Below are 144179 nucleotides of genomic sequence, written 5' to 3'. Positions count from 1 at the left end.
CTTGAATGGGGTAGTTCTTTTCATAGCTTTTCAACTAGCAGGATGCATAAGCAATCACCTTCCCGCATTGCATCAGAACACAACCAAAACCCTGGTAGGATGCGTCGCTATACACCATGAAGTCTTCACCTTGAACCGGTAGAGCGAGCACCGGAGTCGAGGTCAATCTTTCTTTCACCTTCTTGAAACTCCGGTCGCACTCGTCACTCCATATGAACTTAGTGCCCTTCTGTGTAAGGCGAGTAAGTGGAATAATAATCTTTGAGAATCCCTCCACAAACCGTCTATAATAGCCCGCTAAGCCAACAAAGCTGCGGACCTCCGTCACATTTGTCGGGCGAGGCCAATCCTTGATCGCCTCAACTTTCCTCGGGTCGATAGATACTCCTGTAATATACCGAAACCTCAGTAAATGAATATCGAACTTTAGTCAAAATGACCAAAGTGCGAGGTTGGTACGCTTCGGAAAGGCCGAAGGCGTCAAAAAGAGCAAAAGTGCATTACTGGAGGTCTTCGAGAGCAAGCTGGAGCAAGTCTGCAAGACTGCAGCCTTTGTGCTCTCGGGGACCGGTCCTTGAGTTGAAGGACCGGTCCCCGAACGTGTGAAAAATGGGCAAGGGCCCATTCTGTGCTGAATTGCTCTCGGGGACCGGTCTCTCGAGCAAGGACCGGTCCACGTAGCTGATGGTTGCGCAGGCGCCCGATGCAACCGGTCCCCAGGCGGGAGGACCGGTTCCTGTACGCATGCTGCGGAGAATTTCTCTCAGGGACCAGTCCTCCCGAAGAGGGACCGATCCCTCCGCGCGAAAAGTGCCCAGTCTGGGCAGTGTGAGAGGCAACAAGTTGAGGGGCTTAAATGCAATTATGGCTTGGTGGGGTTATGTATGAGGGAAAGAGGGCTCTTTCTCTCATTTCCTCACACACACACAAACACTCTAAGTTCTCTCTCTCTCTCTAGAAGGAGAAGAAGAAGAAGAAGAAGAAGAAGAAGTTTGGAAAAGTGGGTTTTGGAGGCTTTGGTGGTTCTTGGGGCTCTCCAACAAAAAGGAGCTTGGTGTAGCTTGGGCAAAGGTGAGTTCTCTTACAAGTAGAACTCTAGGGTTTGGTTTTAAACCTTAAGTTTTGGAGTTTTGATCCTCTAATAAGCTTAGAAACCTTCTAGAGCTTAGAACACCATGAAAACCATGGTTTTCTTGAGGTGCTCCCATAGTGGATTACTAGGGTTCACTATAGATGCCCTAGGAATGGTCTAAATAGCTTGGAAACAAAATTAGAGAGCTTCCTAGGTGATTCTAAGCTAGCTTTTGCTTAGAGATGAGATCAATCTATGAGAAATTCCGTTATGGCATTGTTAGGGCTTAGAAATTGGGGCTTTTGCCTCCGGTCGTTTCCAATGCAAATTAACCTCTTGGAAACCTAATTGGGGGTATTCCCGACGCGTGGGACAACTCCGTTTAATGTTACGAAAAGGTTAAGTAAGAGATCTAGTATATAGGGCCTAATTTGGTTTTATTTTGGATTTAGGTCGCGGGAGAGGCGTCCTAAAATCACGAGAGTCGAACTACAACCCATCTACAATATTTAAGGTGGGGGGTGTACGCCGGAATCATCGGATTCCCCTTTATGTCTATTTCACTTTTGTTGAGCATAATTATGTATAGTACCATTCATGCATGATAGGGTGTTTTGATATGTGATTAGTGGTTAGAATTTCAATATTATGCTTCTAACGTAGATGAACATAGTGATTGAACAAGAACCATAATGGACATGTATGGTAGAACCCTAAAGTTGTATGAATGTGAGACTTGGACTTGGACAATAGTAAACAAAGGTGACATTGACAATAAAGACATGATTGGCATTGAGAAATTGGTTGTTAAACATAATTTAACCATAGTGACATCGTGACAAGTATGACTTGGAAAGTAGCATGAACAAATAGGTAGAAACCTCTTATGACAATGGCATTGTGACTAGTGGCTATGTATCCTCAAGTTGAGGATTGGATCGATACTCACGATAAGTCTTGGCTTGAGAGAGGTAACTCTCCCTCGAGCGGTGCGCTCCAGAGTTGGTCACCACTTGGCGTGGTAAAGTCCCCCCAGAGGACGGTCCCTAGGGTGGTTCGAGTCTCCCGTTATTAAGGGATTTCGGGTTGTGAGTTATTAGGTTAACAAGGTTAACCGGCAAGATTGGGTAAAAGCCAAAGTAAAGTTATGAAACAAGCATGCATGCATGAGCATTCATTATTAGATTATATATCCACTGACATCTTTCTTGCAGGCATAGTATTAGCATTACCATTGGTTACAGTTTCTATTTCTTTGAAATACTTATGCCTGAATAGACCTAGTGGGTAAATTGGCGAGGTCAGTTGCTGAACCCACTGAAAACTTCGTTGTAATTCTCACACCACTAACCCTATAGGTCCGAGCGCGAGCGGAGCGGCGGAGGATCGAGGCAAGGGTATTGCGCCATAGGTAGTGGCCACCGAGACTTATCCATTTTTAGTCATTCCTTTTGTACATGTATCAACTTTTCTTTGTTGATTTAGAGAAATGTAAAGTTGTAAACAATCATTTGTTTTGGTGGAATAATTAAGTTGTATAAGAATTATGGTTGAATGGAAAAAAAATGTAATAGTTTTAGTTCACTTGTATTTGGTTTAAATTTAATCAAATACCATGTATGGTTGTATGTATTAGCTTAGAGCTTTCGTTTCCGTTGTTGCTTGCCCTCGTGCAAGTCTTGTATAATTGCAAATCTCTTTATCGATTGCTTAATTATACTTGTGTTAGAGCCTTGGGCGGACAGGGGAGATGCTGTCCGTTCGGCGTCTGTTGACGTGACCCGAACCTGACCAAATTGGCGGGGATTGGGGCGTGACAACTCCACCCTCGGAAATGACATGTCCCAAAAAGGCAACTTCACGGAGCCAAAAGTCGCACTTCTTCAACTTTGCATAAAGCTTCTCCTCACGAAGGACTTGTAGCACAATCCTCAAATGTTCCACGTGCTCCTCGTCACTACGAGAATAGACCAATATGTCGTCTATGAATACTACGACAAATTGATCTAAGAAATCTTTGAAGACACGGTTCATCAAATTCATGAACGCTGCCGGGGTGTTTGTGAGCCCAAACGGCATGACCGTGAACTCATAGTGTCCATATCGCGTGTGAAACGCGGTCTTCTACACATCTTCCGGCTTTATCTTTAGCTGATGATAGCTAGACTGAAGATCTATCTTCGAATACACCCGAGACCCTCGCAACTGGTCAAACAAATCATCGATACGGGGCAACGGGTATTTGTTCTTAATCGTGACCTTATTTAGTTCACGATAGTCCACACAAAGACGAAACGACCCGTCCTTCTTCTTCACAAACAGTACCGGGGCTCCCCAAGGTGACACACTCGGCATAATAAATTCCTTGTCGAGGAGATCTTGCAATTGAGCCCTCAACTCTTTCAACTCGGTCGATGCCATACGGTACGGAGCCTTCGAGATCGGTGCGGTCCCGGAAACCAAGTCTATCACGAACTCGATCTCTCGGTCCTGCGGTATCCCTGGTAACTCCACAGGAAACACATCCAAACCACAAAAATATCCTCAAGTGCCGGAGTCTCCCTGCAGACCTCCACCACGGTTGCCAAATAAGCCGCACAGCCGCCACTAACCATCTTCCTCGCCCTCGATGCCGACACCGTCATGGTGAAGAGCGAACTCTTGCATGCNACCGAAGTCTCCCTACCGACCTCCACCACAGTTGCCAAATAAGCCGTGCAATTGCCACTAACCATCTTCCTCGCCCTTGATGCCGACACTGTCATGGCGAAGAGCGAGCTCTTGCATGCTCGAAAGGTGAACCCCTCTTGTCCCGGCTCATGAAAAGTTATCACCTTACTTTTGCAGTCAATAGACGCATAGTATTTCGAGAGCCAGTCCATATCCAATATTATATCAAAATCCTTCAACCTCTTGAGCACTAGTAAACGTGTCGGCATAATCCAGTCGCCCACCTGTACTAGACAAGCCAAGCACTCCTTTCTAATAACAAATACGCGCTTGGGGGCTTCAACCCGCCAAGTGCTCTCGCTCAATCGAACTTCTATACCATGCATCTCAGCAAATGGTCGACTAATGAATGATGAGTTGCCTCTGTGTCAAACATAGCTCTAGTTCGAACTCCATTTACTACCACCATACCTGCCACGACGTTGCGCTCCTCGACCTCTGCAGGTTCCTCCGCTTGAGCGGCAAACACCTGACCACTCGGAGCCGGCCGGGCCATTTCAGGTTGAAGCGGCGCCATCGCACGTCCGGCAGATGCGGCGGCAGGTGGAACTCCTCCATAATGTCCCGGAGTGGTCGAAGCCGATACAACCGACAGGGCAGGCGAGGCCATTCCCGGACAATGACGGCTAAAGTGTCCAGCCTGACCACATGTGAAGCATCTCCCCTCACGCTGCCCGCACGGCTTCGGCTCATGATTTCCACCACAAATGACACACTGCTGAGCCCCACGATCCTTGGACTGTGTTCGCGGGTACTTCGGAGGCTTCTTCGATTTCGACTGACCTCCCGAACTGAAAGTTTTGAGGAGCCCAAGGATCTATCTAGATTGTATCTATCACCTAGAGGTGGGGGTGAATAGGTGAACCGCCAAAAACCACAAATCTCGATGCAATAAAAATAAATGCGGAAAATAAAAAGCACACCGAGATTTACGTGGGAAAACTCCAACTTGGAGAAAAACCCACGGGACCAACACGCGAAAAAATAATTCACTAAGAGAAAAGATTACAAGGTGATTACCGACTCCACGGACTCAACCTCTCTTAACCTCCTATGAATCTTCGCGCTACCCTCCGGGTTGTCCACGCCCTCACGTTCGAGTCCACAAACGCCTCCACTTCGAATCCACGAAGCTTCAATCACGCCGAATCCACGACGCCACTCATGAAGAGTATCATGATTATGGTGATCCTTCGCTTAGGAGTATCGTAGAAAATCAGGGAATAGAACTCCAAGCGAAGCGGAGATCAAATCGACATATAGAGAATGCGAAATAATATCTCGATTTGATCTAAAGAGGCTAATTTGTAGAAAATAGGTTTAGAATGAAATCCGAGCCTTTAGGGTTTCTCAAACATGTATTTGCGTGATGCTTGATCTGTTAGAGAACCCCAATAGCTTATTTATAGACTTTAGAATCAATCGGAGTCGAATTAGAAAGTTTTCACGGTTTTACACAGTGTACCGGTACAAGAAAGGCTGTCACCGGTTACACAAGGACGGAACAAAAATACGAAGCCAAGTCAATGGCTGTACCAGTACGGGCTCAATTGCTGTACCGGTACACAATGCAATTTTTGGGATTTTGCATTGTTTCGGGTTCCGTAACCTTCCGAAGCACTTTCTAACCAACTAAACTTTGATTAAATGATTCTAATGCCTATAACTAAGTATGAACCACTATAACATGAATTAAAACTTTACCTGAGCATCGTGATTCAAGTTTTGCGTGTTTTGCGTCCTTTCCGATTCTTCGAAGTCTTGAATTCTTCGATCTTCAATACTCCGCTCCGGACTTCTTCAAGACTCCAACTAGACCCACGAAACTTGCCAACACATAGGACCTAACAATCTCCCCCTTTGGCAATTTCGTGACAAAACACACACAAACTCAACAATTACATTGTAAAAAGAAAACGAAGTTCAATTGTCATCACTAAAACATTAAACTCCTCGCGTGTAGTCCAAATACAAATTGAGAATCAAAATTACATTTAAAACTCCTAAAACAGACTCTATGACTTAGACGCAACTAGGAGTCTTGAAGTCTTGATTTCCTTCTCCCTTTTGTTCACATCTCGATCTTTGTTTTTGAACTCTCATCATCCTCTGCTTTAGTTCAATGCCTGTTCATCTATGCTTGCCCTCTTCATCTACGCTCTCCCCCTTCATCTACGCTCTCCCCCTTTTTGTCAAAAATTGCCAAAATAAAGCAAATAGAGAGAAAAAAACATACTAGAAAGCATAATAGTAGCCTAGTCATAGTTACAGGCCTAAACAAAAATAAAACAAGCAAAGAAAAGATAAGCAAACAAAGCGAAAACATCGTCCTAAAGAAAAACATAGGGAAGCAGCAAGTCTGAATGCGAGACAGAGATCACTCCGTGTCCTCGTCATCATCATCATCATCATCTCCAGCAGCTCCAGAACCTCCCGCACCTGAAGCTCCAGTAGACGGAGGAATAAGAGGATGTCGGGAAGTAGACCTCGTATAGACAGGCTGTGTAGGAAAAATATCGTCATGCCTGCATCCCAACTTGTCCATCATTCTCTTCATGCCTACCTCCACTTTCCTGGCAAGATCAGCCACCTTCTTCTTTAAAGACCGTACTTCATGACGAAGAGATTCTCCCTCTGAACTGGAAGATCCCTCACGCTCAGCTCGAGGTGGAGGTGCCTGGCTTGAAGCTGGTCGCGACGATCCGTTTGTCTGCTGAAAAGTTTTTAGTGTACTAACTGACTTGGCCCAAGTAACAGCATCGATAGGACCAAGGCCGAAATCGTACTTCTCGCAAGAAACATCTATTCCATTCTCCTGTAAAATCCTCGTGATCAAAAGAGGAAATGGAAGTAGATCCCGCCTGGCAGAAGCTTGAATGACATGGACCATCCGCTGCCACATTAAAAAGGGAATGTTGATGTTCAATCCATAAGCTTGCTCCGGGTGGCCAAGCAAAAACAGTAGAAGCAAACGATCCCAACGGATTCTTTTTGTCCCAATTGTAGGTTGCACATTATAGCTCAAGACCAAGGAAAGTAAATGATACTCTGGTCGCAAATCCTTGGATTCTACATAGGCACGATTAGTGTGCACTCCCGCCTTGCAGATAGCTCCAACAACAGTATCCCAATGAGATAAGGACTGAAATCCACCTGATGTATAAAGAAAACCCGTAGTGTCTACGTTCATCCCCAAAAACTCTCCAATAGTATATGGGGTAACGGCAATCTTCTGTTGACGCACGAATGTCTCAAAGAGGAATGTCCCGGTCTCCTCATCTTCTGCAAGTACCTTTCCGTTCATATAGAACTCACGAATGAGTTCCACACAAAAAGGAGCGCGAGCAGGGACTCTGCCAACCGGCTCAATGGGAACCCGCTGAAGCAACCTGCGAAAGTCAGGAACGTCATGAATAAGATCGTTGAAGTTGACATAACGCTCCGCAATGCAAGACTTGCTCATGTACATCCTCCGTCGCTCAGGAGGAACATCTGCAGCATGCTTTGACCGAGTTTTTCTTGCACGAGAACCACCGCCACGTGAGTATTCGCCAGCTATTCCTTTGCCCTTATCAAGAGCAGCAATAGGTTCTTCTGCCTCTTCAGAGGAGCTTTCCTAATAATCCGGATCAGATCCGGACGCTTCTCCAGTTGTACGAGTCCTTTTAGAAGCCCCTTGACGACCTCTACCACCACCACGGCTCCATCTCCCAGCCATTAGCACCAAAAGCACCAGTACGAGCAAAAACGCCATTTTCCTATATCAAAAATTACATACATGAACAAAATTTTTGAAAAAAATCTGTAAAAACAGCAAAAAAGTTTCTAAATACATTAGAATGCATACAAATGCTATTTCTAACCAAATCATGCAAGAAATTTCAGCAAAAATTGAACTTTTTGAAAAATTCCGAAATTACATGCATATTAGAGCATAAATCTTAGATCAGCGAAAAATAATGTGTTTTGATGTGATTCAAGTGTTCTAGAAGCAAGATAATGTCATTAAGCACTGATCTACAGCAAAAAATTGCATCAAAAACGATAAAAAACAGAGATCTAGCTTCAACTCGAAATATTTTCGAAAAATAAACATGAACGCGATGAAACGATTAAATCCAAGCTAAATACTCACAAATATCTGAGGGAAAACGTGTAGATCAGCAAGAGGAAGGCACCAGGGATTTTTAGAGAGAGAGAAAATGAAGTTTGGTTCAGATTTGAGAGAGAACAATAACTCTGTAACCGGATATATATCCGCGGCTACAGTACCCGTACCGGTACACGATCCTGTACCGGTACACGATCCCTGATTTCGAAAATTTTCCTTTAAAAATCCATCAAATTAAATTAATTTCATATAAATTAAGGTTTTTACTCTAAAAATCATTATGATGAAAATAATATATTATAAAATTTCAAAATACATCCAAACATCAAAATTTCATAATCAAAACTGATTTCAAGTTTCAAAATTATCAAGATGTGAGTTGATGAATCTCCCCCTTTGGCAATTTCGTGACAAAAAAACAAACTCAACAATTAACATTGTAAAAGAAAACGAAGTTCAATGTCATCACAAAACATTAACTCCTCGCGTGTAGTCCAAATACAAATTGAGAATCAAAATACATTTAAAACAGCTTATTTATAGACTTTAGAATCAATCGGAGTCGAATTAGAAAGTTTTCACGGTTTTACACAGTGTACCGGTACACGAAAGGCTGTCACCGGTTACACAAGGATGGAACAGAAATACGAAGCCAAGTCAATGGCTGTACCGGTACGGGCTCAATTGCTGTACCGGTACACAATGCAATTTTTGAGATTTTGCATTGTTTCGAGTTCCGTAACCTTCCGAAGCACTTTCTAACCAACTAAACTTTGATTAAATGATTCTAATGCCTATAACTAAGTATGAACCACCATAACATAAATTAAAACTTTACCTGAGCATCGTGATTCAAGTTTTGCGTGTTTTGCGTCCTTTCCGATTCTTCTAAGTCTTGAATTCTTCGATCTTCAATACTGCGCTCCGGACTTCTTCAAGACTCCGACTAGACCCACGAAACTTGCCAACACATAGGACCTAACACGAACCACCCGGAGCTCGCTTCTTTCCTCCGTCCTTCTCGGATGCCTCACGCTTAGTACGAGCATAGGCGTTACCATGCTCCGCCCACAACGCCGGATCTAACACCTCTGCAAAGGTAGTAAGCTTGAGGATATGAACCGCCTTGTAGATATCCGGCCGAAGTCCTCACTCGAATCAATCGGCCCGATCCTTGCCGTCCCGCACCACATCGGGGACGCAGTCAATGATGTGAGAAAACTCCCTCTCATATTCTCCCACCGAGCGATTTCTTTGCCTCAATTTTCGGAATTGGTCTTGAAGCTTCTTCTTCTCACTATCGGGGAAATAATTAGTGAAAATTAATTCCTGAAACTCCTCCCACGTCAACGACGGAAGGTCGGAAGACCGATCTCGCTTGACCCTCTTCCACCACACCTTCGCCGACCACTCCAACCAATGTGTGGCAAGGTGTACTTTGTCTTTCTCCAAAGTGTAGAGATCCTCAAAGAGGGTCTCCATCCAGTCAATCCATGACTCGACCATCCAAGGCTCGACTTTCTCCCTGTCAAACACCGGTGGACTAAACTTTCGGAACATCACAAGGGCCGCAAGTGCGCGCTCCCTTTCCGCCTCCAATGCCGCACCCTCGGGATTTGAAGTCCCTGAACCAGTAGCCACCACCACCAGTGCGGGTCGCACTGCAACCGGTACAGCCGTCGTGGCCACTCCCTCCGTCGCACCAGATACAAAGCAGGGGGCGTAGGTCGCCCAATATCTGCCTAAGCCAACGCCTGCTGCACCACCAATTCCTGCAGCCTTGCAATCCGATCCTCTTGGCGCTGCACCACACCAACCATTGTAGCAATTTGCACTCGTAACTCCCGCATTTCTTCAGATCCTGACTGCTCGGGCACCTCGGGAGGTGGTGCCGGAGCAGATCTCGTCACGGGGCGTTTCTTTGGTGCCATTAGCTCCTGAAACGTAACAACTTAGTTAATCATCTTAACCCGCGAACTTCTCGCAATTCAAGAACGAAACGACTCAACATCGCAATTAGGTGGAAGCACACAAGCGTACTCATTATCAACTCTCAGTGTCATGTTGTCGGCCGCCAACATAACCTCCTAAAGTCGAGAACTAATATCACTTGAATTCGTCTCTATCAACCATTAGAGACATAATAATAATTACACCCGATTGAATTAACTTCCGCCGCCCGGCATAGGTCAACGTCTCATTCACGCACCTATAGCCGTAAGGTTACCGTCCTAGGGTCTCCTAGGTCCATCCTAGACTTCTCTCTTAACTTGCTCTGATACCACTTTATCTGCCACGCCTCGCAACCGCCAATTTGGTCGATTTGGATACGTCCAACAGACGCGGAACGAACAGAACCTCCCCTGTCCGCCCAAAGCTCAACAACATCAATCATGTACGTTTAGTTGCCCAGATAAACATAACAACATACATGAACAATGCGAGTAATGATACAAGCGAGAGCAAGAGAGAAAACTAGCTATTACATTCATATTCATCCATTTACATCATTAGGTTTACATGTTCATCTCATGATACATATGCAACTCTCCAAAAGCAACCTCACCCAATATACATCATATCTCTCAAAGGTACATGATACTCTAATGCAAAAAGGAGGCTACTAATTAGGGCGCTATGCCCTTACTGCGATCATCTGCCGGTCCGCTCGTGCTAGGCCGTGCAACAAAGTGGGATGAGAACTAAGAATAGTTCCCAGTGGGTTTGGTCGCCGACTCCGCCGATCTTCCCACTAGGTCTAAGCAGGCATAAGTAGGAATATAAACAGGATAATGAAATCTGCTAACATAGTAATGAAATCTACTATCATGCTACTATGCCTTAATTAACATGAAATGAATGAAATATCTACATAGCCATAAATTCAACTATCATACTACTATGTCTCAATCATCATGGTATGAATGAAGTATCTACATAGCAATGAAATCAACTATCATACTACTATGTCTCATGATATATGCCATTTATATGCTTGTCACCCAATCATCTTGGCTAACTCGAAGGTTACGCGACGCCCCGACTCACTTCGCAATCCCATCGGTGAGGAGAATTTGCCCTACGCACACCCGAGACCGTCTACTGGGTAATTACATTAACCCATAGTGTGACAACTCCGGAGCTCACTGCTTGGGTGGAGCGACCACCACCAAGCGAGAACATACTAAGTGAGTATGATCCAATCCTCTCTCAACATTAGGATACCCTATCTACTAGGGTTAATAGCAAACTCAGGAAATCCACCAATCCCAATATTCATGTCACAAGTGTTTCTACTACACTAGTTTCAAATGCCACTCGTTCATGTCATCATGTTGTAAGTGTCTCTACTACACTAGTTCATATGCCACTCATTTACATCATCATATTGTTCAAGTTCACCACTTGTTCTTGTCACTATAGAATTCCATGTCAAGACCCAATCCTCATGCATCCACTAGATTATGTGTTCAACTCACAATTTCTATTTCTACCATGGAAGTATGCAAGGAATTGAAATACAACTATCCAACTCATCCTATAATGCATAATAACATGTGAAATATATGGTCAACAATACAACATAGACATAGGAAGAAGTCTGATTGCTTCGGATAGCACCCCCTACCTTCTGGTGATGCCGCGATGATAGAATCCTAGTCTTGCAATTTATGGATGACGTTTCGGCCCGACTTCATGCAAACAAACCAAAAATCGTACTTTTCTTCGATAGCTCGCCGCGCGTCTGTAGGAACTTCAATTTGAGTTGCCTACAATGTCGGTTTTACCTTCAATTAGAGTTACATAGGCTCAATATAGATCAAACCCATCCATGATCAAAAGCCCTCTTTCAAAACCCTAGAATCCACTATTGCAAAAATACACATAACAACCATAGATTTATGCAATAGTCTAGCATAACATCACCTAGGGTTTCCATTCAACTCATTTCTAAAGGATCTAGACCTAGCTCTAACCATTCACTGTTAGAGCACAAGGAGCTTACCTCAAACAAGCTTCCTTCTTGAGCTAAGGAAGAAGAAGAGGAAGAAGCTCCACTTCCAAGTACCCTCCACCACTATTCTCCTCCTCTTGGCACCAACCCTAGGAGAGAGAGAGAGCTTAGAGAGAGAGAGAGTTCTCTTTTGGTGTGCAAGTGTGAGGAAATGAGGGGAAATAAGCTAACAACCCCTCACAAATACCCCCACTCAAATACAATTGCACAAAACCCCTCACACAAGCCACTTTACGCACTACCCGAACTGGGCGGTTTTCGGCTACGGGGTCCGAAACCTGCATAGGGTCTGGACTCTATGTCACGCCCCGAGCTCCGCTTATTTGGTCGGATTCGGGCCACGTCAACAGACACCGAACGGATAGGACCTCCCCTGCTTGCCCAAGGCTCTAGCAACAAGTATAATTAAGAAATCAATCAATGAGATTTTGCAATTATATAAGACTTGCACGAGGGCAAGCAACAACAAGCATGAAAGCTCTAATCTACTACAAGCAACCACATACATAATATTTGATTACATTTTAACCAAATACATGTAAACTAAAACTATTACATCATAATCATCCAACCCAAAATACATGATTGTTTACAACTTTTACATCACTTGAACAAAATAGAAGTTGATACATGAACAAAAGGGAATGACTATGTATGTACTCCGGTGGCCACTAGCTATGGCGCAAGACCTTTGCTTCGATCCTCCGCCGCCCCGCTCGCACTCGGATCTGTAGGGTTAGTGGTGTGAGAACTACAACGAAGTTCCCAGTGGGTTCGGCCACCGATCTCGCCGACTTACCCACTAGGTCTATTCAGGCATAAGTATTTCAAGAAAATGGAATAGTAACCATACTAATGCTAATAGTATGCCTGCAAAAAAAACTGTCAATAAATAGATATATAATCATGTAACGATGAATATGCATGCATGCTCTTTCCATAATTTACCTTGGCTTTTACCCAATTGTATCAGTTAACCTTGTTAACCCCAAAAACTCACAACCCGAAATCCCTATTGATCGAGGATGCTCCAAGCACTTCCACTCGAGGGACCGTCTTCGGGGCGACTATCCCCATGGTGACCTACACCGGAGCGCACCGCTTGAGGGGGAGCTACCTCCCTCAAGCCAAGACTTATCGTAAGTATCGATCCAATCCTCAACTTGAGGACGTATAGCCACAATGTCACAATGCCACAATACTATAACAGGTTTCTACCTTGTCATATATGCCACACTCTAGGCTACACTTACCATAATGCCACTAATGGTTAAACTTTGTTTAACAATTCATTTCTCAATGCCAATCTTGTCTCTATTGTCAATGTCACCTTTGTTTACTATTATTATAGTCCAAGTCTCACATTCACATATGTATAGGGTTCCAACAAACATATCCTCTATGGTTCATATCAATCACTATATTCATCTACGTTAGAAGCATATAATTGAAGCCCAACCAATATTCACATGTAAATTACCGTACTATGCATGAATGACTATAGACGCATATGCTCAATAAAAGGTGAAATAGACATAAAGGGGAATCCAACGATTCCGGAATGCATCCCCCACCTCGAATAGTAGCAAAGGAGTTGGGGTTCGATTCTCATGATTTTTAGAAGCCTATCCCGCGTGCTACGGCGATCTGTACCAAAATAAGCCAAATTAGGCTTTTTACCTAATATCTTTACATAGACTTTTCGTTTCGCCAAACCGAGTGCACCAACGCGTCGAAAATACCCCTAATTAGGTTTTCATAAGGTCAATTTATCTCGAAAACAACCTAGGGCAAAAGTCCCAAATTTGGTGCCCTAAAATGTCACCATAGCAATCTCTTGGTTTGATCTCTAGAACAAGCAAATGTAAGCTTGTTAAGCCTCTAGAACTTCTCTAATACCATCTTCTAAACCATTCTATTCATCCCTAGGGCATCCAACATGAACCCTAGAAGTTCACCATGAGAGCACATGGAGCTTCCATAGATTTTCATGGAGTTCATGCCTCAAGAATGTTTCTAGCTTTGCAAGAAGTCCAAAACCCAAAGATCTAGAGTATAAATCCAAACCCTAGAACTATTCTTACATAAGAACTCACCTGACCACTAGCTCTCCAATGTCCACCTTGTAGGAGAGCTTCTTGACCTTCAAACCTACCAAAATCACCTCCAAAGCCTTCTTCCCCTTCACCTCCTTGCTCTAGGGTGTGATTTCTAGAGAGAGAAAGAGGGAAATGAGAGGGAGAGTGGAGTTGCTGTGTAAAACAGGTTGGAGGGGGTGTTGGGGTCATATATAGCGTGTAACAATTGCAACTAGGCCCCCCAAACACTTGTATTTGTAACAGACCTCAATATTGCTGCCAGACCAAAGTGTACCGGTACAGGCCTTTCTGTCACCGGTAACACGATCGCGCAAAGGCAAACCCGAGAGCAGCTTCTCTCGAGCACGCAACATTTGTACCGGTACACCCATTTGTACCGGCACAAAATCAGTTTTCTCTCAAACCCGAGAGCTCTTCCCCTCGGTTTGCCACAATGTACCGATACAACTCTGATGTTGTACCGGCACAAGTTCCAGACTTCAGATTTCTGCGTCGTTTCGATTCTACTTCGCAATTAACAATGCTAAAACCTTCCTAACCCCTTTAAACTCACTTCAAACTCTTCCAACCTTGTTGGATCACTAATTGGAACTTGTCCAACTATCTCTTTCGCATACTTTAGTCAATTTGGTTAAAGTTCGACAATCTCTACCGAGGTTTCAATATATTACACCCCGAGAGCATCATTTCTGCGAAAAATGCTGGGGCTTCATCCCAATGCTCTCCAAGGCCCCTTAACACCCTTTGAGCATTTCCAAGGCTTCGGAATGCACAACAGACTTTTTCAAAGTGTTCCGAAGCGATCAAATTCGCATTTTGGTCAACTTTGATCGATGTTCGGTTTCGCATGTCGAGGATCCATTACCTTACACATGCTACACGAGCAAATGATAAAAGATATGGATCCTAAGGATCTAAAAGGTAAATAACACCTCGAGGAAGGGTGAATAGGTGTAAACGGCAAAAAACCAAACCTCTAGATGCAAATAAAAAAGATAGCGGAAATTAAAAACAGCACACCGAGATTTAACGTGGGAAAACTCCAATCCGGAGTGAAAAACCCACGGGACCGATCACACAAAGAAAATCCACTAAGAAAACTTGAGTACAAATGATTTAACCAAAATACATGACTCAATTTACTGAATTCACGTTGTCGATTGTCTTCGCCGGTCCTCTATCGATAGGAATCCTCCAATCGACTCCGCCGCAATTCCTTACTGCGCCAACACCTCAACTCCTCGAAGCGTCCACCGAATCCTCGGCTTCACGCGAGATCCACGCGCCGAACCTCCTTCCGAAGCTCGTAGAATTGATGATTTGTGGTGATTAAGACATAAAATACCATAAGCAATGAGGGTTCACCTTCTAATCAATCATCTACTTGATTCTCGAAGAAAATCTTGAGTTAAAACTTAATAATCAAGTCGATCGTTGATTATACGAAACTCGTTATATGAATAAAATCATAAGAACATGAAAACAAGTTTCTAGGGTTTTAGAACAGTAGAAATTCTAAGCCTCAACTCATATGATGACCCCCATGGCTTATTTATAGGTTTAGAAGACTTAGAAATGGACTAGGATTGCAAAAAGTCTATTTTAAAAACTGGTGTCGTCCTCGGGGATCGGTCCTGTCGAGGAGACCGGTCTGTTACAGACCGGTCCCTCGGGTGAGAGACCGGTCCCTCGCTGCGTGACAGAAAACACAACGTTCGGGAACCGGTCTCTCGTGCCAGAGACCGGTCTCTCGCTGCGAGTCAAAAATTCCAACGTTCGGGAACCGGTCTCTTGTGCCAGAGACTGGTTGCCACGTCCTAGAGACCGGTCCCTCAGATCAAGAGACCGGTTGCCTTGGACTTTCACGCAAAGAGGACTCTCGAGAACCGGTCTCTCATCTCAGGAGACCGGTCCCAGCACATTGAAAACTTCAGTTTGTGTTTTCTATAGCAATCCAAGTCTTCTAAACTTATATTTAGGTAGTTTAAACACACCACAAATGATCTAACATTCATACATGAGGTGTCGAGCTTTCCGAATTGGTCTTTGATTCTTCAAAGTAAATCTTCTCTTCAAACCTCCGTGATCAACTCTTCAAGACTCCATTCGACTTCACGAAATCCGCCAACCTAGAAAATCCTTAACAATCTCCCCCTTTGGCGATTTCGTGACAAAACATAATACAACGCTCGAACACAACTCAGAAACAATAAAAGGAAGATCATCGCAATCACTAAACGACAATCTCCTGCATGATCGATCCAATAAAAGAAAAATTACATTTTTCTCACAATCCTAATACAAACTCTATGACTTAGATATGGAGCCTTGAAGTCTTGAAAGTTCCTGCAAAACACATTCTCAAAACACAGTCAAGATCCAAGAGTTTTCATTAAAGATCAAACATAAACAGTCATATAGTCAAGAGTTGTTAAAAAAAAATGTTAGAAAACCATCAACACCTAAATAAGCATCAAAACCATCATCATCATCTAAATACATCATCTAAAAAGCATCATCATCTAAAAAGCATCAAAATATCAGCAACATGTATGCATCATCATGCATCATCATCATCTTCCCCTTTTTGTGAAGAAAACGCCAAAACGATAAAAAGAGGAACCCCGCACCACTCAATCTGAGTCATCACCCTGCGGAGGAAGATCTGAGCTACAACAACCCAATTTATCAAAGATCACCTTCATTAAATGCTTAATCTTGCTCACATCCTTTCTTATCTGAGCCTGATCCGCTGATAGTTTCTGAAGCTCTTCAGATAATCGCTGTTGCTCACGATAAACTGATGACACCGAGACATCCTCCTCAGAAATCTCCACAGAAGGACGTGAAGAAGTAGGAGCAGCAGGAGGTGGAGCAGTAGTAGGTGAAGAAGGTTGCTGAGACGGAGTACGAAGCTGCAGTAATGACTTCACAAACATCGTCTCACTAATCCGTCCCAGACTATGCTCATAGGATGTACAATGTGTATCCATATAATAAAGTTGCAAAATCCTCATGATGGTCAATGCTAAGGGCAACCGCTCATTCTGACCTGAGGTCTTAATACCTTCGCCATTCTCCGCCAAATCAGAAAGGGGATGTTCATATTGATGTTCGTTGCCCTAACAATCTCCGGGTTGCCCAACAAATACATGTAAAGAATACGATCCCAACGCAAAATCTTCGTGTTTGCCAAGGGCAAAATGTTATAACAAACCACGAAGTTCAAAAACCGATACTCCATCTTAAAATCTTTAGATAATACCATAAGTCCATTTGATTCTGTTCCCGGCATGCAAATCGCATTCACAACACGCGCCCAATCCCGAAACGAGTCAAAACCGGCCTGCAAGTACTCAACTCCATCAGTACGAGCTGCCATCCCTAGTACAGATGCTATCGTATCGAGCGTGATAGTCAACTCTACACCACGTACCGAAGTGGTGAACATGTACGAGCCGCCATCAGAGTCAACTAGATGTCTCGCTCGCATATAAAATCTAATAAGCTCCAAGCAGAAACCTGTTTGCTCCGAAAAATTGCAAATCTCATGTAGATTTCCATGTTCAAATAGATCTTGAAATGCCGGAACACGCTCTATTAGATTTGCAACTCCCATATCACGTTCGCCAATGCATTGTTTAAAAGAGTACATAGAGCGGCTGCGTGAAGAGACGTCCTGAATAGAATATCGAGGAGGCTCAAAGACGGGCTCTCTAATCTCAAAACCACCTGACTTCTGTCGACCTCCAGTATCTATCCCTTTGTCTGTTGCCTTACCTTTTCCTTTGTCAACAGCTTTTTCTTTGCCCTTTCCTTTTCCTTTCTCTTTATCCTTTTCTGCAGCTGCGGGCGCTAAAGCACTTCTGGTGTAAGTGCTTCCCAATCGGGTTCCTCAGCTTCAGATTCTTCACCCTCTTCGCCCGGCACATACTCACTACCCTCATCGTCCGGTTGTTGCTCAACTGGTTGTTTAGCCGATGAACGTTGTTGTTTGCTTCTACGACCACTACCGGCCATAAGAAAAACAATCGCGAGTAGCCAGGAATACATGTTTAAAAGGCACCTGTTAAACACAATAATGTATACATATTGAACATAAGAACAATTGATTTTTGATTTTAAAAACTTTAGCAAGTTGATATGCAATATGCTAGATGATCCGAGGGCCATATAATCATAAAAATCATGAACAAATCATGCAACAAAAATCAGTAAAATCACATATTTTCGAAAAATTTGAAAAATTAAGGTTTTGATGGTGAAAACTTAGCAAAATCGACCAAATAATCGTATCAAAATATGGAATAATGCATGAAAATCCTGAATAACATATTTAGAGTTAAGAACAAAGCAAATATGGAGAGATTCAACAATATTACGAGATCAAACCTCAAAAATATGAAAATAAAGCACATTTTCGGAATATATAGCAAGCACGTAACAAAATCCGAAGATCTTACCGAAAACAAGTGTAAATTGATGGAGAAAGGAAGCAAAATCACCCAGGGGAAGTTGGAAGCTTGTGAGAGAAGTTCGATAATATTTGAGAAAGTGTACAGATTGATCGAACTGAAACCCTTAAATCGAGTTCGGGTGGAGGGACCGGTCTCTCCAAGGCTGGGACTTGTCCCAGAGCCAAAAACAAAAATTTTATTTTAAGTTCAAAATTTTCCAAAAATTTTATATGATATGTTAAGATCCCTCAAAACAAAAATAATCAATTTTCATTCCCCAATGACCTCGAATAAAAATTTCATAAATAAATTTTGAAAAATCAATTTCAAGGATATTCAATTTGTCAAAAATTGTTGACCCGAAAATCAAATAAAATTCTAGATAAGTATCAAATAAAATTCCACACATCATGCAAGATCTAAAAATTAATTGTATTATTTTATCGTCATATTTGTTAAAAAAATGAATAAATAAATCTCATAATCTTGAAATTAAGATAATACCCTCAAATTGAATTATGCACATTATTCGAGATAGGAGTGGCTCTTTGAGCATCTTTTAACAAACCACCTTATATTGCCTAAGAGATGTATTGAATATATTATTAGAACTTTTACCATCTCCACAACATCTCATATTTATTTATTCTTTATTTTCTTTTGTCTCATAGAGATACTTTGATCATCATGTGGTAGCTGCACACACTGAACGGACGACCGGGGTGGTAGCTCTTTCCTCCATGTGGTGGTAGTTTTCACACTCCCAGCAGGGATGTAACTCTTTCCACATCTTGAATTTCAGAAATTTTCATAGCTAAAATTGGAAAGACTCCCCCTAAATTAGTGCAACCCTCAAGTCAAAAATATTATCAAATTTCAAAAACAGAGAAATAGTTATTCATCTCATAACTAATAATCAAACAAAACAATTGCAACGTTCAAAGTTCGAAGCATGAGGTGTTGAATTTAACTCAGTAACTAAAACAGAATTTCAATGATTTAATCGTTCAAAAATTATGACAACAGAGAATAACATTGATAGTGATCAATCAAAACATATTATGAAACAATTAAAGCCATATGATAGAGCTCACAGAAACCAATTTATTTCTAAAAAACATAACATTAATAGTGACACCATTTATGAAACTCAATCATCTCTCAAAAATAATCAGGGAAAATCGAAAAAACATGCACAGAAACAAAATGCAATATGCACATGATCTATGACCCAATAGAATGCATCTAGATTAAAGGATTCATACCAATAGCCTTTCTTAAATGTAGAAAACGTTTTTGATCCAAAGGCTTAGTTAAAATATCCGCAAGTTGATTTTCAGTTGAAATGTATTCAAGTTGAAGAACGTTTGATTCAACCAATTCTCTTAAAAAGTGATATCTTAGTTCAATATGCTTTGTTCGTGAATGTAAAACAGGATTTTTTGAAATATTAATGGCACTCGTGTTGTCACATAGAATTGTAAAAGTGGTGGAGGAGATCCGATAATCACTCAATAAGCTTTTCACCCATAGCAACTACCGACCGCAATGTATTCCGCCTCGGCAGTGGAGAGTGCAATACAGTTTTATTTTTTACTATGCCACGCAACTAGACAGTGGCCTATATAAAAGCATGCACCACTTGTGCTTTTTCGATCATCCGCAGAACTGGCCCAATCCGCATCCGAGTAGCCAATTAAATCCAAAGACGTCCCCATCGGATACCATAGACCATAAGCGGTTGTACCTTTAACATATTGTATGATCCTCTTAACCGCTTTCAAATGAACTTCTTTTGGATTAGCTTGATAGCGAGCACAAATTCTCACACTAAAAGCAATGTCTGGTCTACTCGCGATCAAATACAGTAAACTACCGATCATGCTCCTATACTGTTTCTCATCCACACTTTGTCCTTCAACATTCACTCCAAGTCCTTTGTTACTTGTTCGCATCGGTGTATCAAAGTTCTTTGATCCATCCAAACCGAATTTCTTAACCAATTCCTTTGCATCCTTGGTTTGAGACAAATGAATTCCTTCCTTTGATTGTTTAACTTGAAAACCAAGAAAATATGAAAGCTCACCCATCATAGACATCTCGAACTCACTAGTCATCAACTTTGCAAATTCAGTAGCAACGGTATCTTTAGTTCCGCCAAAGACAATGTCATCCACATAAATTTGTGCCACAATAAAGTCATTTTCAGTGTGTTTTACAAAAAGAGTTCTATCCGTTTCCCCTCAATTGTATCCCTTTTCTAAAAGATATTTTGTTAATCGTTTATACCATACTCGCGGTGCTTGTTTAAGTCCATAAAGTGTTTTTTTAAGACGAAAAACATGATTTGAAAATTTAGAATCTATAAAACCTTTTGGTTATTCCACATAAACTTTCTCTTTTAGAAAATCATTCAAAAATGCACTTTTAACATCCATTTGAAAAAGAATAATTTTAAAATGACAAACTATCGCGAACAACATACGAATAGATTCAAGACGAGCAACCGGGGCGAAAGTTTCATCAAAATCAATCCCCTCAATTTGTGAATAACCTTGAGCAACAAGTCTAGCTTTGTTTCGAACAACTATACCATCCTCATTTTTCTTATTTTTAAAAATCCATTTAGTACCACTAACATTTTGTTGCTCAGGGCGTGGCACTAATTCCCATACATCATTACGGGTAAATTGACCAAGTTCTTCTTGCATGGCATTTATCCAATATTCATCAAGAAGAGCTTCGTCAATATTCTTTGGCTCAATTAGAGATACATAACATGCAAATTCACATTGAAGTTGACTTCTAGTTCGCACACTAACATTAGGATCCCCAATGACATTCGATAAGGGGTGATCTCTTGACTCTCTCAGGGGTGTAGTCTCAGATGATATACTAGGCATTTCAGATGAGATGCTTTGAGACTCAGATGAATCATTTGATGCAACAATTTCAGGAGATGCAATGGGATTATCAAATGCAGAAACATCATCATTCACAGGCAATACAAATGGAGAATCATTTTCATCATCATTAATGAAAGAATTAGAAGAACCATTCACAGAAGTACTTACAGAAGAAGCTTCATCTACTTTTATATTTATAAATTCTATCACCATCTTAGTTCGTAAATTGTACGCACGATAAGCACGATTTATAGTAGAATAACCAAGAAAGATCCCCTCGTCACTTCGGGAGTCAAATTTTTCAAGATTTTCACGATCCCGAAGGATAAAACACTTACTCCCGAAGACACGAAAGTATTTAATATTAGGTTTCCTACCAAGCCAAAGTTCATACGGAGTATTCAAAGTACCCGGACGCATATAAATCCGATTGATAACATAGATGGCCGTGTTAACCGCTTCGGCCCAAAAATATAAAGCAATTTTCTTACTATGAAGTATAACACGTGCCATCTCTTGTACAACCCGATTTTTGCGTTCTACCATTTCGTTTTGTTGTTGTGTATAAGGAGCCGAGAATTCATGTTTAATCCCATTAGAAACACAAAAATCAACAAAATTTGAATTTATGAATTCTCCCCCTTGATCACTTCGAATACGTACAATTTTATTGTTACGCTCATTCATAAGACGAAGACAAATCTCAGAAAAAGAGTCAAAAGTATCGGCTTTTTCACGTAAGACAGCACTCCACGAAAAACGAGTAAAGTCATCAACAATGAGCAATATATAACGTTTGCCACCCAAACTTTGAATCCTAGAAGGTCCCATCAAGTCCATGTGCAATAACTCTAAAGGTTTAGTTGTTCCTAAGTTGTTCAAATTCTTATGTGCGGATCTAGTTTGCTTTCCCAATTGACAACCCCCACACATAGTGTTCTCTTTGAAATCTATCTTAGGTACACCTCTAACAATTTCCTTCTTCGCTAATTTCGATAGTTCCTTAAAGTTTATGTGACCTAGCCGTTCATGCCATAAAGTTTCAGTCTCTAATGTCGCTAGGTTACACTTTTCAGATGAAGCACTAGGAACTACATAACAGTTATTCTGAGATCTTACACCTTTTAAGAAAAGATAATTATCACGAGTCACATTGCATTCTTTATCAGAAAATTTCACAGAATACCCATCATCACACAATTGGCTTATGCTTACGAGATTTGATTTAAGCCCCTCAACATAAAAAAAAACATTCAAAGTAAGGCCATCTGAGATAGTAACTGTTTCTTTTCCAATAATTTTTGATGACCGACCGTTTCTAAAAACAACAAGTCCTCCGGAGATTTTATTTAAAGAAGTAAACCAATTTTTATCACCAGTCATGTGACGGGAACAACCACTATCCAGATACCAAGAAGTGTTATCGTAAGCATGAAGTGAAGTGTGAATGACAAGGCATGGGAAGAGTTCACCTTTGCGCACCCAGACCTTACGTGTTTTGGGTTGCGACGGTTGACTTGCTTTTGGTGATCGTGGCTTGTCGACGATTTGAGTTAACTTCTTGTTCAGATCCTCCTTCTTTGGCTTCCATGCTTGTTTTGCCTTTGATTTCGAAGTATTCTTCTTTGGTGTCCACGTTTGTTTCTTCTTATGATCATCCTTCTTTGAAGTCCAAGTTGACTTCGCTTTTGGTTTAGGATCATTCTTTATTCACTTTAATGATGTTCTTTGATTCAAGGGTGTTGTAGATCTCTTACCCTTTTGTTTGCAAAACCTTTTCACATGTCCTAAAACACCACAAAAATGACAAGTTTTGTTTACCAATGTGTTTTTAGGAGGGGCAAACTTACCATAAAACTTAGAAACCGCTTTTGTCGAATGTTCGTTATCTTTCTTCATTGCTTGATCAACATACGTCCGTTCGTATCCAAGTCCAAATTTATTTGTTTGACCAAGTCCGAGCATCTTGTCAAGTTTGCTAGAGCTAGATGAAAATTGATTTAAATCCGATTTGAGTTGGATAATAGTCTTGGTGAATTCCATATTTGATTCTCTAGCTTCCGTGTATTGCTTGGTAAGGAAATTGATATTTTCTTCATATGATTCCTTTTCCTTTTCTAGCAATGCACACTTGTCAAGCAAATAATTGTAAGCCTTAATCAAACCCTCTTTTTCTTGCTCAAAACTTTTTGTCAACGACTCTAATCTTGTATTCTCTTGATCCAAATCATATAATCTACGCCACAATTTTTTATTGTGCTTTGCCACCTTCTTCGACTCGACAACCAATTGATGATATGCGGCAACCATATCATCTTCATCCGATTCTTCATCCGATGAGTTCTTCGACGTAGATTTTTCATGCAAGGGAGACATAGAGATAGAGTCAGTGGATGCCAAACACATAAAATTAGAATCATGTGCAATAAGCGCCGTAGCGTTTACATCCTCATCACTTGAAGATGACTCATTCGAAAATGAATCATTCCAAGTGATGGCTTGCATCGCTTTCTTTTTCAAGGACTTATTATTAGGACAATCCGAAGCAATATGACCAAATCCTCTACACTTATAGCATTGGATTTAACCTTCATTACTTTTCTTCTCTTTAGAAAAATCTTTTAAAGAACTTTCGGATTTTTTTATTCTTAGAAAAGGAAGATGAAGAAGAACTCCCTTTAAATTTGCTTGACTTTGAGGAAGTAGACTAAGGAGGAAACTTCTTTCTAAAGTTCCGACGGAACTTCTTCGTTAGAAGAGCCAATTGTTTTTCAAACTCCTCCAATGTTTGATCCGATTCCGAGTCCGATGAAGTAGTCATGTCATCTCCTTTTGTTGATTTTAAGGCCATACGTGAAGCTTTAGAAGAAGACTTGGAAGAAGACGAATTAGAAGGAAAAGTCATCTCATAAGTTTGAAGAGCACCAACTAATTCTTCTACTTTAAGTTCATCCGGATGTTTTACCGTTTCTATGGCCGCAATCTTAGGACGAAAACGTTCAGGAAGGGTTCTCAAAATTTTTCTAACAATTTTGGAGTCCGGAATCTTCTCGCCTAAGTTAGCACACGTGTTTACAATGTCTTGCAAACGAGTATAATACTCGGTAAAGTATTCATGTTCTTCCATACGAATAGAATCAAATCTACTTGTAAGCATTTGTAATTTTTGAATCTTTACCAAGCTTGTACTCTCGTGTGTAACTTGTAAAGTATCCCAAATTTCTTTGGCTGTTTCACACGCCGAGACACGAGAAAATTCGGTTTGATTTAAAGCATTAAATAAAGCATTGATACCCTTTCCGTTGAACAAAGATAGTTCGTTTTCCTCTTTCGTCCATTTATTTCTAGGTTTCAGACCGATAACATTCTCAACAACTTCAGTGGGATGTTTCCACCCGAATTCAATGGCTTGCCATACCCGCTCGTCGATGGCAATAAGAAACGCCCTCATACATACTTTTCAATAAGCGTAATTAGTGCCATCGAAGAGAGGGGGTCGATTGATGTTACCGCCCTCGGCCATGATTTACAACCTATATCCGCTCTGATACCACTTGAAAGATATGGATCCCAAGGATCTAAAAGGTAAATAACACCTAGAGAGGGGTGAATAGGTGTAAACGACAAAAAACAAACCTCTCGATGCAAATAAAAAGGATAGCGGAAATTAAAAACAGCACACCGAGATTTAACGTGGGAAAACTCCAATTCGGAGTGAAAAACCTACGGGACCGATCACACGAAGAAAATCCACTAAGAAAACTTGAGTACAAGTGATTTAACCAAAATAAATGACTCAATTTACCGAATTCTCATTGTCGATTGTCTTCGCCGGTCCTCGATCGATAGGAATCCTCAAATCGACTCCGCCGCAATTCCTTGCCGCGTTAACGCCTCAACTCCTCGAAGCGTCCACCGAATCCTCGGCTTCACGCGAGATCCACGCGCCGAACCTCCTTCCGAAGCTCGTAGAATTGATGATTTGTGGTGATTAAGACTTAAAATACCATAAGCAATGAGGGTTCACCTTCTAATCAATCATCTACTTGATTCTCGAAGAAAATCTCGAGTTAAAACTTAAGAATCAAGTCGATCGTTGATTATACGAAACTCGTTATATGACTAAAATCATAAGAACATGAAAACAAGTTTCTAGGGTTTTAGAACAGTAGAAATTCTAAACCTCAACTCATATGATGACCCCCATGGCTTATTTATAGGTTTAGAAGACTTAGAAGTGGACTAGGATTGCAAAAAGTCTATTTTAAAAACTGATGTCGTCCCCAGGGACCGGTCCTCTCGAGGAGACCGGTCTGTTAGAGACCGGTCCCTCGGGTGGGAGACCGGTCCCTCGCTGCGTGACAGAAAACACAACGTTCGGGAACCGGTCTCTCGTGCTAGTGACCGATCTCTTGCTGCGAATCAAAAATCCCGACGTTTGGGAACCGGTCTCTTGTGCCAAAGACCGGTTGCCACGTCCTGGAGACCGGTCCCTCAGATCAGGAGACCGGTTGCCTTGGACTTTCACGCAGAGAGGACTCTCAGAAACTGGTCTCTCATCTCAGGGGACCGGTCCCAGCACATTGAAAACTTCAGTTTGTGTTTTCTATAGCAATCCAAGAATTCTAAACTTATATTTAGGTAGTTTAAACACATCACAAATGATCTAACATTCATACCTGAGGTGTCGAGCTTTCCGAATAGGTCTTTGATTCTTCAAAGTAAATCTTCTCTTCAAACCTCCGCGATCAACTCTTCAAGACTCCATTCGACTTCACGAAATCCGCCAACCTAGAAAATCCTTAACAAATGACCTATGCATACTAAACGAGTTCCAAGACTTTGCCTCTACTACATAGAGGTTAACTTTACTTTACAAACCATGCATGTATTTTGCAAACATACTATTCATAATCCTTCCTTTACTATGAATGTATTATGCAAACATAACCCCATTCAAGATATATTCAACATGAATAAATAAGAATATCAATGTCATAATATCAAAGTAGACATAGGGGGAATTCACCCATTTCGGTATGGTCAAATCCACCGATTAGTCGACGACTCTCGTTGATCTAGCAAGCGAATGTATCCGCTGGCTTCCAAGTACTCTAACAAATATACTAATCAAGTTAGAAGCTTGACTTCAACCTTTACTAAAATCTCACATAGGCATCTCATCTAGGTAGAATCATACCTAGTTTAGATTCCAAACTTGAACTCCACTTCGAATCAGGTTGGAACACACCAAATCCAACCTTCCAAAGATCACAAATCTCAGCCAAAAGGTCCAATAACCTGTTGTGAACCTGCTGTGATGTTCACCAAAAATAGCACTACTACTATCACCAATACAACTACTATAGCATCAAACTCAAAAGAGAAGTTAGCTAATCACCTTCCAAAGCTTCAATTCAGCTTTTCCTTGGATTAGGGTTGATAAACCATAGCAAACCCTTCTTCTACAGCTGCTACAACCTACCCCAAACTAGCTGGTAAGAAAGAAACCAAGCACCAACTCAACTTCACGATTATAGCATCAAACTAGAGAGAAGTGGAATAGCTCACCTCACCAAGCTTTCACCAAGCTTCAACTCAGTTACTTGCTGTGTTAGAACTGAGAAACACAGCAAAACCACTCTTCCCACACTTCAAAAGTAGCTCCACAAGTCTCCGAACTAGCTAGCAACAAGAGAGGAGAAGAAACCATACTCAAATCTCAAGTTTCCACTTCAAAATGGAAGGAAACCCTAGAAAACGAAAAAGAGAAACCCTTACCCTATTTCTCCAAGCTTCAGGACCTTAGAGCAGCTGCAGGGGTCGTGCTGGGGCTTAAAAGGATAAGCCTCAAAGTGAAATTACCATAAAACCCTCACCAACTCAAAACTGCTGCACTGGGTACCGGTACTCGGGCATTGGGGTACCGGTACTCAATGCAAAAATTTCAGCATTCGAGGTTCAATGCACTTTCACTATTCCGGTCACTTAATCACTCAAGTAATATGCCGAAAACCTCTCGACAACCCCTCACAAGATCTAGAATAGTTCCAATTACTATTCTAACACTCGAATTTCGCAATTTGCTAAAGTTCAGTGTACTACACCTATTGTATGGTAGAGATGAATTGTAAAGTTAAGTATGTTGCATTTAATGAGTTGAACAACTAAGTGAGCATTATGACATTGTACACGACCTTTAGATCGTTAGTTGGATTTTATATTTTAGACATGATAAAATGGATTGCTACTGTCACACCCCAATAATCCCACATCAGATATGAATGGGGATGTGATTTGGTATATAAGAGACTTAGACACTAGTAATAATAATTGGGCTTAAGCATTTTGGGCCGGTGGTTGGGCCCAACAAGTTATTGTTGCTAGTGGGCTGGGTCATTATATTTGGTATCAGAGCCAGTTCACCAGTCGAAAATGTGTAGCGAGTCTCAGCTGAGCCAGAGTCTGAAAGATAAGGTGATAGGCTATGCCGGAGTCTGAATGACAAGGTGACAGGCTATGCCAGAGTCTGGATGACAAGGCTAGCGAGACGAGTCTCACATCGCCTGGTGATCTTGGGCTGTGATGAGGACGTCAGGGCCTTAACGAGGGGAGTCTGTCATACCCCAATAATCCCACATCGGATATGAATGGGGATGTGATTGGGTATATAAGAGACTTAGACACTGTAATAATAATTGGGCTTAAGCATTTTTGGCTGGTGGTTGGGCCCAACAAGTTATTGTTGCTAGTGGGCTGGGTCATTACAGCTACGCCTTTAGACGAATAAAAAGGGGCAATTGCATATAATTGTTTGGTTGAATGAAATTGCTTGCATGATGACCATCATACTCCATGAAGTGGAGGCTTGTGTAGCAAGACATGTGTATAACTCGAACCATGATTTAGTTGACACCCTTTATAGTTCATTGAACATGACATTGGTAGGTTATTCATATTATAGTGGAAATAGTATAATTATGAAACTCCTTTTGGGTCATGAACGAAATATGAACTGTCCTTGATAGGATAAATGAAATGTGACTAATTCATACTTAAGGCATCGGTTGGGACATACCACCAAGTTAAATGAGAACGAAACATGTCATGAATGATTTAGTACCCGACCTTCGAGTCAATGATTGAAATTCTATGTTTAAACATGATGATTATGTGACCTGTGGACACGATGCTATTGATCATACTTACTTACCATTGTGCTCATTCGCACAAGCTTGTGAAGGCGCTCCCTACAAGCCGGCACTCCGAAGATAGCCTTTGCGACGACTGATCGCCCATGCGGGATTGGACGCCAAAGTGGATTGCCATGGAGAAAGCTCATTCCTAGAGTGGGAATCTTGACTACCACGGGGCCATTAGGCACGGCACAAGTCGGAACGTTACCCTGCGTAAGTTCCTCGTTAATTGGGTAAAGGTAATTAAACTTAATATAGTACATCACAATTATTTGATGCATATATATAGTAGATGGACATATCAGTGGGTTACTAACTCATGACACTGCTTGATGCATTTTTAGTAATTGAATTTTTATATTAGTCATTATTGGTATTGACAACCTTAGTGGTAATGAACCTGCACTCATGGTGATTACAATAGACGCATAGCATTATTATGATGATAATGAAAGAATACTCTCCCTTTAACTCGTGTTTATAACTTAAAAATGAACAAGCATGTAAACTTGCATATGCATATACTTGAGCATGTGACAATAGAAAATCACATACCTGTTAGTTAATATTATCATGTAGAGGCATGACACAAAAATTGAGTTTGTTCAATTAATTGTTATCCTTATGCTTACTAAATCTTGTATAATAGCATGCCTCAGTTGACCTAGTGTTATATTTCGCCACTCTCGGTGGCTTACCCACTGGAAACTATTATTTAATAGTTCTCACCCCCATTGGTTGTTTGTATTTTTATTTCAGAGCCTTCCACAGCGGAAGAGGTTAAAGATTAATGTGGCAAGGGATTTTCAACTAGCTAGAGCCTTCTCGGTGTATTTATAATCGGACCCGTTGACATCTTTCTTTTTTGTTGAGCTGAAAGATATATAATTTATTTTGTTTAGAGATCTATTTGTACTAGAGATGTACCTTTTGTTTATACTTATGGTATATCTTGTGATAGTATTGTTATTCTAAATTCCTTTATTCTGTAGACTTATGTATTTGCTCTGATAACCATATTAGGAATTATTTCTACTTCTTTTTTTGTTGTTGTAGACACCTTGTGTGCGCCGGAAGTGCTTGGTGTATACAACGGGTCTGTGCACGCGTAGGGCGAGCTCCCGTTGGGGCCCGGGGGTGACAATATCTTTCAGTGATCTCCTTCGTAATTTACTCAACAAAAGTCGCACGTTTATTTCACCGGCCACTTAGCCCGTAACATATCCTCAAGGGTCTGGATGGTACGCTCAGACTGCCCATCACTCTGGGGGTGGAAAGCAGTACTAAAATCCAATCGAGTACCCATGGCCTCCTGTAAATTCCTCCAGAAATGTGAAACGAATCGGGTGTCTCGATCTGAAACAATCGAAGCAGGTACTCCGTGTAATCGCACAATTTCATCAAGATACACTTGTGCGAGTCTTTCCCCCGTCCACACCGTATGAATTGGAATAAAGTGGGCAGATTTAGTCAATCGATCAACAATTACCCAAATTGCATCGTGACCTGCTTGTGAGCGAGGTAATCCAACGATGAAATCCATAGTGATCCTCTCCCACTTCCACACTGGTATGGGTAAGCTCTGAAGTTTTCCTGCTGGAAGTCGATGTTCAGCTTTAACCTGCTGACAGGTTAAGCATTTAGCCACGAAGTCTGCAACTTCCTTTTTCATTCCAGGCCACCAGTAGGTTAACTTCAATTCCTTATACATTTTTGTACTTCCAGGGTGTACAGTATACGGGGCCCGATGTGCTTCTGCAAGAATCTCTTCTTTAATATCAGAATCTGCCGGTACACAAAGCCTATCACCAAATTTCAACAATCCCTGATCATCTACTCGAAAATCACTATCATGATCAACAGTGATTTTATCTCGAATCTTCTGCAGGAATTCATTTTGAGCTTGCTTTTCTTTAATTCGATCAATCAGGGTAGGTTGCACCACTAATGACATAAGTCTCCAAGGCGTATCAGGAGCTACAACTTCCAAATTCAATTGCTCCATTTCCTTTACCAACAGTGGTTGCATTGTTATCGACATCGCCAAATTTTTCGTCGATTTTCGACTTAGAGCATCTGCTACAACATTAGCTTTTCCTGGATGATAGAGGATCGTTAAATCATAATCCTTGAGTAACTCCAACCATCTACGTTGCCTCAAGTTTAATTCCTTCTGTGTAAACAGATACTTTAAGCTTTTATGATCTGTATAAACTTCGCAACGCTCGCCATAAAGGTAGTGGCGCCAAAGCTTTAAAGCAAATACCACAGCTGCTAACTCAAGATCATGTGTAGGGTAGTTCTTTTCATAATCTTTCAATTGGCGAGAAGCATAAGCAATTACTTTGCCATTCTGCATTAGAACACACCCTAATTCATTCAGTGATGCATCACTGTAAATCACATAATCCACTCTAGTAACAGGCAAAGCTAGAATCGGGGCGGTAGTCAGTCGTTCTTTCAATTCCTGAAAGCTTCTTTCACAAGCTTCATTCCACAGAAATTTAGCTCCCTTATGTGTGAGTCGAGTGAGAGGAGTGGACATCTTCGCAAACCCTTCCACAAATCTTCGGTAGTATCCCGCTAAACCAAGGAAACTCCGAATTTTCGTGACACTGGTCGGCCTAGGCCAATCTTTAATCGCTTCAATCTTCTTGGGATCCACAGCTATCCCAGTTTCAGAAATCACATGGCCCAGAAATGCCACTTTCCGAAGCCAAAATTCGCACTTCTTTAGCTTCGCAAATAGTTTCTTTTCCCGAAGTACTTGTAACACCACTCTCAAATGGTCTTCATGCTCCTTGTCACTTCGAGAATATATCAAGATGTCATCAATAAACACTACCACGAATCTGTCCAAATAGGACTTAAAGACACGGTTCATTAAATCCATAAAGGCTGCTGGGGCATTTGTTAATCCAAACGGCATGACTGTAAATTCATAATGCCCATACCGTGTCCTAAAGGCTGTCTTAGAGACGTCTTCAGGCTTAATCTTGAGCTGATGATATCCAGACTGCAAATCAATCTTGGAGTATACTTTCGATCCTTGCAACTGATCGAATAAATCATCAATTCTAGGCAGTGGATATTTATTCTTGATTGTGACTTTGTTGATTTCTCGATAATCCACGCACAATCGAAGAGATCCATCCTTTTTCTTAACAAATAACACCGGTGCTCCCCAGGGCGATACACTTGGTCGAATAAATTCTTTATCTAAAAGATCTTGTAATTGTGCCTTCAGCTCTTTCAATTCAGCGGGTGCCATCCTATAAGGCGCTTTAGAAATAAGGGTAGTCCCAGGGACAAGGCTTATTACAAATTCAACCTCCCTATTAGGTGGCATACCCGGCAATTCAGCTGGAAACACATCCTTAAACTCTCGCACAATCGGAATATCATCAATCTTGATGGCTTCACCACCACTCACAGAAATGCTAGCCAAATAGGCTACACATCCTCTCCGTATCATCTGTCGTGCTCTCGAAGAACTAATAGTCATTGCGAACAATGAACTCTGGCACCCTTTATACACAAACTCCTGTTGACCCGGCTCCCTAAAGGTCACCGTTCTGTTCGTGCAATCTATGGTGGCATAATACTGTGTCAACCAATCCATACCCAATACTACATCAAACTCACCTAGTTTGTGTAGTGCCAATAAATCCACTGGCATAATCCAGTCGCCTACCCTAACTGGGCAGCGAGGGCAAAACTCACGGATATCCAGGGTATGGTCGGGCACGATTACTCGTCCCGGATGCAAAGTAGGTGCTAAAGGAATGCTATGCAACTCGGCGAACTGCCGATCAATAAAAGAATGCGAAGCACCAGTATCAAATAATGCACGAACACGAATATCATAAAGCATAATAATACCTGCTACGACCTCCTGTGCTGCTGCGGCGCCCTCGGTCTGGGCGGCATACATCCGCCCACTCGAACCCTGCTGCGAACTCTCCGACTGCCGCTGTCCTGGTGGTCGCCTAGACTGATAAGGCGCTGTCGGGGTGCCCTGGCTCGGAGCTGAAGATGCAGGTGCAGAAGCTGACGAGGGTGCAGGCAAAGAACCTCTCGGGCACTCTGAACGAAAGTGGCCCTCCTGGCCGCAAAGAAAGCACCTGCCCCCACGCTGTGGACACTGTGGCGGTACGTGAGGCCCACCACAGATAACACAACGCGGCGGTCGTCGACGCTCGGGTGCTCCACGGGGTGCTGAAGATCCTCGACCCCTCGACTGTCCTGACTGTCCCCTCGGATACTTTGGCGGTCTCCTGAAGGCCTGCTGACCACTGCTCTCAGCTGCTGGTCTCTTGCCTTTGCTTCGATCCACAACATCTCTTTCCTTCATGATTTCTGCCCCCTTCTCAACAATCAAAGCCCGGTTCACGACGTCCCGGTAAGTGGAGAGGTTTGACGCCTGGACCAATCTGAAGATCGCAGGTCGCAAACCCACCTCAAAAATACGAGCCTTGTCCTCATCGTCTCGGACTACAAAAGGAACACAGTGCAGTAATCGAGAGAACTCTCGCTCGTACTCAGCCACTGTCCTGTCCCCCTGTCTCAAGTTCCTCAGATCCCTTTCCATCTGCCTCTTCACACTCTGTGGAAAATAGGTAGTCAACAACAACTCCTTGAACCTGTTCCACGTGATAGCAGACAAATCAGCACGGGGATCCTCCCGGATGTCCACCCACCACCTGTAAGCCTCGCCATCAAGGTGGTGTGTCGCAAACCAAACTCGGTACCGCTCCTCAACAAAAGTGTCATAGAATAGTTTCTCCATATGCATTAACCATTTTTCAACCACCCAATGATCTGCTTTCTCCCCATCAAAGACACGAGGGTTGCAGCGACGGAATTCATTCAGTCGTTCCATCATCCGCTCTCGCTCCTCAACCCCCACCATCTCGGGTAACACTGTCCCAGCTGCTGCTACAGGTACTGGTGGTGGTACTACTGTCTCCTGTCGGGTCTCTGCCCTCGGAGCTACTGGGGGTGTATCGGGTACCGGTGACTGTGCTCTCACTGTGGTGCCCCTCTCTGGTACTATAGGTACAGAATCCGGAGGTACAGAACCTGGAATCTCTCTATCGGTCGTCTGCCGCAGTAATAGATCCTCTAACCTCTTCATCCTGTCCTCCTGCCGACGCGCAGCGTCCATCTGCTGTCGTGCTGCCGCGGCCTGCTGAGTAACCAACTCTGTCAACGTCGCAAGCTGATCCTGCAACTCATGGAGCTCACTGGACCCCGACGTGACGGAAGTCTCTACCTCTTCCGCAGCGGCCGCCTCAGCCGCCCCGGCGGTTCCAGAACGAGTCGTAGGCATCTTGAACTGCAACACAAAAACAAACATAGGTCAATAAACCCTATACTACTGAACCCTCATTGAGGATATAAACCAGCTAATCAAGCGAAAGTAATGAAATGTAACGCCTACTAACTTCCGATGTCACGTTGTCGGCCGCCAACGTGACCCTCTGCAAAGTTAGTAATTGCACATCCCGATCAAACTCCTACTATTCGGAGTTTATAAGTACCCAATCAAAGTACTTTCGCTAACAACAACCTCGACTAGACATCGTCTCTCACGAGCCTATTCTTATAGTCCAACCAGCCTAAGGTTTGCTAGGTCTACTAAGACTCAACCCTAGGCTCTGATACCACTATAATCTGTCACGCCCGGGTACCAGCGGAAGCATATCCGGCACGTGCACAGACCCGCCATACACCTGCAGTATATAAGGCGTCTACAAGCAACAAGTCGATAGGAAGTAAAACAAAGAAAGTCCTATCCTGATATCAGAGCAAAGTATAAGTCGATATACTATCAGCAAAAGGGCAAAGAGTGTACAATCCAAAACTCAACTAAAAGATGAAAGTATCACAACTATAAATTCTGATTCCAATAACACATATACATATACAGGGTATCCAAAAAGAATAGGTACAACGGTGGTCTCTCTATACATAGGGACATCACCCTCGGCCGTAGCCCGAGTAACAAGGTGATCGACTAGCACGCTCCTAGTAGTCCCTAGCTAGGCGCGACTCCCTTGCCACGATCCCTAGCCTCTCCTGTAACAGGCTCTGTAAAAACAACCACCAAAAGGGCGTGAGAACTATTAACAATAGTTCCCAGTGGGTAAGCCGCCAGCCTCGGCGAATTACACCACTAGGCTCATGATGTACTAAATGGAAATAAAAGCAGTAATTTGCATGATATATTTTCAATGCTAACAATTAATGAACATGTAAGCAACATGTAATCATAATCTCAACAGTAATGAATCAACTGAATGGTAGAAGCATGGCAACTACTATAAGCACAAACATAAGCATAAATGTGTAAGTACTACTGTACACTGTAACTAGTAAGCATTCATTACTGTCCTTTGTCATTTAGTACTTTCACATCAATAGAGTTTTACTTTCATTCACAGGGATCTACTCAAGGTAGTCCAGCTTGCGCCGCGCCTAATGGCCCCGTGGTAGTATACACTCCCCACGGCAATCCACTTCGGCACCCAATCCCGCACGGGCGAGCAACTGTCGCGTAGGCCAACTCCGGAGTGCCGGCTTGTAGGGAGCTACCCTCACAAGCGTGTGCGAATGAGCACAATGGCAAGCAAGCAAGGTCCACAGTCCAACATGTCTCAATTGTCATGTTTTCATTTGCAATTTTCTCAGTCTCGATCCTCGATCGGAATTTCAATATAACAAATATGAACAACAACTAGAATCCACTAGTTTAGTAAGCATGCAAGAGTAATGCTAATTTACAGGCATTAGAATCTTTTCACTATCATGGCACTACCAACATAGTCCCAAAGCATGTCATGATTCTCTACTTTAGAGTCAAAAGAATGTCATTGTTCTCTACTTTATAAGTGCATCCTACACTTGTTTCTCAGTCATTCTACAACATTAGACATGATCATAAATACTGTTATGTATGTAGTCTCTCTACTTTATAGAAGCATAGAAGCATTATAAATTTATCTCTTGGTTGTTCTACTGAACTAAACAAGAATACTCTGATGCAAGAATATTTTTATGCATAGATGCTCTTTACTTCATAAAGGTTCTATTTCAACTACATCAAATGTCTATAATAACATGTTCCAAGTATTTCACCGTCCTCAGTAATCGCAAGTATTCACCACTTTATCGATTCCGACTATCGATTCTATAGTCACATATAGAACATAGGGGAACTTCACTTGCTCTGGTTAGGTCAAACCCACCTAGTACTAAGCTCAAATCAGTTCAAAAGAAGTTCCAAGGTCAGCTCCTTTGGGCCTCAACCCTGCTGAAAATGAAACACAAGAGTTGCATTGAAACGATCACTTAAAGTCTACTTTCGGCCAAAATCTCGATAAATACAAAGTGGAAGCTCAATTCCCTGTTTGGTTCAGTTCAATACCTTACGTTAAGCTTCCCAAAAGGCCTTCCGAAGCCAATCGAAGGCGGTCCAAGGGTCAAATGCCCCTTCACTGCGAACAATACCGAAACGACACCAAAATGCTCACATACAAGCTTTTATAATCGAATTCCTACTAAATCAGTTTTAGAACTGAAATTCTAGCGTACCTCAAGTTAGAACACCTTCCGAACCAACCTCCCAAGTCACCGAATAAGCTCAAATAATATCGGAAACCTGCTGCGAAGAAGTAATCCCAAACTGCATCAAGTAGCGGCAATAACTCGCGTTTAATTCCAAATTAGCTTCATAATGAACTAATTATTGCTACTAAGCTTCAACATAGCTTATCCCTGATCTAAGGGGGTTCATTCACAGCTAGTTAACTCATTTTCACATGCTGAAATCTCAGGTTAAAACAGCAGGGAACAAAATCTTGAAATCAATACTCGATTCGACTAATAGAACGTCGATAATGGAATAGATGAGTCGATTACCTCTATTAAGCTTCCAACCAGTGAACAACTGGTCCAGAGCTGCGGAAACCCGTCCAAAATACTCTCTCACACGTCCACGAAGGCTCAGCAACACTCCCAAACAGCGAAGGGCGAGCTCGGCGACGACAACGGTGCAAAACGGCGACTTCTTTGTAGAGAGAGAAAAATCTTAGAGAGAGAGAGAGAAGAAGATGGTAGAGGCTTTCTCTGGTCTCCAGCAACATCCACAGAGCTCCTGGGGTCGAGCTGGGTCAAGTAGATAGGTATCAAGATGTGAAATTACCGAAATACCCAAGCTGCCACGTTTCTGCATTGTGTACCGGTACAAGCTAATGGCTGTACCGGTACAGCAAGCAGAAAAAGCTAATTTTTGCCGGTTCAATGCACTTTCTTGTTTCCGACATTCCGATCACTCTCAAACTTATGTGTAAACATCTTTAAACCCTTATGAACATGTGGGAGGGTTCCACATATCATTCCTCACACTCGAATTTCGCAATTTGCAAAAATTCAGTGTATTACAGAAATAGCCATCACGTATGCTCGCCCGTGCCGGATTGGGCGCCGAAATAGGATGTCGTAGGAAAGGCTCATTTCTAGGGTAGGAATGTTGACTACCACGGGGCCATTAGGCACGGCGCAAGCCAGAGTACCTTATGTAGGTTCTATATGATTGGAACAATATTGAACTAAAATGCAATATGGACATTAGACTAATTAGTAAATGTTGACATTCTACAAGTTGTACTTGTGGACATTATGCTATTTATATACATGCTCATTCATGTTAGAATAGCTCATATACTTATAGATCTTCATGCTAAGTAGAGGCATAGTAGTTTAGTAAGTTTATATCATGTTTAATATACATATTGTTCTTTTCATTTAAAAGTTGAACATGCTACTGATCCCTCCATAACCTAGTGGTGTATTTCGCTGAGGTCGGCAGCTAACCCACTAGGAACTATTGATTAATAGTTCTCACGCCCCCCTGTTTTGTTGTTTTTACAGAGCCTTCCACACTGGGTGAGGCTAGGGACCGCGGTAAGGGTGTCGCCACTAGCTAGTTAGTGAGGAGATTTGCTGCTAGGTGGTTCATCTCTCTTTTTGCTTTATTTGGAGAGGATGAGAGCTTTTGTACCTATGTGTAGAGACCACCATTTTTTTTTGGTATATTTAGCACTTGTATTTGAGATCCTATTGATGTACTACTTTATGCTTTACATTAGTGGATTAGTTCTTTGATATTCTACTTGTCATCAGAATTTAGTTGTTGTATGCTGTGATAACCTAATAGATGTTTTATATATTTTGCCCCTTTGTACTATTGTTGTAGATGCCTTATATGTTATAGGCACATGGCGAGTCTGGACACACACCGGGCGTGCTTCTGCTGGGTCCCAGGGCGTGACATTCTAACCCTCTTAGATTTTTTGTTAGGGTGCTAGGATTCTCGAGGACAATTTTGTTCGAGAAAACGAAAGAGTTCGAGGGGCATCCGATGAGTTTGACCTCACCGAAATGGGTGAAATCCCTCTATGTCTTCCTTAATGTTTAAAAAACTTGAATTTATGCATATTCATGTTAGATATAGCATAATGAAATTTTTGAATGCATGAAATATATATGTTACATGTAAAAGTTTGTACCTTCTATGTAGTAGAGTTATGAAATGTAGACTTGCATTCTAAATAGTATACATTAGTGTTTTCCCCTTTATGCCACAATAGAAAGCACGCTAGGGATGATGAAAAGAGGTGTCTTTTAGACCTTATATGATTTAGTGGAATCAACTTGCATGATGTATAATATACTTGTTGTAGACAAGTTACATATGACATATAGAAAGATAGTAATAAAGTATGAACTTAACCTTGTTGCACTTGAATTAATGGAATAACTAGAATTTAACATTGTGACACAATATCCGACCTCTAGGTCACTAGTGACATACCATGTTTTAGACATGATGTGTTAGGGATTTTGTATTGACAACTTTCGTGATTTGAGTCGGAGTCTTGAAGGGCTCGGTTCGTGTTGTCAAAGATCAAAGAATCCGAGATTCCGAAGAACTCGAAAACATCTCACTCGATGAATAACGATACTCAAGTAAGTTTTTAAATGCCTTTATGATGATTCATATCTATTTATGACGTTAGAATCATATAAATCAATGATATATGGATTAGAAGTGATTTTTGGAACTTTTAAATTGAATATAACAATATTTTATTTTGTGTACCGGTACTAGTTTCCAGTTCCTCAAAACCAGATTGAAAAATCTAGTTTTTATATTGAGTACCGGTACCCCACATTTGGTATCTCAAAACCCGAAGCGTAACATTCTGGGAATTACATTGTGTACCGGTACCAAGACCGAGTACCGGTACTACATCGGCCGAGTACCGATACTACATCGGTCGCGTACCGGTACTGAACCACAGGAAATTTCTGTTTCATCCTGGTGTACTGGTACCCACATCCCATGTAACACATTGGACTTTAGCAAATTACAAGGTTCTAGTGTTAGAATAGTAATTTGAACTATTCCTGGCATTCTTGATGGTCGTTGGCTGTGATCCGACCCATTACTCGCGTCTTGAGGAGCGAGGGTTGGTACTTAGCACCAAAACCTCCAAACTGTAGGTTTTGGGGTGCTGGGTACCGGTACCTGAGAAGGGGTACCAGAACCGCGCCGCGTGACCGAGAGGTGAGCTCTCGGGTTGAGCTTTGCGAGGCAGAGTACCGGTACTGCATCGCCCGAGTAACGGTACTGGACCTGGTACCGATACTGCATCGCGAGGGTACCGGTACGTAGTGTATTTCCTCACTTGACCGAGGCTCGGTTTTGGCACACTCGGCTGCGGGGTACTGGCACTCCAGCCCGCATACCGGTACGCAGTGCAAAAGCAGTCTGCACGTAGTTGAGAGGTCTTTTTGAGATTGTAACATCTCTATATATACCCCCACAGCCCTTGGAGAGCTCTTTTGAGCCCTAAACCATGGAGACCTCAGGTGAGAACTCCTCTCCCTTGATTTTCTCTCTTTTCTTGTGGTTTTAGGTTGGTTTGATCTCCTCTCTTTGCTCCTTTTGCTTCATGTTGGATTTCCCACCATTGGAGAAGCCTTGGAGTTGTGTTTGAAGCTTTTTGGAGGAAAGATCTGCAACCCTAGCTCATTCCTAGCTTGGTTTAGAGCTTGTTAAGAGGTTAGTAGCTTTGATCTTCTTTTTAAATCACGTTTTGCGATTTTTAGAGATGAAACCTAGTTTGTGAAATTAGGGTTTCTTTTGGGGGTTTTTGATTTGTAGTCTTTGGGGCTAAATTGATAGGTGTAGAACCTTCCTCTAGGTTTCATCTGTATAAATCATTGTGTTTAACAGGGGTTTCTTCGAAAATGTACTCGTGGCTACTTGTTCTTGTGGTTCTTATGGCCGGGGATGGTCGCGGTATCAAACGTCAACGCTCCTCGGCTAAGCGACCGGTTGAGCAACAACCGGAAGATGAAAGTAGCGAATATGCTCCAGGCGAAGAATCTGAGGATGAGCCAGATTAGGAGGCATTTACTCCAGAGGTTCTAACTAAGGATAAGGACAAAAGGAAAGGCAAAGGAAAGGCAGTTGATAAAGGAAAAGGAAAAGCACTGGACAAAGGAAAAGAAAAGGCGACTGAATATGCAGGTCGGAGGAAGTCTAGGGGTTTTGAGATCAGAGAGACAAGTTCTGAGCCTCCTCGTCTCAGTGTGCAGGATGTTCCTTCTGGTCGTAGGTCAATGTACTCATCAAAGCACTGTATTGGTGAGCGAGATGTTGGAGTTGCTAGTATCATTGAATGTGTGCCGGGATTTCAAGATCTATTTGAAAAAGGAAATCTACATTAGATTTGCGATTTTCCGGAGCAGACTGGTTTTTGTTTGGAGCTGATCAGAGAATTTTACATGAGGGCAGGTCATTTAAGTGACTCTAACGGCGGCCCGTACTTATTCACCACTTCCGTACGTGGAGTTGAGTTGACTATCACTCCCGATACGATAGCATCTGTGCTGGGGATGGAAGCACGTACTGAGGGAGTTGAGTATCTGCAGGCCGGTTTTGACTCGCTTCGGGATTGGAATCGTATTGTGAATTCTATTTGCATGCCGGGTACAGAATCAAACGGGAATATGGTACTGTCTAAGGATTTCAAGAAGGAATACAGGTTTTTAAACTTCGTGGTTTGCTATAACATTTTGCCTCTTGCAAACACGAAGATTTTGAGATGGGATCGCATCCTTTACATGTATTTGTTGGGTAGGCCGGACATTGTAAAACCAAGAATATCAACATGAACATTCCGTTTTTGATCTGACGTAGGATGGCAAAGGACATCAAGACTTCTGGGCAGAATGAAAGGTTACCATTTTCGTTGATTATCATGAGGATTCTGCGACTCAATGAGGTGGATATTCGTTGTGCATCCTATGAGCATAGCTTAGGACGGATCAATGAAAGGACGTTTGCGAAGTCCTCTGTGCAGCTTAAAACTCCATCTCAGCGAGTTGCTTCACCTCCTGCTGCTCCACCTCCTGCTGCTCCTACTTCTTCACGTCCTTCTATGGATATTTCTGAAGAGGATGTCTCGGTTTTATCTGTGTATCGTGAGCAACAGCGTTTTTCTGAAGAGCTTCAGAAACTGTCTGCGGATCAGGCTCAGATAAGGAAGGATGTGAGCAAGATTAAACGGTTAATGAAAGCAATCTTTGATAAATTGGGTTGTTGTAGCTCAGATCTTCCTCCGCAGGGTGACGACTCCGACTGAGTGGTGCGGGGTTCCTCCTTTTCTCATTTTGGCGCTTTCTGACAAAAAGGGGGAGTGCTCATGATGATGATGATGCCCATGATGCTCATGTCATGTTTTGGTGTTTTACTTAGTTATGTAAATTTAGATTAAATGTTTGCTTAGATGCTTGACTATAACTTAGATGAACTATGACTGTTGATGTGTCTTGAACTATGACTATTGCTTTGACGTTATGTTTGATCTTTTGATATGATAAGTAGTGTTGAATCTGGATTGTGTTTTAAGAATGTTTTTGCAGGAATGTTCAAGACTTCAAGACTCCATGTTTAACTCATAGAGTTTGTTTTAGGAATGTGAGCAAAGTGTAATTTTTCTTTTATTGGATCGATCATGCAGGAGATTGTCGTTTGGTGATTGCGATGATCTTCTTTTTATTGTTTCTGAGTTGTGTACGAGCATTGTAATATATTTTGTCACGAAATCGCCAAAGGGGGAGATTGTTAAGGATTTTCTAGGTTGGCGGATTTTGTAAAGTCGAATGGAATCTTGAAGAGTTGATCGCGGAACTTTGAAGAAAAGATTCAAATTGAAAAACAAAGACTCATTTGGAGAGCTCGGCACCTCAGGTATGAAGAATAGATCATTTGTTGTGAAGATATTTAATTGTAATAAGTTCAGAAGACTTAGATTGCATTATGATGCTTAAACTGAACTTTTCAGTGTTCTGGGACCGGTCCCCGAGTTGAGAGACCGGTCCCCGAAGGTCCTCACTGCGTGGGATGTTGAGGCAGCCGGTCTCTGGAAAGGGAGACCGGTTCCCGAACATGGGATTTTCTGTCACGCAGCGAGGGACCGGTCTCTGGCATGAGAGACCGATTCCCGAACGTTGTGTTTTCTGTCACGCAGTGAGGGACTGGTCTCTCACTCGAGAGACCGGTCTCTCAAAGACCGGTCTCCTAGAGAGGACCGGTCCCTGAGGACGACACAAGTTTTTAAAATAGACTTTTTGCAATCCTAGTCTACTTCTAAGTCTTCTAAACATATAAATAAGCCATGGGGGTCGTCATATGGGTTAAGGCTTTGAATTTCTACTGATCTAAAACCCTAGAAACTTGTTTTCCCGTTCTTATGATTCTATTCTCATAACAAGTTTCATATAATCAACGATCGACTTGATTCTTCGATTTTTACTCGAGATCTTATTCGAGAATCAAGTAGATGTTTGATTAGAAGGTGAACCCTCATTGCTTATGGGATTCTAAGGCTTAATCACCACAAATCTTCGATTCTACAAGCTCCGGAAGGAGGTTCAGCGCGTGGATCTCGCGTGAAGCCGAGGATTCGGTGGACGCTTCAAGGAGTTGAGGCGTTGACATAGCAAGGAGTTGCGGCGAGGTCGATTGGTGGATTTCTATCGATCAAGGACCAGCGAAGACCATCAACAACGGGAATTCGGTAAATTGAGTCATGTATTTTGGTTAAAATCACTTGTATTCAAGTTTTCTTAGTGGATTTTCTTCGCGTGATCGGTCCCGTGGGTTTTTCACTGCTGATTGGGTTTTTCCCACGTTAAATTCTTGGTGTGCTGTTTTATTTTCCGCTATCTCTTTTTATTTGTATTGAGAGTTTGTGTTTTTGTCGTTTTACACCTATTCACCCCCCTCTAGGTGTTCTTTACTTTTTAGATCCTCGGGATCCATATCTTTCATTCGACTCATTCCAGCCGAACCGAATTTACTGTAAAGGTTTTCGAACCCGGCTGGCTCGATCCCTCATCAGCCGAATCGCTTGATCTGTCGAAGGGCGCAAACTTCGAGGGTCACTATCCGCAGCCGTTCCTCACCCCGATGCGCTACCCGAGGAGGATCTTTGACTGGGTCAAGGATCCAGAAATTCAGCTACCAACACCATATTGAGACATGATGATCGTATACTTGAGATGATGATCATACTTGCTTGCCATTTGTGCTCATTCGCACATGCTTGTGAGGGTCTCTTCCCACAAGCCGGCACTCCGGAGTTGGCCTACGCGACATATGCTCGCTCGTGCGAGATTTGGGTGTCTACTGGGCCGGGTGGGATAGGCTCATTCCTAGAGTGGGAATGTTGGACTACCATGGGTAATTAGGCGGCACAAGCCGGACTACATTTATGTAGGTCCTTAATTAGAAATGAAAAATGACATTTAAGCAAATAAGTGACAATTACTACTTGATAGTAGGTATTGGTTGGACATATTAGTATACTTGTTTGACATGCTTGTTGCATATTAGTATAATTGATAGACATGCTTAGTGCATGTAGCATACTTGTTGGACATGTTTAGAACATAATAGTATACTCATTGGATATACTCATTCATGATAGAATAGTAGTACCACTTGATGACATCATGCTTATTTGAGGCATAGAAGCTTTGCAAAATTATAATTGTTAATTATACATGTTGTTTATTTCAATTTTCTTTTACTACTTTTGCCTCTATAACCTAGTAGTATATTTCGCTGAGGTCGGCGGCTTACCTACTGGGAACTATTGATTAATAGTTATCACACCCTCTGTGTTGTTATTTTTGTTACAGAGCCTTCCACGCCGGGAGAGGCTAGGGACGTGACAAAGGAGTTGCCTCTAGCTAGACAGTTGGTGATTGCTCTAGGTGGTCATTTCTCTTTTTGGTTTTTGTTAGAGAGAGAGAGAGAGATTTTGTACCCTATGTGTAGAGACCACCACTTTTGTATCTAGTACCTTGTTTATGGATTTCAGTTGTATGTAATCATGTTATGTTTTATGATAGATGTTTAGCCTTTATATCCTACGTGTTATTAGAATTCTAGTTGTATTCATGCTTTGATATCTCTAGATGCTTGTTCACTTATGTTTATTTATCGCTTTGTTGTAGACGTCTTATATGTTGTAGGCATATGGCGGGTCTGAACATACACTGGGTGGGCTTCCGCCGGGTCCCGGGGCGTGACATCCGAGTACCGGTACCCAATGTAATATTTCCTAATTAAGCTTCTAATCATACTCTAATTGATTCTAAAGTCTATAAATAAGCTATTGGGGTTCTCTAATACATACAGAAGCACGAGATTACATGATAGAGTAACCCTAGAGGCTAGGTTTTCGTTCTAAACTCATTTCCATCAAATAGCCTCTTTTAGTTCAATTCGATATATTGAAATTTGATATCTATATTGTTAGATTTTATCCAATAATAAATTTTGATGATAACAAACAAATTTTGGATTTAATTTGCTACTTAGCAATTTCAGATTGTAGTTGAATTTAAACTGGCTCAAGCCGAACCGGAATTGATCAAAGGTTATAACCATTCAATCAAATTGTTCAAATTGGCCCGGGCAAGATCAAATTGTACCAAATTGGATGCAAGTGCCACAACAATAATTTGGAGGACTTCTTTACAATTTTTCAGATTTGAGCCAGTCAACCAAGTCAAGTTAACCAATTCACCTTTTGGGTTTGATTTGAGCTTAATGTCAAATTAGCCATTATTTTAATATGGTATGAAAGAGATTTTATGTATGGTATAAATTCAAAATTTTAGATAAGTCCCAATATGGATTAGCAATATTTTATTTCTTATCCTATATGGATTAGCAATATTTTAGATAAGTCCCAATATAGATGAATAATCCTAACAGTATGCCAACTTCATAATGCCTTGTTTGGCCTTAGGCAAGCCTCGCGTGCTTGGTATATAAAATTTAGTAGCATTGTTGCTTATTTTGGATCCATTTTTATATGACTTACAGAGTATTCAGCCTAGCTTTTACTACCCCAAAGGCCTTTTTTTAACAGTGAGTTGTTTGGATATATTATAATGAATTGGCGACTAGATCAAAGTCACGGGCTGAGGGGTTACTGTTAAATGTATGCCCTAGAAGCCAACCAGGCCGACACATGTAATCTTTATAGAATATAAATTTGTATTTGACTTTAAAATATTATGAATAAATTTGGGTTCTTATTCCCATTCATATTATGTATGTGTCCATGAATCGTCCAATAAATTAATAAGATGATGGCATACGTTCTCAAGAGTTGAGAATTTGAGACATGTGTCATTAGTGGTTAATTCCTAAATGCTCCCGATCGATGGATCATCACGGGTACGGTGATTGATCCGGTAAGATTGGTGCATAGGTCGCTTCCCTTATTGGGTAGACGAGTCTCGAGTCGACAGTGTGGAGACACTGAAGCGAATATGTAGTTGATCGATTGTTAGAGAACAAGGGTACCGAGCGTGATACAACGCGATAAGTCACTTGGATGTCTACTTACTTGTTAGTGACTTACTCAATGTTGCAGTAGTGTGACTGGTCCTTTGACCTACGGTGCCTCGACCATTCACAATGAGGTTACTGTAGTTTGACTGTACATACTACACTTGGTCCCTAGCCATTCGGGTCCTTGCAGTGCATGCTGGCTGCAATAGATTCATTCAAGGAATAGGGTGTGCACTTATATGGAATCTATCTCCCTTGGTAGATAGGGGTGTTAGTCCTATATGATTTCTGAGACCAAGTTTAGAAGACCTTAGTCAAGGCAGAGTTAATACCGGAAAAGAGTTTTCAATATTAGAAACTCGAATCGAATAAATTTAACATATGACAGATGATGGGGTTTGACGATTTATTCCATGACCTCCGTCTAGTCGAGACTCATGATAGAAGGACCGTATTACACGGTAACTACACCAAGAGGTTCAGTATTCCATTCTACTAGAATGCCACCACATACTGCTAGATGTCACTGGTGGATTGTGAGACTCATGAGAATTATTTAGATGGACGATAATTCTCATTGGGCTGAGTTGGAATTGTTCCGATCCACTAAAATGAGTTTCAGTGATATTGTTGATAGTGACCAAAATACATCTCACTACCAGATAAAATAGAAGCTATATGGCCACATACATAAGAGGTTGTGATTGATCGGATAGCTAAATCGTGATTTTTAAATTGCCGGAGGACCTAATTGTCAATATGTTGATAATTGGACTAATTTGTAATTATTACAAATTAGTTTTATTAAAGTATAAATGTTACAAGAGAGGACTTACTAATAGTTAGTAAATTATTAGAGGACTTATGTGTAAATATTGCATTATTAATTTGATATGATCAAATTAAGATAAAGTTCAAGTTGAATCAAATTAGGATTTAATCGATCTAACCAATTAAGAAAATGATAAATTTAAATCTAGATTTGTACTTATCTTTAATGGTTATTATATTATTAAAAAGAGGATTATATTCCTCTATATAAGATACGGGAGTTTTTAGAAAACCCTAACCATCATCTTTCTTCTCTTCTCTCTTCCATCTTCTTCCATCTTCTAGTACGAAGACGTCCTTTGCAAGCGAGTTTGCACTCCGGTGAGGACATCGATCAAATCACCAATTTTGTGTGGATACCTATAAAAGCCGAACGCGTAGGCGGGTTCAAGAGAACCTAATTTCACGATCATCAAATTGAGGTAAAGATCTATTCGCGCAAAGGTAAGGATTGGATCTTGCTTTTTTCCTTTAATCTTAAAGAATATGAGGTATCCTAATTGCGTGATTCTTGAGATCAGGTCTAGCTCAAGAGTTTTTAAAAATCAAATTTGTTTGATTTCTTTTTTCGTGCGATTTTACCGTATGCAAAATTTTCTAACAGTTACTATAGAAGCTAAGGGGCTGTTTGGTTTCACATAAAGATGTGAAAAAATATTTTCAGTGAAAAAATGGTTTTTGGTAGTGACTATAATTCGACATTGGCAACTCTTTCGAACAGATGCAACAAAAGCTTTCCTAAACGATGATCCGACACAAGAAATATATGTGCAAGCTTGCCTGGATACACTCATCTACTAGTAAAGTACGCCAACTTCACAAGGCCTTATTTGGCTTTAGGCAGGCCTCCCGTACTTGGTATATAAAAGTCAGTAGCATTGTTGCTTACTTTGGATCCATTTTTATATGACTTACATAGTATTCAACCTAGCTTTTACTATCCAACAAGCCCTTTGAGGTGGAGGGGACCTCATGGACCACATGTAGCTCCTCAATACTGCATGTTTTCAGCGTTAAGGTTTCGTTTTTCGCCTAAAGAGCAAAAACGAAAACTTCGATTTTCTTTAAAATCTATAAATTTTGTTTTCCAACAAATTTTTTTTGCAAGCAATCAAACATCGAAAAATTACTTCTCAACCAAAATTTTTTTCAAAGTGGTTTTATAAAGAACCAAGCACGTTATAACCCCAAAAGAAGTAATTGTTGCTTTTTGTAAATGACCGAATAGCCCATATATATAAATTATTTAATTCTCATCTATCATAAACAACATAAAAAATCTATTTCTTTCACTTCATACCAGGGGCCACCCATCCCCACCCTCCCACCCCCCTTTCCCCTCAACAATTTTTTTTTAAATTTTTTTAAAACTGTGAGATACCTGAACTCTCTCCAAAAATCTCTTTTTTACAAATTTCAATTTGGTTATAATGTATAGAGATCTTTGAACTGTAGGCAATTACGAAATAGGGGTTAATTTTTCTCTTATTGACATATATTTATTAATCTCTATTGTTTTTTATTTGAGTGATTTTATTTAATTAAATTATTTTATTAAATTTAGAAGTTGTACTTACTATTAATTATTAATTATTTTAATTTTATTTGTTAATAATTAATTTAACTAGAATTATAAATATATTTGATAAATTGTTAATTTACTTATCCGATCAATTGATTTTAATTAAAATAATCAGTTAAGAGGTGTCAAATATAAACATTAAGGGTAAACTTTTAAGCTTGTACCATGTGGTTTAGCTCATATCAACTTTTGCCGACTCCTGGTTCAAAAAAATTATACTTTGCTCTTTGTGGTTAATTTTTATTTCACGAAAATAAATTATGCAAATAGGGTGCAAAGTAAGAAATTTAAACAATATATGGTATAGCGTCGAAGAGTGGAAAAATATACTAAAAGATCGCACAGTAGAGACAAATTATAAAGTTGTTAAATGATATGACTGGCAAAGTAAAAATAACCTATAAACCACATATAATAGTATATATATTATATATTATATAATATATATATATATATAATATATATATATATATATATATATTGAGGTACTATACTATCGGAGCACGGAGCTTCGTGCTTCTAGCTCGTTTTCGATGTTGCGACTTACGGAATGGTCGATTAGCTCCGTTAAACTTGATCTAGAGTATTTGAAGTAGCTAGAAAATAAATTTTATGATTTTACGATATCATTTGCCTAGTGAACGAAGGGGCTCAAATCAAGCGCTGAAAATAAAAATCTTACAAATTGTAATAATATGATATAAAAATTTTAAATCAAAGATATTGATCTTGTTTTATATAGTATAAATTTTCTATCAAAAATTTACTGATGGATATGGTTCTACACTCCGTTAAACTTGCAAAGGCTCTCACTACCGGCCATTGAAATTTGTTGATTTTGAGCCCATTCGATCACTAGGGCAAATGATATCGAAAAATAATAAAATTTATTTTCTAGTACTCCAAATACTCTAGATCAGTTTAATGGAGCCGATGACGATTCGAAAGTTCGCAACATCGAAAAACAGGTTGGAAGCACGGAAGGCTTGTACTTCGATAGCATAGTAGCCTCACTCTATTATGTATAATATATATATATATACACATATGTTGGAGCCGAAATTTCCCGACCCTTGACCCGGTCAAAGATCTTCCTCGGGAAGCGCGTCGGAATGCGAAATGGCTGCGAATGAGAATAGTGACCCTCGAAGTTTGCGCCCTTCGACAGATCAAGCGATTCGGCTGATGAGGGATCAGATCAGCCGGGTTCGAAAACCTCTATAGTATAATCGGTTCGGCTGGGATGAGATGAATCCTCGAAACAAGCCAAAAAGTGGGCAGAGAGAAGAGCCGAATGGCCAGGACAACTCGAGATCTAGCCGGCCTGAAGAGCCGAAAATAACTTTCTATTAAATGAAACCAAGAAAATTACAGGGAGATGGATTTTTAGTCTACAACGGAGTGATGCCTGAGGGGCAGACAGACTCCAGGACGCTAAGTTACAGGAACTACTCCTAGGAAAACAGAAAATGCAAGAAAGAAAGATGCAGAAAAATAAAAGTGGTCTTTTGTGCGCAGGGGTGAAGACCCCTATTGCAGGCTTCAAAGTTACTATTTATAGTCCACATTATTATTTGGTTGAAAGAAGTTGGGGGGAGTGGTTGTAATCATGATCGTGGAAGTTATACTAACTCCTCATGGAAGTTACGCTAACTCCTCATGGAAGTTACGCCCCAATCTTCAACCGTTCCTGCCTTTTTGTCCTTCAGGCGCCTTATTGCCGACTCCTGGTGTACCACGTGTCCTTATTGGCTCATACGTGGATTAGGTCGGCTCAATTTTGGTATCAATAATGCCCCCCAATAGTCTTTCGAATGAACATTCGGATGATTATTGGTGCCAAATCGACTGTTCAAAAGCACAGCCGAGACCCAAGCTTTAGTTTCGCTAGTCTTGGTCGGCTTTAGGAAAACGGCGCTCTATCATCCCAGCCACATATATCTCGGCTTCATCAGCCGATTCTTTACTTTTATTCGATTAGTTCGGCTCTTCTTGAACCGAATGTTTTTCTATCAAGAAATTCTTCTTAAAGAAAGTGGCTATATATCGACTTCATCAGCCGATTCTTCACTTTCACTCGATTGGCTCGGCTCTTCTGGAACCGACTGTTCTTCTAGCAAGAATTTCTCCTTGCCTTTGCTTTGACTTTTATATCGGCTCAATTGCAGCCGATGGTTCTCACTTTTGTTCTGAAATTGCTCGTATTGGGCAACTCGAACACCTAGATCAAATAGGCTAGAAAAATACTTATCTTCAAAATGGTCTTTTATCTTAAAATGCAGACCATTTAACGCCATTTGGGCGAACTCTGATTCCGGCATTCTCATAAAGCACCGGGTTTTGGCTATTTTGAAACGGTCCAAATACTCTTCGACCGTTTCACCTGACATTTGTTGGTATAAAGCCAAATCGGCGACCGATAATTATGGCTCCGATCTATAGAATCGCTCATGAAATTTTCTTTCCAATTCGTCCCAATCTTGGACGGAATTGGCTGATAAACTTGTATACCAAGTAAACACCATTTTAGTTAACGACGTGTTAAACAATCTTAATTTTAAAAATGGATCTGTCGTGGCTTCCCTGCACTGTGCCGTGAACCGTGCCACATATTCGACCGTGTTTTTGGTCACATCCCCAGAAAATTTATCAAACTTCGGCATTTTTCGGTTTGCCGGGTATGGATGCTCTGTGTCTATATTTGTAGGATAAGGTGATCTAAATATAGGCCGCATTGCCAGCCTTGCGCCTACTCCAACAGTATTTCGGATGGCTTCCTCAATCTGAGTATACAGCGGAGCTTGTGCTTGAGCCGAATTTGGCCCTTGAGAAACTCCAGAATTCTGTATTGCAGGGTTCGCTTCTTGTATATCATTAGGGGCTTGCCCCCCAGCCCTAATCCCTACATTTTGGGGCTGATAAAACTGGTAAAGGAGGTAAACCTGATGCAATCTCCGACTGCGGGCCGGTGTTGATATTCGTCGTCCTATAAGCAGTCTGGAAAGGTGACATTTGCGATTGCACCTGTGAGACCGCCGGCGTGAGTGGATTTTGTTGCACCGGCACATTTAGGGGCCCTTGTTGCCCCCCATAAGGTTGCTCGTTTCGGGTAAATAATTGTCTGATTCGAACAATATTTTCATTATAGGCCGTGATAGCGGCCAGCACCGCGTCTAGTCGAGCGGTACTTTGATGGATATTTTGATCTAAAGTTTACAGGACTCGGCTCATCTGGCCAAGTGCCTGAGTTAGACTCGGCTCTTGATGAGCCGACTGTCCACTAGTTTCTCCTTCAACTGGCAATACTGCTTGACATTCGCCAGCATTGTCTGAATCACTAAGTTGATCACTCCCAGAATTTTTAGGAACAACCCTATTATGTAGATCATCAGCCATAATTTATGTAAAATATAAATTTACCTAAAAATGTGTTTCACCGGGCGTGCCAAAAAATTGTTGGAGCCGAAATTCCCCGACCCTTAACCCGGTCAAAGATCTTCCTCGGGAAGCGCGTCGGGATGCGAAACGGCTGCGAATGCGAATAGTGACCCTCGAAGTTTGCGCCCTTCGACAGATCAAGCGATTCGGCTGATGAGAGATCAGATCAGCCGGGTTCGAAAACCTCTATAGTATAATCGGTTCGGCTGGGATGAGCCGAATCCTCGAAACAAGCCAGAAAGTGGGCAGAGAGAATAGCCGAATGGCCAGGACAACTCGAGATCTGGTCGGCCTGAAGAGCCGAAAATGACTTTCTATTAAATAAAACCAAGGAAATTACAGGGAGATGGATTTTTAGTCTACAACGGAGTGATGCCTGAGGGGCAGACAGACTCCAGGATGCTAAGTTACAGGAACTACTCCTAGGAAAACAGTAAATGCGAGAAAGAAAAATGCAGGAAAATAAAAGTGATCTTTTGTGCGCAGGGGCGAAGACCCCTATTGCAGGCTTCAAAGTTACTATTTATAGCCCACATTATTAGTTGGTTGAAAGAAGTTGGGGGGAGTGGTTGTAACCATGATCGTGGAAGTTATACTAACTTCTCATGGAAGTTACGCTAACTCCCCATGGAAGTTACGCCCCAATCTTCAACCGTTCCTGCCTTTTTGTCCTTAAGGCGCCTTATTGCCGACTCCTGGTATACCACGTGTCCTTATTGATTCATACGTGGGTTAGGTCGGCTCAATTTTGGTATCAACAATATATAAATATAAATATAAGGGCAAAGTGCATTCTTTTGAATCACAAGGTGACAAAATGAAAACGAGTTAAACTATATTGGTGGAATTTGAAGTTTATCAAAAGTTTAAAGTTTACCCATAAGTAGAACTTTTCTGATTAGATCATTTTTTAAGTATATATTTTCTATTAAATATTTTAAATATAATTTAATTAAAAAGATTAGAAATAAAGTTTTATAGAATTTTATCAATTTAAAATATTTCACAACACTTTACAAAAAAAATATTAGCCAAACAACATTCTATTAAAAAAAATATTTATACTACAGATTTATCAAATATTTTCACAACTTTTTCAAACAATTCAATACTTCTGTAACAGTATTTTCTTTTTATTATTTTTTTTTACAGTTTGCCAAAATAGGCACTTAGCCCCCGTTTGGTTCGGGGTTAAGAAAAAATAGCTATTCTAGGGATAGGGTTAAGTTCAGGGTTAAAATAGTGTTAAAATTTTTTTGTGTTTGGTTGGAGGTTGGAGTTAGTCTAGGATAGTGAAAAAAAGTGTTTGGTTGGAGTAGGTGGGATAAAAAGATAATGATTGATAAAGAAGAAAAATGTGAGAGCTCGGGATGCGTGCGGGGTTAAAGTTGGGAGAGGGAGTGGGGTTAATGATTGATAAAGAAGAAAAAGGTGAGGGCTCGGAATGCGTGCGGAGTTAAAGTTGGGAGGGGGAGTGGGGTTAGTAAACCCCACTAACCCGGTTTGGGGTGGAGTTTACTAACCCCATCCCAAAAGAGTGGTGTTTGGGTATAAATTGGGGGTTAAGAGGTTATTCCACCCCTTAACCCCCAACTAAACGGTGGCTTAGTCTTTTTCATCGAAGATCTTTATCTTTGTGTGGTGAATACTTTGGATACTTTCTATGTAACCTTCTATATACGATTGATTTACGTATATTTATATTATATGGATCAATTATCAAATGACACATAATTAATTATATGAGGATATCGGTAATGGCTTTTGACGAATCTTTGTGATTAATCATCAAAATATTGGATGGGACGGACACCATCCATATATTTGCCTTACGGAATACAATTCAGTAAAAAATTCAAAATGTTTAGGCCCCATTGCGCTCCAGTTGTGGACCCGACCGCGCTCCGGTGCCACCGCAGCGATAAGGCACCTGGTTCCATATACGCGCTCCTGAACAAATTTAACCGTGGTACTTGATTTGCCTTTTTACATGCACCGCCCACAAACTTACATCACAAGCAAAACACCCGCGCTGATCTCTACAAGGGCACCAAAAGGTTAAATACGTATATTAATCAATTTACAGCGAACCCATTACCTACCCGAATTTAAATCCGGCTCCTATTCTCTTCACGTGACGACGTGACCCCTTTTCGCTGACTCTCTCCGTCCGCATTACAGCTCGCGCCTGTTTGTTTCTTTCTCCTGCTGCTTTTGAGTGACAAGTGCAACGTCTCTCTCTCTCTCTCTCTCTCTCTCTCTTCTGCATCAACAACTCTATGCTCTATGCTCTCTCTTTTTTTTTTTTTTTTTTTGGGGGGGGGGGGCGGGGTATCGCAGAAGTAGAGACGGCAGGGGCGAGGGAAAGCATCCGAACTAATCAAACGACTACAACAAGCTTTCAGTTCGAAACGTCTAGCTCGCTGCTTCTGCCGTGGCGCTACGAAATGCTGAAGCTATCACTACTAATGCTGCTGCTGCTGCTGCTGTTGTCGCTGTCCTCATCCACATGTGCATCCACATTGTCACAGTTGCCATCTCGGCCTCCGGAGTGCCGTCACTGCCGTCGGACGACGGCGACGGCGACGGCGACGCCCTCCTGGCATTCAAGTTCAGCGCCGACCCGCGCGGCGGCCTTCTCGGGTTCTCCCCCGCCGATCCCACCCCGTGCCGCTGGCGCGGTGTCGGGTGCTCCGCCGAGGGCAAGGTCATCCGCCTGGTCCTGGAGTCCCTCTCCCTCAACGGCACCTTCCCTCCCTCCTCCCTCTCCCGCCTCGACCAGCTCCGCGTCCTCAGCCTCAAACGCAACTCCCTCTCCGGCCCCATTCCGAACCTCTCCACGCTCACCAATCTCAAGGCCCTGTTCCTCGACCACAACCTCTTCTCGGGGCCCTTCCCCTCGTCTCTGCTCTCCCTCCGCCGCCTCCGCACCCTCGACCTCGACGCCAACCGCTTCGCAGGCCCCGTCCCGCCCCTCAACCAGTCCTCCCTCCGCGTCTTCAACGTCTCCAGCAACAACCTCTCCGGGCCCGTGCCCGTCACCGCCCCGCTCTCCGCCTTCGGCGCCTCCGCTTTCGCCGCCAACCCCGGGCTCTGCGGCGTCGTCGTCCGCCGCGAGTGCGGCTCCCACTTCGCCTTCTTCTGCTGCGGCGGCGGCCGCAATGCCTCCGCCGTCGCTCCGTCTCCGATCGCTGCCTCGTTCGCCCCTCGCGGGAAGAGCGAGGGGCTGCTCCTGCCGGGCTCGACCTCGCCCTCCAGAAAATTGCACAAGAGCGCCGTCGTGGTGATCGGCTTCGTCGCGGGCGCGTTCCTCGTCATCGGATTCGTCGGGGTTTCCGTCGCCGTCAATAAGAAGAAGCGGAGGACGATGATGATGACTCAGGGGAATATACTGACGCCCGATAAGAGCGCCCCCACAAGTGGGGAAATGTACGTCGGCGATGTCGAGCGCGCGGGCAATGAGCTTGCCGTGGCGGCTGCTGCGGCAATGGTGTCGGAGGAGAAGGTGAAGAGATTGGGGAAGAGCGGATGCTTGGTGTTCTGCGCGGGAGAGGCCCCGGGCTACACGCTGGAGCAGCTGATGCGGGGGTCCGCTGAGATGCTCGGGAGGGGGAGTGTGGGGACGACGTACAAGGCGGTGCTGGACAACCGGCTGATCGTGACCGTGAAGCGGGTGGATGCAGTGAGGATGGCGGCGGCAGGAAAGGAGGGGTTCGAGCGGCACATGGAGGAGGTGGGCAGGCTCCGGCACCCCAACATCGTGCCGCTGCGGGCCTACTTCCATGCCAAGGAAGAACGGCTGCTCGTCTATGACTACCAGCCCAATGGAAGCCTCTTCTCCCTCATTCATGGTAATGATGATGAATACTCCCTTTTTTTTTTTTGCATTCCCCTCCTAATTTGCATTTATGGGTGGCTTGCACTGGATTTAGCAAGTAAAATCTCTGACTACCTAAAAATAGATGGTTGAGTAATTGCCTCTGCACATGGGCCGGTGATGTTGAATCTAAAAGACTCCAATATTTTTTCTCTTTTAATAAGTGAAGGGCGCTAACGTCATATTTTTGGTGAAACTAAAGATGAGAAAAATTTAATCGTGCTCCAAAGTCTAGCTATGTACGCCACCTTAGCAAAACATTTTACTAGCACATTACTATTAGATTCTCTATTGACTTCCTGCCTTATAACAGAGAAAGACGTGTGCAGTCACCATGCAAGCAAAATGACCTCATGCTTACCCAAAAGTTGCTTACATGGCTGTTTGATAGTGAAACCCACGCCTATTTTTTAAGGTAGTGATTTGTGGGTGGGTTAAGAATTTTACAGGATGCGAAGGTTAGGAATCCACTTGTAAAATTGCAAAAATTTGAAGGGGAGAACTGAAACTTCATTAATTAAGTGTTTAAGGATCAGTTGGGGATTTACCCTTCTGTTTGTCGATATGCATGTTGGATTAGTGTTGTTTTGGGGGAAGAGAGGAATTGCCAGTGATATACCAAATTGTCTTCCAACGTATTCAAACATCATTGCAAGATATTTGGGAGAGAGGTTGGTTATTCAGGAAAAACCACAAAGATTTTGGCATGATCCGATATAATCATCTAATTTTTGCAATACTATTCCTAATCCATCTTTCTATGTGATTTGTAATTGAAGTAATGATTTTACAATTTACACAATGCTTACTGGGCTATTTGTTTTAGAAAGAATAACGTAAATATGTTCTTAACATGACAACAACCATTTGTGATGCATAGTCTCTGCAGCCATCTTGTAGTTTGGACAGAGAATGAACCTTGGGTTGATATTTGTAAAAATTAAGCAAGATTAAGGACTAGATTGTTAAAGTAAAAAAAAATTCACCAACCAGATTGTAATAAGTAAAAATTTGGGGATTACTTGCACTAATCCATTCTACAAAGCGAATGTATGTTTTGAAAAATAAAACTTTTTTTTTTTAAAAAAAATTGTCGTATTTTTGGCAACCCTTCTTGTTTGATACTTAAATCTTTAGCCTTACCATGCTGATCAAATCTTCTATTATAGGATCTTAATCATTCTTACCATGAATATCTCTAGATAATCTAGTTAACCTCTCTCTTTTCATGATTTACATCTCCTTGCGCTCCTTGGTTTCTCCCTAACAATTTCTGTCTTGCTCTCCTGATAGAGACTCTTGTTTCACCTTCTATTTTCTCTGTTTGTCAAGTTTCCAAGACTTTCTGCCTTCTGTTCCTTGTATTGAGGATGCATCACATGGTGATTGAAGTTCGTCCAATAAAGCAAGTCTAGTTGACCAGCCTTATGTTACTAGCTGAATACTTCTAATTTCTTTTGAACCTAAATTACTAGATTAGTACTATCTTTCTGGAGTACTTAATATTTGACTAATATAAGAATTATACAGTTAGCAGTTAAATTTATTGTTATGCATTTTCTGATGGACAATATTTGAAATTACAATGATTCATTTGGCCTTCATTTGTCCCCTGCGGCTCTGATTGTAAGCATACCTGATTGATTGTATTCTGATATTTTGTTTCGATCACAACATATTTGTTTTGTTCTGTCCTATTTGTTGTGTCAAGCCCTTATATAGGCTATAAATCTTGTACAACACCGTCTTTTCATAGTTCTCCGACAAGAGCTTTCTCTGAGGCATCGTTTAAAATTGAACAGCTACTTACAAGTAGTTGGACCGTGTACCGAATAGATGTTTGTTGAAAATGTCAAACGTCTACAACTTTCAGGTCTGAGGCATCTAAATGCCTTCCATGCGGCAAGCCTCTACATAGTTCAAGTGCAATAGGTTCTTCAAAAGGCACATATTCATACCTACCACCTGATCAATTGTATAATTGGACTCATATACACCTCAATCATTAGGCCCAAGAGTACATCAAGCTCAACTTCTATAGAAAACTATATGGTGTTGACTTTGAATTGTATTAAATTATTATGAAAACTTGGATTAACCCCTTGCGGTTTAGTACATTATCACTTTGCCAACCTGTGGTTTGGAATATATCACTTTGCTGCCCCGTGGTTTTAGTTTTGTTTCTGAAGGGACTGGTTGAGGCATTATCAAGCACACCTCAAACCACACGACACACGAGTGTAGCAGAAACATGATCTTTCATAGATGAAAATAGACGAGAATGATCGTAGAAAACTAGCACAAGGATAACAAAGTAACGAAACAAACAAGAGAACACAAGAACACATAATTTACATGGTTTGACAAACGGTGTGTTGGCCTATGTTCACGAGCAAGATCTCCTCAATGTGTTCTTCGATTAATTTGCAGCACAAAAGTATATAAGGAGTAGATTGGATTATAAGAAACTCTCTCTTAAGAGCTCTCCACATTTTCCTCTCAACTAGGGTATCTACATGAAGCTCTTATCCTTGAGAAACCTCCCACTGAAGTTAAAAATATGAACTATAAGGGTTTAAAACCCAAAACCCCAATTCTAATAGGAAATGATCTCTGTCGTCCATCCGAGTCACTGATTCACTTCTAGCCATCGATCTCTTATTGAAAACCCTCTCCAAGGTGTTCCTAGACCATATCTAATGTCAAGGCACAAGGTTAGATCAAATTGGAATTAAACCCAACTTATCTAGTTCGTCACGAAATTGAGTGCCGGTACTTGAAATGGAGTTTCGGTACTGAAACGCTCCTATGTATCACGTATGGATACTCAATTCGTGTGCCAATACTCAATACAAAAAGAGAGTTTTTCATAGCTTTAGATTTTGAGAAACTTCTGAGGACTTCTCAGTACTGATTCTCAAACTTCAAGTTCTAGTACTTAACATTCAATCTCAAATTTTCGACTTTTTCACCGTGATATCAACTCAGAATACGACTTCACATTATCCAACAGTTCTCCCACTTGAAGACGTGTCGAACTCTATAAAACGTCAAATCTAAAGTCTTGCCAAATTCCTACTCTTCTAATGTAGCTCCAAGAAGCAAGAAGTCGTGCTCCAGTTAAACTTCTCTTGAGTCACCGGCTTCGTCAAAATATCTGCTGGATTCGCATCTGTATGAATCTTCAACAGCAAAAGAAGACCCTCATCCACCACATTTCTTATAAAGTGATAGCAAATGTTAATGTGTTTCATTTGAGAGTGAATTGCCCGATTCTTCGCCAAGTGTATTGCACTTTGACTATCACTGCTTACTTCAACTGTATTTTGCTTCACTTTCAATTCTTCTAGAAGTCTCTTTAAATAGATAACCTCCTTACAAGAATGTGCCACCGCTATGTACTTCCCTTCGTCGTCGATAAAGCGATCACCAACTGAAGCTTCGACTCTCAGCTGATAGGATCACCGTTCATGGAGAATACATAACCTGTGGCAGACTTTCTCCTGTCTCTATCTCCTATGAAATCTGTATCCACATAGTCGACGCACTCCAAACCTGTAGAACTTTAATAGAATGAGAAATTCGCAGTGCCCCTTAAATAGTTGAGGAGCCACTTCTTTGCATTCCAATTTTTGCAACTCGAATTTACGATAAACTGACTCATTGTTCCTACTGCTTGAGCAATGTCGGATCTTGTTCGTACCATGGCAAACATAAGGCTCCCTACTATCGATGAATATGGTACCCAAGCTATGTTGGCCCTTAAAGCTTTTGTACCTGGTGATTGCTCGCCCAACAGCTTTAAATAAATAGGGAATGGGGCAGAAACTAGTTTTGATCTCTACATATTGAAGCGCCGAAAACCTTCTCCACATAATCCTTTTGTGAAAGCTAAATATTCCTCTTTTCTCTCCCAAAGCATCTTTATCCTGAGTATTTGGTTTACGACTCTTAAGGCCTTCATATCGAACTCCTCCACAAACTGAGTCTTTAGGGTAGATATTCGACCCTTGCTATTTCTCGCGACTGCCATGTCGTCGACATACAATTACAATATACAGAATTTTCCATCATCATAAATGCAAAAATATGCATAATGATCTGCCTCGAGCCTATAAAACCCTAAACTCTCAATAAAAGAATCAAATCGCTTGGACCAACACCTTGGCGCCCGTTTCAAGCCGTACAGACAAACCAAATCTTGCTTGCCTTTTTCGACAAAGCTTTCACATTGCGACATATATATCTCCTCTTTCAAGTCACCATGCAAGAATGCTGTCTTCATATCTATTTGCTCGGGCTTGACTGTAGCGATCGCCAAAACGACTCGAATAGTGATAAGATGAGCCACCGGTAAGAAGATCTCATCGAAGTTGATTTTCAGCTTCTGTGCATATCCCTTCATCAGCAACCTCGCCTTGAACCTCTTCACATTCCTATCTGCATTCTTCATCACCTTAAAGACCCATCGGCATCCAATCACGTCCCTTTCTTTCAGCAAATCAATAAGTTCCCAAGTCTTGTTCTTTCGAAGTGACTCCAATCCAAGGTTTTAAGTGCCCGTCGGCACGGGCCGTATCCACCGTGCCGTACCGTGCCAACAAGATACCGGCACGATACAGACCCCGTGCCAATGGCACAGTTCAAAACCCTTTATTTTTTAAATTAGCAAGCAATTTTTTCAATAAAGTTCAAAAGATGTGATAAAAAGTCATAATAAATAGTTTGAATATTTTGTTGCTAAAGAAAATAAATATTTCATGCTATTATGTGTCGGCACGCAAGAATTTTTTTGACCGGCACGCATCGGCACGGCTCGGCACGCACCGTGCCGTACCGTGCCAGCAAGTTTCCGGCACGACTCCGTGCCACGGCACTTTAATCCTTGCTCCAATCTTCTCCTCCATTGCATATTGCCAGTTCCCGGCTTCAGTTGATTGCAAAGCCTCTTTATACGAAGTTGGCTCATCTTCCTTTATTAAAGCAACATAGACACTAACATGGTTAGCAGACGAAATAAGTGAAGTGATATAGTCATTATACATCATAGGAGGTCTAGTGACCTTCCTAGGATGTCCGAAATCTGTTGGTTGCTCCTCTCGTGAACTTGCATATTCTACTGAGTGTGGAGACTCCGAGTCCGGTTTCTTATCAACCACCTCATCTACTACCTTGTCTTGCTGTGCTTGCTCAACTTGCACCTCATCACATCCTTCAAAGCAAGGATGAAAGTGCCGTGTCACAGAAGCGTGTTGTTGTTTGCCTGACACGATACGGCACATGCACGCTTCCGTGCCGACACGTGGTACGCTTGCGTGCCGACAGATACGCACGACCTCCTATTGGCACGCTTTGGCACGGACTTATTTAGTTTTTTTAGTTTCAATAAGCTCTTATAATGTTATTTTGAAAGATTTAGTCAAATAATTATAAATATTAGCTATATATAGCTTACTATATTCATCAATTAACATATTGGTAAGTTTTTTTTATATGTAAAGTATAACTATACCTGATAGAGAATAAAAATTAAAATACAATAGTAAAATTTACAAGTATAATAATTATTTAAATTTATATCTTTACAGAGAGATGACTGTTTAATTCCACAAAGATCGTTACGGTAGATCATATGGCATATTATCATCTGCAGATATAAGATTTATTTAACAATGTTGGTATAAATATACTTGTCACGCCCCGGGGCCGATTTTAAAAGCTTTTTTTTTAAAATTGATTATCATTTCGAAAACAGAGTTGCGGAAGACGTGCCAATTTTTTTTTTCTTTTTTTTTTTTCCAACCTGGCTCACGAGACGCACAGACCCGCCACAAATACAAAGTTCTCCTGTCCACTCGGGCAGAGTCTCCTTTATATTTGCACGGCGTAACAACGATACAACAGGATCTCAACCACAACCTATATTTATCAATCAATAACCAATTCATGATATGCATTTTCATACAGCTATCAATCCTTAAGATGATGCATGCCTTTAAGCACTCCTTAGGTGCTGGATGATGCAATGCACAGTACAACAATCATTTTATTTAAAAGTACTCCTCACCCGGAAACTTTATTTTTGAAATCTATTTCAGTCATCCATGAAAACCATTCGAAAATCTTTTTAAAACTGTTTTCCACTCGGAAACTCTATTTTGAAAACCGACTACCTCGAGGGGTAGAAAACCACAATGCATAAGGATATAAATACATGAACTAAATATCTATAAAACCAGATCCACAAATCCACAATCTAAAATCACATGCATAAGGAAAACATCACAGATCCACTGAAGCCAAATCACCAACATTCAAACAAACATGAGGATCGTCTAACTGAACCATTTATTATTAAAACTACTAAGTGCCAAAATGAAAGTAACCAGGGTGACGGTTGCTATACCAAACCCAATCTGATGCTGCTATATTGGTCCGCAGACCTCAAGCGTTATCTGTCACAGAGCAGACACTGCCCACTTATTCATGCGTCACCGACGACCTATCCGGATACGTACACCCCTTGGTTGGTGGCCAAACCAATCTGGTGTCTAGAATACAGAGTGCTGTGACTAAATCATGCTGATATGCTCAAAACGAAAACCGACAAAAAGAGACCGGTGCCTTCGCCGAAGCCAGATGCAAGGGCGTACAACGCCGAACCACGATCAACCAGATTGAAACACACGACAAAGGAGTCGATGTATTGCCTGGACCCAAGGTCCACAGAGATACAATATATATGCAACCTGCTCTACATGTCTATCCACAACTATCCAAATGCAATAAATGAGATACGATAAACAAACGATAAACAATCAACTGACATGTAGAGATTACGATACTGATATGAAAGAACAGAAGAAGGGTGAAACGATCTCACCGACTACCAGCTCGAAGCACCCACCTGTACTAGTGTCGCACCTGTCTCCCAACTGTACATGATCGTCAACCGGACCTACGAAGGTCCACCAGGTCAGTAACCAACCCACTAACCCAAAGTACGAGATTCACAAACCCCCACACAAGTCCCCGAATCGGTTTCCCAAAATCGATCACCGTAACTCACCGGAAGTCCCGAAAACCACACCGGAACTCCATCGGGACCCACTAAGTGTACCGAAACTCACCAACTCGTATCACGAGTCACCCGCTGCCACAAATCACTTTGATTTGGATGCCTTGGCAGCAAACATAAGGTTACGCTACAATACAATTATCGCCGGATAATTGTACAAATCCGGGTTCCCGGAAGTGTCTATTTCGACACCGGAACCCACCGTCGCTCACCCGTCATCATCGAACCCCCTATATGATGATGGTGACCAGCCGACAAGGCTCAGCGACAACTCACAGGGCAACCAAACCACGTCGGAAGAAATACGAACCGAAACCGCGTTCTTTCGGCGAATTTTGGCCGAAAAACGCACCGAAATCGACTTTTCGATTTCCGCAAAGACTACCGGATCATGGACAACCAGTCCAGAGGTCACCACACACGCTTACACACTGCCCACAGTAGCCACTAGGTGCACAATTGCATAAAAGCCCCTCTATCTATATAAAATCCATCATTTTATGTAAATCGGGAGACTTCTATGGCTCGTTCTCGCAAACCGAGGACTTCTAAGTTCCGCCGAGACACGTACTGACAGGTCTCGACGTGCTGGAGGTCGTGCTCATGATCCGGAGCGCAACGACTCACTGTGGGAGGCGTGGAAGCAACCCGAAAATTCTGCGAACAGCGCGCAGTCGGGGAAAAACGCACCAAACAGAATGATACGACATCCGCTGATCCAAAATAAGGTGAGCACTGTGATCAGCACTGATCCGCGATCACCGTGCTCACCTCCAGAGGAATCGGAACAGCCTCGGATCGTCGTAAAAATGCGCATAATCCTGAAACAGCAGCCAAAAAGGCTCTAATGGAGCGACACCGCCGAAACAGCGGAATGGAGTCTCCCCGACAGAAACTAAGGTGAGCGCGATGATCAGCAATTTGCCACGATCATCGTGCTCCCTTCCGTAGAGATCAGGGAGGCTCGGGAAGCTCGGAACAGCAAACCGCCAAGATGAGCCCAATTTCGGGCTTGGCCGGAGCAAGCTTGCTCCGGCCGGCTTCCGGCGGCACGGCGGCGCACGCGGGGGCCAGGGATGGGTGCAGGGGGATGTGAGGAATACGATGCTCACCTCAGATGGCGGTTGGAAACGGCGGCGGCGACGGTAGAACCAACCAAGCCCGCACGAGATCCGGCTCAGGTTCCAGAGCAGCTGCGGCCCCGGTTGTGGCCGGGGCAGGTCGGGGACGTCGGCGGCGGGTTTCCAGATACCGGAGGAGGAGGAAGGAGGCGGCGGGCGACAGCGGCGGCGGCCCCCGGCTTAGGTGTGGCCGCTCGAGCTTGGCTCGGTCTGCAGGCTGGGGCAGCGGCGGCGGCGACTCGCTGGTGCGGCAACGTCCGACGGGGAGGGTTGCCGAGGCTTCGGAGAAGGCGGCAGAGGTGGTCCAAGGGGCGGCGGTGCAGAGGCTAACCTTTGAAGCTCGGCTCAGCCCGAGCAGGTCTGGGCAGCTGTGGTTGACAGAGGTGGCGGCAGCGGCGCTCGGGGCGGCGGTGGCCAGCGGGGGAGACTCCGACGAGGTCGGGGCGACGCCGGCGACGGACCCAGAGGCGATGCAGCCTCGGCAAGGCTCTAACCCGAGAGAAAGGGAGAGAGGGGGAGAGATAGATGGAGAGGAAAGCCAAAACCGCTAGCTCCGGCGGCCGGAGACGCGCGCCAGAGGTCGGGGTACGTGCAGAAAGGGCAAGGAAGGTAGATGGAGTGGCTGGGGGCTACGGCAAGGCTAGGGTTAGGGTTTCCAATGGGCAAACCCTAGACTACACTNAACCGACCTGGTGTCGTGAATACCCCCAAGTGCTGTGACTAAGTCATGCTGGTATGCTCAATACAAAAACCGGCTGAAGCCGGTGCCTAGGCCGAAACCAGAAACAAGGGCGTACCACGCCGAACCACGGTCAACCAAATCAACAAATATGCATATATATAGAACTACTCTACTCCTACTAAGAATACTAAGCATGCAAACAACGAGTAGAGTATACTGGAATAATCATGGGTGCAAGGCTCAAAATATACTATGCAATAGTAACAACAGAAGAGTAAGGGTAAGAAACCATCACCGAGCGTGCACCACTGTACCAACGTCGGATCGAAGTACCCACCTGTCACTGTCGCGTCGGAAAACCTGGATGCACACAAGACGACCGGGCCTACGAAGATCCACTAGGTTAGTATCCAACCCACTAACTTGAAGTACACAATCTCACAACCCTCCACAAAAGATCCCTGTAATCGGTTTCCCCAAACCAATCAGCGTAACTCACCGGAAGTCCCGAAAACCACACTGGGAGCCGTCGGGACCCACTAAGTGTCCCGAAACTCACCGAGCGTACCACGAGTCACCCGCTGCCACAAAACACTCCTGTTTGGATGTCTTGGCAGCAAACACAAGATAACACCGCTACAATTATCGCCGGATAATTGTACGAATCTGGGTTCCCGAAATTGTCTATTTCGACACCGGAACCCACCGTCGCTCACCCATCATCACCGAACCTACAAAATAATGATGGTGACAAGCCAACAAGGCTCATCAACAATTTACAAGACAACCAAACCATGTCGGAAGAAATCCGAACCGAAACCACGTTCTTTCGACGAATTTCGCCGAAAAACGCACTGAAATCGACTCTTCGATTTCCGCAAAAGTTAACGAATCATGGACAATCAGTCCAGAGGTCACCACACATGCCTACACAGTGCCCACAGTAGCCACAAAGCGCACAATTGCACAAAAGCCCCTGTATTTACATAAAACCCTAATATTTTATGTAAATCGGGCGATAACATGGCTCGTTCACGCAAACCGAGGACTCCGGAGGTCCGCCGAGACATGCACTGATAGGTATCGACGTGTCGGAGGCCGTGCTCATGATCCAGAGCACAATGGCTCACTGTGGGAGGCGCGGGGGCAACCCGAAGTTCTGCGAATAATGCGCAGTCGGGGAAAATCATGCCGAACAGGCCGATACAACATCCGCTGATCCAAAGTAAGGTGAGCAATGTGATCGGCACTGACCAACGATCACCGTGCTCACCTCCGGAGGCATCAGGACAGCCTCAGATCGCTGGATAAACGTGCGCAAACCCGAAACAACAGCCAAAAAGGCTTTACAGGGTCGACACCGCCGAAACAACGGATGGGAGTGTCCCCGACAGAAACTAAAGTGAGCACGATGATAAGCAATTTGACACGATCATCGTGCTCCATTCCATAGAGATTGGGGAGGCTTGGGAAACTCGGGACAGCAAACCGCCATGGAATAGCCCTATTTCTGGCTTGGCCGGAGCAAGCTTGCTCTGGCCAGCTTCCGGCGGCACGGCGAGGTGCGCACGGGCCAGGGATGGGTGCGGGGGAGGTGAGGAACACTATGCTCACCTCAGGTGGCAGCGAGGGGCTGCGGCAGCTCCGGCGGAGCAAACTGAGCCCGCACCAGCTAGGGCTCGGATTCTAGAGCAGCTGCAGCCACAGCGGCGGCCGAGGCTCCTCGGGGATGAAGACGGTAGGTCCCCAGAGGCTGGAGGAGGAGGAGGGAGGCGGCGGGCGACAGCGGCGGCGGCCCGTGGCTCGTGTGTGGCCGCCCGAGCTTGGGTCGGTCTGCAGGCTGGGACGCTGGCGCCCAAGGAGCGCGGTTGCAGCGACGACTCGCTGGGGCGGCAACGTCCGACGGGGAGGGTTGCCGAGGCTTCAGAGAAGGCGGCAGAGGTGGTCCAAGGGTGGCGGTGCGGAGGCTACCCTCTGAAGCTCGGCTCAGCCCGACCAGGTCTGGGCGGCCGCGGTTGACAGAGGCGGCGGCGGTGGCCGCCGGGGCTCAGCCGGCGGCGGCCGGGGGTGTGCGGCTAGGGCAGGGGAGCAAGGTGAACGTGGTAGGGGCGACTAGCGTAGTTGGGGGCTGGCTAGGGTTAGGGTTAGATGGAAGAAACCCTAAAATGCATATATATCACGGTGCAACTTCGCGAGTTAACCCCCCCAAACTGTAGTATATAATACTAAGTCCCTCCCAGTACGTGTAATACGCGCGAATAGCCCTCGTGCGATCTCACGTGAAACGGTACATAAAATATTGCAACTTTTGCGAAAGTACCGTTTTGCCCTCACTGACCTCAACTCGGTCATCGTGCAATCTCCGTAGATCCGTCGGTCAGATTTGCGAACGGATCGCACCAGTGCGATCAGCATGACGGAGACAACAAAGCTACGATTTCGTTTCATCTCGATCGCTCTCGGATTCGCGACGATCCGTTCCAACTCTCCAACGGAAGAAACTATGCACAAATATGTATAAAACATGTATTTTCGGATTTCCTCAAAATTCGTGCGTCAAACTCAAAATCCGTCAGCGCCATTAGTTCCAGAACAGTTGAACCGGTCGAAACGAGCTATTGGACTGCTATGAACGGTGTCCGATACGTGCCAGAAGCCAACTTCCCACCGTGACTTCTCCGGAAAACCGAGTTGCTATTCACTTTAAGTGAAACTTGGAAATCGCGTAGAATCTCAGTTCTAGCTCGGTTTCTCCCGAAACTTGACGAGTGCTTTTGTAATTAAATTACACACAAAAACATCGTCAACTGAGAGTTTAGCTACACTACCAAAATCTCGGTCCTTACAATACTGGTGTTGGGAGAAAGTCATATATTCCCGGTATGTCTCATTGTATTGTCGTACATAATCTACATATGCAACTGGATCGTAGATATAATGGACAACAACTATCTGTGGCAAATGGATTGCAACATCATAAGGATGAGGATGGTATGGAAGAGAAGAACCATAATGTGATGCATACGTATCAATGGATATAGATTCACCATATGAGCTTTCACTATCTGACGGTGCGGATGAATAGTAATTGGATTGTTGTTGCTCCAATTGATGCGGGATAGGTTGGGATTCATTCTGAGTGCCATGAATTGATGCATCTCTCTCTATAAAAGCCATGTTGATATGGAGGATACGATGATATCGAAGTACTATCAAACTGTGTGTACAAAGTATTATCCCTTTGTGGGTGTCTAGTTGACACTGAACACAAACCCTCTCCCATCTCCCCATAATCTTGTTGTAAGGACCTATTACCTCTTCTACGATTATATACCACTCCAGCTGTTTGACGTGGTCGGGATCCATGATCAGAATCTTGAGTGGCATGCGTGAAGTTTTGCTCTTCAATAAATATAAGACCACCCCCACCCTCCTGTTGTGTTGGTGGAATGAAGTCGCCACCATCCTCACTACTATTAGTGGTATTATCATCATTACTGTATTCATGTTTGCATCGTGATAACTCAAAATTTGCTAGTGTCGATGTATCGCTATCATTATCAAGTGGGAGTGCATCAGCTGCATCTAATGGATCCATCAAGGTTATACTTTTTTTTTTTATTCTTACCACTTCGGATTGTTGTCGAAGGCCTCTTTGCGATATACGACGTTTTCTCCTATCTAGATTGACTGTGAGCACAACGTGCGCGACCATGTCTAGGTCCCAGCATAAGACGTTCAAATTCTATATCAGAGTCATTTGCAGGATTTTGCGATTCTTCGTCCAAAGCTGCTTGTTCTTACACATCACTACACTGATTCTGAGACCTCTCTATATTCTCGACAGTCTATCTTTCAACATTACTAACTCCTTCAGCGATTATCCTGAATGGTCATGGTGAATCTCCAGGCTCATCGAGCAATGGGTCCTCTTGATTGTCTCTATCTTGTAGCCAATCAAGTATGGGGTCTGATTCATTATTGATAAAGCTTGCATCCAAGGGATTATAAGTTTCTAATTTATTTTCCTTCTCATACTCTTGCATGCATCTTAAACGGAGCTTCATATTATAGTGGACATGAAACTAGCTTCTCTAATCGAGCATATGCTAATCGGTTACGCACTTTTGGTATGTATCACTGCGAATGTACTCCAATTGTGTTCACATCCATTAGACGTTGTTTGAGATAAAACACGCACAACAATCTTTTTTAAATGTTTTGCTAATCCACCGTATTGTAGCCACCACTCAGCTGTCCAATTAAAAGTTCAAATGATATCAAATTAGGTTTATCGTCAGATATAAAATATCTAAAATATTGAGTTATTTACTGAGATCGGGTATTGTCTCCCGTTAATTACACCCGCTTGGATTAACGAAATATTTTTTCCTTTATTATGATAGTATAATAATGAGCAAGCAGCATATTAACATTTAGCAAATTAGTAATACATTGAAAAAGCTATTATATCTCATTTATGACAAGAGCGGCATGTGTTGGATCCCTCTCCAATCTATTGATAACGTGTCGTAATGCCTTCAACAATTTATCGTCAAATCCAAGATTATAACGATGGTGGTACAACGGAATAAGATAATAACCTATCATTAAGAAAGAAATCACTACATTAATAATGCAAGAATACAATTGAACAATCACTAACAAATAGTTTTGTTATAATTTATAACTTGCTAGGTGCATATCTTTACTCATCTAAACATCCCAACATTTGTCAATAATTTTTAGATAAGATTGACACCGCAATGGATTGTTTTTTTTTTTTTTTTTTAATATTTAGCCATCCTCAATTTATAATAGATATGTTCCATTTGAGGTATTTTTTTCTGATCCACTAAACGAAGGACCACGTTTAGCGGTTCCACAATATTAACAATCTCTTTCACATAATCCCAAAATTTGGCAGACAATTATTTGCTCAATCGATTTTCCATCAGCCGTAGAGGCATAACGAGATTTTACCATTCATTTGATGCAAATATGGGCTTTAATCCATTTTTATTTTGAAGGATACTGTTTAGAGATAAAATTTGTGGCAAATCGTGTGATACCAGGACATACAAGCTCTCGTCCTGTGAATTTCACCATTAAAGCATGGACTCAAAGATAATTATACAAATACTTAGGTACATGTTTTGTAGTATCTACAGTTTTTTTCACTCGATTTCTCACCAAAGTCAGATATCATTAGGTTGATGCAATGCGTTGCACAAGGAGTCCAAAATAAATGTGGATGCCTTTTGCATCATTAGTTTGCCGACTTTCTTAAATTTGCACCATTGTCTAATACTACCTATACCACACATTTCTCACCAACCACACCTAAAACTTGCTCCAATAATGCATATATATATATAGTCAGCATCTTCAAATCGATCGGTCGCATCGACTGATTTGTGGAAGACCACCTTGCCATTGTAATAAATTAAAAATTTATAATCCTTATTTTTGTCGGTCCTGTCTAACTATCACACATCAAGGTAACATCATACGTCTTCTACTATTGTTTGAAGTTTTGTACCCATGCATGGATATCATTGACCTCCGCGTCAAGGTATTTGTCAGCGATCTCATATGGCATTAGGGGTTCAACTCGTGGACCCTCATTTTGTACGACAACGATCATTGATCTATAATATGGATTGCTTGCTGCATGGGAAGGAATATGACGGAAGTGAAAAAACTTTGCTATTGCTCGACCAATTCTGCCTTCCTTATCTTTTTTCAGCATTGTATCTATGAGTTGTGATTGAGCATCTAGGCCAAGAAATGCCATTGGGTCTAATCTCTATAATATTTGAAGTTCTTCCACTTTTTCCTTTTGGTCCTTTTTTAAATTTGTCGAACATGCGGCCAACAAAACCACTTTGAGCTAAATCTGGTGCAGAGCTAGACCCAGACCCACCACCAGCATCAAACTGAGAGCGCCCAAATTGTGCTCTATATCATTGGACTTCATCTTGTTGCCATCTTTCTTATAGAGATGCTTCCATGGCAGCTCTAGAATCAGTATCCAATTCATCACCTGTACCTTCATATGGGTCAACAGAGGGATATTCAGCTGCTCGTTTATCTAGTTCATCTCTATCGCCCCTCGTTTTTTTTTGCCGTCTTTGTAGATTCTAACTCAATTTTCATTACATGTCTTATCTCCTGAGAGACTTTTCAACATTCCGGCATTCCGCTATTTCAGAAAAATCTCTAGTGATATGTTTTTTTAATTGGGTGACACCTCCGCCCATTTCGACCATATTACAGTAATCACACTTCCAATGAAATCTGTTCCTACCAACTATTTGTCTGTGCTGCAAACCATAATGTATTGTTCTCTAAGGTGACATTATAATCTAAACAATTTATTTACATAAAGACATCTATCGTAAAATCTATTCCAAAAAATAAGAAAAAAGAACGACATGATGGAAAAAAAATCATATCTATAACTTCAAAAAATCTTTTGATTTTTATTTTTTTTTAGAATTTGAAAAATGATAAAGGATAAAATTACAGAAAATTTTATTTTTTTTCAAAAATTTTCAAGATCTATATATTGATTCGATCAGGAAACATATAATGATAGAACAACCAGAATAGGACCGCAATTACATTTAGAGTTTTTTTATTCTTTTAAAAAACATATAATCAAAATTTGAAGAAAATAATTTTTTTTAAAAAAATTCTTAGAAAACTTGTGAGAATTGATTAATTTTTAAAATTCTTTTGATTTTTTTCTCTCTTTTATTCAAATTTTAAAAATTTATAAAATACAAAGTTAGAAGAACAGTTTGTCTCAAAATTTTAATTTTTTAAAATTATTTTTAAAATTATTTTATATTATTTTTAAAACTATTGCAGGTTAGAATTTTTAAAATACAAAGACATCTTTCTTTCTTTCTTTTGATTATATTATAGTCTTTTTTTTGTAAAATACAAAGAAATTAAATTTTAAAATAATTTAAAAATTATTTTTTAAAATTATATAAAAAATTATTTATTATTATTTTTTAAGAAAATTTGTTAGATCTATCAATAAAAATTTAGCAATAAATTATATGACAAATAGATTAAATAAATTTATGTATCAATTGGTTTAATTTAGCTTTTAATTTTATTAGAATTTTCAATCTTCTAACCAAAAAATAAAATGTTATATTAGATGTGCCTCAAAATTTGTTTATCGAGTTCGATTTTGTGCCCCTGATCCACCGAAAGCTTCACGATACAAAATTTCGATAAAATAATTTGTGAAGAAAAAGTAGATATCTGTGGTGGAAGTGGAGGGCTCAGGCCGATAAGGGGGTGCGGGGGGCAAAGCCCCCCTTATGGTATGGATTGGATATGTAAATTAAAATTTTGTCCGGATATTGATTAAATCAAGTACATTTATTTTCAACTTATTATAAACTATAGATTAAAAGTTGCCTAATTATATATTTCTTCGGAAAATAGGCTTTACAAATTGAAAATGTTCAAAATATATGAACAAAAAATTAAATTATAATTTTTTTGACTTACCTAATAAGTAGATCTTCGATTGGCAATGTTTTTGCCTCCTTTTTAAGCGACGAAAAAAGAAAAGAGAAGAGGAAAATAATTTTAGGAAGTTATGTAAGAACTAAGAAGAAAAGAAGAGAGTGGAGGGGAAGGTAGTTAGGCATGGGAGAAAGGGTGGGAGAAGAAAGCAAAAGAAAGGGGAGAAAAATGAAGGGGGGTCGAGAAGGGGCGTGGAGGGTATCCAAGGAAAAAGTGCATCAAGCCCAAAAGAAAGAAAGAGTGCAAAAAGTCAGAAAGAAAAAGGAAAGAATGAAAAAGCAAAAAAAAAGATTACGGCACGGTAAAGTGTCTCGCGCGATACCCGCGAGGGTATTGCGGCACGGCGGGTATCGTGCCCCCCTGTGCAATACGGCACGGGGCGCCACTTTAATCCCTGCTTTAAAGAGTTTAATTGCAACAACCATAACATCATCTTGCTTTTGCTTTTTCTTGGTGCTTTGAAAGGACCTTTCATTGAAGACAATATCACGACTTATGGCAATTTTGTAGGTAGTAGGGTCTCATAATTGATACCCTTTACCACCTTTCACATAGCCAAGAAAGATACTCTCTTGAGAGTTCTTATCCAACTTTTATCTCTTCTCCTTCGGTATTTATGCATATGCGTCACAACCAAAGGCACGAAGATAGGAGTAGCCAATGGGCTTGCCGCTCCAAACTTCATCAAGAATTTTCAAGCCATGTGATTTTGTCGATGCTCGATTGATCAAATAATAAGTCGTGCTTACGACTTTCGCCTAAAATTCTTGTCGAGTTTTGAAGTACTCAACATGCTCTGAGCCTCTCCATTAGTGTTCTATTCAATGTCTCTGCTACGTCATTTTGTTGCGATGTGTCGAGTATTTGAAGTGCCGCTTAATGCCATGCTTGCTGCAAAACTCGTCAAATTTCCTTAAACAATACTCTCTTTCGTTATCCGAATGTAGGCAATTGATCTTTAAACCCTTTTCATTCTCCACAAGAGATTTGAACTTCTTAAAGTTTCAAATACTTCCACCTTGTTTGGTTGGGGGTTAAAGACGGGGATAAAGGGGTTATCGCCCTCTTTAACCCCAAACAAGATTTTAGGGGGGTGGGGTTAGCTAACCCCACACCACCCCCAAGAATAGAGATGGGATTAAAGTTAATTCTACTCCTATTTAATTTTTTATATAATTTTAAAATTATAATTTTAAATTATAAATTTTAAAAATTTATAATTTGTAATCTTTAAATTAATATTAATATTTTTAAATTTTAAATTTAATTACTCAAATTTTAAATTTGACATTTTATATTTGAAATCTTTAAAATGTTTAATTTGTAATCTTAAAATTAATATTTATATTTTTAAATTTTAAATTTTAATTTTTAAATCTTAAATTTTAAATTTTAAATTTTAATATTGAAATTTCAAATATCAAATTTTAAGTTTTAAAATTTAAATTTTAAATTGTTATTTTTTAATTATTTAAATTTTAAATTTAATATTTTATATTTGAAATTTTAAAAATTTATAATTTGTAATCTTAAAATATATATTTATATTTTTAATTTTCAATTTTTTATTTTAAATTTTAAATTATTATTTTTAATTATTTAAATTTTATATTTGTTAGATTTGATTTAAATTTCATAACTTTAAATTTTTAAATTTGAGATTTAAAAATAAATTTTAATTTTGAATTTTGTAATTTTAAAAGTTATCTATTTAAATTTGAAATTTTAAATATAAAATAAAAAATTTAAATTCAAATATAAAAATTGGGGCAAAATTATGATTTTCTATTTATAACAATCTACTATCCTTCTTATTCCACTTACTCCAACCAAACATTATTTTACTTATATCTAGACTAAACCCAATTCTCAACCAAACACAAAATTACTCTAATCCCACCTTAACCCTGAACTTAACTCTATCCTTGGAATAACTAGTTCTTACTTAACTCCGAACCAAACGAAGCCTTCCGGTTTTCACTTTAGGATATACACAAGTCTTTCGAGAGTAATCATCAACGAATGAAACAAAGTAAGAACATCCGCCCAAAAACACATCACATCAGGTGACTCCCAAGTACCCAGCTGAATCAACTTGAGATGCTTCTTACTTCTTTGATGTGATAGAGAGAATGATAACTTTCATTGTTTCCCACAGATGCAATCGCCATAGAAATATAATGGCCGTGGACTTGTAACCTGGAAGAAGTTCACTATTTGATAATCTCTGCAGTTCGCATATGCTCGTGTCCAGAGACTCCACCTTTGCGCTTGCTACAACCGCTTCTCCAACTTGAGCCTCACCTACCAATCAATAAAGACCGCCTACTTGCTCTATTTCCATCAGTACGAAATATCCTTCACATCCTTCACATACCTTGAAGTGATCTTTCTCGTCGACGAATCTAGCCCTTGTTTGCAAAACTTTTCAAATGATAGAAGACTTTTCCAAAGTGTGGTAACATGTCGAACATTAGAAACGGTCCGAACAACACCATCGAACATCTTGATCTGAACGTCTTCGACTCCAACCAGCAGACATGCCGTGTTGTCAGCTAAATAGATTACTCCACCATTCCCTGGCTTGTAAGTATGAAACCACTCTTTATAGGGAGTCATATGGAACAACACTCACAATCGAAGATCCAATGATAAATAAATTTCGATCTAGCCAATATGTCTAGCGCATCTCCGTTGTCTGATGTAGTCGACTTAGCATTCACTTTCGCTATATTACTTTGGTAGTTGCTTGAACCAAATTTACCATGAACTCCTTTAACCTGGTAGTCTTTTATGTGTCCCGACTTTCCACAATTCCAACACTTTTACTTTCTTTTTGCCTTTGGATTTTAATCATGACCTTTCTCGATCACTGTGCTCCCTCTTGAAGGTTCTTTTCCGTGCTATCAAAGCCTCCTCGAAGCGCTTGTTTGGCTAGACTTTTACTTCATCTCCTCAGTAAGTAACAATGTAACAATCGACTCCGTCTTAAGGATTTCAACATGGCTCAATTTCATGATCAAATTTCCCTAAGATTCTGGCATAGAGCAAAGTAAACTACTGGCTTCTTCTTTTTCTTTTTCTTCTTCTTCATTGATTTTAACGTTTAGGGTTGTGATCTTGCTCACAGTAGAGTTGAAAGTACTTAGTTATTCTTGTACTCTGTCTTTCATCTTTAGATTGTACAATTGTCGTGTAATGCCGCCGATAGTCCCACATCGGATGGGATACTGATTCCGATCAGTTTATATGAGGCCTACACGCTAGAAATAATAATTGAGCTTAAGCATTTTTGGCCGGTGGTTTGGGTCCAACTAGTTATTGTTGCTAGCGGGTCGGGCCGTCGCATTTGGTATCACCAACGAATTTGGTAGGAGCCACCTCTAGAATCTCACATCGCCTGGTAATTCTTGTTCTGGTCTGTTTGTCTATGATCTAGTTTGGACCCAACGAGGGCGTCAAGGTCTAAACAGGAGGAGTTTGTAACGCCCCAATAGTCCCACATCGGATGGGATACTGATTCCGATCAGTTTATATGAGACCTACACGCTAGTAATAATAACTGGGCTTAAACATTTTGGGCCGGTGGTTTGGGCCCAACGAGTTATTGTTGCTAGCAGGTCAGGCTGTTACATTTGGTATCAGAGCCGAATACCAGCCGGAAGTGTGAGAGCTAAGTGCTATGCGGGACAAAATGCTACACCAACGGATTTGGTGGGAGCCACCTCTTGAACCCGTAGGAGCCACCTAATGATTTTCCTTTATAGAGATTTTTTTAATTTATCCCAAGTTGTCTTTTACGATAGTCACTGTCTCCATATTGAATAGCACCGAATCGTTCAATGCGGAATATAGGTTTGCCAATTGCCATAGTCATCCTGTCATTTTTTTCAAAATTTTTTTCTGTCATCCCTTCTGACTTATTCTCCTTTCCTTGCAAGGCTATCTCACAAGCATCTTTTATCAAGATCACTTGCATCTTCAATTTTCACAACGCGAAGTTGTTCCATCAAACCGAGGAATCTTATATTTCGTCGCTGCAACTTTCCCAGCAATCGTTTCAATGTCAACAAAGTATAAAGAACCAAATGCTTCGATAGCAATTGAAGAGACCACCCGAGGGGTTACCAAGCTCACCTCAAACCCATGGGGCACACTACTGTAGCGAAAATAAGATCTTTCGTTGATGAAAATAGACTATAAGGATTGTAGAAAACAAGACCAAGGATAACGAAGTAATAAAACAAACAAGAGAACATAAGAACACAGAATTTATGTCGTTTGGCCAACAGTGTGTTGGCCTACCATGGGCAAGACCTCTTGTGTCCTTCGATTAATCTGCAGCACAAAAACATAAGGATTAGATTGGATTACAAGAAACTCTCTTAGGAGCTCTCCACGTTTTCCTCGTCTGGTATACAATGAAGTTCTATCTCTGAGAAACCTTCCATAATGAGGATCTAAAGTCAAAAATATGAATTTCAAGGCTTTAAAACCTAAAATTACAATTCTACTAGGAAACCATCCAAGTCACTTATGCGATTTTAACCATTGATATCCTCTTAAAAACCCTCTCTAAGGTGTTTTTGGACCATCTCTAATCTCAAGGCACATAATTCGAACAAATTGGATACTTGAATTGGAGTACTAGTACTGAAATGCTTCAGATTCTAAGGAACTTTTGAGGTACTTCTCAGTACTGGTACTCAAACTTCAAATTCCGATACTTAACATTCAGAGATATCAATCTTCCGACTCTTTTACTGTGATATCGACTCGGAACATGGCTTCACATAATCCAACAGTTTCAACCTAAAGACTTGCCCTTAAATATGGTAGAAAAGTTTACAAAACCATAGGATAGTTAAGTGAAAATCATATGCTACTAATTTGTTATATTTTACCACCCTGTGGTTTCTAAAAGTGTAGCACTTAGTACCTTGTGGTTTGTACTATGTATTATTTTGTTACTCTAATTAATGGTAGGTCTTTATGATGAAACCAGAACAAAACCATAGGATAACGAAGTGACATTTTCAAACCAGTGGGTGACAAAGTGAAAATGTCCTAAACCACGAGGACCTAATTGATGTCTTCCCTACCACATTCCTTTAAGGAGCAATTACAAGAAAGATTAAATCTAAGATTCTTAATTCGTTCTCTTATAGCTACTGTTGTAAAATCATTGTAGATTAAAATATAATCAAAATTTTAGTTTGAAAATTTCTTTACAATTCCTCATTAATTCTCAAAATAATGAAACTAAAATTGATAATAAGAAAATAAATAAGTGGCAAAATCAAAATAATTGAACTTGACAAATTCGAAGAATTCTACACATAATTGTCGGTGTATTATAACTTAGACATGCATTTAGGCATGTTTTCACTGTTCTAAAAGTGACTTTTGGTAAGACGACGTTTTTGAGTTGGTTATTTGGTTAGTTATAAAGTGCAAGATAGAAAAGTACAGTTTAGATTAGTCAACACCTTTTTTTTAAGTAAATCTTTTTACAACAGGTCTATCCTTGAGTGTATTAATGGCGCCATCTATTTTCATTTTCTTTTGGAAAATCCATTTGTACCCAATAATTCACTTCTTGGAGGAAAATTAACTGATTTTCATGTTTTGTTGGCCATTATTGAGTCTATTTCATCATTTATTTCTTTCTTCGAAAATGCAGCATTGGGAGATTTCATTACTGCCTTAAATTTATACAGTTTGATTTAATTGAAATTTTCCTTTAACTTTTTCTCTAGTACTCTCAATTAAAAAAATACAAAAATTCAGTCCAAATGTTTTAGCGTTTCTAACTTTTCTACTTTTTCTAAGTTCATGAACTTTTATTTCAACACCATTTTTCTCATTGGAGGGCGGGCTTTTTTATAAAATGACCCTCCAAAAAATCGTAATTGGCAAAATGATCCTGCCAAAATTTTATTTGTAAAACTAACCCTCCTTTCGCCAGGTGCGCGCCACGTCAGGGTTTCCTTACAAAGACGGTGACTCTTTGTAATATTTGCTGTGAAGGCTGTGAATGGTTCACCGCCTTCAGAAGACGGTGAACCATTCACCGCCTTCACAGCAAAACTCTACAAGTCCGCCTTTCCAATTGCACCCTTACAAGTCCGCCTTTTCTGTGCCCTTGAGAAGACGAGGAATGGTTTACCGTCTTACCTAAGACGTAAGACGGTGAACCATTCATCGTATTTAGTGTAAAACCCCGACCCAGCAAAATTTGGCTAAGTCTTGGATTCGGGGCTAAACCACAGATAAGATGGTGAATGGTTCACCGTCTTCATGAAGATGGTGAATAGTTCACCATCTTATCAGTGCTTCGCTGTGCTCTGGGGTTTGCACTAAAGGCGGTGAATGGTTCACCGCCTTTAGTGCAAACAGCCCCCAGTCCAAGACTTAGCCAAATATTTTTGGCTTTTGGGGATTTTGCACTAAAGGCGGTGAATGGTTCACCGCCTTCAGTGCAAACAGCCCCAGCTCCTTTTTTTCACTTATATTTTAAAAATAATTTGAACAAATTTGAGGCAAGAATTTTCACGAGAACAAATATTTCAACAAGAAACACAACAAGGCAAGTGGAACAACAAGATATAATCAATCGGATATTCAACAAAAACACAGAAAAATATACAAATATGAACTAAATAAAGTGCTATATAATATTATACAATGTATGCGATCTAAATCAACAAGATACGATCAGTCTCTCGATCTTCCTCTCCCTCGACGTCCTCGGCCACGTCCTCGTGCACGTCCACGTCTACGACCACGATCCACATCGAGCTCAGCAATAGGTACGTCATCAAGAGCCTCGATACCGGCCATCTGATCAAGATCCGCAATGATGATGCCCTCGTGATGCTCCGGAATCGCCTGTCTCCTTTGGCTTAGGTCGATCACCCTCGACAGTGGCCGGTGTATATGCTAGGCGGGGCTGTGATGATGACGCGCCATGATGTCGAGAATAGACAGATCTAAAGTACGCTCGAGAGACTGGCGGCGGAAGCGAGTCTAATGTCAAGAAAGGAAATGTTGAAGGGGCGGCGGGCATATCTGCAGCATCAGTAAGAGATGGAGATCGCGACACCCGCTGGCTCGATGTCGAGTATGATCCAGTAGGAGTCGGTGACTGTCTCCTGTGATGACCGGATGTCGAGGCATGGCCAAAATCTCGACCTCCGATATCAGCGACAATAGGTATGGCAGGAACGTGCTCCAGTACCGACTCAAAATGGGCACAGATGCCCGTCAATGACTCCAGCATCGTATGGATCGCAGGTGGATCATCAACGAGCTCTCTGATGCTATAGTGAGTCTGTCGTAATGCGTCCACCTGCATTATAGATAAAAACTCACTTTTTCCAATCTATATTAAATATAAGATTAAAAAAATAATTAACATATAAGTGATCGTACCAAAGCTGTACTGGAGAGAAATCCATCTTCTCGTGATCTGCCAATGCCACTACATATAAATGAAGGTCGCTTGTATCGGGTCATCACCGGCAATCGGTAATTGATCAAAAATGGCCTGTAATCTCTGTCCCAATCTCTCGATGTGTGCAGCATGAAAGATAGCCCAATCCTCATCTGACCGCCCCTGAGAAGTGACAAGACGGATGGTCTCCACGTTAATGGGTATATGCTGGAGGAGACCAAACTGTCGTAGGACTCGATCCAGTACATGAAGCTCAACAATATGAAAAGAAATCAGCGTCGTCCTCGATCGCTAGACCTCACTGCCCTATACACAGAATGCCGGTAGCGCGGCTATAATAGTCACCGTCTTCTTTAGGGCACGGGCACTAAAGACGGTGAATCGTTTACCGTCTTATGAAGACGATGAACGATTCACCGTCTTATCTAGGGCACAACACTCAGGACTTGAAAAGTTTGTGTAAACCGTCTTTTTTACACTAAAGATGGTGAATGGACGGTGAACCATTCCCCGTCTTCTCAAGGGCACAGGAAAGGCGGACTTGTAAGGGCGGACTTGTAAGGGTGCAGTTGGAAAGGCGGACTTATAGGCAAGGTTTAAAGTGCCGTGGCACGGGGGCGTGCCGTTACGTCCCTGGCACGGTACGGCAGGGGCATGCTTGCATGCTGACAGATACGCACGACCTCCTACTAGTACGCTTTGGTACGGATTTATTTCAGTTTTTTTGATTCCAATAAATTCTTATAATGTTATTTTGAAAGATTTAAATAAATAATTATGAATATTTGCTATATATACCTTACTATACTCATCAATTAACATGCATGTAAGCTTTTTGTAAGTAAAATACAACTATACGTGATGTCGAATAAAAATTAAAATACAATAATGAAATTCACAAGTATAATAATTATTTAAATTTACATCTTTACATAGAGATGATTGCTTAATTCCACATAGATTGTCGCGCTAGATCATATGACATATTGTCATCTGCAGATACAAGGTTTATTTGACAATGTTGATACAAGTATTGGTGGTATTGTGATCATGAGAAAAAAAAAAGCATCCTTACCCAAAGGCCAAACCTCCCTCTAATAAAAAGACAACCCAAAAGCATCTTACAGTGCAAAAGTAAACCAACAATTGCAAAAAGACAAAACAAAAAAAAAAAAACAAAAAGCAAAAAAAAAAAAAAAAAAGCTCTGCTCACGCGTGCCACTTTGTCTCGTGCGGCACGCGCGGGGTGCTGCGGCACGCAGGGGTGGTCCGAGACCCCCCTTGTACCGTGTCCCTTTCTTGGGGGCACGGTACGTGCCGCACTGGCACGGTGTGGCATGGTCGAGACTTTAAACCTTGCTTGTAGGGTTTTGCTATGAAGGCGGTGAATGGTTCACCGCCTTCTGAAGGCGGTGAACCATTCACTACTTTCAGAGCAAATATTACAAAGACGGTGAACGATTCACTGTCTTTGTAAGGAAACCCTGACGTGGCGCCCACGTGGCAAAAGGAGGGTTAGTTTTACAAATAAAATTTAGGTAGGGTCATTTTGCCAATTACGATTTTTTGGACGGTCATTTTATAAAAAAGCCCTGGAGGGCTTCATATTAGAAATATGTTCCTTTTGCTTTGAACCAAATCTATTTTCATCAAATATAGCATCTGTAGATTCAATTATTGTATTGCCTTCAACGAAATCATTAAGGTCTATTACATAGAATCTATATGCCTTATTATATTGTGCATTATCAATGAATATGCACTCAATTCCTCTTTCTCCTAGTTTCTTTTTCTTTTTGGATAATATCTAATATAACCTTCAAGACTTCAAAAATATTTAATATATCCTTGGTTGACAATAATGCCCTCCTTGATTTCCAAAAATCTCTGTAGATATCCCCAAACCCCTAGGTCGTGTTTGGTCGCAAGATAAAAGGGGAATCACTCACTTTATCCCGTTATTCCTACCAAACACCAAGGTAAATATTGAGTTTAATTTATCTCGGCCTTAACGGGTTATCCTAGGATAACCTATTAAATCTTATTCCATCGGACTTGTGGAATAGGCGGGTAGGAGGCTTTATCCTAGAGGTAGTGGTTGGAAGCTACGCTACCTTTTTCTTATTTGTCTACAGCTCCCATCCACCTTCGTCCTTACCTATCTTCTCAATGTGGCTGTCGTCTTCCTCTTTCCATCCCCTCTCGCCTCCTCCCTCAACTTGCGATATCAATGAAGGAGATCTGATTTGAGATCCCGCTTCAACCATAACTTCTCTCTTTTCTCTCTTTCCTCGTTTCAAACGCCTCCTCTCCACTATTCGCGCATTCTCTCTCAACTTCTCTCAGTTCTCTCTTTCCTCGTTTGTAAATGTTGAGTTGATTAGTTAGAATTCTTACATATAATATAGTCAACTTTAAGTTTAAATTTAATTTTCGCAAAAAAATTACTATTGTATTTCAACAAATGTTCTTTTGTATAGTATTAATTAATTATTATATCTAATTTATTGTGAAATAGAAATTATATTTTTAGTATTAATTAATTATTATATTTAATTTATTGTGAAATAGAAATCATATTTTGTAAATAAAGGCCAAGGGCAAACTTGGCATTTTGCAAATTCAACCACTATTTTTTTCACTTTTCTCTACTATTCTATAAAATTAACCAAACTCAACTTTATCTAGTCTAGAGAATAACAGCTCTACAAATCAAACACAATTTTACTTTTATTCTTGACTATCCTGGAATCGCAAGCTATACCCGATATTAAAAAAATTTATACCAACTAAATTTATACCCAAACCAAACGGGGCCCTAGGGTTTGCTAATAGGAATTGGAGTTTAAAGCGTATTTTGGTAATTTCAGGGTAAATTTAAAAATTTTGAATAGTAGTCAAGAGTAAATAAGCAAAAGCCCCCTTTTTTATGCTCAGGAGTCCTCATAATGTGTTGATGTCTCCAAACCTTCAAATAATTTAAATTAGGCTTTCTACCTTCAAAAAAAAAATCAAAAAGAATTGTATTATGCTTTTTTGTTGGGATTCTATTCACTAAATGATAAGCATTCATGATGCTTCGTCCCGAAATCCATGTCCCAACTAACAAGTAGAATGTTTTGTATTGACCATTTCTATTAATATCCTATATATTGACCATTTCTATTAATATCCTATATTTCCTTTCTCCTATTCTATTTCACTGTGGAGACTAAAGTGAAAATTTTTATGCACAATATGAATGGACTCTGAAAGTTTTGGTAAAACCAGAAGAACCCATATGTGGCTTGTATTGAATATATATGGAGTACAATAGTTATGTACATCTAGAGTTAACAAAATAAGGATATACAAAAAAGGTGTATAAAATAAATATCAGTGCTTATTATGTTAACATAAATAGATCTATGTTAACATCCCACTGCAATCTGAGCATCTCGCCGGGTAGCTATCAAGATTGGAACGAAGTGCTGAAAACGTGAGGTGCTCAACAGCTTGGTAAAGATATTAGCAAGTTGTTTCTCAGATGATATATGGAAATAAGAAAAGATTACCCACTCGAACTTTCTTCCACAGGAAATGATGGTCAAGCTCGATGTGCTTTGCGCGCGCATGTAGGACTGGATTGGCAGCAATATATGTAGCACTAAGATTGTCACTGTATATGGAGATTGGGCTCTTAGTGATATATAAAGAACACGAAGAAAGCAACAATTCATATAGTTTCAACTATAGTGAAGATGACAAAGCAATCCCGAACTACTGCATTGGATAAACTCTTTTTCCTGTTTTCTTGTCCTTTGCATAGAAACCAATAGAATCAAATTCAAAAAATGAGTTATTATTACTACAAAATTTAGGAACAGAGAGCAAGTTTCTTTTAATAGAAGGAACAACAAGAGCATTTTTGAGGGCATGGGATTCAGAAGATGTATTCAAATTTGTTTCGGCAGTCTGAGTAATTAAAAGAAAATTTCCATTGCTAACAAAATTTTTATCTCTTCCTACATAAGGCTTAGAATTTGAAAGTTTACATGGATTTGACGTAACGTAATTAGAGGCTCTAGTATTAGGGTACCAAACCATCAGATAGGTTCATAGTAGCAAAGGTCTAAGGCATGTCATCTGAAACAAAAGCATGTTTAAACCTTCGTCTACACTGGAGAGCCTTGAGGTTGAATTTTCCACAAATCTGGCATTGAATTCAAGTGTGAGGTAGAGGGGTGGCTGATTGGTTCTATGAAGATGATGGCTGTGGTTGTGGAAAAGATGTAGGTGTATAAGGTTGATGGGAGTATGCTCCGTAAGGTCAGCTACCAAACTGAGAGGTGTGTCCTCCTTGTTGTCCACGACCTGCTCGAGATCTGAGTCGACTTCCTCAATTTTTGCTGCCCTGATTCGCAAAAAAGGCTCCACCTTCAATTAAATGGTTAGATACGTGATCTTTCCTTCATTGTACTTTCTTTTCCGCCTACATTGGGAGTGGACGGAGTTGTTTGAAGGTAGGTTTTGTTTGGGTGTGTTTAGTGCACTCACAAACCCCACATATTCTCCAAGGAGACCCAAAAGAATCGTCATCACAAGGTTATGATAGGATTCACTTTCTCCATTTTCTTGCAGTACGGCTCCAATTTATATGTACTCGGCAATGTTTATCATTCTCTTCTTTGTGCTCCTTAATTTTGAATCTTCTGATTTAAGGGAACAAGCAGTTGATGTTGTTTTAGCGAATAAATACATCTTGACCGCAGTCCGGACTGCACATTCTGTTTTCGATGAGAATATCACCATCTGGGGGATGCTCAGAGTAAGGATTTAAGTGTCGTGGCATGGAGTCGTGCCGGAAACTTGTCGACACTGTACGGCATGGTGTGAGCTGAGCCCTGCCGATGCGTGCTGGTCACAAAAAATTCATGTGTGCCGATACATAATAGCATGAAATATTTATTTTCTTTAGCAACAAAATATTCTAATTGTTTATTATAAATTTTTAGTAAATATTTTGAACTTTATTGAGAAAATTACTTACTAATTTAAAGAATAGAGGGTTTTGAGATGTGTCATCGACACAGGGGCTGTATCGTGTCGATATCTTGTTGGCACGATTCCGTACCGATAGTGAGCATGTAAGTTTTACATTTATCTACGTCGGTAGGAAGTTAAATCTAATTGTGCCGTATTGTGCAATCCTCGATAATTCGCATGTTCTAAACGATTATGCCATTAAAAAGAAAATCAACAATATAAGCAGAAATATTTATTTATTAATAAGACTAAGTTTGAATGCGTCCTCATACGAATGTCCTTTCCCCACAAAAAGTTTCACCCTTAGACAAGATAGACTTGTTAAGAAGACTCGTCAAGACAAGATTCTATCTAACTTCAGCTGTATTGTATGTCTCATTAATAGTTAAAGTTGTTCTTGATGGGAACTGGAGTTCCACCTATCCGTTGCCTTTTACTTGTCTAGTTGACTAGTTGCTCATGTGAAGAACACACCCATCGTCCAATGATTCATACATCTTGAGTAGATTCCAGCCTTGTAGAAGCTGGATCAATCCGCCAAGCTCTGTTGTCCTTAAGGACATTGGCCTTGCATATCATAGCTAACAAATCTTTCTAGAATCTGGTGCATTCTTCTTTTGGAGAAACTGACATTCTTTCTTGTGATAACTCAGTTTGCTACAATGATAGCATGCACTCTTTTCTTCTTATTCATATTATTATGTTTGGCCAGATGCTTGATTCTCTTCTGATATTTTTGTGGGTTGATGGGGGCATGTCAAGAGACTCAAGACATTACTTCATCATATGAACTTTGACTTTTTGAGTATCTTGCTTCCTACTATCTTGCATATGATATGCTTTTTATATACGAATGGTTAGGTAATAATTTGATAGTTTCTTCCTTCTTATGTTTAAGACTTTTCTAATAGTTTCTCCACGAGGAATCTTATCAATAATAGATGCCACAGTTTTGTGTTCGTCCGTATTCATGTTATGTTGAGTATAGGGATGTCAATGGGCATGGATTCCTGAGATATTACCCAAACCCGAATGGTGTGGGGTTTAACTGATGCTAAACTGGTGTGATTTCGGTTATTGGTATAAAAAAAATGAAAACCCAATAGATTTGGGTTCGGGCATTTCATCTGTATCCGACTTGAACCTGAATTAGAAACTGAACCAAACCCAAACTAGTTTATATTATACAATATAGAATAATTTAAATTTGTACTTTGAAACTTAAGATTTGAGTATGATATTTTTGAAATTTGGTAAAAGAGAAATGATTGCTTTCGGGTTCAAGTTTTCAGGTTTGATTTCAAGTTTCAGCTCTTTTGGCCGATTCAGTTTTGGTTAGGGATTTTCATAACCCGATAGTTTCGGGCTCAGGTTCGGGTTTCGGTTTCAGTAATTGGGTTTGGGTTTAGATTTTGAAAACCCGCCCCAAATCCGACCCATTGACATCCCTAGTTGAGTATCAATATTTTGTAATTATTAAATTTGCTAAAAAGTTAAAACGAACTTCTTACTTGTGGTATCCTCGGATTTGTACTTTTCTTCAAGGGCTTGCGGTTGTTCTTTTGTAGTTTGCACATTTTGGTAGATGTGGAAAAGTGTGTCTGACATGGTATTCAAAATGTTGCCCATGCATATCTTGTCATCTTCATTCCAAGTTTGTTTAGTGCGAGTTTCTGCAATAGACTCATCTTCATTGTCTTCCGACCTTCATATGCTAAGAAAATAAGCAACCTTGAGAGTGGACAGAAGAAAGAATAATTTCTTCTGTCAGCGTCTGAAGTCCAAGTCGTCGAATCTTTCCAACCTCATGAAATTTGTAGCCATCTCTTGCAAGGTTGCGGTTGATATCCTTGCCATTAAGCCTTAAGATTGTTGAAACAAGACGAGGAAAAATTCAGGCAGATAGATGGAAAAGTTGATATCGTTGCCATTAAGCCTTAAGATTGTTGAAACAAGAAGAGGAAAAATTCAGGCAGATAGACGGAAAAAGAAACTTTTAACGAGTATTGAAATGTCCCTTTACTGAAGGTTTAATTCGTCCTATGTCCCCTAAGGTTTAATTCGTCCTCACTGTTTGACTGAGTTGGTGTGCACCGGTTCAATAAACAATCTCCTAGAATATAATGAAGTATGATCCCTGAATCAGGTTTTGATCATGCTTACGATATTGACAATTAAGTGGGACTTTCAAGAGAAAATGAAACATAGTATTTAGTATTGACTTCTGTTCTGTCCCCATTTGTTATGCGGAAGTCCTTATATGGGATGCAAATCGTATGTGGTCGCCATCTTCTGGTGCTTCTCCAACAAGACCTTTCCGAGGTTTCATGTGAATTTGAAGTTAAACAAGTAGATACAAGTAGTCTTCACGGTATAACGCTAAGGTGTCCATTATTGGAAATGTCAAATATCTGTCTTTCAGGTCTAAGGCATCCAAATGCCTTCTGCATGGCAAACCTCTATTATGTTTAAGTGTAGTAGGTGCACAATTCATACCTACTTCCTGATCTAATATTATTAGACTTCTATACACCAAGTCAATTATTTGGCCCAGGAATACATCGAGCTCTAGTACTATATAAAACCATATGCTGCCAACATTGAAGGACCACAACTTTTGTATTAAATTCGCCATTTTGAGGAGTTATACCATTCTACTATTGTAAAATAAACATAAGATCAAAATATAATCAAAATTTTATTTTGATAATTTCTTGACATGTAAAGAGAAGCAGAACAGGGAGATCAGCTGTGCTTCAGTCACTAGGATTAAAGATCTTTACTACATTTCTAACCCCTCAAAGGTAAGGACTCAAAATAAGCATGCAGAAGAAGCAAGTGTTGATTCTCAATGTATTCAATGCGGTTAGATTTGTTTTACTTGTGGGTGTGCTGGAATTCGTTTGATTATGGCTCTAACAAATTATTTGATCATGCAATATATTGTGACCCAACAACAAAAATTTTGTTATGGAAAGTCAACTATCTTGATTTTTAATTGGATGTCCTATGAATCAGTATCAGCTACCGGTTGGTCTTTACATGAATTAATTGATCTAGTGCTGGAAGTTGTTTTATCTCACCTGTACATGTTCGCAACATAATCCACCTACCAACTAGCAAAATGAAAAATCTGTATTAACACTGCAGGCTCAAGATCGTCGCGGGCCAAACCCCTCCACTGGACTTCATGCTTGAAGATAGCGGAGGACGTCGCACAGGGCCTTGCCTACATCCATCAGGCGTCGAGGTTGGTCCATGGAAATGTCAAGTCCTCCAATGTCCTCCTCGGCTCGGACTTTGAGGCATGCCTCGCCGACAATTGCCTCTCCTTTCTTGTCGAACCATCGGAAGCAGAAGACGACAGCTCAGCGTGCAGAGCACCGGAATCTAAAAAGTCGAATCAGAGGATGACCCCAAAATCGGACATCTATGCCTTTGGTGTGCTTCTTCTCGAGCTACTCACTGGGAGGCCTCCACTTGAACACTCGGCTCTGGCTGGCATGGATCTTTCAACTTGGGTTCAATCAGTTAGAGAAGATGAAGGGGCCGACGAAAAAGAACGGCTTATGATGATTGTTGATATCGTGGCTGCATGCGTCCAGTCTTCACCAGAGAGCCGGCCCACCACTTGGCAGATTCTGAAGATGATTCAAGAAGTGAAGGAGACTGATGCTGGCGACAATGACAGTGATTTAACCAGCACGTCCTAAGCTTTGTTGTCAATGATTCCAAGTCTGTCGGGCAACATGTATTGCTGTCCTGCTCTATTTGGCTCAATATTCTGACAGAAGAGAAAAATGCCTATATTATTTATTTGGTATCATATAGTTCTCGACTAGGAATTGTAGTTGACTAGTTTAGGCTCTTGGATGGTCGGTCATTATCTCGGTGGCTGGTGGCTTTTAAAGCTTACAACTATTATAGATGTGGTAGTATTTCCGGGGATAGATTGCTCGAGCAGGCAATCTGCATTTCTCATGTTTGTTATCTTGTAAAATAACTGGTTTTGAACCCTCGTGTTATTCTACGAATTGCTTTGGGGCCCAGAGCAATTCGATTCAGGGCCTGTCCGGAAGCATCGGAAGCAGAAGACGACAGCTCAGCAGCGTGCAGAGCACCGGAATCTAAAAAGTCGAATCAGAGGATGACCCCAAAATTCCTCTGGTGACAAGTTATGTGGTATGATGATTTCTTTTCCCCACTTGTTTGGCCATGTGTGAGTTTAATTGTACTTCTTTGTAAGGTCCTTATTGTATTGATTTTCGAATATAACACATTAAATCTATGCTGTTGATTATCGTATTTGACAAAAATGGAAGGTTAGCATACATTAGAGGCTGTGTATGCTCTGCTAACGAAATTCTACGTAACCTTTTAGAAAAGGGTAAACTTTTAACTTGTTAGCTCGCTTTACCTTTTACGTTGCTGTCCTGTGATTTAAAAAGTTCTTCTTAACTATTCTGAGAATTTATTTATTTTTTTATCAAAAATATCTACTATTATTAAATAGGGTAGCTAAGTGAAGCTTTTTTCGTTTTTAAACCACATGATGGGTAAGTGAAAATTTTTGAACCACACAGTGATAAAGTGATAATATGCTAAATTACAGAGTAGCTAAATATGAACAAAAAATGAACTAAACTACGTTGGGGTAAATTAAAGTTTACCCTTTAGAAAACGAAAGAGATTTGCTGGCCAATGTTTTTGTGCATCGTTTGAGGGTTTTGTGGAAGTACTTAATGTTGGAAAATGTATTATTTCTTCCGTTTGCAATAAATCAATTTTGCTATAATGTAGATCATCTCTAGCACAGTTGGTTAACGCCAGCGTACGTCACGGTCACAAGTTTAAAATTTAATTATTTTATAATTTTTATTAAATTTGTTTTTGAAAAATTAAATAAAACAAATAGCATGCTATTTTTCTTTCAAAAAAAAAAATCTCTCTAGAAAAAAAAATAATCTGCTATGGCGGTAATTTATTATCTCCTATTTGCATAAATTTGTTTATTATCATAAAGAAGTGTAGTACCGTTTGCTTCACATAATAGATTTTTTTAGCCAAGTGTTGGGCTTGACTGAGTAGAAAAAAATAATATTTTTAAAAAAGATTAAATTATAGAAAACTCCCTTATAAACATTCATTTTTTCACTTTTTCTTTCTAACTTTCAAAAACTTATATTTTACTCCCTCAACATTTCAATTTGTTGCATTTAGCCCCCCCTCCATCAGGGTTTCATCACTATTCCACCGATTTTTTATAATTTATACTGAAAATATCCTTCAAAATGATAGAAATATATTTAAAAAAAAAATTCTTATAAAAGAATAAAAGCAATTTGGTCATTTTGCCCTCTTCATTAACGCCGTACTCTCTTAAAACATTTCTGAAATTTCGAGGAAGCAAAATATAGGTTTTTGAGAATCGGAAAGGGAAAGTGAAAAACAGGATATTTTCAAGAAAATTTTCTGCATTTTGGCAAAAAAAAAAAAAAAAAAAAAAAAACTGTAAATTCAATGGTAGAAGACGCAGAAGAGAGATTCATCATAATGATTATTTTTAGTTAAAAGTTAACAATGAACAGAAACAAAATATGTTCTGCTTACAATGCCTCCGGCCAATGCTGCAGGAGGTTCTACTTAGACAGAAGGGGGTAGTCATGCCAACACAACGAAAAAATTGTGAGAAGCAGAAAAACTAGAATTCGCATCATTTGCTCATGATTTTGATAATTTCAAACTTGAGAGGTTCAAACATAAGCTCAAATATAACAATTGAGGCATAAATCAAAAGACTCGGAAAAACTAAAAAAGCTTAATCACAAAAAGGCAAGCGGTTAGCACCAACTACTACTAATGGGCCATGGCAATAGAACAAAATAGCAAGCCAAACAGTTACCCGAAAGGCTTGCTCCTTAGAAGGGTTATTATGAAAATTATTATAGGTAAATTTACTGGGAGAACCAAATAATAAAGAAGAAAGAACAAAAATTATAGAAAAATTAACTAAAGTGAAATCTCCTCCTAAAGGAGAGATTTTTGCTGTTTGAATGGCGCTTCCTACTTCCACCTTCATGATGCTCGAGACTGGCCTTCGGCATGGCCCAAGGACGGGGAATAGACGGAGAAGGTCCCTCCCTATCAAGTTAGGAGGAGCTGCCCTATTGGATGACAAAGTTGCTTTTGTCTTTTTGTTGCTTGGGCGCGGCCATGTCTTCCCCCCCCCCAGCAAAAAAGGCCGATACGAGCGAGAAGGAGAAGACTTTTTTTTCCCTACCCGGGCTATGAAATAGGAGCTTCGTGAATGCCTCAACCTTGTTTGTGTAAGTCCCTTCGCCATTGTCCAAGATCTTGCCAGGGCGGAGCAACGTAAGGCGTTCTTAAGCAAGTTGGATTCACATGTTGCCTGGGGAGTCTGTTTCTTTCGAGTCGTCCGTTGCCTTGGCCGAGTTTTTTGAGCAATCGGTAGCTCCTTATTATTCTCTGCTGTGTGGCCACCAGAGTTTTGCAGTGATTATGTGAAGTGAAGAAGGCTTGTCATTCTTGTGTCACTTCCTCGCGCGCCGCCCATGTGGACTCCAAGTATGACTTGGTCCTTCCTTTGCCGTAGCTCCAAGGCCATTTCGAAGAAAAGAGGCACAAATTGCAAGCCTAGGAGTGGAACTGGGCGCGCACTTTGTCGCCAATTGTCGGATCACGTCTATGAATTTTGGCACTCTGAGATTCAATGGCGTGCTAAGGCTCAAGAGGGTATTGAAATTGCGCCCCTTACTCGTCGACCTCCTTCGAGATCAGCCGTGGATAAAACGAGTAGGGCTTCTATAATACTCTCATATTTATAGAGCCCTTCGTACTCATAAGTTGTTTTTGATATCGGGGCTTCCGAATCAACGATCTACGCCGTTAAACATGATCTAGAGTATTTGAAACTTCTTCTAGAAAATAAATTTCGTAATTTTTTGAAATCATTATAAAGTCCATCAAACAGCTATAAAATGAACGGTCAAAATCCAATGACGTCCAAAAAATGGATCATCGGATCCTTCAATTTAAGATTCGGGGTTATTGATCTTTATCTAGGTAATGAATAGAATTTTCTATCAAAAATTCAAGCTATTTCGATTATTTTACACCGTTAAACTAGCAACTATCACATACCGGCAGTTAAAAATCGTCAATTTTGTGAGCTATTGATCATAAGGTAAATGATATCGAAAAATTATAAAATTTGATTTCTAGAAATTTTAAATGCTCTAGATAATGTTTAGTGGTCTGGATCGTCGATTCGGAAGCTCTATCATCGAAAATAACTTATGAGTACGAAAGCGATCGTACTCATAAGAGTATAGTAGCCAGATTCGGATAAAACAGGAAAAGACTCGAGGGTGAGAGGATTAAGGCGGCTATCTCATTTGCAAGCCCTAGTTATTGAGGAGTCTTGAATGGATGCATCCAAGTCCTTCCTCTCCTTGCAACGATTTCTTTTTTTGTCTTGGCTTTTGCACTTCATTTGCATACTTTCTAAGCAAACCTAACCAAACCTTGTAGATGGACAATCATTTTTCAACTTTTGGTCCAAGTACTTAACTGTATTTCCCGTTACATATTTTTCTTGAATGTGGGTCACAATCATGTACTTTGTTTTATAATACCGCCTTTTCCTTCCAACTTCCCCAGATCAAAAACAGTTGCGGCCTGTATAGCCTGCTCTAACTCTCGAAGTTTCCATGCAGTCAAGTACTAATACCTTTTAAGTAAGAAAGAAGTAAAGTGCATTTTAATTGTGTTCAAGAATTTGATGAATAGAAAATTCTGCTCTAAGATTACGACGATGCTTAAATTATTTTAGAAACGTGTGAAAGATGAATCTTTTTTCAGAAAAATGTGAAAAATAGTTCTTTTTCCAGAAAAATTTGTAAGATTGATCTTTCTTTTTAAAATTGTAATTAAACTTTCTTTCTCTGAAAAAGAATTAAAAAAAAAGAAGAAACAAAGCCCCAAACGGAGGTAACAGCATTCTTCAAACTAGATGGAAAACGGAACGCCCTGCATAAGCTCCAGGAAATCTTGAAAATGTGTAGTCCAGCCAAAAATACGACCTTCTCAATGTTCATCACTTTGAGAGGAATGTCACTGAAGAAACGATCATGTCCAACTTGATACACTGTTTTATCAGGTTAAGCATTATAAGGGGCTGGTGAATATAAAATACGCGTGCAAAATGTTAAAAGATAAAATAAAATCTATGAATTCATAGATTTATATATCAGCAAGGACAAAAACAAGCCTCTCAAAACAAAACGAATTTTATGAAGAACAATCGGCAACAATTCTTGGAGCCTCTTTATAATGCAAATATATATAAGTGGTTAATGTTGCTCCATATTTTCTTACCTGTCACAAATGTTGCAACTGTAGTCCAATGTCTTTCAAATTCAACTGTTTTTATTTAGCATTACCTAGGCATTCATAAAGTACAAGAAATCTCAGACTGAAAGGGACACCGAAGATGAAGATGATGATGATGATGATCACAATACAGGGATATACAACAAAGAAAGGAAGGTTCATCAGTTCAGGTGTTCCCGCACCAGTAAGCTACATGCTCATCCTTGCGCGAACTACTTACAAGCCCACCACACCGCAAGCAGATGAAGCTGCTCCCGTCAGCAAAGGCGTCCAGCATGATCTGCTTCCTTCCACTCTGTGCGAGTATGGAAGCGTCATTTGCATCTAAAAGCGCAGCCGGATCAACAATGCCTAGAGGAGGAACCAGCGGTGGTGGACCAGAGCTTATGGGGCGGGCTTCATCAATTGCACACTGAGCAAACAAAGAAGCAAGCTGATCGACAGTGGTGTTGGCTTGCTGCTTCTGCCTGTACAGCTCGCGGGCGCGACATAGCACCTCAAAAACAGCATGATCTCCACATTCATGTTGTATGGCCAGTGTAACCTGTATCCATCTTTACTATTTTAGTATTTGACCGTGGAACAATTGTTTAATTGTAAATAGATTTCACCACGTCGAAGCTTTTTCACTAATATTGCTGTGATATTTATTGGTGGTAAGACCGTATCATCAGTCAAACAATGTCAAATGGCATATGGATCGAAACACTATATAGCGGAACCTTTTGCAGTAAATAAATTCACTTGAACTCCAGAAGTAAGAAAACTGGGGTATTTCGATATGCATTTTTGCACGGTATTATAATAAGCTAAATCAAAGGCATATGATAGCCGCCATGTAGGCTGTATAGATGGATTAAAAAAAGTAATGACTCAGCAAATGGTTCAAGTTTGTTCGCACAAATCAAAAAATTCAAATTACTGCATGAGCTCCTTTACATAGCTAGGCTAGTCAGGACATTCTTGGCTGGTTGGTAAATGATAAAGGGTTAAAAAACGAGCACTAAGAATGCAAATGCACATGCCTGGAATGCAAATGCACATTCCATTAGGGACAGCGATGCAGATACAGCTCGTGACTGATCAAACGAAAAGAAAATTAGCTAACATAACAATATGTAGTCATCAAAATGATGTGATAGTGAGTGAACATGCTATCTAAAGACAGATCTATTAGTTATAAAATTAAGAGAAAACGCCGGATACCCCACCTTGTGGTTTACCGCTTTTGCCCTTAAGTACTCTGTGATTTTAATTGTATCATTTAAGTACCCTACAGTTTCTATTTTGGTTTTTCATTATACCCTTTGTTAACTCCTCCGTTAAAATAATAACGTGCCGCACACGTGCATCATAAATCGTCGCTTTTCTACCGTTGGGGACTCACCAAGAATGATCAGGATTAAGCTCTACGCGGTCTCACGCCTTTTTCTAAAAGGTCTCATACTTTTTTATCGATCTTTGTGGAACATTTCTAACATACGGGTGCAGCACATCATGTGTTTAGTAGAGAAATTAACAGAGGGTGTAACGAAAAATGAAAATAGAAACCAAAGAATACTTAAGTAATACAGTTAAAGCCACAAAATACTAAAGCAAAAAAAAGCAGTAAACTAGCGAGGAGTATCTCAAGTTTTTCCTAAAGTTAGAGGGCCTGATATAAGTTTCGAACAATTGAAGGCAACAAAGCCTTAATCCCCATTAACTGGAGCAGGCTACTATGAATATTTTTCCTATGTACACCTGTCTTGTAAACTATGATATCGTTTAGTTTAGGAATAAGCAGGAATTGTTTATTCCTGGAATAGGTCCAATTTCGCAAATAAGTAGAAACAAGACTAATTTTTCATTTGGATAAAAATTGGATTATTCCTAGGAATAAAGTGAATACTATTTGGATAGTTAGATTGAAATAGCGGGAATAAGAGTAATTATTTAAAATCAAAATTATTTTATCTAATTAATTAACATCAAAATATTAATTAAAAATAATTTAATAAATTAATAAATTTATTAGTTATGAATATTATATAAGATAAAAAAATATTAATTAATTAATTATTAATGTTAGTTATTAGAGAAATACATTAAATAATTAATTTTTAATGAGCTAATTAACCATAAATAATAAATTAATTAATTACTTAACTGTTTAAACAATAGATAATGACTTAAATATATTAATTAGATTAATTAATAAGTTAATATAATAATCAAAATTAGATTTAAATTTTAATTAAAATTCTTCCCAACTGGGAACAAGCTTGTTCCATGGGGAACAACAATTCCCCAACTCAAAAAATACCATTTGGGTATAAGGAGGGGAATAAGGGCTTATTCCTCTCCTTATAGCCCTTATTCCCCTCCTCATACCCGAACCAAACACAACCGAATCTATAGTAGATTTTATTAAATAGGTTGCATAGCCTCCTTATACAATAACTATGCAAGTCTATTTGCATATTCTTCCTTGTCGAATATTCCAATTAGTAGTTCAATATTTTCAATTTTTACTATGAATCTTGTTGTTCCTTGGTTGTGTCAAAACAATTTGCTTTTATTCTCTGATCTTGCTTGCTAACAAGATAATCATTTTTAGTCACACAGTTACTTAAAACTGGGGATAACTTCAAATTCCACCTTGCGGTCTAGCACTTTTTCACTTTAGTACCCTGTGGTTTAAAGCCCATTACTTTAGTACCTAATAGTTTTGTTTTTCTCTTTCCATTACCCCCTCTATCTTCTCCATTAGAGCCCAATCTCCTGTTTTCTTGGAGGGTTTTGGCTAGCGAAGGAGCAATGATCAACGACGACGAGGCCAAGGAGACGGGGCGTGCAAACTGCGGCATTGTCGAGGGCCCTCGTCTCACGCTTGGAGGAGGCAATGACCTTCAATGTACACTCCATAAAGTGCTCAACTACAGCAAAGATAGGAAGCGCGGACCCTCAAAGGCAACAACGGTGAAGGCGATGAGGGGAAGTAATAGGGGAATAGGAGTGACAGGGGGAGAGGAGAGTTGGAAGAGGAAGATGATGATTAAGGAAATAGTAGTAGCAGGAAGAGGAGGAACAAGAGAAGAGGGGAGGTGAAGGGGAATGCAAGTAGGAGGAGGGGAGTGGAAGGATGATCAACAGCAAAGTGAAAGCAGAGTGGGATGCACGTGCATGGCACATGACGATTTAATGGAGAAGACACGAAGAGAGTAACAAAAAGAGAAGAATGAAATAATGAGGCACTAAAGTGATACACTTTAGACAACATGATACTAAAGTGAAAAGGCGCTAAATCATAGAGGAGGTATTTAAAGCAAGGATTTAAGTGCCGTGGCACGGGGTCGTGCTGAAAACTTGCCGGCATGGTACGGCACGTTGCGTACCGAGCTGTGCCGATGCGTGCCGGCCAAAAAAATTCTTGTGTGCCGACACATAATAGCATGAAATATTTATTTTCTTTAGCAACAAAATATTCTAACTATTTATTATGTCTTTTTATCACATCTTTTAAACTTTATTGAGAAAATTACTTACTAATTTAAAGAATAGAGGGTTTTGAATTGTGCCATCGACACGGGGTCTATATCGTGCCGGTACCTCGTTGGCACGGTACGGCACGGTGGATACGGCCCGTGCCGACGGGCACGTAAAACCTTGATTTAAAGTTTTCCCTAAAATTAAACCATAGCAACTGCACTCATTTTGCAAAATGTGTCGTTTGTTTCTCATCCAACATTTATACAATGAAGAATCATTTGTATCATATTAATCTTACATTCCTACTAAAATCCTCCATCTAATTTAAAGGGTAACAACTTACACAAGAAACAAAAAAAAAAAAGAAAACATTTTCTACATTAATCATTCTTCCTTGAGTAAACTATCTCATCTATTCTATATCCATCAAACCAATCTAATAGCAGTAATCACTGTTAAGTATTTTTCATTAGCAAGTACAAATGTTCTAAGTGTGATGTCAAATTTTGTATTACATCTCTAGTACTCATTGATGTAGTGCCTAAGTGCTCCCATTTGCTTTTTGGCCTTGCGGATTGATCAACTTCCCGCTCGCTTACGTATACTAACACGGCACGTGGAATCGTTCTCTCTAAGAGAGCGAGAAGTGCACCAAGTCATTATTTTTTCTTTATTTTATTTTGGGCTTATTTGGAAATTAGATTTTTATTTGTTGGACTTGGATGGCTAGGTTAGCCTTAAACACAATCAAAACCAATTCAAACCCTAACCTAACGCAATTAGATCCAAATCTAGAACCTAAATCCCAACAAAACAGCCCAAAACATATCCTTAGCCTATTCCAGAACCCAATTCGACCAAGCAATGACATGTAGCAAAGGAGAGATTCCACCCAATCATACAACGACATGTGGCATTAAAATAGAAAAAGAACTGTGCGACTCTTGGGTTGCCTCTCCCCTCAGGAAAGGAACCCCTACAACTGTACACATGAAGTGGGGAAAAAAAAAAAAGAGAGAAAAAAGAGAGAGATAAATTTCATGTTAAGAAAGAGAAAGAAAATTGAAAGAAAATATTCGAAACAACATAAAGTGGTTAGAACCTTTTCCCTCCTAACCTAGAACTCTCCTCTCTTTGGATTCGTCGTCTCTTCTTCCTCACGAACAGATCGGTCTTCTCTTCGACTTCACCGCTTCTAAACCTCTTGGCTACTATCCTTCTCATCTTGAAGCCTGCTATCACGGTGCTACTCGCATTGGTCATCGTGGATACCTGGCATCTCATGAATTGATGAACTGGTTGCAACTTGAACAACTTTGACCTACTTATCGTCATCCAAGGTAACCGATTCACCCATAGCCTTCACCAACCTCATTACCCTACCATTTAAATCTATCCATTCAAATCCACTAATAAACCTTGGAAGAATCTACATCTTGATATTTTATTTTCCGACTATTATATAAAGCTGGTATTGGTATATTTGACTTGGTCGTTGATCTTTCATCACTTGCCATATGTTTGTTATTAATCAAAACTTTAATCTAGGTTGCTGCTGAATTTTACTTTATTCCCTGCAGTTGTTTACAGTGTTTAACTCGGAATTCATTTTAAAACTTCAAATTTGAACCTTGGGACCGCATTTAATTCATTCAGTACTCAGTAGTATTTCTTCCATTATCTCTTTGCATCTCTCATTCTTTGGACCTATGATTCAAAATGATGCCAATCTAAAGTAGCTAGTGAAAGAACCAAACTCTTTGTACACGAAAATTATACCCATTATTGAAACTAGAATAGAACAATTCAATAATTGGAAACCACCATCCACCTCGAAAAACCAACAAATATAGAGCAATGAACCTCCAGAGCTCACGGGACATTAATTAAACACTTTACACATATGTGAATTAAAATTAATTCACGAATGTAAATCTTATGATTTGATGTACAACATTTAAGAAAGATCAATAATAAGTTAAGGAATACAAAAATAAATAAATAGATAAATAATAAGTTTTAGAAAGTCATTTCTTCTGCATCAAAGAAAGACCTTAGTGAATTATAGAAGGATGAACTTGATGAATTTGATAGTGTTTCGTGAATGAGAAATAGGTCTCAAAACTTAAAAGAGTTTTCACAGAGTCCTTTCAGATATTGTAGATCACATGCAACAGTTTCAATTGGACTTTAGGGCCTCTATGTTAAAGGACTATAATATGTACATGCATTATAGGTGTGTGAGCGTTGTATGCTTGTGTAAGTTTGAAGTGTGCGTAATGAATTAAAACATATGTATGTCTTAAAATAAGTTCAGAACCGAACCCAAAAGCCGGGAATCTCTTAATTCTTTCCAACAAAACAGAAACGGGTATTTCCAGCAAACAACTGAGTTGTTTAGCTCACGGGTGAATTCTTTGAGCATCCATCCACAGTGGAGTTCCCAGTTAAACTCGCATGCTCAAACCTTTGAAGTATAATATGTTCTCTTCGTTACTCTAGAGCATATTTAGTCCTACTATAAGGTGTAGTGCTATAAAGGCTGTCTGAGTGGTCCATTAGGAGAAGCACTGTACTAAAATCTCCAAAGGTGATTCTTCCTCTAATAGAATCAAAAGCAGAAAATCAGAATTTCTGCTTTTGAGATTCAAAATCTCATTTCTACTTCTGGCCGCAACAGAAGCTTTAGATTAATTTACCAAAATGTTCTAATTGAGCCTCAATAGAAGACGAAGCAGGGCCAAACAGACCGTAATTCTGGGATAGTGCTACTTTTAGATTCGTCAATAAATAGTTAGACCCTACAAACATAGACACAACACATCTCAAACTCACCAACTGAATAACTCTTAGAAGTATATAGGGAATAATACAGGGAAACACGAGTAATGAATGTAAAGTTCGTTACATTTTTACATCTATAGGAAGACTCATAATATTCTTATATTTAGTATATTAATAATGCTAGCCCCTAAAGCCTTCCACACTGCTCTCATGGCCATGGTGGTGCTAATGGTTTGATTGTCAGATATTTATACAATATGAGGGAGAAGTCCTGAACATTCATAAATACACACCATCATATTAAAAATTAGTAAAAGATATAAGTTCCCACAAGAGGAGCACATGGGTAGAAGACTAAGGAGACGAAAAAAACCCGAACATTGAAATCATTCTTATTAATTCAATAAAAAAGCCCTAGATGGCAGACCTCGTATTAAATGGATCTGCCTACTCAATGATGAGTGCAGATGATTCGGATTGCATTTGTGATTTGGACATGTAACAGATGCATGTTCAACAAGAAATGGACAATCGGTACATTAAATGTGCCTGACATGATGAGAATGCAGAGACAACAAAAATTTTAGTGTGTTTGCGTTTCATAGATGTGACCTCATTGTAAATATAGGCTGCGGTAAGTTCTTCCATAACACCAAGATTCATTGCCTTTGCTACTCTTACCCTATTGCTCTATCCCATATTGCACTTCATTGCAAATACTAAAAACAATCCTGCTATTCTCTACAAAACTTTTCCTTAGTGTCTTAAGATTGATCATAATTACATGTAAATAACACCTCTCTTCATAAGCAAGATCTCTCAATCAAAAATATAAATAAATTAATAGTTACTAAGCTCGATCTAGTTAGTGTGAAATATATTGTTTTCATCATTCACTTGTTTCATATCTCCATCTATTTTAGACCACCCTTTCCGCACAAGGACTTACAAGCTTGACCTACAAAACACAGACACACTGAAATTGTCAAAATGTCCTCTATATCTTGTGTCAGATAAATTTTCTTCACGTCTAAACTAAAAGTACAAATGCTAACTATGCTGTTGACTATGCAGCTTCATTTAGGACTCGGTGAATGATTTAACACTCATACAGTCAGACACACATGCTTTCTAATAATTTATCTTTTTTATATTTTTTATTTTATAGTGCAGTCAAGACCTCCGTTCATGACAATTTTTATCCGTTAACAATCCTAATATGTCTATCGACAGAACTGTGGAGGTTAGATCCTCACCCCATAGATTAAAAATAAGTAACTCTATATTCATTAATCATGGTTTTACAGCACCATGTCTTAATCTTTTATAGTTATTGCATTCACAAAATTCGAGGACAAGTTGTGTCATATTGCATGTCTGCATCCATTCAACAATGAATTTAATCTCTTATAAAACATGCAGCACAGAATGCCCCCTTTGCTTTTTGATTGGAAATAAATTGATACTCCTCTACTCATCTGGCTATCCAAATCATAAAAGATTATGTTGAATACCTATAAAATTTATCCCGAAACACTTTCGAGTTCCAAACATATCACACTAAGTACCATTGTGTTCTACAGTCTTTCCTTCTTTTATCTTTTGAAAAATCATGAATCTTAAGAATATACTGAGTAAATCATATAAACTTTCTATCCACTGCTACGTAGTTTTCATTTAATAAAATACTGAAAAACATCCAAAGAACTTTTTTTAAAAATTTGATGGGGAGGAGGTTCATTTATATCATATTCCTTACAGTAAAACCCTTTATCTTTTCTTTTTCCCATTATGAATCTAGTATGATGTAGACTCTTTTATTTCACAATATTTTACGTGTGTCAAACTTGAAATTCTAGGATACATTTTTGCATAAGAAAATATTTCAGATATGAATCCAGATTCTTGAAAACTAACATAAAATTGGTTATATTCGCATCATAGTTCATTAGTTCACAACCATTTTATTGTTTCAAAGATAAACAATCTCGTAGGAATCATTAAGTTCTAAGACATGTATACAAAGTAATTTTCATCTCCATAATTAACAGAATCATATATGTCACTAGTTTTGAGATTTTACTGAAAAGAATGATCCAATTTACCATCCAAATGGCATACGGCTAAACCTTAATACTGCTGGAGGCACAGTAACTGCATCAAATACAAAATGATTTCAGAAATAGGTACTTGTTATTCTCAAATACTATATCTCATGCCAAAAGAACATGCTGCCCAAAAGACAACACTGCTATCAAAAAGAAAAGAAATGAATAAAAATGACAATCAACTCTCCTGTATCAGCTTTGACATCTTCTAATGAGTTAAAATTTTTCATTGACCATGTTACATTATCAATCTCTTTGAAGATATAAAACTTAACCGACAGAGTTCAAAGTGTAGTTCAAAAAGGGCGGTAAAGATTGATCATGTCATCAGGTTCGAGTATAATTTTTCATTGAAGTAACATCTTTAAATAGATCAAAAATTTGTTCACACACTAATTTCTAATCTCTTACCCTTGTATGTTCCCTGCACCTCCCCGGACAAACTCCCCCATCTCTATTGCTATCCTTATTTCCTCTTATTTATTGTAACTCCTCCTTTATATAAGAAGGTTATTCTACAAACTTCTCTATATTTTGCCTCATATGATAGATATTTGATGCAGACTTGAGAAACTTGTTTGCACTGAATTTATTTAGTTGGGATCATAGCTGACAAGGGGAAGAAAAATAGAACAGAAGTTGCTAACTAAACAATAAGTAAATTAGAAGACCCAAAAGGAGGAAGAAAGAATGGAAGTTGCACACTTGCACTTTAATCACAACTAGGGGTGGCAACGAGCCGAGCTCGAGCGAGCTTATGTCAGCTCAAATTCGGCTTGAAATTAATTTCGAGCCTAAATCTAGGCTCAAGCTCGGCTTGAAATTAATTCGAGCAGCTGACGACCATTGATCAGCGAGCTCGAGATCTAAACGACTGATTAAATTCTCGATCATAATAAATAATCAATATAATTTTATAGAATATACTATAATTTGATGCAACATGTCAATAGTTCAAAATACAAAATAATTGTAAGAAATGTACGAGGGACTGTTTGATGGGAGGACACAGAGAGAGAGCGAGAGAGGAGAAAAAAATAGGGATCTCGAAATTTGAATGTTATCAATTTAGTTACTGTAAAGTGAAATTCTGAAAAAAAGAGAGTGTGTATTAATAATTAGAGTTGGGCTCATGCACGTTATACTTGTGGATTTATTTTATGGGCAACAATAATGATCCAAATAAAATTAAAGCTATATATAATAACATATATATATTATATATTTTATATATATATAAATATATATATAATATAATATAATATATATATATATATATCGACTTCGAGCTTTTTGAGCCTAATTCGAACGAGCCGAGTAATACTCAAGCTCGGCTTGAAATGAATTTCGAGCATTTTATTTTGTTCAAGCTCGGCTCATTTAATTTCGAGTCGAGCTCGAGCGAGCCAAATATCGAGCCGAACACGAGTCGAACGCGAGCCGGCTCGCTCGTTTGCCAGCCCTAATCACAACTAGTCAACCAGGGTATCCCAATTACTCGACTAATCACACAGTTCCAACTCGACAACCTATCAACAGCTAATTATAGCTAAGAGGCTCATTTGGTTTCCTAAGACAACTTGGAATGTGACAACAAGATCCAAATAGACTCCTCAGAGTGGTTTACGTGCTCAGATTTGTAAAACTTAAGACAAATTTGGGAAGTCCTTAAGGAATAATTGCAAATCTAGTTAAATAAGAGTGCTAGGAATAATTGCAAGTCATTCCTGCATTACAGCTAGAAATGCCCCATTGGAAAAGTTGAGAAAACTAATTATATGAGGTGCTTTTAGTCGTGGAGGGAAACTTTTATGTTTTCACCTCTCTCTTTCTTCTTTTGCCTTCACGATAATACCAAAACCTTCATCTCCGTAGTTCTTTTTTGCTCGTAAGTGCTATAATCATGGATTTTTTTTTTCTGTACTTTTTTTACGCAATTAGTTTCTAAGTTTGGAGAAATTTTCCAAAAATTGTGTAAGAATTCATTACATTCGGGATTAACCTCAATGAACCAAATGTCCATAGTAACTTTTAATGGAAATGTGTACAAGATGCTTACAATGGATAACATAGAAAGTAAGAAAGATCAAACAATTGTATATCATTTGATTTCATGGCATGTTCTTCAAGGCAATTAGATTTGTTAGAAAATAAGGTTACAAATTGGGAAGATCAAACTTTCTCCAAATTGTCCTTTTATTTGATCAAATTCAAATCACTTAATGCATAAATAGTAGAGTAAGAAGATTTTAAGAAGTAATTTTAAGCTAACTTGGCCAAAAGGAGGTTTTTGAGTTTGTGCAAACAGCATTGGTGTCCTACTGTACCAATACCTTGTTGGCGACATTATGACACAATGGTCATAGCCTATGCTTACAAGGAACTATATCCTTGGGTATTATCTCTTTAAATGCTTTACTAGCATTAGAAGCTTCCGACCAATTCATAAAATAGATCATAGCTAGTGATCTTACACAAAAGTTAATGAATAAAGTTTCATATAGTGTATAAGCCAATTGATTTGCCTCACTAAATGGTTAGCCTTCATATTGTGCCAGACAAAGATAGAGGTTTAAGCTAACCAATCATCGTCAACCAATCGAACAATCAAATCTTCAGCCTAAAAGTTTCAGTTAAAAGTTTCAAATCTACACTTGAATAGTTTCTCCAAATTATTATAGAATACTTATAGACTACCATGCATCAAAAACCTAAGAATCCTCTATAAAATTTGGACAGCATATGTCAAGAACAGATTATGAACACTAAATCATATTCTCTCTTTGTAGGGGCTTCAGAATGGATAGTTACATATGAACCTAATAAGAGTGGTGAAACCTCAATTCAATCAGTTCTCCATCGACCAGCCAAAAGGAAACAAAAGTTAAATCAACATAAGCAATTTGCACCTTCATCAGGAAGGAAATAAAATAACTAAAATCTGAATTCACTCTTTCTATATCAGAGTAGCAGTGATGAATAACTTTCTACTAATCTTTTGAGTTTTGACACACACTATTTACAACAATTTACTACTTACAACAATTTCTCCAAGGCTGAGTCTAATAATTCTGCAGGCGTTGCATTACAGAATATTAGGTCAAATTTCAAGTTGGAAAAGTACATAACAAGCATCAAATTTCACAACAAAACTGAGACCACATTAACATAAAAAGCACGTCAAGCCACTCGTAAACTAGAAAGAGGATACAAGTGCGAGATCATTTGTGAGTTTATTTATCTGAACTCTCCTTTTTAGTCTCTTCGTTAAGAATGTCAGCTCCATATTCTGATACAAATTAGAATCCTTGCATACATATAATGAGAAAGATTTCTCGGCCAATCGACTTATGCTTTGGGATTAAGTTTGGGCCCTTTAACACTATTATTTTATCTCCCGCTGAATTAGTTGAAAAACAAATATTTCATTGAACCGTTGTCAGACACTCTGAATAATCTTCACTACATCACTTAAACAAGCCTTATCAGTATTTGGTTCCTACAAAAAGCATGAGGAAAAAAAAAAAAAAAATTGGGAAAGAAGTTTTCCTGTTTGGTTCTAAGAAAAACTAACTTAAAAAAAAAAAAAATTAAAGATTTTATGGAAAATAATTATTTTCGTTTTTCGATTTTTTTCCGGAAAATGAAAAGACTGGTTTCCTTAAAATATGGGGGAAAAAACCTAGTTCTTCTTGGAAATTTTCGATAGAAAATTTTTTTTCAGAAAACTTTTTCCAATACTTTTTCAAGGAACCAAACAGCCCCTATCCATCCACATGGATCCATCTACCAAAATAAGGCATCAGCAATTAATCTTACGTTCCTGTCTATCCTCCAACTTTATCTCATTTTCCTAATTCAGAAAGATATCTATCATGAGAAAGATAAGATATCTTTCTTCTTCCATTCCGAGGAATCGTCCCGTCCAACACATAGAACAAATCATCAGCTGAGAAATATCATCCTACTTTACCACCAAGAAGTGAGTATAGCACTACGCAGTCTTTCTAACAGGATAAAAAAGGGGAGGGGCGAAGAAGCGGGTTATGAAATGAAAATTCTCACCGCTCGGAGCGCGAGAGAAGGTTTGCCCTGCTCAACGAGCTGCCGCGCCAGGGCGAGCAAGCCCCACCGGCGCCCCTCGCCGCTACCGCCTCCTCCTTGGGCCGCGAAACCCACCGCCTCTGCCGGCGGCCCGATCTCCGCCGCGGCCGCCGCCGCCGCCGCCGCCGCCTCCATCTCCATGTCCGTGGGCTCCATCCTGTCTGACCTCGCCGTCTGTCACCGGAAGTGTTCGATCCTGCAGTGCGGCCTTTACCTTCTCTCTTCGCGGCTCGGATGATTCTCCCGGATAGATTATGGGACGGCTAGATGGTTCGAGTCGTTTCCCGAACGACCCATGCCGCCGCATTCAGGAGAGAGATCATTTTCTAGATTGGACCTGCTAAAGGACCCGATCTGGATTTGGGTTTCTCTTTGGATTCGATCCACATCTCATCAGGTTCAGCCGGTACTCCACATAATCGGTTTTTTTTTTTTTCTTTTTGCAGATAGCCCCTTCAATTTTTTTTTTTTACAAATAGCCGTAATAAATTTATATTTACATACATAATCTTCTTCTTGCCAAGTCCCTAAATGAGTATTTTTAAGTTGAATACGGTAATTCATTTACTGTGTTTAAACACGGTGATTGAGCCACCATATTCCCTTTTAGATTTTTTTGTCTCTAAATAAAAAAGAATAAACTAAAGTGTGGATACGAACACGGTGATTCAATCTCCGTATTTAAACTTGGTGGTTAATTCACCGTGTTCCACTTAAAAATACAAACGCGATCCTCACATGGCAAGTAGAGGACCATATGTATAAATATAAATTTATTAGGGTCACTTGTAAAAAAAAAAAATTGAGAGAGACTAAATGCAAAAAAAAAAGCCCCACATAATCTTCTATTTACCTACAATCTATAATGATATTATATAGATTAAGCTAATAATAAAAACTAGGCTGGAATATTATAAATAGCACCAAGTGTTTTGTGCTATTAGATTTTTGGCCCTTTGATGAAAAATATACGGTTAGAATGATTTGGGCCCCTAGGATTGAGTGAGTTATTGGTTGAATAGTATAATCTAACGAGTGAAAATAGTCAAAAGGTTAAATCTAACGATGGAAAACTCGATAGCACCAAACGTTTGATGCTATCGATAGTATCCCATCCGGACTCCTAATAATAAAATAACCTTTTCATAACAAAATATATTACTTATGTATTTTTATAAAATTAGGCCATTTTTTCGATTTTGTAGATTCAAATTGAATTTTTAAAATACTAACCAATATATCATATCCTCTCTCTTTTTCTCTCTTTTTTTTCTTTTTCTTTCTCTTCTCGCTTCTTCTCCCTCCTCCTCCGCCGCTCGCATGTCACTGCGGCACTCCTCCCCCTACCTCGCCCACTTCTTCACTGCCATCAACGGCAATGGCACGACTCTAATTCGGCACGGATTGCGGAGGTAAGTGCATGGATAGTGGTGCAATTTAAGGTGGCGGGGCGCGGCAAGATGCTGGAGATGGCTGAGGACGGATGGAGAGGAAGGAGCATATGGGAAAGAAAGGAGAAGATGGGAGGGGAAGGGGACATCAATATCCTCCTTTTTTCTCTTTTATTTATTTTTCATTCTTTCTTCATTAAAGATAATAAAATATTATACTATATGACTATATATTGCACTAGTTGATTAGTGCAATAGACTATAAAACTAGTGCAATATATATCATATTAGTTAAGGACCTGCGCGATGCTGCGAGTAGTTATTTTAAAATTTAATTTTGATAATTAGTTATAAAAATCAATTTCAGAATTTAAATAATACAATAAGTATATCAAAAAATTTTAGTAAGCATAGTAGCCCCCCATTAGTTAGTGAAATAATTTTAGTAGGTATCGTAGTCCCTCAGTAGTTAGTGAATGAGAAGAAATAGTCTAAATTATTTAACATTTATTTATATATTTTATATTTTATAAAAATAAATAGTAAATTATATAATAAATTATTATATAATAATATATCTATATAAAAATAAAATACTATATATAATAAATATATATATATTTATAAATAAAATTATTATTATATATATATAACACGAATAGAAGGGAGGTCCCACCGTGGACCTCCCTTCCTCATGCTGTTCCACGAGCCACTTGGACCCCGTGAAGACCCACCCCACGCCGCGCAAGCCTACCCAGACGGCTGCGCGCTCGCACGAACCGCGCCTAGCGCGGCCCGCTTCCACGGCTGCCCCAGCTCGTGCCCAAGCCCTACGCCAGCGCCGCTCTACTGGCCCCGCGCCGCCGCCCCTCTAGCTTGCGTCCTAAGCCAGCGTTGAGCCGCCCCCGTGCCAGCGCCCGCGCCTCCCGCCTTCGTTTCTCGCGCCCTGCGCAGCGTCGCCGCCCCGCAGCCGCGCTACCTCGCCAGCGCCCTGCCCTCCCCCCCGCCGCCCCCGCACCGCGGGCACCCGAGCCAGCGCCCGAGCCCGCGCCTGCTCCCGCGTCGGCCTCCTCAGCGACAGTGATGCAGTTATTGAGGAACTAATAATATAATTATACTATTATATATAATAAATAAATTATATTTATAAAATAAAATTATATATATATATATATTATTATATATATATATTATAATATATATATATATATTATATATATATATATATATAAGAATGCAGAGGGAGTTCCAAACCGTGGACGGCTCCCTCTCATCGTGGCACGAAGGCACTTCGGACCTCGTGGACCTCGTGAGACGCCGAGCCCGACCCTTCGGAGCCGCAGCGCCAAGGGCGCCCGCGCTAGCTCCGCGCCCAGCTCCTAGGCCGCCCTAGCCGTCCGCGGCCCCGCACCAGCCAGCGCCCGGCTCGCGACCGCGCGCGCCGCGCGGCTCGCTTGGCATCGCAAGCCACGCGCAGACTGCCCCCCCCAGCGCCGCTTGCACCCACCACCGGCTTTCCGCCCTACCCGCGCGGCACCGCGCCATGCCCGCCGCCATGAGCCCTGCGGTGCCCATTGCCGCGGCGTGCCGCCCCCGCGGCACGCCCCGCACTGCACCAGCGCCGCCCCCGCGCCGCGCCCGTGCCAGCGCCCGCCCCGCGCCTGCTCTCGCGCGTTGGCTTCCTCGCGACACGTGTGCAGTTATTGAGGAATAATATATAGTTATAGATAGTATAATATTTTTTCAATGTTGCATTATACAATTATATGTTGCACTATTTTATATTATACTGTACTATGTTACACTTTTTTGCACTTATCAAATAGTATAATATATATAGCCAAATAGTGCAATATTTTTATTCTCATTAGAAGTTGTTTGGTTGGGAGTAAATGGAGGTGTAGGACTCTACGTCCATCAATTTTGATGTTTTATTTTGGTGTAAACCAAAAAAGTATAATTTAAATTATTAACACCCGACTTTCTCTACTGTTGACCTCCCCTTTAAAGTATCGAACTCAAGTTTCACCACATTCAACTCTCTAAAAAATTTATTAAAAATTAAAATCTAAACTCTACATCTTTAGGATTACCTCCAAACAATAGTGAGAGATTTAATTATTTAGAAGGTTGGATTTATGGGGTAAGTTTATCATTACTCTATATGAATTCTTAATAATTTTGCCACGTGGCAAGTTTTTCTCCACCCTCGCTAATCTTTTTTCTGAATTGATTTTTACTCTTGGCTTTTCCACTCCCCTCCTCTTTATTCAATGATATGTAATTAATGTGCTTTTTAATTTATACGTTTCCTCTTCAAAATTATTTTTTTTGAATTGATTTTTATTCTTAGCTTTTCTCCTTCCCTCCTCTCCATTCAATGATATGTAATCAATATGCTTTTTAATTTATACATTTTCTCTTCAAAATTAGTCATTTCTTCTTCCACAAACAATTCCTTACATGCAAAATTAAAAAATAAAAAGATGAATAATTACAACTTTTAGATCTAGAGATTGGGAAAGAGCAAGGGAGTCTTCCAAGTCCTAATCCGTACCAATCCGACTCAACCCGAACCCCCCCTCCGAATCAAAAGAGTGTTTATAGGATTTCTATCAATGTCGATCTCTTCGGATTTATGGAAAAAGAAGGTAATCGAACGATTTTTTCAATAGAGGAAGCTAATTGGAGAGCAATAATAGACGGTTCGAGGGGTAGGTTTGGAAAACGAAAATCCTAAACCTAATTTTTTCTTTTCTTTATTTTAATCTCGAATTCTTACTACATATTCATTTAGAATTTAATTTATTTGCATTATTTTTGTATGGTGATTATATCAATCAAGGATTTGATTTATATGCATTATTTTGATTAATTTAGGGGTTATTTTTTATTTCATAATTGATGTGGCAGTTTTGACCCGCAACTTTTGATCATTCCATGTCCAAAAATGTGCAAAATCTTGCAAATTTTTATCAGATTTTCATCGTCATCATCGTCATCATCGCAACATTATTATCTCCATCTTCATACGACTTTTGTAGGGTTTTTTTTTTTGAATGTTGATTCTGGACAGTTATCGATTTTCAATGACCATATTGGTTAGTTCAATTCATACGTTTCCCAATCCAAAAAATAAAACACACTTGAATTTTTATTTTCCAAACTTCTTTCTTCTTAGTCTTCAATATTTTTTAATTTTTCTTCTATTATTTATCCGCGGCATCGCGCGGGTTACTATACTAGTTATATTTAGAAGGTAACAGAATTTATTTATTTACAAACTAATGGAACTCAAAAAAACTAATTATATCAACATCAAGTTACACCAAAATAAATAGAAGAAGTGACTAAATTTAACTTTCAAGATGTCACTGTTAGAATATTGCATGCGGCGATAAAACGCAGTGAAAAAAGAAAATCAAACTTATTTGATTTTAAAACTTGAGATCCGATCTCAAATACCACGCAAATCGGATCCCTCATGTTGTTTAAGATTAAAGGAGGAAAAGGAATTCTTCACATTTGCGTGGATAGATCTTTACCGCAATTTGATGATCATGGAATTGGTTCTCTTGAAGCCGCACAAGTGTCCGGCCTCTATAGATGTAAGATGTTGAATCCTCGTTGTAATAAACCACTTTTAGTCAAAGTGACCAAAGCATGGCGAGACGGATGCTTGGACATGATCCATTTGACATTTCAAAGATGTTGGAAGGGTCAAAGTTGAGTTCTAAAAGAGATAATCGAGTTTTAGCATTGCTCGGTGTGAAATAGAAGTCGAACAAGTGCTAAACTGCAATCTGGGCGTTGTGTAACCGGTAACACATCGGGGTGGTACCGGTACCAGGCAGGCACCCGAGAGCAGCAGCTCTCGGGTTCGGGTGTTTAAGGCTGTTAAACCGGTGACACCCCTAGCGCGTACCGGTACGAAGTCGGCTACCCGAGAAGGCAGCTCTCGGGTTTGGCCTGTGTAGCTGGTGAACCGATGACAAGAATCCCGCGTACCAGTACCAAGTGCAGAAAACGCAGATTGCAGTATGTTGCAAATAGCAATTTTTTAGGGGCTTTTCTGCAATTATAGCAGCTTATAAAAGGACCCGATCTCCCTCTCTTATGTTCACAGCCAAAGAATACACTTCTTCTCACTTTTCTCTCTCTCTCTCTCTCTCTCTCTCTCTCTAAAAGCTCTCTCTCAAGGGTGGAGGTTAGAGTAAGGGTTGGTGGAGATTGAAGCTTGAAGTGGATTTTCATCTTCTTCATCTTCTTCCTTTGCTTGGAGAGGAAGCTTGAGAGGTAAGCTACTTGGAGCTTAATGGTGGATTTCTAGGGTTAAGTTTTTATACCTTAGAATTTATCTTAGGTAAACCCTAGGATGCTAGGTAGATGATTATTGCTCGAATCGCGAAGCTATGCGTCGGATTCTCACAATAATTATGCTTTAGGGTTCCAAATGGGGGTTTTATTAAAATGAGATCTAAAGTTGGGATTGATCTCTTTTATACCTAATTGCTAGGTATTCTAACACGCCGATGAAGTTGGTTCGGCAACCCGTCGAGTCTGCCCGAAAATATTAGGAAAAGGGACTGTTTGAGCTTCGTTCTCGCCTCGAGGGCCGAGGCGACGTCCAAAAATCTTGAAATCGGGTTTCTAGCTTCGTGGCATCACCAAGAGGTGGGGGGGTGTCATCCCAAAGCAGTTGGACTTCCTTCTATGTCCAAGTTAGATTATTGATCATATTTCACATATTGTTCTTATGCATTATAGGATGTATAGTATAGTTGCATTTCTATTTTCTTGCATGTTTTCTTAGTAGTGTAGCATTGTGGGCTTGACACATGAACCTAGGGAGCATGAGGATTGGGTCTTGTGACATGAAATCCTATAGTGATAAGAAAAGGTGAACTTGAACTCGATGATGAAAACGAGGGACATGTAAACTAGTGTATTAGAGGCCCTATGACATGAACGAGTGGCATGTAAACAATGTTGATAACGTGACGAGTGGCATGAAACTTAATGTAGATGAAACACTAGACATGGACATTGGGATAGTTGAGTTTCCGAGTTTCTATTAGTCCTAGTGGATAGGGTATCCTCAGTTGACGAGGATTGAATTATACTCACATGGTCTGTTTTGAGCTTATGGTGGTCGCTCCACACAAGCAGTGCACTCCGAAGGTGGTCACCTGAGGGGCAGACGTAGTTGTCCCGTAGATAGTCTTGAGTAGGGTAAATGCGGGGTAGCTTCTCACCTATGGGATTCGAAATGTGAGTTGGGGCATAACTTTCGGGCTAGCCAAGTGGATTGGGTAATGATCTCATGAGAGATATGCATCTTGAGCATAGTAGATGTTGCATTCATACTTGATGTAGAGACATAATAGCAGGTTAGTAGAATACATTGCTATATTCATTCATTACTTTGTTCGTGAGGCATAGTAGTATGTTGCAGTTTCCATTACTATGTAGTAGTTTATTTTCACATATTTATCTATCTATCTGCTTATGTCTGTTTAGAGCTAGTGGGAAGATCGGCGGAGTCGGCGGCCGAACCCACTGGGAACTATGGACAATAGTTCTCACCCCACTTTGTTGCAGGTCCAAGTTCGAGCGTTCCGGGTAAGGATCGCGGAAAGGGCATAACGCCTTGGTAGTTAGCACTTTCCATTTTGCATTAGAGTACCCTTATGTATACGAGAGGACTTGAGGTTTATGTATTTTGGAGAGTTGTACATGTTGTCAGATGGATATGTAGACCTTGTGCATACTTTTGGGGAGATGAAAATGTAAATGTGAACCTAATGTTGAATGGTTGTAATAGTTAGAATTCTGTCGTGCTTACTTGTGGTATTCCTTGCTTGTTATCTCGCAATGATCGTGTATGTTGTTTAAGTTTTTCCTGGGCAACTTGTATATACATGATCCTGTTATTTAGCCTTGGGCGGATAGGGGAGGTACTGTTCATTCGGCGTCTGTTCGACGTGCCCGAACCGACCAAATTGGCGGTTACAGGGCGTGACAATAGATATCCACACGAGATCGCCGATCTGATCAATGTCCTCACCGGGGTGCTAGCTCCCTTGCAAAAGACATCTCTCTTGCTGGAGGATTAAAAAGAAGAAAAGAGAGGAAGAGAGATGACGACTAGTATTTTCTAAAAACTCTTATATCTTATAAAAGGGCAAAGGGCTTGGTGGTTGGTACCCGAGACCCAAGTTCGAATCCTAGATGATTCACATTTCCAACTAAGTTTATTTCTAAATGAAATAAACGAAGCGGGTATCGTGCTTTCTATCTCTCAAAAAAGAAAAAGAAAAAGAAAAAGACTTTGAGACATGTGTCATTGGTGGTTAATTCCTAAATGCTCCAAATCGATGGATCTTCGCGGGATGGTGATTATATCCTTGTGGATGATATCATTTTATTATTTCTTGGACGATTCATGGACACATATACAACATGAATGAAATAATAATCCAAATTCATTTATAATATTTGAAATTAAATACAAATTTATATCCTAAAAAGAATACATGTGTCGACCTGGTTGGCCTCTAGGGTATACATCTAATAATTACGGGTCAGGTTGAAGTGGAACCCGTGCTCACCAACAAATCAGCCATATACATGAGAGGCCCCGTGCACACGAAGTGTCTAAACCTGCACAAATAAAAGAAACTGAATAAGTAATATTGCTAAATGAAATTGAATAAGCAAGTAACTGTGAAAATGAAACTACCACTACTATGCCTCTACACTAACAACTATAGAAATATATGCATTATGTATGTCATGCATTAACTAACTATGACACAGCCAAGATATGCGCAATCCTACCGACTAGCTCATAAGCGTAAGGTACCGGACTTCTAAAACTATGAAGTTACGGTGTACGTTTAAATGGTTCCGGTGAGGTTATTGTGGAATGTAACATACCGAATTTTAAATATAAAAGTAAAAATAAATAAAGATAGTATGAGATACTGTTTTTATTGGATTTAGAGAAGTGAAATATAGGTTGGAAATGACCTGTGCTGAAATCGGAGCGAAAACAGAAGATTTAAAATTTTCTGTGTGAAACGGGGCAAATGAATTAGCAGAAAATGTACAGTGTCGAAAAATTATGAAAACTGGCAGATATGTCAGAAATATTTTTATGAGGCTAGATTTAAAGTTTCATTTCATTCTGACACCCGGAAGGTGGGAAATAAAATCGAACTGCTATCTGCTAAAGATTACAGTTCGGCACAGCTTTCGTGACCAAACGGAGTCGAAACTGAGAACTTAAGATATATTCTTGCTCAGTACGTTAAATCGAGCCTGCCTGGCAAATTTGAGCAAAAACGGACATCCAGAAGGGCTCCGTCGAAATCGTACAGATTTGAGGAACTAAACTGAAAGGTTGAATAGTGTTGAGGGGTTGCTTATGTAAAAGAGCAAATGCTTCTTCCTCCCTCAACCGTGCGACACAACACACGCACACAACACACACACGTATGGAGAGGGAGAGAGAAACCTCCCTTTCTCTCTCTAAATCTCTCCCAAAATTGGTGGCTTTGGTGGAGATTGAAGCTTGGAGGTGAATCGTCTTCATCTTCTTCATCTTCTCCATGGTTTGGAGCAAGCTTTGAGGTGAGCTTCTTGAGCCCTCTCATGGTAGATCTCTAAGATTAGCTTTATATGCTCTAGAGATGGATTTAGTAGAATACTTAGATACTAATTAGAGGTTTATTGCTTGATTTATGAAGTTCAATAATGGATTTAGCTATAATGGCATCTAGAGCTTCAAAAATTGGGATTTTGTAAAACGTATGGGTTTGATCTAATTTGACCCTCTGTAAATCTAATTGCTAGGTAAACGAACGCGTTGGCGAAGTCGGTTCGGCGATTCGTCGAGTCTACGCGAAGTTATTAAAGAAACGGACGTTTAGGCTTCGTTTCCGCCTGGAGGGCTGAGGCGACGTCGTAAAATCGTGGAAATGGATTTGGAGCACCGTGGCACATAACCGAAGATCTATAATTTCCAGGGTTGCGAAGCGGAGCACGGTTGAGGCGCAGTTGCAATATCGGGCCGTGCCAGATATGGGTGCCGTGGGAGGCCGATTGTAAGTGTCGACAAGCAATCGGAACGTGATAACAGGTGGGTTGTGTTTACCGAAGTGACTTGGTCGCCCCGCATGTCAAAGCAAAATATGGATTCTTGTTGATGCATATATGTATGTGCATACGGGCATATTAGCATTGTATAAATGCATGCTAGTTGGTAATTTGCATTTTAGTATGCATGCTTAATGAAATACATGCTAGGGGCATTTAGCATTATGAGATTCATGTTGACATGTATTAGAGAATATGAGCATATAAATGAATGTTAACATAATGTTAATTATATGAGTTATGAGAAATTGCTAAATTTATACACATGTTAGCGTTATGTAAATGCATGCTAGTCGGTAATGGCATACTAATGTGTTGAAATATGTGCTTAATGAAATACATGCTGGGGGCATTTCGCATCTTGAGATAAGGTTGGATAAACACATAATGGCATCATGTGAATACAAGTTAGATGACAATAGTGTATTAACATTATGGAGATGCATGCGAGAGGATAATGCTTATTGACATGATGAGAAAAGCTATACATGTATAACATGCACGTTGATAATATAGGCTATGTTAAATGTAGATGCATGTCGGCATCATAGAATGCATGCTAGAGTATATATGATTATAGAAACTCGATGTGGACAAATAGGGTCAACTAGATCGAGTGGCACCGAACTTAGTGTAATTAACATAGGTCGAGTATGAACCTAGTGTCAAGAACCTAGGATGAACAAGAATGACGATGAACCTAGTGTTATGGACCTAGGCTAGATCGAGTGGCATTAACCTAGTGTTGGTAAACATAGGTTGACATTGGTCCTAGTTTTATTAAACCTAGAATTAATAAGATCTAGGTAGAGAGGCATTAACCTAGTTTAAAGAACATAGGTTATGTGATAAGGGCGTTAAACCTAGAGTCAGCTAGACCTAGGATGGAAAGTGCATTGGACCTAGATAGATCGATGTCATAGGGTTTAAGATTACCCTAAAGGCTTGGAAAGTAGATTCCGGAATCTTAAGATTGTAAACTCGATAGTTCTAAAACAGTGGGGGCAGTTGGCAAGGTTCCCCTCCCATTCGACGAACTTCGAGAGTGAGCTTGTGGAGGATTCAAGGCCACGGGGGCAGTTGGCAAGGTTCCCCTCCCGTCGGCAGAATCATGGATCGCTAGGGGGCAGTTGGCAATGTTCCCCTCCCTATCGGGGGTCTTGAGCCGCGGGTCGTGTTGGCAACGATCCCTCTCCCGCAGCAGAAAGATCCATGACCACGGGTGTACGCAGCTCTGGGCGACCCATTGGGCGACTTGATTGTGGATTGAAGGCTAAGGTGTATGTGAGGGTTCCTTCACCTTGAGCCGGACAGAGCGCGGTTTAACCGCAGTTGATTGACTCGAGGCCGAGTCGGATAGCTAGCTTAGATAAGGTAGATGAAACCTTAAGGGGCTAGTTGTGACGCACTGGACCTTGCAAATTGTGGGGTTCGAGTGATTGAATGGGTTTGAGCTTTTCTAGACTTTTTGGTGGGTCGTTGACAGTGTTCCGACCTATGGTTCGAGTCCCGAGAATGGTGGTTTAAAACCTTGCATCAAAATCCAAAAAGTTAGATTTTTGGTTAGCTCTCGGGTAGCCTTCTGCAGGCTGTGTACCGGTACGGGTTCACTTGCTGTACCGGTACGGGGTTGATGGCTGTACCGGTATCGGGTTGTGTACCGGTACACAGGCCATTTCCCAGCAAACCCGAGGCTCGGGTTTGGCGTTTCGTGGGTTGTGTACCGGTACACAAACCCGTGTACCGGTACGCAGTACACATTTTGGCTGTTTCGTGGAGGGGTGTTTTTGCAATTGTTGTAACTTCTATTTAAGCACACCCCAGCCCCTTGGGGGCTGTTTTGAGCCCTAGAATAGTGGAGAGCAAGGTAAGAGGAGTTCCCTTTGATTTCTTCTCCATTTTTGATGGATTTTGGTTGGTTTTGACCTCTCCTCTCTTCTCCACCTTGCTTTTTGTTGGGTTTCCTCCATTGTTGAAGGCTTGGAGCTTGTAGAGGAGCTTGTTTGAGAGGAGATCTTCAACTCCACTTGGTTTGGGATTTGGTTTTGAGCTTCTTGTGAGGTTGGTAAGCCTAATCTTTTCTTTGGATTAAGTTTTGGTAGCTTCTACTAGATCAAACGCTAGATTTGGCATATTAGGGTTAAAAAATGGGGATTTTTGATTTGAGGGCTTTGGAACCAAATTGATTGGTTTAGAACTTTGATTTAGGTTGGATTTGAAGGATTCTAACTCCCGTTTGGAGATCGAGAGAGATTCTTTAGCTTTCGGTGAGTTTTCTCCAACCTAGCTATAGAAGCTTAATGATTGAGCTTAGCGGCGTTCGTTTCGGTTAGGTGACACTTGTTTTCATACCTCTAGGGTGCTAGGAGGCTAGAGGACACCTTTGTCGGAGCAAACGAAGGGCTTCGTCTACCATTGGTGGGTTTGACTTCATGAAAATGGGGCAAAATGACCCCTATGCCTCCTAAACTTTTCGTAAAGTATTTTTGAATGCAAATTCATGCTAAACATGATTTATGTGAATTTTAGAACACTTAACATACATGCCTCATGTATCGTAAAATTTGTACTCCATATAGTAGAGCTATAAGTGTAGATTGCATGCAATGTGGATAGTGCTTTGTGTTGCAAGTTGAGAACATGTCTCCATACTAGAATTGAGTGAATTATGCATCATGAACATATTAATGCCATGCTTGGAACTCGCTGAACAAAAGTGTCATAAAGGGGCACTTGGAATTAGTAAACTATGAAAATACAACTTAGAGACATGATGATAGGCCATTGTACATTTACTATATTCTATGTTAGAGACATGATGACATAGAGATTGGCCATTGAGATACTTGATATATTCCATGTTTTAGACATGAGGACCTGGTGCTTGAGACAGATCATTGCTTGCTTGCCATTGTGCTCATTCGCACATGCTTGTAAGGGTCGCTCCCTACAAGCCGGCACTCCGGAGATAGCCATCGCGACATATGCTCGCCCGTGCGGGATTGGGCGCCGAAGTGGATTGCCGTGGGGAAGGCTCATCCCTAGAGTGGGGATGTTGACTACCACGGGGCCATTAGGCAAGGCGCAGGCCAGACAGCCCTCGGGTGGGTCTTATATGATTGAGACTTAGTGACAGAACATGCTATGTGAACTTTAACACTATTAAAGTGGACTTGGACTAGAATAGTAAACAATGACACCTTTACTATTTTTGCATTGAGGACATTGGTTTGGTCGCATTTCTATGTTTATGCATGTCATACACATCCATGTACTTTCGTGATATCGTTTCTTTATTACTTATGCAAATCATGCTAAGTAGAGACCCTATGTTATAGTAAATTACATTTTGCTTACCTTTCGCTTTACTACATTGTTAGTCCCTAACCTCTTGCCTTGTAGCTTTGGGCCTTGTGGTGCATTTACTGAAGTCAGTAATTGCCCACTGGGAACTATTCTTTTAATAGTTCTCACGCCCTCTTTATCGTGGTTTCTTTCACAGCCTTCTGCACCGGCGGAGGCACGGGATCGTGGCAAGGGGATCGCACAGCTAGCTAGCGAGGAGCGGTTCTTTGCCTAGGTGGTTTACTCTTTCTCTTTGTAGTTGTGAGAGAGTGAGAGATTTTGTATCCATGTATAGAGACCACGTATGTATCTACTTTTAGCACTTGTATTTGGGATTTCCTTTGTATTGCTTTATGCTTTTATTAGTGGATTCCAGCTTTATGTTTCTTGCCCTATTGTAGATCTTAGTATTATATCATGCTCTGATACTCCTAGATGTCTTTTATTATTGCTTTATTTATCGTTGTTTTAGACGCCTTATATGTGTTAGACGTATGGCGGGTCTGGGCACGCGCCGGGCGGGCTTCCGCTAGGCCCCTTTGGACCTGTTGGTCGAGCATTTTCCTTGGGTGGCCGTACCCACTGAAAACTATAGAGTTGGTTCTCACCCCACATTGTTTTGGGGTGTTACAGGTTTGCACGAGAGCGGCGCGGTGGCGCGAGGAAAGGGCGTAGCTCCGTAGATAGCGCCCTACCCCAGAGACCAGAGCTAGCGGTACTCCGTCGATATAGCTTAGGGGTATAGAAAATGAAAAGAACACAATGTATCAAAATGTATTAAACTTGTAATCTAAGTGATGTAATAACCAAGATTGTATTTGGAGGAAAAAAATGAGGATTGAGATGTAAAAGAATGTATGAATGAGAATGCTGTAATAATATAGGATGTTTTATGTTGTTGATACCTTCCATTATGCAATCTTGCTTGATATTAGTTCCTGGTTGGAACCTTCGTATTGTATTGATTGCGATGCCTTGAACGTACAGGGGAGACTTTGTCCGCAGTGCAGGGGAAACCCTGTCCGTTCGGCGTTGGCGGCGCCGCGACCTCGGCCAAATAGGCGGGCGGTCGCGGGCTATGACAATAAGTCCAATCAAGCCTACTGTCACGGACTTAAGCTATATTGCTCATTTAGCACGTATGATGCTCGCTTTCCTTCGCGAAATGAGCAAGCCTACCTCTCTACTTGCTAGGTTAGGACCTACTCACCTTAGACTAAGAACAAGAGAGAGAGATGAAGAAAGCTCTTTTATTCCTTTTGAAATAAAGAATTACAAATGAGAATTTTGAATTACGGGGAGGCAGGTGAAGGCCACACCTATTTAAAAGCCACTTGTCACCCATAAAGCAAACAGAAAGATACCAAGTGGCATGAAACTACAAGCCAAAAGGGGAGGCTACGGGCTCCCACGAGTCATAATAAATACACCTTCTAGAAACATAGAGACTCTAAGAGACTTCTCGGTTTCTACGCTATCAGTCTCAAGATCCACAGGGATGCTTCTAGAAGATCAAGGCAAAACCACCGATACATATCCGCTTTAGAGTTTGAGTGATTGTAAAGAAAAATCTTGGAGAAGATTTTTTAAGTCCCAATAACCTCTCCAACATAATGTGCAGATGCCTTCGTCGTGCACTGGTGTTGGAAGTCATCAATCAACTTCTGATACTTCCAGAGAGTGTTAGCTTTCCCCAGCTTGCTTCGCCATGTGGGAGGTTCTTCCATTTGACAAAGTACTCGATGCTCCGCGGGACGTTGCGGCGACGAATGGTGCGAGTGTCCAGCAAGGCTTCGACCTTTTTGTCGATGGCAGTGGTCATGGCGGCGGGAGCGCGCAAGGCAGCCTACAAATTGCAGCTCCTCGGCTCGGGTACTCAGCGTTTTCATGGTAGGGCCGTAGGCATGTAGCATGAAAGACATGATGGATTTTTAGGTTGGTGAGGAGCTGCAGTTTGTAGGCTGTGTTGCCCGCCCTCTTCACAATAGTGAAAGGCCCCTCGTACTTCTGCAAAAGCCTACGGTGCACTTTGCGAAAGGCCTTGAATTGTTGTGGTTGCAACTTGATTAGGACTCGGTCCCCCTCAGCAAACTCTAAGGGTCGCCGCTTTGCATCAGCTCATTTCTTCATTCGGTGGACCGCCTTCTCAAAGAAGGCCCTTGTAATGTTTATCTTCTCCTACAAATGAGAGATGAATTGGAGGGCCATGGGGCTGCAGCCCTGCTTGCCCGCAATAGCAAAATGCGGCCTTGCTCGCCTGCAGCAGCAAAATGTGGAGTAAGTGGCTACCTCCCTGTCGCCAACTTGAACGGGCCAAGGTTTGTTGACTTGCTCTGCCGTAGATTGTAGGAGAACTGGGCAATGTCCAAGTGATGAACCCAGTTTTTCTAGTTGGTACTAATATAGTATTACAAGTACTCCTCCAGCAAGGCATTCACCCACTTCATATGACCGTCCATCTGCAGGTGGAAGCTAGTGGAGAAGAGCAACTCCGACCCCAAGATTCGGAATACTTTCGTCCAAAACTTGCCCGTGAACCTAGGGTGGTGGTCACTCACAATGCTTTTAGGGATGCCCCAAAGCTTAACTACATTACTGACGAAGAGCCGCATCACTTCTTCTGTCGTGGAATCCACTGGTACCGCTATGAAGGTCCCATACTTGGAGAATTGGTCCACTACCACGAGGATAGACACGAACGCCCCCACCTTGGGCAAGGCGGAGATAAAGTTCATGGAGACACTCTGTCACGCCTCGGGATCCGGCATAGGCCCGCCCGGTGCGTGCCCAGACCCGCCATATGCCTGCACATATAAGGCGTCTACAACAAAAGAGATATGGAAGCAAGAAGAAATAAAGTCACTAGAGATATCAGAGCTACTAACAGCTAACAACTAACAACAAGTAGAGAAAGGGGAAAGTAAACTACTAAATAAAAAGATAAAGTCAGTACAAGAGTCATCACAAAAGTACTACAAAAAGGGTGGTCTCTATACAAGGTACAACTCTCATCCTCTCCCAAAAAGGAAACAAAGAAGAGGTAGACCACCTATCGAACGTCCCTCGCTCACAAGCTAGCTCGTGGCGATACCCTTTCCGCGGTCCCTAGCCTCGCCCGGAGTGGAAGGCTCTGAAATAAAAGCAAGAGACAGAGGGCGTGAGAACTATAATTTATAGTTCCCAGTGGGCAATTACTGACCTCAGCACAATGCACCACTAGGCCCAAAGAAAAGGGGTAAGTAACGATAATAATAGACAATAATAAGCTGCTGAATTGAAAGCATATATGAAATGCTATGCTACTATGCCACATGTAAACATGATGTGTATCGATGCTATCATGATTGAATATGCCAATACAAGGGGAATATGTTCATCATAACTGCCAAGTATGCTAAGATGCAAAGCAATTCTATCAAGTATACTACATGTCCCAAAATCTCAAAGCCACACTATAAATATGCCAAGTGATCCAACTACTATGATTTATCTAGTAGTGATTCGTGTTTAAGAGTTTACGTCTTAAGCTCAATCTTGTTTTAGGACCTACACAAGTGTACTCCGGCTTGCGCCGCCTAAGTGTCGGTGGTAACTCCAGCATTTTCACTTTGGAAATGAGTCTATCCCTCCCGACCCCGTAGGCTTCTCTATACCGCACGGGCGAGCATAAGTCGCGTAGTCCAACTCCGAAGTGCCGGCTTGTAGGGAGCGACCCTCACAAGCATGCGCGAATGAGCACAAATGGCAAGCAAGCAAAGTCATCGTCTCAAGTAATCAATCATCATGTCTCTAACATGGTAATAGTCACTAGTAACCCAACGATTTAGTTCTATGTCTCAAAGTGATGTCCCAACACTCACCTTGCTTAGTGCCTCTTTATGACACTTAAGCATTATGATAACCCAAGTACAATCCACGTTCTATGTCCCTTCATGACACTAGTACTAGGTTCACACATAACCCGAGCTCAATGCCGCTTTATGACATTAGCTCTAAATTTTTCCATAACAGTCTAGTCCGATGCCTCTTTATGGCATTAGCTATCTCTCATGTCTCTAACATGCATAGGTTTAAGTGTACTAAACAATGCTCATTTTCATTGTAAGAAATATAGTCCCAAGTTCAGCATAAGAATACCAAATGCTAGTATAAGCCTCACATGCAACTCTCTACTACATAGAGGTTCGAAAATTCATTATACATGACATAGGGATGTTAAGCATTCTAAAATTCACAATAAATACATTTAGCATGAAAATACATGAATTTCCACTTTACGAAGCATAAATCACCAAATATGAGCATTTCTCATATTGTAGGCTAGGTCAAACCCACCGAACTTCGCGCAATCCTTCGTTTGCTCGAACGAAGATGTCCACTAAGCTCCTAGCACCCTAGAGGTATCAAAAAGTGAGCTACAAGAAGTAAACGAATAACTACTAGCTCAATCATTAACCAACAAAACAAAATGGCCAAAATCTCACCTATAGTGAAGAAATCCCTCATCAAAGCTCAAATGGAAGTCAAATTCCTTCCAAAGCGACCTAAACCAAGGTTCTAATCCAATTAGATTAGCCCCAAAAGCCTCAAACCAAAAAGCTCCAAAATGAACCCTAAAATCCAAATCTAGGGTTTCATCTCCCAAAATCCACTAAAACTAGGTATAGAGGGGAGGAACAAGCAACTAATCTCTTGAGAAGCTCCAATCCAAGCCCCAAGAGTGAAGATCTCCTCTTTAGCAAGCTCCAAGTCCAAGCTTTCAAGCACCCAAGGGAAGAAGCGAGGGAGAGAAAGATGCTCCAAGTCCACTTGTTGGTCTTCTTCTTCTCCTTCCTTCCTTCTTCTCCTTTTCCTTCTTCTTCTCCTTCTCTATCTAAGTTGTAGGGAGAGTTGAGAGAAGAGAAATGAGGGAGAGAGAAGGTGGAGTGGCCATATAGGCTCTCTATTGTAACAAAATCCAGAAAAGTCTCTCTACTTTTCATCCAAAGCATCAGCCCGAACTGGGCAGTTTTCGCCCAGAGAGACCGGTCTCTCCCAGCTGGGACCGGTCCCTCGGGACCCTCCTGCAAAACCAGCTCTCGGGAACCGGTCTCCCCAGCCGGGGACCGGTTGCCTCGCAGTGGGGGACCGGTCTCTCCCACCAGGGACCGGTCCCCGAGAGTAAAAATCTCAGGACTTGTTCATAAACTCAGATTTCGAACTTTTTGGTCGGAATACAATCCACGACCCTCCACTAAGAGTGGGAAAAGCTCGAAACACCAAACCCAAACACTTGAACCTTGCAATTTGCGAAAATCCAGTGTGTTACATTCACCCCTCCTAAAAAGGAGTTTCGTCCACGAAACTCGAAAAGCAAAGTACCTCAAGCCTCCATCTGAAAAAGATGGGGATAGCGCTCCTGCAGTGCGCTCTCTAACTCCCACGTGGCCTCGCGCTCCTCGTGGTTGCTCTAAAGAACCTTCACGTAGGGGATCTCGCGGTTTCGCAGCCTCTTCACCTCACGAGCTAAGATCCTCACAGGCTGCTCCTCGAAACTCAAATCCTCCCTCAGCTCCAATGGCGTTGCATCAAGCACATGAGCCGGATCATGGATGTACTTCCGAAGGACCGACACATGAAAGACGTTGTGTACACCTGATAGGTTCGGTGGTAGAGCAAGTCGATACGCCACTGGGCCTACACGTTCCAAAATCTCATACGGTCCAACAAATCGGGGGCTCAACTTACCCCGGATTCCAAATCTTCTAATCCCTCGAGTCGGCGAGACTTTCAAGAACACATTATCTCCAATCTGAAACTCTAAGTCTCGTCGACGCTTATCTGCATAACTCTTTTGCCTACTCTGGGCTATCAACAGTCGCTCTCGGGCAATGTGAACCTTGTCCTCTACTTCCTGGAGCACATCAGGGCCTAAGGCCGAGAGAGCCTAAGGCCAATCTCTCGCCTACTTCACTCCAGTGAAGTGGTGATCTACACTTCCGTCCATAGAGTGTCTCGAAAGGTGCCATCTTGATGCTTGCTTGATAATTATTATTATAAGCAAACTCCGCCATCGGTAGATGCTGCGACCATCATCCCCGGAAGTCTATCACGCAAGCTCGAAGCATATCCTCAAGAGTCTGTATGGTGCGCTCTAACTGCCTGTCACTCTATGGGCGAAAGGCGATACTGAAGTCCAAGCGCGTACCCAAAGCATCCTGTAGACTCCTCCAGAAATGAGACATGAAACGGGGATCTTGATCTGATACTATAGAAGTAGGTACCCCGTGCAGTCGCGCTATCTCATTCAAATATACCTGTGCGAGTCTCTCACAAATCCAAGTAGTGTGGATAGGTATGAAATGTGCCAATTTCGTCAACCTATCCATGATCACCCAAATAGCGTCATGCCCGGCGTGTGAGCGGGACAATCCCATCACGAAGTCCATAGTGATCTTCTCCCACTTTCATACCGGAATCGGTAAGCTCTGCAACTTTCCCGCAGGAACTCGGTGCTCAGCTTTAACTTGTTGGCAAGTTAGACATCTCGCAATAAACTCACCAACGTCCTTCTTAATCCCGGGCTACCAGTAAAGGAACTTTAAGTCCTGGTACATCTTGGTGCCTCCCGGATGTATAGCGTAAGGCGCTCGGTGTGCTTCTTGAAGGATTTTCTCTCTAAGTGCCGATTCCGCCGGTACACAAACCCGTCCGCGGAAACGCATCAATCCGACACTGTCCTCAGTGAAGTCACCGGTGCAACCATCTACCATATTAGTTCTAATCTTTTGCAACTCCACATAGCGAGTTTGCCGTTCCTTGATCCGTTCCAAAAGTGTAGGTTGCACCGCCAAGGTCATCAATCTCAAAGGTGTATCAGGAGCCACCACCTCCAATTCCAACCGCTTCATCTACTCGATCAACGACGGTTGAGTAACGACAAGCATCGCTAAGTTTTTCGTCGATTTCCTATTTAGCGCATCCGCCACCACGTTAGCCTTGCCTGGGTGGTACAGGATTGTCAAATCATAGTCCTTGAGGAGCTCCAACCATCTATGCTGCCTCAAGTTCAAATTCTTCTGAGTGAATAAATACTTTAAGCTCTTGTGATGCGTATATACTTCACACCGCTCACCATAAAGATAATGGCGCCATAGCTTCAAAGTAAAGACTACGGCCGCCAACTCCAAGTCGTGAGTAGGGTAATTCCTCTCGTAATCCTTCAATTGGCGAGAAGCATACGCGATCATCTTTCCGTCCTGCATCAAAACACAGCCCAATCCATTAAAAGGAAGTATCGCTATAAATCACATACCCCGCTCCAGCAGTCGGCAAGATTAGGATCGGGGTGGTAGTCAATCTCTGCTTTAACTCTTGAAAGCTTCTTTCACACGCATCATTCCAAATAAACTTGGTGCCTTTATGCGTGAGCCTCGTGAGGGGAGTAGATAACCTTGCAAATCCCTCAACAAACCTCCGGTAATAGCCGGCCAAGCCAATAAAGCTCCTTATCTCAGTAACACTCGTCGGCCTCGGCCAATCCTTGATAGTCTCAATTTTTCTCGGATCCATAGCTATATCTGCTTCTGAAATCAAATGGCCCAAAAACGCCACCTCTCTAAGCCAAAACTCACACTTCTTCAACTTGGCGAAGAGTTTCTTTTCGCGAAGCACTTAAAGTACAAGTCTCAAGTATTTCTCTTGATCCGCAACACTTCGGGAATAGACCAAAATGTCATCGATGAACCCCACGACGAATCTGTCTAAGTAAAGCTTAAACACACGGTTCATTAAATCCATGAAAGCTGCCGGGGCATTAGTAAGCCCAAACGGCATAATAGTAAACTCGTAATGTCCATACCGTGTTCTAAAAGCCATCTTTGACACATCCTCAGACTTGATCTTTAACTGGTGATATCCCGACTGCAAGTCGATCTTGAAATAAACACTCGATCCTTACAGTTGATCAAACAGATCATCAATCCTTGGCAACGGGTACTTGTTCTTGATCGTGACTTTATTAAGTTCACAATAGTCCACATACAGGCGAAGTGACTTGTCCTTCTTCTTAATAAATAAGATCGGTGCTCCCCAAGGTGACACACTCGGTCGCACAAAACCCTTATCCAAAAGGTCTTGCAACTGTGCCTTTAGCTCTTTCAATTCCACTGGTGCCATCCTGTAGGGCGCTTTTGAGATTGTAGTAGTCCCGGGGACGAGATCTACAACAAACTCAATCTCCCTATCCGGTGGCATGCCTGGTAGCTCCGCTGGAAACACATCCCCAAACTCCCGCACGACGGGGATGTCCTCAATCCTAGGGGCGTCGGTTTCATCCCGCAACACAACAGTAGCCAAGTATGCTACGCAGCCTCTGCTGATCAACTGTCTAGCTCGAGAGGAGCTAATTGTCATCGCAAATAGCGAACTCTAGCATCCTCGATAAACGACCTCCGTCTGCCCTGGCTCTCTAAACGTCACCGTTCGATTCTTGCAATCGATAGTGGCGTAGTACTTGGTTAACGAATCCATGCCCAAAACCACATCAAATTCTCCAAGTTTGCGCAAAGCAAATAAATCCGCGGGCATGATCCAATCCCCTACTCGAACAGGGCAACTAGGGCAAATCTCTCTAATGTCCAAGGAATGGTCGGGAACAACAACACGTCCCTGATGCAATAGGAAAATAAGCGGGATGCCATGCAACTCGGCAAATAGCCGATCTATGAATGAATGCGATGCACCGGTATCAAATAATACACGAACTCGAATACCTTAAAGTAAAATGATACCTGCAACCACATTCTCAGCTGCTGCCGCCTCCTCCGTCTGGGGTGCATACATGCGCCNCACACTAGCCAAATAGGCTACGCAACCTCTACTAATCAGCTGCCTCGCTCGAGACGAGCTGATCGTCATCGCAAACAGCGAACTCTGGCATCCACAAAATACCACCGCGGTCTGTCTCGGTTCTCTAAAAGTAACCGTGCGATTCTTGGAATCAATCGTGGCATAATACTTGGTCAACCAATCCATGCCCAAGACCACATCAAAATCCCCCAGCTTGCGCAAAGCTAGTAAATCTACAGGCATAATCCAATTTTCTACCCGAACAGGGCAACTGGGGCTATACTCTCTAATATCCAAAACGTGGTCGGGTACAACAACATGTCCCGTATGCAACAAGAAAACCAAGGGGATGCCATGCAACTTGGCAAACAGCCGATCTATGAATGAATGCGATGCACCGGTATCGAATAAAGCACGAACTCTAATGCCATCAAGTAAAATAATACCTGCAACCACATCCTCGGCTGCTGCCGCCTCCTCGGTCTGAGCGGCGTACATGCGCCCACTCGGGGCCTGTCGAGATCCCTCGTTCTGGCGCTGGACGGGTGGACGCCCAGGCTGATACTGTGCCGATGAAGTCCCCTGGCCGGCGGCTGGTAGAGCCGGTGCCGATGCAGTCGACGGTGCCGGTGAAGATCCCCTCAGGCACTCGGTCTGAAAGTGGCCCTCCTAGCCACACTGGAAACACCTCCCTCCCCGCTGCGGGCACTGCGGTGGAATGTGGGGGCCACCACAGATCACGCACTGGGGAGATCGGCGTCGGTCAGGACCTCCTGGGTGAGTTGCCGAGCCACGTCCACGCTGCTGGCTCCTCGAATGCTTCGGCGACCTCCTAGAGTGCGTCTGGCTCGCACCCTCGGCCGCAGGCCTCTTGGCCTTCCCTCTGTCCCTAGCCTCACGCTGCTCCTGGAACTCTGTCGCGCCACTCTCCACGATGAGCGCGCAATCCACCACCTCCCGGTAGGTTTGGAGGTTAGAGGATTGCACAAACCGAAAAATCGACGGTCGTAACCCTCGCTCGAAGATGCGGGCCTTGTCCTCGTCATCCCGCACGACGAAAGGCACGCAATGCAGAAGCCGAGAAAACTCCCTCTCGTACTCGGCTACGGTCCGGTCGCCTTGGCGCAAGTTGCGCAGATCCTGTTCCATCTTCCGCTTGACGCTGGTCGGGAAGTAGTGCGCCAACAGAAGCTCCTTGAACCTCGTCCAGGTGATAGATGCCAAGTCAGTGCTGGGGTGCTCCTGGAAATCCAACCACCAGCGGTAGGCCTCGCCGTCCAAGTGGTGAGTGGTGAGCCAAACTCTGTCCCTCTCCTCCACGAATGTGTCGCGGAAGAGCTTCTCCATATGCATCAACCACTTCTCTACTATCCAGTGGTCGACTTTCTCCCCGTCGAAGATCCTGGGGTTACACCTCCTGAACTCGCTGAGACGATCCATAAGCCGGTCCCGCTCGGTTCCCTCGGCCATCACGGGAAAAGTTGCCCTCGCTGCAGGTATCTGAACTGGTGGTGCTGCAACCACCTCCTCCCGTGGTGCGGTCGCAGGTGCCGCACGTGAAGAACTGGGCGCGGGGGACTACGCCCTCGGCGCAACATCCATGATGGGTGCTGGCGGTGTGGGAACCTGAGTCTCCCTAGAAGCTGCCGCCTACTGTAGCAAGAGGTCTTCCAGATACTTCATCCGTGCCTCCTGCCGCTGAGCCACCTCGGCCTGTCGCTGCGCCGCCGCCGCCGCCGCCTGCTGTGCCACAAGATCAGTGAGGCCCGCAAGTTGAGACCTCAAGTCGCGGACCTCACTAGATCCGGAAGTAGCGGAGGTCTTGACCTTCTTGAGGTGCGCCGCATCATCCGCTCCAGCAGATTGGGAGCGTGTAATCGGCATCGTCAATACAAAGCATAAAAGCACAAGTTAGTAATCCGCGCTATCGCAACCCCACTCAAGATAACTGGACCCCAAATCATACGAAAGTAAGAAAGCATTCTTCACTACTAACTCCCGATGTTACGTTGTCGGCCGCCAACGTANAAAGTAAAATGATACCTGCAACCACATTCTCAGCTGCTGCCGCCTCCTCCGTCTGGGGTACATACATGCGCCCACTTAGGGCCTGTCGTGACCCCTCCGCCTGCCTCGGTGCAGGTGGCCGTCCGGCCTGCTGGTGAGCAGAAAGCGTCCCCTGGCTGGGACCTGGTGATGCTGATGTAGATGCCGAAGATGGCGCTGGTGCTGGACCCCTCGGGCAGTCCGACTGGAAGTGGCCCTCCTGGCCACACAAGTAGCACCTGCCCCGACTGCGTGAACACTGCCGTATAAAATGGGGACCACCGCAGATCACGCAGCGCGGAGCCTGGCGTCGATCAGGTCCTCCTCGCTGAGTAGACTGGCCACGTCCACGCGACTGGCTCCGACTTCTAGGGTGCCTCGGCGGCCTCCGTGAGTGCGCCTAACTCGCACCCTCCGCCGCGGGCCTCTTGCCTTTCCTTTTCCAAACTCTCGCGATGCTCCTGGAGCTCCACCGCGTCGCTCTCCACGATAAGCGCGCGGTTCACAACCTCCCGGTAGGTTTGGAGGTTGGAGGACTGCACCAACCGAAAGATCGAAGGCCGTAATCCACGCTAAAAAATGCGGGCCTTGTCCTCGTCATCGCGCACTACGAAGGGTACACAGTGGAGTAGCCGAAAAAACTCCCTCTCGTACTCGGCTACGGTCCGCTCCTCCTGGCGCAAGCTGCGCAAATCCTGCTTTATCCTCCTCTTGACACTAGTAGGGAAGTAGTGCGCTAGAAGAAGCTCCTTGAACTTCTTCCACGAAATCGCTGCAAGATCAGTGTTGGGGTTGTCCTGGATATCCAACCACCAACGGTAGGCCTCGCCGTCCAAGAAGTGTGTGGCGAGCCATACTCTGTCCCTCTCCTCCACGAATGTGTCGCGGAAGAGCTTCTCCATATGCATCAACCACTTCTCTACTATCCAGTGGTCGACTTTCTCCCCGTCGAAGATCCTGGGGTTACACCTCCTGAACTCGCCGAGACGATCCATAAGCCGGTCCCGCTCGGTTCCATCGGCCATTACGGGAAAAGTTGCCCTCGCTGCAGGTATCTGAACCGGTGGTGCTGCAACCACCTCCTCCCGTGGTGCGGTCGCAGGTGCCGCACGTGAAGAACTGGGCGCGGGGGACTACGCCCTCGGCGCAACATCCACGATGGGTGCTGGCGGTGTGGGAACCTGAGTCTCCCTAGAAGCTGCCGCCTGCTGTAGCAAGAGGTCTTCGAGATACTTCATCCGTGCCTCCTGCCGCTGAGCCACCTCGGCCTGTCGCTGCGCCGCCGCCGCCGCCGCCTGCTGTGCCACAAGATCAGTGAGGCCCGCAAGTTGAGACCTCAAGTCGCGGACCTCCCTAGATCCGGAAGTAGCGGAGGTCTTGACCTTCTTGAGGTGAGCCGCATCATCCGCTCCAGCAGATTGGGAGCGTGTAATCGGCATCGTCAATACAAAGCATAAAAGCGCAAGTTAGTAATCCGCGCTATCGCAACCCCACTCAAGATAACTGGACCCCAAATCATACGAAAGTAAGAAAGCATTCTTCACTACTAACTCCCGATGTTACGTTGTCGGCCGCCAACGTAACCCTCCGCGAAGTTAGAAGCCATATACTTCAGTCAAACTCCAACTTTTCAGAGTTGTCAAGATATCCAATCAAATCACTTTCGCTCACAAATCAAATAGACCTCGTCTCTCACGAGCCTATTTCCTATAGTCCAATCGGCCTAAGGTTTATTAGGTCCTCTAAGACTCAACCCTAGGCTCTGATACTAAATTAATCTGTCATGCCCGGGGACCCGGCATAGGCCCGCCCGGTGTTTGCCCAGACCCGTCATATGCCTGCACATATAAGGCGTCTACAACAAAAGAGATATGGAAGTAAGAAGAAATAAAGTCACTAGAGATATCAGAGTTACTAACAGCTAACAACTAACAACAAGTAGAGAAAGGAGAAAGTAAACTACTAAACAAAAAGATAAAGTCAGTACAAGAGTCATCACAAAAGTACTACAAAAGGGTGGTCTCTATACAAGGTACAACTCTCATTCTCTCCCAAAAAGGAAACAAAGAAGAGGTAGACCACCTATCGAACGTCCCTCGCTCACAAGCAAGCTCGTGGCGATACGCTTTTTGCGGTCCCTAGCCTCTCCCGGAGTGGAATGTTTTGAAATAAAAACAAAAGACAGAGGGCATGAGAACTATAATTTATAGTTCCCAGTGGGCAATTACTGACCTCAGCATAATGCACCACTAGGCCCAAAGAAAAGGGGTAAGTAACGATAATAATAGATAGTAATAAGCTGCTGAATTGAAAGCATGTATGAAATGCTATGCTATTATGCCACATGTAAACATGATGTGTATCGATGCTATCATGATTGAATATGCCAATACAAGGGGAATATGTTCATCATAACTGCCAAGTATACTAAGATGCAAAGCAATTCTATCAAGTATACTACATGTCCCAAAATCTCAAAGCCACACTATAAATATGCCAAGTGATCCAACTATTATGATTTATCTAGTAGTGATTCATGTTTAAGAGTTTATGTCCAAGCTCAATCTTGTTTTAGGACCTACACGAGTGTACTCTGGCTTGCCCCGCCTAAGTGTCGGTGGTAGCTTCAGCATTTCCATTCTGGAAATGAGTTTATCCATCTCGATTCCGTAGGCTTCTGTATACCGCACGGGCGAGCATAAGTCGCGTAGGCCAACTCCGGAGTGCCGGCTTGTAGGGAGCGACCCTCACAAGCATGCGCGAATGAGCACAAATGACAAGCAAGCAAAGTCATCGTCTCAAGTAATCAATCATCATGTCTCTAACATGGTAACAGTCACTAGTAACCCAACGGTTTAGTTCTATGTCTCAAAGTGATGTCCCAACACTCACCTTGCTTAGTGCCTCGTTATGACACTTAAGCATTATGATAACCCAAGTACAATCCACATTCTATGTCCCTTCATGACACTAGTACTAGGTTCACACATAACCCGAGCTCAATGCCGCTTTATGACATTAGCTCCAAATTTTTCCATAACAGTCTAGTCCGATGCCTCTTTATGGCATTAGCTATCTCTCATGTCTCTAACATGCATAGGTTTAAGTGTACTAAACAATGCTCATTTTCATTGTAAGAAATATGGTCCCAAGTCCAACATAAGAATGCCAAATGCTAGTATAAGCCTCACATGCAACTCTCTACTGCATAGAGGTTTGAAAATTCATTATACATGACATAGGGATGTTAAGCATTCTAAAATTCATAATAAATACATTTAGCATGAAAATGCATGAATTTCCACTTTACGAAGCATAAATCACCAAATATGAGCATTTCTCATATTGTAGGCTAGGTCAAACCCACCGAACTTCGCGCAACCCTTCGTTTGCTCCAACGAAGATGTCCTCTAAGCTCCTAGCATCCTAGAGGCAGCAAAAAGTGAGCAACAAGAAGTAAACGAACAACTACTAGCTCAATCATTAACCAACAAGACAAAAGGGCCAAAATCTCACCTATAGTGAAGAAATCCCTCATCAAAGCTCAAATGGAAGTCAAATCTCTTCCAAAGAACCTAAACCAAGGTTCTAATCCAATTAGATTAGCCCCAAAAGCCTCCAACCAAAAAGCCTCAAAATAAACCCTAAAATCCAAATCTAGGGTTTCATCTCCCAAAATCCACCAAAACTAGGTCTAGAGGGGAGGAACAAGCAACTAACCTCTTGAGAAGCTCCAATCCAAGCCCTAAGAGTGAAGATCTCCTTTTTAGCAAGCTCCAGGTCCAAGCCTTCAAGCACCCAAGGGAAAAAGAGAGGGAGAGAAAGATGCTCCAAGTCCACTTGTTGGTATTCTTCTTCTCCTTCCTTCCTTCTTCTCCTTTTCCTTTTTCTTCTTCTTCTCTATCTAAGTTGTAGGGAGAGTTGAGAGAAGAGAAATGAGGTAGAGCGCCATATAGGCTCTCTATTGTAACAAAATCCTAAAAAGTCCCTCTACTTTTCATCCAAAGCATCAGTCCGAACTGGGCAGTTTTCGCCCAGTGGGACCGGTCTCTCCCAGCTGGGACCGGTCCCTCGGGACCCTCCCGCAAAACCAGCTTTTGGGAATCGGTCTCCCCAGCCGGGGACCGGTTGCCTTTCCGTGGGGGACCGATCTCTCCCACCAGGGACCGGTCCCCGAGAGTAAAAATCTCAGGACTTGTTCAGAATCTCAGATTTCGAACTTTTTGTTCGGAATACAATCCACGACCCTCAACCAAGGGTAAGAAAAGCTCGAAACACCAAACTCAAACACTTGAACCTTGCAATTTACGAAAGTCCAGTGTGTTGCACACTCTCCCACGGATGTGTCAGTGTAGGCAAGGGCTCGAGGAGGCCCCCTGGCTTCTGGCACTCCACCTTATCTTGCTGGCACACAAGACAGGTCCACACGTACGTCTCTACATAATCGTGCATGCGAGGCCAATAGAAGGCAACCTCAAGTAGTGCCAGGGTCCGCTTCTACCCCGGATGTCCAGTCCAATTGGAGCCATGATAGTCCTTTATGAGCTCTCGACGAAGATTGCCCCATCTGGACATATAGACGTGACGCCCTTTGGTGAGGAGCAACCCATCGCTAAGCCAGAACTGATGCTCCTTGCCTACCTTGACGAGTCGCACGAGTCCTTTAGCCATAGGGTCTTTGCAAGTCTCTTCGTGGATTCGCTCCTTGATCACGCCTTGGAGCTAGCACACTGCTGCCAACTCTGCCTTGCGGCTGAGTACGTCAACCACATAGTTTTCCTTTCCAGGCTTGTACATGAGCTCCATGTCAAACTCTGCCAGAAAGTCCTGCCACCTCGCCTGCTTGGGTGACAACTTCTTCTGAGTGAGGAAGTAGCTCGTTGCGACATTGTCCATTCGTACAACGAACTTGCTTCCAAAGAGATAGTGTTGCCAAGTCCTGAGGTAGTGCACTACGACAGTCATCTCCTTCTCCTGCACCGTATATTGCCACTCAGGGTCGTTGAGCTTGCCTCGTTGGTGATAGGGTGTCCGTCCTACACGAGGACACCGCCAATGGCGAAGTCTGAGGCATCAGTATGCACCTCGAATAGGTGGCTGTAGTCAGGAAGACGTAGCATCAAATGTTCTATCACCGCCCACTTCAACTCCTTGAATACCTCCACTGTAAGGAAGTGAATTCTCGAAATACGAGGATTGTACTTCATCCAGGATCGACTAATCGTCGAAAGCATACCCTTTGTGGGAGTTGAGAATGTCCCAAACACAAAAAGTGCTTTGGAGTTGAGTCCGCGAGAGCAAATGATGCAAACTGCATCATTGGGCTAAGATTACTCTCGGGGACCAGTCTCTGGAGGTGAGAGACCGGTTCCCCTGGCTGGGTTAAGCGGGATTGCGTGATGCAACCGGTCCCTGGCAGGGAGGGACCGGTTCCCGAACGTGGTCCTAGCGAGAATTGCCAAAAATTGGCTAAGTCCTGAAAATCGAGCTCTCGGGGACCGGTCTCCCAGGTGAGGACCGGTCTCTCGGGGAGAGACCGGTTCCCGAACGCGTGCGCCCGAGGGAAGCTCTCGGGGACCGGTCCTAAGTCGGGGAGACCGGTCCCTTCGCGCGAAAATTGCCCAGTGAGGGCAGTGCACAGGAGTGAAAGTTGAGGGGCTTTTATGCAAAATGGCCTTTATTTGAGTGGGCTGAGCTCTCTCTCTCCCTCACACTCTCTCATTTCTCTCTCTCTCACTCTCATTTCTCTCTTGCTCCCTCTCTCTCTCTAGAGATAACAAAGAAGGAGAAGAAGAAAGAGAAGAAGAAGAAGAAGGAGGAGAAGAAGAAGAAGAAGGAGAAGAAGAAGAAGGAAGCTAGGAGCATCTTCCTCTCCCTCTCCTCTTCCCATTGGTGTAGCTCAAGAGGTAAGCTACAAACCCTAGCTCCTAGAACTTAGGGTTTTTGGATTTTATGCTTTGGAATGGGTCAAATGAACCCTAAGCTAGCTTCTAAATAGATCAATCCCAAGAATCTAGGGATTTATTAGGTGGTTTGCTATAGGTGCAAACCTAGGGCTCCAAAATGGGGTTTTTGTAAAAGTGTGAGATTGATCTCATTTGAAGCCTTGGAAACCCTATTGATAGGTCCCAAAACGCGGGGGCGAAGTCGATTTCGGCATTCGGCGAACCGACGTGAAGTTCTCGGCAAAATCGGGCCGGGATAGTTTGGATTTAGGCGAGGAAGGCTAAAGCCTCTTCGTAAAGCTCGCCAGGAGAGATTTCCGCAACCTCTACATTGATTAAAGGTGGGGGGTGTCATCCGAAACTTTCGAACTCCTTTCTATGTCTTAGATTGCATTTAATCTCATCTCTGCATGTTGCATGGTAGGATTGCATAGTAGCTCCATTCCTTATGCTTTCTAATTTATGACCTAGTGTGCTTGGGAACGCTTGGTAATTTAGATAGGTGATGATTGGGTCGAGACGTGGATCCTACGGTGCGAAAGAAAAGAGATGAACCCGATGGGGGTGTTGATGACATAGGAAGTAGTGGATAGTGTTAAAGAACACGAGTGGCATCCGAACGATAAATGATGACGAGTGGCATTAATGTAGTGTAAATAACACTAGGGGTCGATAGACCTAGGGATAGGTGGATCCCTTAGAAAATGCCTTGTGAACAATGAATTTAGAAAACTAAATAGCATTGCATGAATGTCGGGAACCGATGATTCCGCGATAGTCGTTGACCCTAGTATAGGGCGTCCTCCCCTAGAGAGGATTCGATTCGGTTATTGACTCTAGTTGTAGAGCCTCCTCACTTGAAGAGGATAGATCTAGCTCACAGTCTGCGTTTGGGATGGTATAGCCATCCAATCCCCACATGGAGGGGATTGTCGTCGAGTACTCCGGAGTGTCGCGCGACTAGGACCACTTGGAGGTCCGGACCACATGGAGGTCCGCAGACGGTCCCGGGCTTGGGTGCACTTGGAGCTCCCTCCCCACTTTGGGATTGAAAGGTGAGTCATGGGCGAGCCCTAGGGCCTCGCCACAGATTGGGTAAATGAAAAGGTTAAAGGTTTATTAATGTCATTGAACATTACTATTCGAACATGGATCGAATTTGTTAGCTTGGTAGTAAACCTTATTATATGACGCATGCATTCATATTCATGATTATGGGCATAGTAGCATAGTTTTCCTACTACTGCATTTACAGCTTTCAGATACATATCTATCTATCTATCTATCTGTTGTTACTTGTGCCCACTTGGACCTAGTGGGGAGATCGGCAGAGTCGGCGGCCGAGCCCACTGGGAACTATGGAAGATAGTTCTCACCCCACTCTATTTCCAGTGGTAGATTCAGGGCTGCAGAGAGAGGACCGCGGCAAGGGCGTCGTGCCCGACCAGTGAGACCGTGGTAGTATAGTAGCTTTCCTTTTTGCATTAGTCACCTATGTAATGAATGCAACTATTGTAATAGTTAGTAAAGTACTCTCTTTATTTCACTCGTATATCTTGTGGATTACCTGCTCTTCTTGTTGTCGGCACTGTTTGTGCCCTCGTTGAATGTGTATGTTTAGAATTTGAAGTCCTGGGTAAATTCTTGTACACATTCCTGTCGTTGAGCCTTGGGCGGACAAGGGAGATGCTGTCCGTTCGGCGGTCCGTCGCCGCGGCCGAATCGTGCCATATTGGTAGTGGTTTCGGGGCGGGGCGTGACATCCACGCATCGAGGGGTCCAGTCCAATGACTAGGTCTTCTTCAGCAAGTCCGTCAAAGGGGCTGCTCGAGCGGAGTAGCCCGCGATGAAGTGGCGATAATAGTTGATGAATTCGAGGAAGGATCGCAGCTCGGACACCGTCGTGGGCACTTCCCACTCGCAGATTGCTCATACTTTTTACTGGTCCATGCAGAGTTGTCCTCGGCCTATCTAATGGCCAAGGAAGTGCACCTTCTATCTCTTGACATAAAGTTAGTTTTCCCGCAGCACTTGGAAGATCGTCCGCAAGTGCTCTACGTGCTCCTCCATAGTGTTGCTGTACATGACAATGTCATCGAGGCACACTAACACAAAGCAATTGAGATAATGGTGGAATAGCTTGTTCATCAGGGTGCAAAAGGTCGCCGGTGCATTCATCAGGCCGAATGGCATGATGAGGAACTCGTAGGCTCCATACCTCATCACGCATGCCATCTTTTCCTCATCGCCCTCCGGAATCCTAACTTGGTAGTACCCCAAGCGAAGGTCTAATTTGGTGAAGAACTTCGCTTTGCCAAGTTGGTCGAACAAATCTGCAACTAGAGAAATAAAGTACTTGTTCTTTACCATCACCTTGTTGAGTGCTTTATTATCAATATAGAGCCGCAGGCTTCCGTCGCTCTTCTTTTAGAACAAGACTGGTGCTCCGTAGAGTGCTTTCGACAGCCTGATGAAGCCCGCATAGGGGAGGTCCTTCAGCTGACATTGCAACTCCTTGAGCTCTAGCGGGGCCATGCGGTATGGTGCCGTCGCTCGTGGCTTGGCTCTTGGCTCAAGCTCGATCGCATGGTCCACCTTCCTCCTGGGCGAAAGTTTCTTGAGCAACTCCTGGGGCATGACGTCCTTGAACTCTTCTAGGACTACATCAATCTCTGCTGGAGGGCCCTCATTCTCAAGGTCCTCTCCACTCACCTAGCAGATGGCCGCAAGGTAAGTAACTTCTCTGTGCTTCAACCCCTTTCGCAATTGCATAGCTGAGAGGATGTGGGTTGCCGCCGGCTTACCGTGGCTTACCAAGACCATGCACGGGGCCGCCTCCCCCATAATGCTCAAGGCCTCGAGATACAACATCGGGACTACTTTCGATAAAAGCGAGGAAGTCAATGCCGAGGATGACTTTGAAGTCGTCGATGGTAGCGGTGGTGAAGTTCGCTATACGCGTCCAGGGTCCTACAGCAATCGTCACCCCTTTGGCTACCCTTGTGACAGACTGTGCCACTGAGTTAACAGCCTTGATTTTGCTCGTGTCCTCCTCGAGTTTGAGGCCCATCCGCTTGGCCTCAAGATCAGAAGCTCTTTCTTGAGTGGCTTGCTACTACTCGCTTGCCCCTAGACCGTGCTGCCGAGCCGCAACACACCCATCTTTATCTTCGCCTTGTCCTGACCCTCCTCGGCTTGGATGGCATTGACAGTCATTTTCTTTGGGCAATCCCACACCCAATAATAAGCTTTGCAGACATAGCAAGAGATTTTCCTCTTCTACAGAAGGCCCTTTCGCTCTTGGCCTTTGTGATCTCGCTGCTCGCGGCGGTCTCCCCTACCTTTGTCCTTGCCTGTCTTAGGTGGTTTGCCATGAGTGAAATCCAGCTTCTCATACTCCGGTAACTTCTCCGCCAAGGAAATAGCGAAGCTCATATCTTTGACGTACCTCGCCACAAGCTCCTTGTTAGCCCATGGTTGCAGACCGTGGAGGAAGAAGAATAGTCTATCCTCCTCAGCCATGCTAGTGATGGCAAGCATTAGCGTAGAGTACTCCTTGACGTACTCCTTGAGGTTTCCCGTGTGCTTGAGTTGTCGAAGTTGCCTCCGCGCCAAGTACTCGATGTGCTCCGGCTAGAACTATGCCTCCAGCCTGCGTACGTAGTCCTCCTAAGTCTTTAGCTTGTATTGGCCCTTCGCAGTCTCTGCAGAATGCTGTTGCCACCAGAGCATTACGTCATTGGCGAGGTATATAGAAGCGGTTTGGACCTTGTCATCCTCGTTCTCCAACCGTAGCGCCCTAAGATAGCGCTCCTTGTGCCATAGGGAATTATCAATATCCTTCTCATCACGCGTGCCCTTAAAGCATTAGGGTTCAGGGACGCGAATCTTTGGGGTGTATGCCTTCTGTGTCTCGATGCCACAAGCCACCATTTTTTCAAGAATTGCCACCCTCGTCTTGAGGTCGATCATCGCTACGGGAGACGATCTTCTCGATCAGCGCCTTCTTGTCATCATCACGATGGGGTCATGGCGTAACTACTTGAGCTGCTCACGGAACATGGCCAAGGCAGCCGCAACATCCACTTTAGCAATAGAATCCTCCAACATGCTTATGGGGTCCTCAAGTAAGGCAAACTCTCTTGCCAGAGTCTGCGCCTCCTTGCTCTTACCGTGCTTGGTCGCCATGGGCTCAGGCACAACGTCACAAACGGCAGTTTCCGACGTCGACATCGCTTTCCAACAGCAAACTCGCTCTGATACCAACTGTCACGGACTTAAGCTAAATTGCTCGTTTAGCCCGTGTGGCGCTTGCCTTCCTTCGCGAAGTGAGCAAGCCTACCTCTTTACTTGCTAAGTTAGGAAATACTGGCCCTAGACTAAGAAGAATAGAGAGAGATGAAAAAAGCTCTTCTATTCCTTTTGAAGTAGAGAATTACAAAAGAGGATTCTGAGTTGAAGGGGGGGGGGGAGTTCACATCTATTTAAAGGCACTCACCAACAGAAAGATGCTATGTGGCATGAAATTACAAGCCAAAAGAGGAGATTACAAATTCCCAAGAGTACTAATAAATACATCTTTTGAAAACATAGAAACTCTAAGAGACTCCTCGGTTCCTGCGCCATCAGTCCCGAGATCCACAGAGATGCTTTTAGAAGATCAAGGCAAAAGCTCCGACAAATATCCACTTTGGAGTTTGAGTGATTGCAAAGAAAAATCTTGGAGAAAATTTCTAAGTCTTGACACTACACCCGCCTCACGTTTGATATATACCAAAAATTTGGCAAGTCATTGACGTGAAAATAAAAATCTAACTAAATCAAGCCGCAAACCTCCAAAATGGCACTCGAGAGGAGCGGCCCGCTCGTGGATGACGTATATGAGCTCAGGTCAAGCATACTAAGCTCTTGCAGGGTATGGTCGACGTATATGAGCAAACAAATCACCAAAAAGCACTAACAAAGTGTCCTCGGCACAATCCAATGGAGATGTCTTTGTCTAGTATCGCCGTCTAATCCCACGGCTAATATAGTTGACATGGAATCAGCCAATACTCGGACTTGACCCAAATCTTGGGCACAAGATGTGTAAGGCGCCGAACTTCTGTAGTTATGAAGTTGCGGTGGAATGCAGTTAGGGGTGTAATGTGGGCCGTGCCGGACCGGCACGGCCCACATTTTCCGGGCTGAAACATGCTCGGGACTGGCCGGGCCCGGCCCGTGACCAAATATAGGTTGAATATGAATGACAATGAACCTAGTGTTATTAAACATAGGTCGAGTGGCATCTAACCTAGTGTATTAAACATAGGTTGAACATGAATGACAATAAACCTAGTGTTATTAAACATAGGTCGAGTGGCATCTAACCTAGTGTTAAAGAACATAGGTTGAGAATAAACCTAGAGTTAACTAAATCTAGGTGTGTGGCATTAACCTACTGTCGAGAACATAGGTTGAGAATTGAGCCTAGAGTTAAAGTAAACCTAGTTTATTTGATAGAGGCATTGAACCTAGAGTCAGTTGGACCTAGGGTGGAAAGGACATCGGACCTAGATAGGTCAATACTATAGGGTTTGAGACCAACCCTTGAGCTATGTGAAGTGGATTCCGGAATCCCAGGAATTGTGAATTCGATAGTTCTTGGCTGCGGGTGCATGTGGCATGTTCCTCTCCTACCGGAAGAACTTCGAGGATTATGACTGAGCAAGAACAGAGAGCGCTAGGGTGTATGCGGCATGTTCCTCTCCCTATCGAGGATCTCGGCTGTGGGTGTATGCGGCATGTTCCTCTCCCACCGTGGGATCCCTGACCACGGTGCACGGACCTTTGGGCGGACCGTTGGGTGATGTGGTTCTTGGCTTGCAGGCTGAGGTGCATGTGAGAGTTCCTTCACCTCGAGCCGGGCAGAGCGCGGATTATCCACTGTTGATTGACTCGAGGCCGAGTCGGGTGGCTAGCTGGAATAAGGTAGATAGAAACTTGAGGGCTAGTGGTAAATGTGATAAACCTAAGGTAATAGAAACCTTAGAGTTGGATGATATGAACTAAAGTTAGCAAGATTGAATGTAGAATCAATAGATCTACTAGTTGTTGCATATATATTCATGTTGCATATAGCATGGCATCGTTACAGTTGTGAGGTAAGGCATGGTAATGTTAGTTGCATATTTAAGATTAATATATATATATATATATCTATCTGCTTATTGGACTAACATGTGTTTGCCTTCTTTGGACCTGTCGGTCGAGCTCTTCCCTTGGGTGGCCGTACCCACTGGGAAACATGGAGTTGGTTCTCAACCCACGTTGTTTTGGGGTGTTACAGGTTCGCACGTGAGCGGCGCGACAACGCGAGGAAAGGGCGTAGCTCCGTAGGTAGCGCCTTACCCCAGAAATCAGAGATAGCAGTACCCCGTGTCGGCATAGCCTAGGGGTATAGGGAAAGGAAAGAACTAGAATTTATCAAACTTGTAATAAATTTGTAATAATTAGATTGTAATTTGGAAGTTGAATGTAAAAAAAACTGTGATGTAAAAATGTAAGCTGGTGAATGCTTGTAATAACTTAGTTGTTTATCTTTTTGATACTTCCTTATGCAATATATGCTTGATTTCTATTCCTGGTTGGAACATCGTGAATTGTATTGATTGCGACGCCTAGGACGTACAGGGGAAACTCTATCCGTTCGGCAGTCTGTCGGCGTGCCCGAATTCGACTAAATAGGCGGGTGTCGAGGCGTGACAAGATGACCCACACTACCACTAATCCTTCCTACCCAAGGCCGGCATAAAAGAGCAATCAAGTTCGATGTTATATTTACATGTATTTGGTTTGGATTGCTTAGTGAATTGGTAGTGTATAAAATGCTACAATTCACCTAGATGGCCATGAAAGAAAATACCATGAATAGTAATACGATACTTTGATTATGTTCAGCTTACAAAATTCTATGTCCAATAGAAATTTTCATTCTACTACTACATTCATAAACATATCGGGCTTGTTTGGTTCAAGGGTGGAATTGGAATGGATAATGGAATGAGAATGAATTGGAATGGTAATTGGAATGGCCCACTCCCCGAAGACGTTTGGTTTATTTGTGGATTGAGAATTGGAATGAGTTATTCACATTTCATTGTTTGGTTCGTATAAACTAAAAAAATTATAGGATACTATAATACTAATTTTACTCTCAAATATAAATTTATATTATTTAAAATTTATGAAAAATATAATACTATTCTCTAATAAGTTTTCCAAAAAAAATATCAAATTTATTTTTAAAAACTTTTATTGATGTGGGTTAGGGATAGGGTTTTGAGAGAGGATAGGTTTTTTTTTTTTTTTGATGAGAAAGGGGTGAAGAGAAGGAGGGTGAGATGGTCACATGGGCTTCGAGAACTTAGTGGGCTTCCGGAATGAAATCTCAATCCGGGCTAGAAGACCGGAATCAAGTTGAAGGCTAATGGGCCATTCCCATTCCAGTCCGGAATAAGAATCCCAAACCGATTCATGCGAACCAAACAAAATTAACCGGATTTGATCAAACCGATTCCCATTTCATACCCAAAATGGATGAACCAAACAAGCCCATCATGTATAGGCTGAATAACACACTAGACATAATAGCTAGTTTATTGTATTTGATATACTAAACCCATCTTAAATCCAGAAACGCAGTAATTGTAGCTCCAAGAAAGAAGATCACAGTAATACTAGCAAGAATGAACTCCCAAAATATCAAAAGATCAGCAAGAAACTTGCTAGATCAATCTAATCCGAAATTCACTAAAATCTTTCATTCGGTTAATAAAAATTTGAATTTCATCCAAATTAACAAACTTAATCCAACCACTCACCCCCCTCCACAGCTCCAAACCAAGTAGGAAAATCAAAGAAAGTCCAACTCCAAATAGGGATTATGCAGGAATAAAACTTGGAATAAAAAATCTAACGAAAACTCGATTCAATTTCGAGAATCTAAATTCACAATGACTAAACTCTAATTTAGTTGAAATAACCCAATCTACAAGTTCTCCTCCTTTGCTACACCACGAACAAGAGCTAAAACCACAGTTGGAAACTCCAATGTGATCCAAATAGCTGAATCTCCACTAATGTTGCTACAATTATTACTTGTCACGCCTCGAGCTTGCAACGGAAGCACTCATCGAGCATGTACACCAGACCCGTTGAACAAATAGAGCTTTTCTATCCTCCCAAGGCATTACAGCCAGTATACATCTTACATTCCAAATAGGAGTAAAACTGCTTCTATTACATCACTCGTACCATTCAATTACATACACAAATTTCTTCCTACATACAATCCCAAAATAAGCTTTGCATTTTTTATTTTCTTTTCTCTTTCATTACATTATTCCGTACGGGGTGTAACTTTGGAAATACCAAAACAAAATGGAAGGATGGTTTCTACTGATTTACACACTTTCCTTTCTTCGTGGCGACTGCCTTAAATATACCTAAAAAATATGGGAATGAGAACTATAAACATAGTTTTTAGTAGGTACAACCACCCAAGAAAAAAGCTCGACCCATTAGGTCCAAAGGAGGTAGCATAAGTATGGGTTAGCAAATAATAGATAATCACATAAGTATATAAATTTTTACTATATGCCATTAGAACTAATCATACTTATACCTCTACTCATAATAACGAAACCTACTCATGTGATTTAAACTATCTTTTAACTCACTAAATTCATTATCTTAGTCATGTCATCTGACTCTATCTTGAGTTAATGACATGCGGAATCGTTGCCTTCATTTGGCGTTAGGTAGCTAAATCGCCACACCACTTAGCCATAAGTCCACAAGTCACGAAATGTTTATTAGCTGCCGAGAAATGAAATCACCGTCCCCAGTTTTGCCCTAAGTCCGTAGGTAGCGAAATTGCCACTTTCATAATCTCGACAAGAGTCAATATATTTCACCCTATGTTGCCAACCTCTCTAAGTTTAATGTCATTCATGTCCAAGTGGTCATTCTACCACTATATTTTCCAATTATGTTCAATGGCTGTATTTGAAGGTTCGTATATAGAGTTCTCTAACAATCCTAGAGAATGTCAACCTATAGCTGGTCCATAAATATATAATGCAATATAACAATGCAAGCATTTACTTGTCCAATATAACATGCACATTTACTCATGCATAGTAGCAAAATTAATCATTCCAAGCAATATATGCCTCATGTATGCATATCTGTTATTTAAACAACCATGCAATATGTATAACTTAATTTAGTTATTCTCTATAGACATAGAAGTGATTTATTTACTTTCGTAGAACACAACTCAACTTAGAATGCTCTTAGTTGCCCGTAGACACTTGCAATTAGGCTTCTGTAGGCTACTAGCTCACCTCCAAGTTCTTTT

The 144179-nt window shown here is 41.6% G+C and overlaps 3 protein-coding genes and 1 long non-coding RNA gene across 5 annotated transcripts; 1 reads left to right on the top strand and 3 right to left on the bottom strand.

Annotated features, from left to right (window-relative positions):
- LOC109723127 lies at positions 35843-36747 on the bottom strand. The gene is made up of 4 exons (XR_002219624.1): positions 36510-36747; positions 36183-36273; positions 36016-36085; positions 35843-35901 (listed from the first exon to the last, which is right to left on the bottom strand). It is a non-coding gene; the product is annotated as an uncharacterized LOC109723127 (long non-coding RNA).
- LOC109706729 (probable inactive receptor kinase At5g67200) lies at positions 53717-88517 on the top strand. Its single transcript, XM_020227702.1, has 2 exons — positions 53717-55239; positions 87332-88517. The coding sequence occupies exons 1-2, from the start codon at positions 53898-53900 to the stop codon at positions 87892-87894; spliced, it is 1905 nt and encodes a 634-aa protein (XP_020083291.1). The 5' UTR covers positions 53717-53897; the 3' UTR covers positions 87895-88517.
- Positions 78129-87375, bottom strand: LOC109706730. 2 transcript variants are annotated; one of them, XM_020227704.1, is made up of 4 exons: positions 87265-87375; positions 85693-86043; positions 79135-79318; positions 78132-79051 (listed from the first exon to the last, which is right to left on the bottom strand). In XM_020227704.1, exons 3-4 carry the CDS (start codon positions 79306-79308, stop codon positions 78548-78550), a joined length of 678 nt encoding a protein of 225 aa, XP_020083293.1. In that variant the 5' UTR covers positions 79309-79318; positions 85693-86043; positions 87265-87375; the 3' UTR covers positions 78132-78547. The 2 variants fall into 2 exon arrangements, with proteins under 2 accessions (XP_020083292.1, XP_020083293.1); XM_020227703.1 differs by lacking the exons at positions 85693-86043; positions 87265-87375 and having other exon boundaries at positions 78129-79051; positions 79135-79841.
- Positions 92490-105365, bottom strand: LOC109706817. The gene is made up of 2 exons (XM_020227821.1): positions 105022-105365; positions 92490-93137 (listed from the first exon to the last, which is right to left on the bottom strand). The coding sequence occupies exons 1-2, from the start codon at positions 105214-105216 to the stop codon at positions 92760-92762; spliced, it is 573 nt and encodes a 190-aa protein (XP_020083410.1). The 5' UTR covers positions 105217-105365; the 3' UTR covers positions 92490-92759.

The sequence above is a fragment of the Ananas comosus genome, linkage group 2 (genome assembly GCF_001540865.1).
Source record: "Ananas comosus cultivar F153 linkage group 2, ASM154086v1, whole genome shotgun sequence".
Classification (NCBI taxonomy): domain Eukaryota; kingdom Viridiplantae; phylum Streptophyta; class Magnoliopsida; order Poales; family Bromeliaceae; genus Ananas; species Ananas comosus.
The sequence above is the reverse complement of the archived record's forward strand: the minus strand, read 5'-3'. Positions and strand labels throughout refer to the sequence as shown.

Coding starts and splice junctions, on each gene's coding strand:
- LOC109706729 (XM_020227702.1), top strand. CDS start 53,898: ATGTGCATCCACATTGTCACAGTTGCCATCTCGGCCTCCGGAGTGCCG. Junction 55,240..87,331: donor CCTCTTCTCCCTCATTCATG/GTAATGATGATG, acceptor TTAACACTGCAG/GCTCAAGATCGTCGCGGGCC.
- LOC109706730 (XM_020227703.1), bottom strand. CDS start 79,404: ATGTACTGGATCGAGTCCTACGACAGTTTGGTCTCCTCCAGCATATAC. Junction 79,052..79,134: donor TTCTCTCCAGTACAGCTTTG/GTACGATCACTT, acceptor TCTATAATGCAG/GTGGACGCATTACGACAGAC.
- LOC109706817 (XM_020227821.1), bottom strand. CDS start 105,216: ATGGAGCCCACGGACATGGAGATGGAGGCGGCGGCGGCGGCGGCGGCG. Junction 93,138..105,021: donor CTTCTCTCGCGCTCCGAGCG/GTGAGAATTTTC, acceptor AGATGGATACAG/GTTACACTGGCCATACAACA.